At 45.9% G+C, this 102947-nt stretch overlaps 2 protein-coding genes across 5 annotated transcripts; one reads left to right on the forward strand and one right to left on the reverse strand.

The window, feature by feature from the left end:
- The first annotated feature begins 4681 nt into the window (after positions 1 to 4681).
- Positions 4682 to 16477, forward strand: UPK1B (uroplakin 1B). 3 transcript variants are annotated; one of them, XM_013183077.3, is made up of 8 exons: positions 4682 to 4834; positions 9754 to 9841; positions 10393 to 10593; positions 12180 to 12254; positions 13007 to 13129; positions 13429 to 13608; positions 14489 to 14572; positions 15178 to 16477. In XM_013183077.3, the coding sequence occupies exons 2-8, from the start codon at positions 9773 to 9775 to the stop codon at positions 15226 to 15228; spliced, it is 783 nt and encodes a 260-aa protein (XP_013038531.3). In that variant the 5' UTR covers positions 4682 to 4834; positions 9754 to 9772; the 3' UTR covers positions 15229 to 16477. The 3 variants fall into 3 exon arrangements, with proteins under 3 accessions (XP_013038531.3, XP_066859967.1, XP_066859969.1); XM_067003866.1 differs by lacking the exon at positions 4682 to 4834 and adding an exon at positions 9437 to 9475; XM_067003868.1 differs by lacking the exon at positions 4682 to 4834 and adding an exon at positions 9590 to 9638.
- A 5923-nt stretch (positions 16478 to 22400) lies between these two features.
- ARHGAP31 (Rho GTPase activating protein 31) lies at positions 22401 to 82213 on the reverse strand. 2 transcript variants are annotated; one of them, XM_013183584.3, is made up of 12 exons: positions 81431 to 82213; positions 47611 to 47713; positions 46966 to 47110; positions 41585 to 41706; positions 40763 to 40870; positions 38862 to 39007; positions 37265 to 37463; positions 35379 to 35503; positions 33037 to 33096; positions 31749 to 32375; positions 31083 to 31396; positions 22401 to 30187 (listed from the first exon to the last, which is right to left on the reverse strand). In XM_013183584.3, exons 1-12 carry the CDS (start codon positions 81528 to 81530, stop codon positions 27719 to 27721), a joined length of 4518 nt encoding a protein of 1505 aa, XP_013039038.3. In that variant the 5' UTR covers positions 81531 to 82213; the 3' UTR covers positions 22401 to 27718. The 2 variants fall into 2 exon arrangements, with proteins under 2 accessions (XP_013039038.3, XP_013039046.3); XM_013183592.3 differs by having other exon boundaries at positions 41585 to 41667; positions 81431 to 82211.
- Positions 82214 to 102947: the final 20734 nt, after the last annotated feature.

The raw sequence follows: 102947 nt of genomic DNA on the forward strand, positions 1-102947 counted from the left end.
CAGATCAACTAGTAGAGCTGCAAACAGCATGCAAGAAGGGCACACAAATCCTTCTTCAGGTCTGCAGTAAAACAGCAATCCTCAAAGTGAAGTGCAAGTCAAAAACATTTGCTTTGAGGAGAGCTTCATATCCACGAGGATAGGCCACTGGAGGGAAAAGGTAGGCAGTATATGGAGAGGAGAGAGATTACTAATAATGAAGAAAATGATAAAGTAATGGTCCCCTACAGGAAGGAGGTGGACTTCAATCTATGGGAACACAAGATCAGTAAGGAAAGGGGAGATCACACATTATAAAACCACCCTCCTTGTAACATGCTCAACATTTCCATCTAGCAGACTTAGGAGCATTGGTTCCTTTGTGGATGTGTTTTTGTGCTGCCCTTCAGCATATGGACTGAGAGGTTAGAGATGATGTAGCTGTATGATGAGAAGTGCTCCCTGCCATTAAATAGGTGCTTGTAAGTCCCCAGGACAGCAGTTGCTTGCTGTATACTTTCCACGGCTTTCCACTTTGGGCAGATCTACCCAGAACTCATTCTTTTCCTCTTTTTAAAGCCACCAGGAGGGTCCGTAACATCTTCTGATGATTTATATGTGCTTCACAGCCACTCTGCTGCTGAGGACCACAGCCCAGCCCAGTTAATCCCTCACGACAGGAGGAGAGCAGAGGTAATAACCACCGCTGTTTCCCCATGCCCTCCACTGCCTGAAAGACCCAGCCAAGACAGCCAGGCCCACCAGAGGAAGCTGAAGATGAGATTCAAGAGAAAGCCACATTCCATTTATGTGGCCCATCATGCCCCTTCCCTGGAGGTCTTCAAGGCCAGGCTAGATGGGGCTTTGGGCAACCTGATCTAGTGGGTGACATCCCTGCCCATGGCAGTGGGGTTGGAACTAGATAATCTTTAAGGTCCCTTCCAACCCAAATGATTCTATGATTTACTTACCCTTTTACACCATCATGGGTGTTGGCTAGGGAATGCCACTCTTGCAGGGCTTGGTACCCCTTCCACACCAGTAGAAACTCCAGCTGGTGGGATGGGCCCGGGGTAGGTTTTGACCTCAGGACTCCCCCAGGCTCCTCTGTGCTTGTTTTATCTTCTGATCTCTGTGTATACCAAAAAGTGATCTCTAAGTTCCTGAAAGACCTAGGTGGGATGAGCAGATCTAAGGTGTAGATATTTTGGTCTGGGTTTTTCTTTGCAGAAATTAGCCTCAGATCTGTGATGAGGCTCTCCTACTAGTTTCCTTCATAGTCTGCAGAATAAAAGAGGCTTCCTTAGGGGATATTCAGAGCCCAAATCTATCTCAAGGTACTCAGGAAAGCACTCTGAGGATCTTCTTTGCCAACAGTAATAGCAATTAACAGAGACTACCTTTTATAAACATTCAGTGTTTGTCTAAGCTTTTGGGCCAAGACCACTGAGGAATGGAGCCACAGCAGCTGACTAGGTTGTTAGAAGTAGAATACTGGAATTTAATCTGTTATCAACTATATCCAGATGAGCAAATTTCAATATAAGCTCTAGTCCAAAACTCCCTGGGGAAGCAGTTCCCAGCCTGAACCTAGTTCTTTACCAGACAGAGCAGCTTCCTCCAACTTGTTTGTCCTTTCCGATTGCTCACTTATCAGAAGGACAAGAAACGATCTGTTTTGAAAGGCTGAAAGTACAGATTTTCATGCAATCACATAATTTTAATAGCTTATATTCCATGCAAACACTGAAAATTGCAAGTCTTAAAACCAAAATACAGCCACGCATCATAAAAAAAAATGAGCTCATGAATAAAACTCTATCATACAAAATCAGAAGAATAAAGTGTAACCCCCTCTTTTCATGAAATATTAAGAAACCCCAGTCGTTGAGAGCGTGCTTTACACCTCTCTTCTTAGGAATGAGGAGTGCAGTGCCATATTCATGGGTGGGTTGTGCACTGCCAAATGCAGAATACCAGAACTACCAGCATCACAAAGATGCCTGTATCTGGTTTTTCTGTAGCACTCTCCACCAAGGTATCTGAGGCTTTAGAAAGAAGTTACTTTCCACATTCCGCATCACACTAAATATATACATACAGTTCTGCTTTTCACTCTCTCTATTTCCAGGCCTAGATGGAGGGGCTAGCCCATCAACCCAGTGGTTTATCCGAGCCCACTATAATTAGCCCACGGTTGTTGCTAATGGTATGTCATTTGTCTCCCCGCACTCAACACTGTTTGGTAAACATTTTCCGGGACAGAGCTGCTCTCCCCTCATCTCCCTAGGTGGTGTTCACTTATTTATTCCCCTCACCCTCTCTCGAGATGTATCAGAAGTGTCAGAAGAAGGGCAAAACCTCGCGAAAGTTGGAAGCAGCTGCAGCACAAGCCACGGCCCGGCCGGCAGAGGAGCGGAGGCAGGAGGCCAGCTGCAGACCCCAGGGGCATGGTGGACATCTGCCCCTCGCCCCCCATGTGGAGGCAGCAGTAGGCAGCCATCAGGAATTCCCTGCTCCTCCAGGGAGGGCCTGGCACTTGGCCACGGCACGTGGAGGGCTTGGGCGGCCAGAGCCAGCCTCAGCCCCCCGCCTGGCAGGGGAAGGAAGATTGAACTTCAGAGGGGGAAGCAGCTGTTCACAGCCCTCCCGGGAATGCAGGAGCAAAGCTGGGTGGCAGGGGCTGGGGACAGGGCTGCCGGAGCGGCACCTTCGGAAGGAGGTCACCAAGGCAGTGGCTCAGCTCACGGGCAGCACCTTCTGCAGCATGTTGTGGCAGGGATGCTCAGCCTTGCTCCAGGGATGCTATGCACGGTGGAGGGACATTCATCAGGAAGGTCCCCCTCCCTAGGACAAACAGAGGGTGCCTGTCAGATTGAACCTGTGCATGGGCATGGTTGACAGTGCAGCCACACTGCAAGGGATGTAAGATTTCCTGAGCTCTCTTTGGGTTTTTTCCTTAACTGTGAGACCCAATATTTGCATGCAACATTGCAAATGCAGTTAGGAGCCCCCTCACTTGTGGATAGGAGTGGTTTCTTCATGATGCTGGCATGAGGCAGGCATAGAAATGACTCCTGCCAGTTTGGCCACAATCTTCTTTTCCTTTCTGTGTGCTCTCTTCCTACCCAGCTACCCCCCCCCACACTCTTTCAGTCTTAAATCATTATTTCCATGCTATAAAGAAAAGACATTCAAAGGGTGCAGGAAGGTGAAAGGGTGTTCTTAGAGGTTGGGAGCAAGGTCAGTCCATTAGAATTGCCTACAGCATCTATTCAGCATTTATCAGCAGCTTTTTTCTTTCTTCAGGCATTCTCCATCTCCCTCCCATGCCCTGTTTTGAAAAACTAAGGCATATTTAATGGCAGGCACATTCTCACATTGCCCAGCCTCCCATAGAGCTCACGGTCATAGTGATAATTCTCCCAAGGGATTTCATTTTCGTCCTCCAACTGTCTCATCAAATGAAACCCCAAATTGCAGTGTCTTCACACTCAGTCCAGCACTCTGCTTTTAATCTACAGGCAGCAGAGGTGTGCACATATGTGGGTCTATGTGTGTATATGTGTCTGTAGAAACGACATGCACTTGTATTTTTTCTACATGTCCCTATACACTTGTGCACATGACTTTTTGGGAGGGGTACATGCATTTGTGAGCCTGTAGCGTCTGCAAATGCAACAGTTTTCAAAAATGTATGTATCTGTCTATCAAGCCTGTTGGCTTGTTCTCATCTGGACTATGCAAACATAGATGCAGATCTACAGGGAAGGCTGAAGCAGCTGTGGACAGCTCACTGAGGGTGCCCATGGTGGCACCTGGGCTCACATTGAGTGGTTTGTCAGCCACGCCACCCTTTCTTGCTCAGGCCAGGTCTCATGTATTCTTTTGATATTTGTTTTTGACTTGTGAAGGATGCTAAAAATGTGAAGCTCCCATCACCCATCCCAAGCTCACGGTTCAGTAGGTTGGGGTTTGCACCCAGAGATGAAGGACACCAAGCACAAGCAGCTGTGCTTTTGCCAAAGATTTGATCAAGTCTCCGGTAATAGGAATGATGATTTTCAGCAGATTTGGGCTGGAACGTGTGAGGAAGGTGACAGAAGTGCCTTTCCTGATGTGTTCCTCATCTTCAGCCCCTCCTAGTTCATCACAGGTCAATCATTATATATATGTGTTCTCAATCTTACTCACTCTTCATACAACTGAATGAGTTAAAAATCCTTGGGGCACAAGGCAATGCAATGGTCTCCCCACTTTCCTCATTGTCCATAGTGTCTTGCACAGTAGCCAACACCTACATTTTTGTTTCTAAAAACACCCTGGGCTAAAGAAAATCAAAATGGCTCCAACCCAAACCACTGTATTTTTCAAGTCTTCCCCATGCAACACAATTCAATGAAAACATTGATACTCATTTACTCTCTTTTCTAGTCAGCGCATTCTTCTTATACCACATTCAAACAACTGTCTGGCAATCCTAATATTTATATTTACTTCCTTCAAATTTGCCTATACTCTTTAAAGTTCAAGTATCTCACACGAGTGAGGCATTCATCCACCCTTTTGAGAGTACAATGCTAGAAATTCTTTAAGCTTTCTGTTTTCGGCACAACGACATTCCGATACAATCTGAGAATCGGAGAGACACCCTCTGGCCCCACACGAGCCAGGGAACAGGTTTGGCTAGAAAAAAAAGTTTTCCTCATGTGATGGGCACCCTACCAATCACACACCGCTCTTTTCAAGCAACCTGGGCTCTTTAAAGACCAGGTGAGGCAGGAGAAAGGGGGCTTTTCTTTGGCTGGACAGGTGTGTGTGGTTTTCTGCTGGGAAGCATCACCAGGAGAGAGGGGTGAGTACCTGGTTTTGGTCACCATCTTCTTCTTCATGAGGCAAATCAACGAGAAGCATCTGGTACAAGAAAACAGGCTTTTATGTTAAATGATTTTCATTTCAGACCCTGGGCTGTGTTTAGTATGTGGGAGGTTGGTACCTGGATGAGGTTAACTGCGGATGATTATTAAGCATTTCTTTTTTTCTTCTACCTCAGGCTGCATCTTCTATATGGCTGTTTTAATTTGTTTCATATTTTTTTCTCCTAAAGACTAGGGAGGAGGAAATGGGAAAATTAGATCTGTTGCCAACATGTTTGAATGTCAAAAAAAAAAAATTATCACAGAGAAAGACAAATCCAGTAATTCCCCCTCACTTGTGAAAATAGAAAAGTATACATATATATATTAAAAAAAAAACCAACAACCTCTTGTTTTGGCTCTGCTGAACTAATGAGGGAGAGAGGAAAAAACTACCTCCCAGCTCTATTTCCGAGGTAATTATGCCTGATGATGATTTACCAGCCGCTTCACTGTTCACATAGGCTTCATTTCATAGCGATCTCTCTTGAAAGGAAACTTAATTAGTCTATGACCCCTGCTTGATGCTGAGCTTTGTTTTTGCTTTATATTTCTCCCCTGGTAGCATAAAATAACTGGCTGGCTCTTCATTTTCTCGGAGTGGCTGGATCCTGGCGAGCAAGCTGCTCTCTGTCAGGGGTGGCTGCCTTTCACTGGCAGGTGGAGTGACGGGAGAGGTTCGGTGGGGCAGGAGGATCGTGTGGGTGTGTGCTGGAAATCTTCGCCTCAAAATAAATAAATGATGAATCGACACTTATAAATCATCCGCCTTTGCAGCAGCAGGGTCCAAAATATTCATCAATAAAATATTTAATTGTCTCCTCTTAAAGGCAGTATAACTCTGCAGATTTCCCAAATGCTTTGAAACTGCCTTTGTTTTTTAAGTCCCTTGGAGGCTTATAAAAAGAAAAAAATCAGAAAATAATAATAACAACAGCAATCATGGTAATTAATAATTATGAAGTTGGTTTACTCAAGCCTTGCTGCACGGGACACCCTAGTGGGTTGGGCAGGTCTGTGCCTTGCCTGGGGCATCCTACAGCACCTGCACTGCTCCCCTGATGGCTCCTCCTTGCCAACTTCCCTCCCTTGGCACCCCACCACGGACGTTTTACTCATGCTTGTAGAGACAGGCCTGGGAAAGCCAGAGGGGTAGGAGGAGGTGGCTGGATGGGGTGAAGAGCAGGGCAGGGCCCCCGGGCAAGGATGAGGTTTCAGCAGCTGAAAGGCTGGGTTTGTTTAGTTGTGCTCAAGTGCTTCCAGGCCTTTCGGCTGAGGCAACTGGAGGCTGCAGAATCCATGGGAAACAGTACAAATGCACCCCTTGTCTCTGCCTCCTTGCACAAGGGGAGAAGAATGCCACGTAGAGTGCAGGCATGATGAAACTCAGGGAGGTAACAGGGGGTGAGGTGAAGTCCTGCGGGGCCCATTCATAGTGCTCAGGCACTGTCCCCACTCTTCTTCCCACCTTCCAGAGGTGCTGCTTTGTGCCAGCCCCTGCACTCCAGGCCAGGAGGGAGGTGGGGGTGTTATGCCCGTGATGGTGGCCAATGGTTTGAGCACCCCCAGCTGCTGCCTGTGGTGTGAGGGGCTGGAGGTCATCTTGTCCAACCTCCCTGCAGGCTGCCCAGGACGACATCCGGGTGGTTTTTAAATATCTCCAAGGAGCGAAACTCCATAATTCTGTTTGCAAGGAGGACCTAGGGCTTCACAAGGGCTGGAGCTCTTTGTGGAAGCAAATGATGCTCACAGGAGAGGTCCTGGACATTCTTTTGGCTACGGTGCTGTGACTCCACCATGAGAACTGGCACAGAACACGTGGCAATGAGAACAGGACCCTCTTCTACAAGAGGCAATGCCAAACCGATTCTTACCCGTGGGCTTTTTTGGCTAAAGATGGAGTAGAAATAGAGTAAAGCAGGGGACATTCATCTGTAAGTCTACTGAAATCCTGTCTCAGTCTGTAAAAATAGGGTATAGAGGTTTCAAAAAGTCAGTCAGAGCAATGTGTGTTAATTGATGCATAAGAGGCTGAGTCCTCCCTGTATCAAGGCACTGCTGCCAGCAGTACTTCATTTGAAAGTCTGCATGGGATTAGTCACCTAAAACACAAGGGCAGATGCCTGACTTTTCAGACAGGAGCTTGGAGAGGATAAGGGCGAAGCTGCAGTCTGTGTTGTGGCCAGGTGTAGGAAGTGGAAGAAGGAGGTGCTGCAGGAGGGCTGTGGGTTTTTGTGGTGCAGAGGGAGCAACAGAAACCTTTCCAGAGCTCCATGGAGCATGAAGCAAAGCCTATGGTAGTGATAATTGAAAATGTTGAAGTGTCACAGCTAACTTACAAGGTCCCCAGGATGTGCTAAGGAACACCGGGTCCATGCAAGCTCACAGCTGAAATCCCAGGACCTTGCCCCCTTCTTGTGTCACAGGTTGAGTTTTTGGATATGTTTTGGATAACAGTTGCAGCTGAAGCTCCTGTCTCCTCAGGGGTTTCCCTGGAGCCCCGGGAAAGTGTGTTTGGGTTGTAAAACTTTCCTTAGCCAGCCCACACAGAAGGCTTCCCTTGTTCTGAAATGATTTGTGTCCGCAGGCATGAGCTGGGGGCGCATGTCCCTCTGGGAGGTGGGAGGAGGACTGCCTGTCGGTGTCACTCCCAGGGGATGGTGGCGAGTCATGCCTGTGTGCAGCCTGCCTCGGGCAAGGCAGCACAGGTTTGTCTCATGCCTCAGTCATGCACCTGACCCCAGTGCTGTGCTCTTGCTTAATGCCGCTTACTTCTGAGGGACAAGGAACAGGCCGGGTGGGAAGTCACAAATCTCCTGCAGCTTCTTTTAGGTGACCAACCCCATACAGGGTTTGAAATGAAGTCCTAAGATTCTGGAAAGCCTTAAGTTGCCTAGAAGTCTGGCAATTTATAATTGATATCTGTGTGGTGGTGATCATTCCCAGCTTTCCTTCCAGCTGCAGCATTCTAGGAGATGGGTTTACACCAGGAGAAAAGGTCCCCTTTCTGAGGCTGGTGTGCCTGCAGTAATACCTGGCCAAAGTGAGGCAAGAGAAAGCCAGGTCCTGCCTACAAGAAGAAATCTGGGTTGTAGGGAGGCAAGCATGTGGGCTGGGTGGAGAGTTGAAGTGCAAGAGTCTTCAAACAGGTGGGTAGTTAACAAAAATGAAGTAGCTGAGCTGTGCCCTTGGGTAGCCAAGAGCAAGCCAGGTCTAGTTTTCTTCAGTCTGAGTGCTGTTGTTATGCTACAGGGGTGTCTGCAGGAGAGAAGGGGAGGATAAAGACATTTCTGTAGTATTAAGGAAAGGGTTGTGACTTTGTTAACCACACTTAGCGTGATCTGTCGTGCTAGACACATGGCACACTCAGCCCAGCTCTCCGCATGGCAGCTGGAGCAGACCTGGTTTTTCACGTGGTAGTCAGAGTTCATGCACCTGCATTCAAGCAGGGAAGATTTCCTTGCTTTTTGGACTGTGCCCTGACTTGTGATGTCTTTTAGCCGGCAATAACTAAAGGCTTTTCTAAAATCCCTGCAAGGATTAAGGCAGTGGTTTCTACAGCTTTCAGATATTTGGAGAACCAGTCTGTCTCAGGTTTGTCAGGGTCTGCAGTATTGTACTGCAGACCACATGTGGCCAAACACTGCCCAGACCTCCAAGGCAGTTGATGTGACTCCTGGACATGCTGGCTGGCCAACAAATTTGCAAGTTTGGCAGCTTCAGGTTGATCTCATAAGCCTGTACAGAGCTCTGCAGCTTCAGATGTGTTGTGCCAGCCTCTGACCACCTGGCTGGTAATAAGAATGACTTCTTACCTGGGAAACAATGGCTACTCATGCTATCTTGGGGAAATACTTGGGGAATTCTTGGGGAATCCCAAAAGTTTTCTGAAGAATCACAGAGTTAGTAACCCCAGGAACAAAGGGCAGGAGTGCTGGTACTCCAGCAGGGGAGGAGTTCAAGCTGCTTTTTCCTTTGCCAGCTCAAGTTGGGCCCACTTCAGCCTTTCGTTCGTGGTGTCTGTTTTCCTAACCACCCAATAAATGCAGCTGTCTCGGGGTTGGGGTTATTCTTCCTCCCCCTCGCCATGCACACATGCACTCTGTCCCTTTGAAACAAGGACTCCACCAGCACTGGAATTTGGGCTTGTTTCTCCAGGAGGCCTCACACCTCTGACTAGTGCCTTTATGCTGCTCTCTCTGGAGGGGGGTGAATCCGAGGCGGGGCGCCTGGGCCCAGCCTGCAGGATGTAGCGCTCTCAGGAATTTGGTGGGAATGCTGCTTGGCCCGGCTCCCGTGAGCCAGCTGCAGCCTGAGCAGCTCCATCCCTTGCACCTGACCGGGGACGGGGGCCCCAGCTTTGGATCCTGGCATGGGTGTGAGAGGGAACTACCCTTAGCAAGGTGCTGCCAAGCCCTGCAGTGCCAGCATGTGTGTGATAGAGCTGCAGTTACCAGCATGGTCCCGGTGCTGGCTGAGAGGAAATGGCCAAAAGCATGGATGGCATGCCCTAGGATAAAGCTGGGTCCTTTGAAGGAGGAGCAACGTGAGAGCTCTGAACTCATCCCTTATCCATCCTGGTGGGTGCTGTTGTGTCTGTGAAAACCTATCCAAAAACTGAGCTGAAGCCACTGGCTGTGCACAGAGTTACCCCAATCTTGTATAGCTCAACTGTCAGGGAGAGTATGAGTTACCCACTTCACACCTAGGGAAGTTTTTCCTCTGGAGTGGAGGTACAGAAAGGTTGGCAGGTTCTGTCTACCTTTTTCCACAGGGTAACTTCAATTTCTGAATGAATCTATTGTGCCTGCCTAATTGATTACTGTTTTTCTTTTGATTTTCTTTTTTTTTTTCTCAGGTTGCATGAAGAGCTAAAGATGGCAAAAACTGAAAATGGCGTACGCATCTTTCAGGGTCTATTAATCCTGGGGAATGTGGTCATTGGGGTAAGTGAACTGGGACAGGGGTGGGTGGCTGGTGGCTTCCTTCCAGTATGACACTTCTTGAAACAGCATTTCCCAGCCATGAAATCCCTCTTCCCACGTGAAGTCCGCCTGTAAGCAGAGCAGTAGGGTGTGAGAGGAGAGGTAAAGGAGAGCTGCTAAGGTTGGTCAGTAGGGTGGGGAGGGGACAACAAGGAACAGCAGAGGCTGATCTGCAAGACCAACAGGACTTCTAGAGGAACAGCCCTTGCTGCTGACCAACATCTTTTCAGCCAACTCCTTCCATTATAGTGAAGGCAAAAGTTGTGTTAATTCTTTCTTAACGTACTCAAGATCTTGGCCTAACATTTCAGGTCTAAGCTGGGTGAGTTCAACTTGCAATCCTTGTGTTAAGGTACAGTAAAAGAGGTTGTAGAGTTGGACAGAGGAGGAATTGAGGAGCTCCTGTTGGGCAGGAGGGTGAAAGAAACAAATGTAGTCTGCTTCTTTTTGTGTCTTTGTTATTTCTTTGGGGAAGCTTGATTTAATGGATTTCCCAAACTTGTACTTCTCAGATGTGTGGTATTGCCCTGACAGCAGAGTGCATCTACTTTGTGTCCGATCCCCATGGTCTCTACCCTCTGCTGGAAGCCACAGAAAATGATGACATCTATGCTGCTGCCTGGATTGGCATCTTCGTTGGCTTTGCACTCCTTGCTCTGTCTATCCTTGGCATCATAGCAGTCATTAAATCCAACAGGACTTTGCTGCTGGTGGTAAGTGTAGCAAAGTTTTCCCACTGATTCCTGACAAACTGAAAAAAAAATGCTGGTTTAGTTTCCCTGCTCACCTTGATAATCACCCACTGAGCAAAGACAGCTTTTATTAGTGAAGAGGAGCCAAAGTTTCTTCTCCACCATGGCTGTGTTCTTCCACAAGGTGATACCTGTGAGGACACACACATGACAAACTCCCAAGCCAGGATGAGGGAATTAATAGTGAGAGCCACAATGGAGGCTTAAACTCACCGGCTTGACCCTGACCTTGCCCTGAAGCCATGCAGAAACACTTGTGCAATCACATGCAGCTGAGATGTGGTTTAGATTCTTGTTTCTCCCCACCCCCTACTGCCTTTCAGCTGTCATGTACCATTCAGTTTAGGAGCTGATAAGTAATGACTGCTTTACAAGGCATTAGTATGTGTTAGTATACCAAATATGGGTGCAACTGACATTGTACATCAGCAAGCAAGCAGAAATTACAGGGATGAGGACAGAGAGCTTTGGATAAGCCAAAGACCATGTTAAGAGGTGAACAAAACTCTATATAATTTCTTACTTAGTCCTTCAGGTTGACAGTGGTGAACTTAATTGGTGCTTGCATTAAGGAAGGGTAGAGCTGAAAACTATGCAAACAGCTCTGTCTTGAATTAATGTAGGATGGCAGGGTGTCCATTTTAAACAAGAGACACTTAGAGATCTGAGCTCTTGCACCAGAGAATTCGCTAAAAAAACAGCTGATGGAAGAGAATTTCTGAATTTTAGTGTCTTGGCTGAAACCCAAGGCTGTGGTATAAGAGAAAGCAGAGAATACAGGGGGCAGAAGCTGGGGTAAAAAAAAAAAAAAAAAAAACAACAATGCCCTGAATATGAGGAAAAATAAATAAACTTAAAAAATAAAAAATAAAAAAGTGAGAGGAGAAATAGACACATGAAAACTGCAAAAGGAATATGGAAAAGGCTAAAAGGAGTTGTGCTAAGAAAGGAAGAGAAGCAGGTGAGAGGTTCTCTTGAGGATCAGTTTTCATGAAGGATCTTTGCTTACAGAGTAAGAGTGCTGAGGAAATCTGATGATGCTGGGGAAATCCTGAGATCAGGAGGATCTGATCAACCCATTAAATTGCACCTTCTTTTTCCATAAAGTATGAGGTCTCCTGCTAGAATTGAATAGCTTCTTGCTGAAAAGCTTTTAGCTTGCAAGTGGAAGTGAAAGGAGGAGACGTGGCACAAAAATAATTTGCCAATGAAATACAGCGATGAAAAAGGCTAATGTTATTCTAGGGCATATCGGGCAAAGTATTTTCCATAAAGACAGGGTGGCATTAATGCCATTCAATGAGGTTCTGATGAAATTACATCTGTGAGATGGAGTACAATTCTCATCGTTTGCCTTCAGGAAAGCAGGCTGCAAACTGGAACAAGTACAGAGAAGGGCTACATGAATGTTTAGAGGAAAAGACTGGGGAGACTAAGATAGTCTGTCTTCTTCTGGCTTGAACAGAAGTTGGGGCTTAATCTTGAAAAATACAGAACTGGAAGAAACTGCTTAACTAAGCCAATTCTGCTCTCCCTCTCTCCCACAGTATATTATTCTGATGCTGATCACTTTTGCATTTGAAATGGCTTCTTGCATCACGGCAGCAACTCACCGAGACTTTGTGAGTATAGCTTTCCTCATACGTTCATGCAACCACATCAGAAAATGTTGCAGTTCTACAGCATGCTGCCTCCTGTTCAGTAGAGTAACTGGCCTGTGTGGTGGTACACTGTAAGCTCAAAGGACTACTGCTGAGATACAGTAAGACCCCACAAGGGAAACCTTCAGCCTCATTATTCTAATAAAGGAAATATCTTTGTTGTTTTTAACATAGTTCTGTTATTTTTGATATTTTAAAATGTTTATAACCTTGCATCTAAGGAAATAATAGCGTGGGTTAGCTGAATCATCAATACAATGTTTAGTCTTTCAGCTACAGGCTGATTAATCTATCACACATGCAGAAGACACATCTTCTGCATTGCCACAGGCAGTGTCACTAGTGAGGGAAAGATTACGTGGGTAACTGCAGATATTGGTGGGGGGAAATGACCTGTGGCATTTCAGCTCCAAGCAGCTTATCAAGTGTAACCTATAGCTTCTGCACATCTCCTGTGATCTGACATCTGGAGGGACCTGCTCAAGAGTCACGCTCAAGATCTATGTTTTTGTTGCTCCTGCTCCTTCAATCTGGCTTGTTACCCTCCTCTGTGTAAAACTGGGGGGGGGAAATCTTCATTCCTCTTCTCTATCAGGACACTGACATAAGCAAACAAACCCACCCCAAATAACCCCATATTTGCTTTGCATGGCCACTTAATTACATAGTTCCTTCATTCTTTTCTTTTTTTTCCTTTTTTTTTTTTTCTGCAGCTCACACCAAATCTCTTCCTGAAGCAGATGCTAGAGAGGTATCAGAAGCCAGACGCGGGCAATAACAATGACAAATGGATGAGTGAAGGGGTCACAAAGACATGGGATAAACTCATGCTTCAGGTAATAATAACCCTGAAAATGCTCATTAATGACTAAATGCCCTGCAGCTCTGGAATTTCAAGTCCTCCTTGGGGCCACTCACTAATAAAGAGGATGGTATCTGCCTTGAACCTTAAATGAAGTCCTGCCACACTCCCTATTTCACTCGTTTATCAGATGGCAAACTGTCAAAGGCAGGAACTTCAAGAATCTTTCCCATAAATTCATGGTTAATGACTAACTAGCCATGTGCACGGTCTGGTCTTGTGCAGGGCCGTGATCTCGTCTGTTGAAGACCATTCCCTTCTCTCTCCCTACAGAATCAGTGCTGTGGAGTGCAAGGGCCCTCCGACTGGCAGGAGTACACATCTGCCTTCCGCATGACGTACAGTGATGCTGACTTCCCTTGGCCACACAATTGCTGCGTCTTGGATTCTCGAGGGTCTCCCATCAACCTTGATGGCTGCAAACTTGGAGTCCCTGGGTTCTATAAGAGCAATGTAAGGTTTTCTCTGCTTTTCCAATTAACTTGTGTTGGTCAAAGGTGCCTTGATAGAAGGGAAGGAAACAAGGAATAGCCTTCCTCCTCTACTGTAAGCTACAGGTGTTGAAAAGTTTTCTGGAGGAGAAGCAATGCCTGTAGGGTTCTCGTCATGTTGAACACAGAACAGATTGTGATAAAGGCATTTCTGATAAAACATTATTTAGAAAACTCTTCCAGTGCCAACTATGGCATCTTCTACATGCAGGTGGACAGCAGCTAAACCAAGCTTAACCCAAAGATACAACATGAGTGAGCAAGTCAGCAGTTCTCCTCTTCAAGGCAGTTGCCACAACCAATGGAGAACAGATGTCAGGGGAGGATGAAGAGGCTGTCTTCTGGCATGGTGCCCCAGGAAATGAATAGTAGGGCATCTCTGAAAAGTGGAAGTTGTTTCCTGTGGGGAGATCCAGTTACTGAACGCATCACTTGCTGAGCTTTTCAGTAGACCAGCTTTTCCTATTCAGACAAATTGTTGGGTCATGAGCTAACAGACATTTCTAGAGCGTGTTCAAGTTTCCAAATTTGCCTACACCTTCTTGATTATGGAGGCCATCTCTTTGTTGGCTGTTTGATTACATATGTTTATTTGGCATGTGGATGGCACAGAGAATTGTTCTTGAAGTGTTTAAGATGGATCTACTTTGTATTTGGAGCTAGAAACAGATAGGCAGTCTGCAAGTTGTCAATAAGCAGTTCAGTTCTGGTTTGTCTTCTTGAGTTACCCAAATTAAAATAGGAGAGGAGCATGCCACTTGACTCTCTTAGAGGCGGATGACCTTGTAACTTAGCAGCAAAAGCTCAAAGCTGGTGTTGATTCAGGCATGGTTGTCTTACAGGGTTGTTATGCTGCTATTTCTGGGCCAATGAACAGACAAGCCTGGGGTGTTGCCTGGTTTGGTTTTGCCATCCTCTGCTGGACTGTGAGTACTTAATATTTGCTTTTATTTCCGCTTCTCTTTCCTTGCTATCCCACACCCAGTTGGGTGGAGGTAGATGACGGCTGACACATTTTTAAAAAAATCTGTAGATGATGGTTATTTATTTGTCACCAATCTGCTTGTAGCCAGTTCCACTAATACGGCTACATTCAGAAGTTCCCCTCCATCCTGGCTCCCACACTCGAAGAGCTAAACGGCCTGCCAGCCTGCTGTGGCTTGCTGCCACCTCAGTAATACAGCACAGCAAACACAAAATGCAGATACATGTTTTTTAAGGGTATTGGATCGTCTGAACTGCAATCATGACAGATAATCCAGTATCTGTTTTGAAGACTTTGCATGAGTGTTTCAGGTGCTCTGGGTTCATCAGCTTCCTGACAGGCAATCCCCAGTGAGCTGAGTGATGCAGTCAAATAGTTACATCTGCACATATCTTCTTTCTTTCTTTAAGCTTCTTCTGCCTGAATGGACCTTGCTTATCAAAGTCCATTGTTGCTCTCTTCTGTCAGTAGGACTACATGGGACTTGGGGGAGAGGTGTGGAGAAAGAAAGGGGAGTAGAGAGACTTAGTAGTCTTGTCTTTTCAGTTCTTTGTCCTCCTCGGTACCATGTTCTACTGGAGCAGAATCGAATACTGAAGGCCTGGTGTCCTCAGCGTTGTCCTGAAGTACTCTGTGAAACTGCATTTGTCTCCTGCTCCATGCTCCTTGTGCCACTGAGGATTTGAAGTTTTCCCGCTACCTCTCCCATATTACTTTTGCCCCTCCAAAAACCTGACACACTGAGTTGATCCTTCCAGGAAAGAACCTTCTTGTCCCTTCTTTGCCCCTTTTTCTGCCTCCTAGCTGAGGTACAGTCCTTCTTCTGCTGTTCAAGAAATCCTTGGAGCATAAGATAAGAAATGATCCGATTTGTTCTGTGATGACATCAGAGAGGAAAATGCCCAGATATGCTTTCTCCAGAAAAGTCTCTCTCTAAAATTTGGCTGAGTGTAAATCATAATGCTAAAGGCTCTGGCAAGGGCTTTATGAGCAAAGCTGTAACCTCCTGTGACCAATAAAGACGGACGCTGCAAGGGAGAAAACTGAAGAACTCTCTAATACATTTTATCTTTCAACTTCTGTTCCTGGTCTCTGTCACCCTATGCCTTCGAGTAAGGCAGATTCTCTTAGAGTTTAAGTGTGTCAGCAGTAAAGACGTATCACAGGTAAGAAGTCTGTTGCTAGTCAGGCCCAGCAAAAGGCCAGCTCTGCAATACGCTGCCTGTATTCAGGCCTACCTCCTGTAACCGATGAAACTGCTGCCTGTTCTCCTGCCTTCAGAAGTGCCAGTTCATGAAAAGCTTCTCTTGCTAGCAAGCAACTCCACCAAAATCTACATGTACTTCACAGAAGATTTCACTAGAATTTGTGCAGAATACAAGGGGTCCTGTGCCGTAGTTGGCTTTGTGGAAGTGGCAATCCCAAACCCGTAGATCACTGTGCTTCTTGTGTCAGTTACCTACGCGTACATGGTCATGTCTCCTGTGTACTCCTCCTCCCACATCCCCAGATAAGGCACGACAGGCATCAAATAATGCCAACAATCTTCTGAAAAATGCCAGCAAGGTCCTTAGTGAGCCAAGTCCAGTTGTTGCATCAACACTTACAAATCTCACTCGGTTCAATAGTGGCGGTTTACTTTGGCCCAGACTGATCTGGTGCCTTTCCTAGTGGATGTTTCAGTTACACGTGTAATGTAAACGTGCTCCCGTGTAGAGCATTTTAAGGTGAAGCCTCTTCCCAAGGTGTTCTGGCTCAGGTTGTGACAGTTTGCCAGCTGCTGTGATGCCTTGTTTTTTGTATATTTGCCAAAATGCTAATTAAAAAGAAGTGGAAGTGAAATTTTCCTTTTGCTCATGATTCTGTGTTTGGGAAGGGGAAACGATGAAGGCCTGTAGCTGGGACACCCTGGGCAGTGCACTCTGTAGTCCTGTAAGCCCATCCCGAAGGTCTGAGTATGCAGTGCCCTGATGTATGGTGCTACAGTATGTCTGCAGCTCAATAGTCCCTCACTAGAGCACTGCTGGAGAAAAAGAGGGTGAATAGCTTGAAGGAGAAGCAAGTCCCTGTAGTACAGAAAGGTTTTTCTTTATGTGTGTACCTTCGAAAAGGAAAATCCCCATGGATCAGCCATTCTAGTAGGGGAGACCACATGCAAAAGTCTTGTTTCAGTGGGGTGGTGATGGTTTTTGAGAGTCCGGACTCTCAGCAATTTCTATAAGGACTGCCTTGTGTCTTCAGTGCTTTTTTGTGAGACTTGAGGACATGGCTAGTCCACGGGGACTGTGTATGTCAGTGGTTGGGGTTTGTCTTATGAATGCCTTTTCTGTTTGTGTGTGTGTTGCTGAGAGCTACAATCATACATAGATCTAAATAAATCTGAAGAGAATTGGAGTCTGCCTAGGATAGGCAGCAACAGCAAAGACTTAGTTAAATGCTACTTGCTGTGAACTGCAAATCCCTGCCTACTACATCAGAGGAGAGGAGAGGAGAGGAGAGGAGAGGAGAGGAGGGGAGGGGAGAGGAGGGGAGGAGAGGAGAGGAGAGGAGGGGAGGGGAGGGGAGGGGAGGGGAGGGGAGAGGGGAGGGGAGGGGAGGAGGGGAGGGGAGGGGAGGGGAGGGGAGGGGAGGGGAGGGGAGGGGAGGGGAGGGGAGGGGAGGAGAGGAGAGGAGAGAGAGGAGAGGAGAGGAGAGGAGAGGAGAGGAGAGGAGAGGAGAGGAGAGGAGAGGAGAGGAGAGGAGAGGAGAGGAGAGGAGAGGAGAGGAGAGGAGAGGAGAGGAGAGGAGAGGAGAGGAGAGGAGAGGAGAGGAGAGGAGAGGAGAGGAGAGGAGAGGAGAGGAGAGGAGAGGAGAGGAGAGGAGAGGAGAGGAGAGGAGAGGAGAGGAGAGGAGAGGAGAGGAGAGGAGAGGAGAGGAGAGGAGAGGAGAGAGAGAGGAGAGGAGAGGAGAGGAGAGGAGAGGAGAGGAGAGGAGAGGAGAGGAGACAAATGGGGGAATAAGGACAAAATGCAGCCACGCTGCCTCTGTACTTTTGGCTTGTCCAAATCCCTCTAATAGCTTCTCAGTCATGAGAGCCTTCGTGGATAGTTTCTCACCTGCCTAAAGATCTCTTGCTTGAGTTATTTCTACAACCCAAGTAGCTTTGAAAATGAGTAACATGACCAGTATGGAACATGTTAGAGATTAGCAAGGCCTTCTGCATATGGTTGTGGCTGGAGATATGGCCTGCAGAAAACTTTAAGACCACAGTAATAACTGACTTCAAACATTATTTTCTCATCTGGTCTTTTACTTCAGACCCAGAAGTCTCTTTCTTCCTTCACCATCTAAATGTGCTGTGATTATAGCACTGCTCTCAATGTAGAGAAAATGCTGTAGGATTTTATAGGAGAAGAGGAACCAAGAATAGCTTGAACAGACTATTGCAGTATTAACTGCTCCAACCAGTTGCAGATGATATTATTTACCTATGGCATAAATGGCAGTTTAAGCCAATAAAATTTGGGTTCATCAAGTTTATCTTCTGATTTTTGAGCCTTTAGCTCACTTGGCCCATTCGAACTAAGGTGGGAGAAGAAGACTGGGCTGGTGGCAGAATGATGCTGAGCATGCTTTTGAAAAATCCTGCACAGCTTTTTCTGGTTTTTCAGCTTCTGAAGGTTGATTCCAATCTCTACAAGTTCCCTACCTGGGATGCCAGGGGAGGGTGAGGAAGGGATGGAGTCCATGACAGGAATGGTGGCGAACTGGTTCGTGTGTTGGCTGGGGCTTGTAAAGAAATCCTGATCATTCTCAGCTGTTTGGATTTCTGCCGGAGGTTATGGCTGTAACTGGTCATCAGAGTAGGCAATGTCCATAGACGTATGAAACTGGACTAAGTTTGCTGGACTAAGACAAGATGAAGAAAAAAATCTACCAGATGGAAGTTGGGTGGTATTTTTTGTTTGTTTGGTTTTGTTTTTGCAGATTTTCTCTGTGTATTTCTTCTCTGTGGGTGTGAATATTCACAGTTCTCTCCTGGCAAAAAGAAAAAAGTTTCAATTCTCCCACAGTTACCAACTGTATTTTTAGATTATTAATATATTGTAATATTCTAATTCTGAGAAATCAGATTTTCACTGAGAAATATCCTTTGTTCATACTTGACTGAGCAGCTTGACCTCCAAGCCAACAAGTATCCCAAATCCCAGCTGCTCCCCTCCCATACACACACAAACATAACCCAAAGCCTTTCAAATTCTTGAATAATTGTAGCTGGCAATGATGAAAGTCTTCGTTCCTTCAGGCCATCGGGCAACACAGGCCTGCCTTTGTCCCCGTTTCTCCAGCAGGTTCTCCTACCCCTTCCTTCTTTCCTCTCACTTGTTCTTCATCTTCATGAAATCTGTTTGCATGCAATCTCTCAGGCCCTATTTCTCCTCACCTTGCTGGTTATAAACAGTGTACAGAGCCTTGCTGCTTTGCGCTGTGCTTGCATCTAGCTACCCACCTCAGCACATGAATGTGTGCTCAGATGATTTATTTCTCATCCTGCTCACCGCTCTGGCATCTTCGTTTTTCGCATTCCTTACAACAGGCACTCGTGCCAAAAAAATATTTATTGGAACCATACTTGGTTGACCTAAAACTAGCTCATAAATGAAGCCTCCTTCTTCTACCCCTTGGCAGCCCTACTCCCTCTGGCAACTGGGGAAAGCCTGTGCAACGTGTGGTATGCTGGGAACCTCCTGCAAGAACTCTTCCTGTAATCTCTGGCATCTATCTTTAGGAGAGCCTGCTGCGTGAGGAGCTGCGGATGACTGCTGAGGGTTTATCCTCAACAGCAAAAAAAAAAAAAAATAGGTGAGGGTGTTTCTGACAACATTAGCTTGCACGCGAGGTGAAATTCCAGCATAGGCAAGGTCATCTGTAGTTCTTACACATTCACTTGCTGAGATAAACTCTTCAAGAGAAACAGTGATGAGCAGTGAGCTGTTATGTCTGCTCGGGGCTCTTACTGAATGCGAGTGCAGGGCTGAAAACCTTGAATCTCTATCATTTTCCTTAGGCGATGTACAGCAATGTACACCTTTAGAAAGACACTGTGGATGGCACCAAGCCTGGAGCAGGTAAAGCCACCACAGATAACCCCTACAAATAAGCTGCCTAGTCTTTTTACATCTCTCTTCTACTTCCACTGTCTGGCAGATTGTGTTTAAAACAAATTATCTCATGATACAAAAAAAAAAAAAAAAAAAAAAAAAGTCAAGAAAAAAGAAAGGTGAGTAAAGCACTATGTGAGCACCTGTTTTTAATGATCTAAACTGAAACTGACTTGTATGAAGGAGGAGGGAAAGAAGTTACCTGATATTTTCCAGACTGGTTCAACTCTATCATATAGCTTATAGGCATTTTTTTTCTTCTTCCTTTTCAGGTTTTACTTATCTGGAAAGTTTCCCTGTTTAATAACCATCATATGTGTTACTCTCCTTTCTCTAGCTCTGGTTGTTCTCATGTTCCTGTTCATTGTGGTTCATTCTTAAGTAGCTACTGAATTTTCTTTGAAGTCATTTCCTCTCACAGAATTCAAATTTCTCTGGTCTTTTCAGATAAGGGAGTTGAATGATAGATATGTGCTCCCTGTAGCAGATGTTCTATGAGAGAAAACAGGTCCAGTTTTAAGATGCATCTGGACCCAAAGTGCAGGACACGATTCCTACGGATTTTCTAGGTACACAAAACATGGTTCCTCTCACACTGCAGTTTGCAAATAAGACATGAGAAAACAGCTACACTTTTTTCGTATGGAATGAACCAAACTCTCATGTTTTAACCCTTATGTTTTACCTAACTTCTGGAGGCATCAGAACCTGGCCAGGTGTGAGCTTTGCAGCTCCCATGTGAGACAACATGTTCTTGGAAGAGTTAATCCTGTTCAGCTAGAAAATGTAATCAAATATCTTACTGCCTTTCTCCATCTTGGCCATTATGATCATGTTCTCCTTGCTGTTGTTGCTGCCTTGTGCCAGCTTGACCTAAGTTTCCCCCACTGGGATGAATTTCCCTCCTTGCACTGCCTGCCTGCCAAGTGGGATAGCAGCTTGACACGTCCTGTTGCCCACAGCTGCTGGACTCCTGCGTGGCAAGGAGGTTGTATGAGACACAAGTATCAAGCTCCCTTTGTACTGGGTTAGCTTTTCTCCTGGTTAACGGCCAGCTTGGGAACTTGCTTAATCTTACTTTTGACTTAGCTGACAGTATTGAAGATGTTATAACTGGTGTTTCTAATACAACCTACACAGATGTTTGTCCTGAGTCAGACTTTCAGACCCGTAGTGATGGGAAAATAGGCAAAAGGAATTGGCTGAAATTGCGCTGAAGCACAGCACTGACTGGAGTATGGCCAGGTCTGTAGCACCCCTTTTGCTTGATATCTATAATGGAAATGCTGGGGGCAGTTTGAGGGTCTCCTCTTGTCTTATTGCCAAGTCATTGATAGACTCTGTGGCACAAAGAATACAAAAATGCTGTTTCTCATACAGCACTAATAATTGGTTAGGACTAACACAATTGCAGAGTTCAACAGACGTGGTTTTCTGTCCCACTGTGAGTGCCAGTTGCCATGGAAAGCAGGAAGCACAACCCAGGCATTTTCCTAAAGGGAAATTGCAGTCATGAAGCTGGTAGGAAAAAGAGTCAAGTTCTGATTTCAGCTGCTGAGTAGGAAAAAAAAAAGAAAAAAAAAAGTATTTAATTTACCCTAATGATTCCTCTATTGTTTGGGGGGGAACAAGAGCAGGCTGGACTGCAGGTATGCCCAAGGAGGCTATAAACACAAGAACACCTGCCTTTTTTTTGGTCCTTTTTACCCCGCAGTAGAATAATGGACAGATAATATTTACATCCACACTACATCTCAGAGATTGAATCAGTGAGGACTCTTCAAGAATCCAGAGAACCAGGAAACTTAATTCATAATTTTGTTAAGTTCTTGCTTATCCTTTACATATCATCAAAAACGCCAAACATGAGGCACCAAAAGCTTCATGGTAAACTATCTTGTTCAGCTCCTCTTGTTCACTCTACAAGTGCTGGGATCCCAAGGTGTTTCTGCTCCTTTCTCTCTGCTGCTCTGCATTATTGCAGACAAGGCAGAATTCTACAGGACCTGTCCTAAATGGTAGGACATTCTCAGGTTGGAAATTAGGAGACATTTCTTCTCAGAAAGAGCAGTCAGGCATTGGAATGGGTTGCCCAGGGAGATGGTGGCATCACCGTCCCTGGGGGTGTTTAAGAAAAGGTTGGACGTGGTGCTTAGGGACATGGTTTAGTGGGTGACATTGGTGGTAGAGGGATGGTTGGACCAGATGATCTTGGAGGTCTTTTCCAATCTTAATGATTCTGTGATTTTATGACATGATTAGGCATCACTGAAACATCAGCCTGGTAGAACTATAAATAGTAAGAAAAAAGATGAATTTTACCCTTGGAAATTTTAAAGTGTTGCTGATAATGGTACTTCTACAGAAGTCTCCAAGTCCTCACCATTTTCAGAGCTGCAGAGCAGCTGTAGCCCTCATAAATTCCAGTCAGAAATATGTATGATCAAGGCCATAACATTCACCCCCACGGTCAAAACCCAGACAAACACAGCTTAGTGCCTTGGCCACTCACACAACAAGAGAAGGGCTCAAACTCCATGTCAGAGGAAGGCAAATGCATATACATCGCATTCATAAACCAAATCCAGGAGAAAGAAAATATTTCAAAACATCACTAGGGCACAGATCTGTTTTTATAAAAACTCCAGTTTAATCTCATGGCTGAGACCTGGCAAAACATTTTTTTTTTAATGTTTTCTTTTTTCTTTTTTTTCTTTCTTTCTTTTTTTAAGCAATAAGGCACAAAGACAGGCAAGTCCACACAGAGAACAAAGCTTAAAAAAATACAACCCATCAGGGCTAGCAGGAGAAATAATCAAAAACCAGAGCCAGCGGGATGGGGACAGTCCTTTTCACAGTGTCTGACTTCCAACCCTTCCCTTGATGTGGCAGCAAATAGTGTTTTGAAGGAGACCAGTGTCTGCAAGAACAATATCTGAGGTCTGGGCTGCTGCATGGAGCCCTCAGGAAGCACTTGCCTCCTGCCGTCCTTCCTTTCCAGGCCTGTGAAAGTCCTGCTCCATCTTCAGTTGAACTTAGTGGCAAGCTTTCCATTCCTTGCTCGGAGCACAAGTAGTTAACACCAAGCCTTTACATTGATAAGGAGCGAGAAAAAGATAAACTGAATTGGGATCAGCTACAGCTTCTCCCCCAGCCTTAGAGGTTATTTTCTAGAGATGGAGAGAAGCAAGAGAGACAACTGCAAAACCTGGGCATGCCCAAAAAGGACTATGTGTTCCAGCAGATTGCTTGTGTTTTCAAGGACTGGGGAGAAGCTTGTGGTAGGAAGCCAAGTCAGTCTTTACACTCTGGTCTCCCCTGATGTCATCCTTCCTCTCCCAGGACAAGATCTTGCTCAGGAAGGCCGATTCAGACCTTCTGCCCACCACAAAACAGTCAGAACTAATTAGCTTCTCAGTGGGCAGACAGCCAGTTGATCTCACACTTTCAGGGCTAGAAAAGTTGCAACATAAAACAGTTCCATGCATCAGCCCAAGTTTCACAGATGTGCAGGATTCCGTTTAGACAATTCCTTCATTTTAATTACATTTCCTTTTTAATATATTTATATAAAATGTTCTTTTATATATATATATATATATATATAAAATTTAACACAATATTCACCACTACAGGTGTTTCAGAATTCATTAGGAAAGAAAATAGACTTTGATTGCACCTTTTGGACTCCAGGTGGGGGAAAATGTTGCAGGGCTTTATGAATGCCCTCTGATGCAGACCTTAGTTCCCCTGAAGTTCTAAAGGTGAAAAAAAGAAGTGCTTCAGTCTTTCTGCAGTGATAGCATAGGATGGGAAGTCCAGAGGAATGTGGCTTATAAGGTGAGATAGAACACTCATTTCTGCTTACCCTCTCTCCAATAAGGCAGCTCCCACACAGGCTAACATTAACCACCTCTCTCGTTTCCATCAGGGGATCTATCTCTTTGCCAGCCCAACCATTTCACCCTGAGCTATGCTCCTGCACTTAAGAGAAGCTGCACAAACCCACTGGCTACATGCAAAAAATAAGTGAACTTAAGCCACCTCTCCTGTCTCCCACTGGTAGAAGTCTACAAGCAGCAAATGCTGGTGGTACGATATCATGATTGAGACTGAGTCCATCTGCAAGTTTAGGGGTGGCCTTTAAACTATCCATAGTCCCAGGGAAATTGATTTTTTTTTAGGTCTCTGAAATGATCCTTGCAAAGCTGCAAATGATGTGATAGTCTGTTTAGGAAGATCCTTTCCATAGTGCCAAGAACCATTGACTTAGATCTCACACAAAACTTCAAATACTGGGCCAGGCCCATCTCCCGTAACACTGTCCTATCCCTCTCAATGCTTCACAGAAAAACAAACAAAACCAAGGAACAATCAAAGAAACAATATCCTTTCTTAAAACTGTTTGCAGGCTCATGCTGGAGGGCAGGAGCTTGGTACTACCCCAAGTACAACTGCAAAACACTGAACCTCAGAAAACCTTCTAGTCTCAGGTTCAATCTGCTACTGCAAGTTGGCAGAGAACAACCTAAGAACCCTAAAGTGATGATGACATCAGGTCTGATCCTGGGGCTGACCTCAGGAATGGCTTAGTAAAGTGGGGTCTCAGGAGGTTCCAACCACACAGTCAGCACAACTCAGTGGTTGACAGCTTCTGTTTCTTGGCTCTGTCCAACTATCAAGCTTTGGTTGTTGAAGCTGACTGCAACTGTAGTACCAACACAGACCCACCCTTGAGCATTAGAAACTGCAGAAGTTTGGGTCTGGAGCTGGGCATGGTGATATCTGTGCAATAAAGAAATTACCCCCAGCTCTGCAGCATCTGGGGCCTTATCTCTGCTCTCGTGATACAAGTCCCCTTACAACCATAAAGCAATCGTGATGTGCCTGCATTCTGTCCACCTGGCTAGGATCTTGGAAGTTTGATACAGCAGCTGCAGGTTGGATCTGAAATTGCAAATACAGTTGTGATCAAGCTACAAAATAGAGATCTTGTTACGGAATCTCTGCTTAATTAAAATCCAAGACCTGGATCTGAGCTCAAATTCTGAAACACCTTTAAAAATTACAGTCTGGATACAGATTTTAGTTGAGGTCGACCTTTAATATTACATATAATTTTCTAATAATTTTCTCTTGCAGGAACTTCACCAATTATGCCAAAAGCACTATTACTAACTGGAACACTGTTAAGAGTTGAGGCAGCTTATTATATACAAGTTGCCAGACCTCATTTCTTGTTCATAGATCAGCTTATATGAGATCAAGGAGGAAAAGAAAGAATGGTTTTAAGGTGCCGAGGTTTCATCACATTTTCTTTTTCTTTTGACACATTACTTTATGAGTTTGGCTGGCTCCATTCCAGATGCCTTGGCAGTCACAACTAGGAACTGAGAAAATATAAATCCCTGCCCAAAGTAAACTGTTTTATTGATGCCAGAAAATCTGGGCACCATTTCCATTACTTTTGCTCTCTGTAAAGCCTTACCACAATACCTCGTATCACACCTTCCAAAGTCATTTGCCATTACTCCAGCTATGGTGTTTAAAAGCTTTCCCGTGAGGCAGTAAGAAAAGCACTTGGGTGCCATCTAAACGCAACACAGAGCTGTACTATGAGGAATATGGAAAACTGGCAAACCCTTGGTTTTAATGGGAGGCTGCACAGGCATTTTATGGTCTGGGAAAAGGCTAATACAGTTGTCATGAAGTTGCATATGCTGAACTGGCTGTCCACAGCTTGCCCAGGTAAAGCAGAGGCTGGCATCTGTGAGACAGCATGGACCCAAACAAGAACTCCAGGAATAATATTCTCCCTCAACCAAACTGACAGCATGGACTTAGTCTTTTGCTCTGTTCCCTCCTACACTGCATTACACACAAGTGGGACGTGCAATGGGGAGGATCAAATACAGCAACTTGTTACAGGGAAAGGCCCTCTTGTTTTTTCACCCTCCCTTTGGATATGGCAAGATAAAATACTGCTGAAGACATATTCCTTGCATCCGTGTGCCCGGAGCTTCTCAAAAGTACTCTGGCACCTCTCCCCCTTAGCAATCAAAGTGTGCAGACAAAGCAGTGTATAGACCGGGCCCTCCAGCCACAATGACACTAATTAAGTGACACATTCAGGACAGACCAAGAGCTCATGGGCTGAGCTTGCCAACAATTTTAAGATGCCAGTACATTATGAAAAAAGCCATAACCATACATCTGCTGAGAAATTCTGACTGATACTCATTGTGGTGGCTATAGCACTTCCTACCAGATGCCCAGTTACTGCTCAAACTATAGCCCATAATACCCATCAGAGAGCCTACAGACCCAGACACCTCCACGAATGATGGGCCCTGCAAGCACCATTACAGGGACAATCTCAGTGCTGGTAGCAACACCTGTGTTCCCATCTCCTCCTAGCCACTGGTGACATTTAAGTCTCAGAAACAGCATGGGCTGTGCCTGACTTTGCAATCACCCACCGTGACATACCAGGCAACAGATGAACCTGCGGTTAACTCGGAGTTAGAGGCTTTATAAAGGAAGCTTTAATTCTATTCCCACAGCAGATATTGCTTATATGAACATGTATTTGCCTGTAACGATAACGGCCCTTCAGGAGAGAGTTTAATTCACTTCAGATCCCCCTCTCAGGATATTGTTTGCGATCTGTTCTACAGTCCCACAAAGCATCGTCTTTACCATACCCTCAATCAATTTGAAAGCATTGAGGGGCAGGGAGGTGAAAGCCAGCCATGTTCTCAAAGAAACAACGTAAAATCATAAGGACAGGAAGTTTGAAGGAGGAAGAAGCACCTGGGGACATGCCACACAGTGGCAATGAAAGACCAAGGGTCAAAGATACCTCAGTCAGGGTGCAGGAGGGCAGTAGCCCAAGGACATGCAGATCAGAAGATCCTCTTGGTTTTCTCTGCTGTTGGCAGTGTGGAGCACAGCTGGAGATAGTTACAGAAGTGTCACCTGGCTTTAAGCAATGATGAAAATAGTTGATACTGGCCTTTGTTATGACTCTATCTTCACTTCCATCGATACCAGCCTGAGAAGTCTCTATCAATGGACACTCATTCCCCAGCCACACAAGTCTTGCCTGCCAAAGAAAGGTGTGGCTGAGCACATAAAAACAAAACAAAACAAAACAAAACAAAAAAAAACAAACAAACAAAAAAAAAAAAAACCATGATCAGGACTTGGAAGACTGAAAGAACAACTAGGTATTTCCAGTCCAGCTTTCATTCCAGACCTCACACATGGTGGAAAGATTACATCTTTGATGCAAGAGAAAAGCTGGTGGCAGCACCCTTAGGTTGTATGTTTGCCACTGGAACATTGTCGTGTAGCTCACACCTTTTGTAACTTGCTCATGCCAGCTTCATCCTTCCTCTTCAGCTATCCCCGGCTTCCTACACTGTTTAATTATGCTCTCCAAAAAAGATAGCAGAGACAGAAAGCCATGGTCCTTCAATGGCTGCTGCGAAAAGATAGAAGGAGGTCCCAAGCATCTGAACTTACCTCCTCAGCAGAAGTTTTGCCCCTGCACCCTGGGCTGCAGTACTTTAAAACAGTTTCCCCCCACTCTACATTTTTAAGTTATTCCAAGATTTACTTTTCCTTTTTTTTTTTTTTTTTCTGTAGAAAGGATGAGACTTCCACAGGGCTTGTTAGATAACAAGAACGAGGAAAGGCAAGTTCCTTGGGACTAGTTTACAAAAAGGCAAGACAGTGAGGGACTACAAAGGGATGAGAAAGGGAAGGAAAAGCAAGACAAAAAGACTGTGGCCCTCCATAGCAAAATGCTTTGCAGGAAATGGTAAAAGATTTGGGTCCTCCTTGCACAAAACAGTTATAACAACAGCAAAATGGAAACAGTTGGTCTTGGTGTAGACACTGCCATCCCATCCACCACAGAAAAGGAGTAAGGGAAGCTGTTGCTATTCAATCTGCCTCCCGCTTCGTCCATCCAGAATCACAGAGCGCCTCTGTGGCTGGTAAAAGCAGCTGGTAGAAGTTTCCAGTCTCTGTCCATTCTTGGGGATGGTCATTTTGTTCCTCAGCGTCACCCCCTCAGGCGTTGTTCGCGACGTCTCAGACAGATCGCCACAGATGGGGCTCGAAGAGGTGGTCTGAGTGGGGCTCCTTATGGGTGATAACAGCACCCTGGAGTCTGCTGAAGAGGAGGGGTGGTCCATAATGGGGAAAGGGGGGCTGAAGAGAATTAGACTCTGGGGCCTCCCGGGCCTAGATCTATAGGAAGGCTTGGAGAACCCTGATGGCCTCTCCATCTTTGAGGACTGTGGGTTATCTTCAGCTGTCTCCCCCTCAGAAGTGCGCTTTCGGCGCAAAACGGGGGCATCCAGGGCAGGGTTATGATTGGATTGAGATAGCTCCAGCGGAGATCCAAGGCTGCTGTGCCAAGGGAAGGCCGAGTCCTTCTGAGCTGGGTCACTGTTCTCTTTCTCTGCCTTGGCTTTCTTCTCTGTCTGTGGACTCTTGGGGGGCTCCAGATGGCCCCATGCCACCCGTTGAGCCTGTCTGCCAGCCTGCTTAGCTTCTGCCTCCTTCTTCTCTGCTGGGGGAGCAGCATTTTGAGCCTGCAGGGGCTGGGGGATCTGGGTGTACTGAATCTTAGGCGGTATCACAGGCACAGCTCTAGCCTGGCACATCTTAATCATGAAGGAGGTTCTGACTGCTGACACACTGACAGGGGCAGAGTTACGACGGCCGGTGGTGGCATGGGCCACTGCCAGGTAATCCAAGTCCAGATCCATGTGGGCGTTGAAAGGAGATCTCCAGGGAACACCTTTACCCACAGCAGGGCAGGCAGTTGGCAGGGATGGGACAGAGTCACTGCTTTTCACTTCCTTCTGCCCACAGAGGTGGTGTCCTGTGGCGGAGGGCATGGCCAGGCTCTCAAAAGTGAAGAAATCTGGGGCTGGAAGGAGTGTATCCAAGTTGAGGGACGATGGCCTAGTCTTCACTTTACGAGGTGTTTCTTCATCTTTATTACTCAGACCTGATTCAGTGGCAGAGCACAATGCTTTGGTAACAGCATCTCCTCCCAGGGCAGTGTCCTGAGATATGGGCAACTCCTCCTTTATGTTCTTTGTCTGTAAAGAACAGTCTGGGGTATTTGGGTACGACAAAGACAGCTCGAGCTTTGAGCTCCAAGGCTTTTCTTTGCTCACATCCACTCTTTTCTCCTCTGGTTCTGAAAGAGAGATTCTGGAGGGTTCTTCTTGCTTAGCTGGTGTTTCCTCCCTGCCGAGGGGATACCCCAGCTCTTCAGGTTTCAGAGGTTCTTCAGGAAGACTTGTGCTATTCTCATCTTGCTTAGCTCTGCCCAAACTAGAGGGGGAGATGGGCTGTGTTTTAGGCAGCTCACAAGACGCTGGCAAGATGTCACTGCAAGGTTGCTGCTGTTCAGGGGCATCTATGAAAGGGAATGGGATAGTCCACAGACTCATCACCGTGTCTTTACTATCCAGGGAGAGGCTGCGACTGAATCGTGGTCTAAGAGAAAGGCCTGTCTCTGATCTCTGACTCTGTGGCTGAAACTCTGGTATTGTCTTCTCTTGAATGTCCTTAAAGGTGGGGGAGTGGAGGGGGCTCGTGACCCACTGATGATCCTCCCATGGCTCCACAAGTTCTAAGCTCTGCACGTTGTCTGTCCAGGTATCCTCGTCATCCTGCTCACCAGCATCATGAGTTCTGCTAACAGCATTGCCCTCCTTCAGTTCCTGGATTCCAGCTCCACTCAGCTCCTTGGAGGAGAATGTGTCCCTTCCATCAGCAGGCATTATCTCGGGCTTCTCGCTCTGAGTATGGACTGTGGCATGACCCTCAGTTTCCTTCTGCAGCTTGCAAGTGCTATCTTTTTCTTTCTCTGGCTCTGAGCATGCTCCTTTGGAAAGAGAAAATGTATCTGTTGGGGGAATCTCATTAATTTCTGGTTGACTATGAAGCTTCCAGTCCTGGGGAGGAGTGAGACATTCACTCATGTTGTCCTCCACCACTGGGTGGTGGTTCTTCAAGGCAGCTGCGCCAGTCGGGACAGTACCTGGTTTGGGTAGGGCTGGAGCACAGCTCTGCTGTGCAGCCACATCAGACTGGCAGCTGTGGTGGCTGTCTGGTCGTTCCACGTTGGTGGCACCAAATAAAGGCACCTGATCTGTGGTCTGTGGCGTTCCACTTGCAGATTTCTGCTCAGACAGGGTTGGGCCTTGCCCTGGGCCAGAGGAAAAACTATTTGTTTGTACTGAAGAAGATTCAGAAATTGGGCCTGTCTTGGGGACAGCTGCTGGCAAGATCAAAAGCTCCTCTTCAGGTTCAATGATTTTCAGTTCATGCTGTATCTCTGGCCACAGCGGTTCTAGAAGGGCATTCACAGGGTCCTCCTCAGTCTGTAAAACAGAAGAAATGCCATGACCTGACAGCTCACAACTTACCAGTAAATACACCTCTGTTTTTCTCGTACAGCCCTCTTAGGATAGGGTGGCTTCTGGACAAGCATGTTCATGGGTACAGAAACACACACACATACTGCCACCAATCCACTGAAGGAAATACTACAAGTAGGTTTTATGAAGAAGATCTGTGATGTAGCCAGAATGAGGTCTGGGAAGATGCACTTGGAAAAGCGAGGTGAATGAGGAGCTGGAATGTCTCAGCCCATTTCTCAGCTCTTCCCATTCACTTGTCCTCGCCAGAGGCTCTGCATTACCAAGTTGCACTCTAACTGGAATGAATAATCTGTTTAAGAATATAGGCGAACAGATCTTTGAATAGATATCCAGAGTGGAGTATCGCTGTAAGAAACTTAGTGAAAAAGCTCTAGTAGAGATACAGGGGAGGTAAGGGGGGGAAAAAAAAGTGTCTAGAGAATGGGAAAAAAAAGAGAATGGAAAAAAAAATGAAATGTTCAGGCTGTACAGATCAACAGAATGGGACAGCAAAAATACATTTCAGGATTTCAGAGACCCTGGGTCAAAAGGATCAGACACCTGGACAGTCTCACATTTGGAGAGTCTCACAGCAGACAGATTGTACTGACTGCAGTCATAGTTACAAAAAGAGAAAATGAAGAAGAGACAGTAGGTAGTTGCATAAAGCTAAATCACCAAATGTTCATGGGAGCAGAACTGAAATTAATACGTGGTCAATTCTTGACCCTGCTTAGCCTAGGTCATAGACTGAGTTTTCGTGCCTATGGATGGACACACAATGAAATTTTGAACAGCTTCTCAGTCACCACCATGACATCGCCCCCCATCTTTTTTCTCACGGCTTCTTCCTTACCGCATCCCTTAAGCGTGGTGCCTCCTCTTGCTTAGCCTTCTGGATGTCCTGCTGGCCACAGCTGCCTTCTGGGGAGATGTCCTTCATCCTGAGCTGCCCTTGCTCTGCCTTGTCTGCAGGGAGCAGCCCTGTATGAACCTCTGAGGCTGGAGTTTGTTCCAAGGTGGGACTTTGCTCTGAGGATTGCCGGAGGCTGCTGCTGCTGCTGGTGCTGCTGCTCTGCCCACATAACATCTCTTGATTTTCTGCTGCAGGCTGTGCAGTTTCTAATGTCTCGGGTTTCCTGTCTGCCACCAGCTCCTCAGGGTGAGAGCCTGGATCAGAAACACAAATGAACTTTGTAACGACTTGTGACTGAAAGCATGTGCCTGGCAGCGCTCCCTGAAATGAAGCAGTGCAATTTTGGCCCAGTGAGAACAAAGAAAGGTGCAGAGCTTCCTCGGGGCAGAACAGGGCGTTGCTGTAAGGACACCCACCTCCCCAGCCCCAGTACTGCTGCAAGGGCCAACGCGATCTGCAGCTGCCAACACCAGCCCTGGCACTGCTTGGTCTCTTTCCTGCCACGAGGGCAGGCTGGAGCCACCTCCACACCACTGCAACCAAGCATCAGGGTACCTCCACTAGCCCAGCATGGGCTCCACACAGCTCTCCGCAACACGCCTTTACCTCGGGCTACTCCCGTTGGCAGAAGAGGCCCCGGTGGCTTCTCCTTCCTCTCCGGGGCCAGCTCCATCCTCGTGTGGCTCCCTGCTTCCAGGGCCGAGGGGCTTGTACTCTCAGGCACCAGGGCAGACAGCTCCTCCAAGCTGGAGAGGGAAGGCTTGTCCTTGGCAGGCACACGGCACGGGGTGCTGTTGGTGCTGATGACTGCGGACACCCGGAGCGGGACAGAGACAGCGAAGGGCTCTGAGATGTTCAGGGCTTTCCTCTGGTGCCGAGGGGAGGCCTCCAAGGGGAAGAGGCTGCTGGGAAAGCCCGACTTGGCGGCTGTTTCAGAGGTGTAGAACATGCGACTGCCTTTGGGGGAAGTCTGCTCGTTTTCGGCCTCCTCTGCTGCTCGGAAGACCTTCAGCTGCTCAGGGGGTGATTTTGCCTGTGGTGTCCGGCAAGGAGCTTTGTCTCCACTCAGCTCTGAGCTTCCTTTTGCCCCCATGGCAGATCCTTCCCGCTCCCACTCGTTCTCCTTGCTGAGGTCATATGAACTGCCTGTGCCTCCGGTCCGCATTTTCATCACCGGGACAAAAAACCCTCCAGTAGTCACTGCTCGTTTGAATCTGCTCTTTTCATCCTCCCCTAGAGGAGGAAAGATACAAGGCAGTCAGTGGAAAGCAAAGCACTAGCAGCAGCCTTCCTCTGCAAGGAGCCCATCTTCATCCCTCCAGGAACGGCTCCTGCCCTTGGTGAACACCCACATTTCCTCGGAGGGATGGGGACTGTAGCCCTGCGACTCCTTCAAACTGGGCAGGCAGGGCTGAATAGGATGCCTTCCACTGGAAATCATCTAGGACTTTTATTAGAGGCCACTCTCAATCAGATGCAGCCAAGTCTAGAGCTAGCACACATTGCCCACACAGATCATAGCTCAGGGCTTTCTTGGTTTGATTATTGTGAGTATTTTTAATTGCTTTATACTTTTTCTTGTAAAAGGGAACTTTGCGCCCACCAGGATAACCAAGAATGAAATCAAAGCAATCCCACTGCTAATAAAGATGCAGCTAGGCACAGTGATAATTCTCAGGTGCATGCACAAACACAAAAGACACAGTTGAAGGTTAAAAATGTATGCACAGAAGGGTGAAGGCACTTGTCAGCAGCTGTGGCATAAGCACATGAGGATATGCAACATGGTGAGATAAGAAAAGACAGAGCACAACATATATGCAAGCATGGGGGGGAGCTGAGAGGGCAGAGGTACATCCCTTCACCCTTAGAGCATAAGCGGTTGATGTCTCACCTTCCACTGGCAGGGAACACAGTGAGTCCATGCTCTTCGCGGGCCGAATGGTTGCTTTTTCTGTGGAAAATGAGTTTTAGAAACAGGCTTCAGATCCCGCAGCTTTGCAGGCTTCAGCCCATAAAGAACAAAAGCTGAATATAGACAGACATGCCAGACAGATATCAAAGTTATTTTCCGTTTCCGAGCGTTCCCCCTCTGCATCCACACCACGCAGCTTATTACCCACAACACTTGTCCACACAGCTGGGGATCCACTAGTGCTAACAACAGCTTTGCACCTGCCAGACATGTGGAGAGCTATACTTAACCCGGCCAGTCAACACCATCTTCACTCTGAAGCAGTTTGACATCCCCAAAGCCGTCTTGTGCCATTGCCCTCCCCAGTCATGCCAGGCTGTTGCTTTTGGGGACTTTTTAACTAAACTGACATAAATGCCTTCCCACTTCTCATTCCTTATAGTGAATGTTGGGTTATTTTCATGTTCCATCCCCAGATTCTTGCTGGCATGAGCATGCTCAGCCTCCAGCAAGCACAGCAGGAAAATTATGTGGTCAGTAAGCAACTTATTCCCTAGTCATCCTCACTAGACTTACTTGTCCAAACATGATCTGCCATTTGTCACCAGACACTCTACAGGTCTGTTCCCAAGAGGTTTTGGAAGCATGTGACTGTTACTGCTCTGAAAGGGGAGATGGAGGGGAAAGTAGCTGGCAAGAACAGCAAGTTAGTTTCTGGCAGCCCAAAAACGATCCTGGGAGCTCTGGAAAACGTCTGGGAGCAAACTTTGCTGTTTACAATGGTGCACAAAGTAGGTAAGGCAGAAAGTGAGTGGGCTTGTTGGACTTTATTTGTTTATATAATTAAGGCTTCTGGGACTTTCACATGAGCACGGGAGAAACTCCAGCTACCTTTCGCATTTATATGGAGTCCTGGCTACCTTTCACGTTCATATGGCATGATGTCTTGAGCACTGGCTCTGCATTCCCAGAGGAACAGAATTCAAGCTGCGGAGCTCACATTTTATGTGACTTGCAGACTTGTGTGCATGGACAAAAACCGTGCTAAAGCATGTGCTGAGTTTCAACAGCAAGTTCATCTGTTTCCCCACATTATGCTGTAAGCAGAGAGTACACAAAAATACAACATGGCAGCGCTAAAGCATTGCTTCTCCAAAGCACTGCTCTGATGCCTAAATCTCTGCATGGTTCTGCATTTTTATGTCCTGCTGGTGAAAATGTACAACCTCCTGTCACTCAGTACTGTGCTTGGAACAAAGGCTCAGCCCTGACAATCACTGGGCTCCAAACATTCCCAGGCAACCCTAGGCTAGTACTATTTTGGGACAGAGTATTCCTTATCAAAGTGAGAAGGTGATCCCATGATCAAAATAGGATGGAGAGCTATTTTGAGGTCTGCCATGGACAATCTGTGTGAGGCCATCTGTACATGTAAAACACGGGGAAGGCAGGTGTCCAAAGAAAGTTGGATCCAGCATTTGGCTTCACACTTATCTTTGATCCAAAGACAGCCTCTCTCATATGTGGTTGGCAACATTATATAATGTTGGCAACACTAAACATTTTAAGTCTTGCGATGTTTGGTAGTATTCCTTCAAACACCAACTCCTAGAATCATGAGGTTATCTTAAAAATCGCAAGTTTATCTTCTTTTTAATAAGCAAATCATGATTACTTTGAAGTTATCTCTATGATTTTTAAGAGTTGATTCATCATTTCTGAACACTTGGAATTGGCACTCCTAGGTAATTTTCTAGGAAGCACAGCACTAAAGATATTGCAGCTCAGGAGAATCTAGAATTTAGGATTACAGTCAGGAGGAAAGACATTTTCTCCCTTGTAAATGTTGCAAAAGTAATCATTTCCCTCAATGTGCTGAGAGCTAGGAGCCATAGGAACTCCTTGTTTTTCACAGACATTGAACACAGTTGGTTCTTTAATGCCCTGTGGTAGGACAGCCGCTCACCCAGTGCTGTGTAAGGAATGTAAGGAGTTGGCTGGGTTAGAAGAGTGGACTAATCCAACCCAATATGCCACATAGAATTTCCTAGTCCTCAGGCTCGACAGCTGGGCAGTGGGAGCCTGTTTATCACATACCAAAATGGAATATTTGCTGTAGCTGCCTGGCATATCATCCTTAAGGGTGCTTCTTGCCATCACATGAAAATAAGATGTTCATGAAACCAGGCAACAAACATGACTCCATTAAACTATCTCAAGTCTAATGACATTAGTGTCACATGGATACAGGTTGCCTCCTGCTATCAGTGCCACAGGAGAAGCTGTGGAGAGAAATACGTAACTGAAAAGTGTGTTCTTACCAGAGAGTTTCTGTGCCCTTACGAAGACACTCCCATTTCGACTCAATTTAGACTTTGATTCTGAGCCAGAACGGCCCAAGTTAAATATCGACTTCCATTTCTTGGACTTGGTAGATAACTTCCTCCTGGAACAAAAAAAAAAAAAAAAAAAAAAAAAAAAGAGCTCGGGAGATTACCAAAACTTACCTTTTTTTTTTTTTTCAGAATCCCATAAAAGCCCCTGAACTCTTTCCCCTCAACACTTCCCTTCTTTTCCTCTCAAATCTCTTCTAATTCTAGTATATGCAAGGCATCGCTACACGAACACCTCTCCCTTATCTGCAAGTGATTTATCTGTACTGCTGATTTAACCATGTCAAGGATGGAAAGACACCTGAGCCAACTCTGTGAAGAGTTGGCTTTGGCATTATTCTACAGCAACTGTGATTGAGTGATCAACCAGGCCTGCCTCCAGAAAGGAGATGTTTCTGGGGCTAGAACTGTCTTGTAACACAGTAAAGAAATAATTGCCTTTTAGATAGGTTTTAATGACAGTATGCAAGATAAATTCCAGAGAACTGATGGAATGTGTGTTATTGCCTGGTGCACGAAGCTATCCTTTAAAGTCCTCATGATTTATAGTTTTTATGAATTTGCAAAAATAAAAGGATCTGTTAATACAAATGGCTATTAATGCTTCTCAGGTCAATCTGAATTTAATCATGAGTGTTGATCATATGCTAGTATAATGTAATAACTGAAAGGAGGAGGCTTAAGGGAATTAAATCAATTTCTTGTAAATGTCAGAGGAAGTGGGTGCCAGTTCCCTGTGTCTTTTCAGAAAGCCCAGCTTTAAACAGAAAGAAGCTGCTGTTCCTGAAGCCAATTTTCTTGTATGAATATTATTGCGTGAAGCTCTGTTTCAGTTCCTTCACATTCCCCTTCTGACTCCTCCTTCAATCTTCAAGAGCAAGAACCATTTTATTTCCCTGTCTCACTCTCCAAAATTGGTTTTCTACCCGTTCTCATAGTTCTGCTTTTCCTTCAGATCAGTACTCAGAAGAGCACAAATCAGTCCTACGAAGAGGATTAACATCTTAGTGATAGGTCTGTTCTCTTCAAGTGAGAAAGGAAAAGGCACTGTAGACAGTAAATACACCCTTTTGTTTTAAGCTGGTTATCTTCTTGCCAGTATTCTATTAGACAGCTCATTTTTCTTTTAATATATCAAGTGTGAAGAAATATCTTTGCTACGGTGCTTTATGGGTCAGTAGATTAATGAGTCTCCTGCTGCAGAGGCTATAATCTCTCAGAACCAGGCAGTCGAGCAGCCATATATTAACAGATAGATAGACCAATAGATAAATAATTAGGCCGGACACCAGTGCCAACAACTGCAGCAATGTAAGCTGAAATTGGACTCTTGTCAACATAGGTGCCACTATGTAAATATCTCGTGCTGGAGAAATTTTGCCTTGCTGCTTGGCTGTGAGCACAGAGGAAGGTGGAGAAGGATGAAGCTGAGCTGGTCAGTACCACCACGCGCGCTATGGACAAGCTACCAGCAGGTGGAACTCGTATGAGAGCAGTGTCTGGACCTGCTCCTTGCCCAGCCCTCGTTTAGTCAAACCTTGAACTCAGACAAGGTCGCAAAGACAATTAATTCCTCCTGCAGGATGTTCTGCCCTAATGGAGGGATGAGGACTAGTGGAGCTATGAATCCAGCAACTGAAATGCTTCTCAGGAGCAGCTGTGCCTCTTGAGAAGAATATGCAATTTTCTCTCAGTGGTGGCTGTAAATTCATGTGTGCAGGTGTGCGGCTTTCACACTAAGAGAAGTCTCATTCCTAATCATGCTGGGGAACCTGCTCCTTTTGCTCACACTTTACACTCTCCTTGGTACTTACTTGCTGTCAGGGAGGTCAACAACTGTGTGGAAAAGGGAGCCGGTTACAGGGACAATCTCAGGCAAGCTGTTCTCTCTCCTCTCCTTCCGAGCAGGGTGGGAGGCCGACAGACTCCGTGCCTGCGCTTCTTCCAGGCTCACCAGCTTCATCGGCAGGGAGGCCGAGGGGAGTGACAGATTTCTCACAACTGGTGTGTTCTCTGAAAAGCAAGAAAGTACATTCCAGCCCCAGGGTGAGGAGAGATGAGAGCAAGAGCTTTATGTCTTTATTTGACTGGAACAACTCCTGCGGAGGGGGAAAAGGAGCAGCACGTGCAGAGAGAGAGGCTTTTGTCAGATAAGCCTTCCATCTCCCCAGCAACCTTATCCATCTGAGCGCATTCCCAGCAGGGGCCACACTTGCCAGCCAAAGGCTGCTTTGCACAGGCTTGCTGCCCCTGCTCTAGATGCGCTGGTGTTAAAGAGGCGTCCCTGAAAAACACCAGGATGCATACATTCTTCTTCCTCCCCAGGTTTTGGAGCAGCTGAGTCCCCACCCAAGCCTGGTGCCTCATTCTCCCTCTCACTTCCACATCTTTCTCATTCTTTTGTTGTAGGAAGGGGGACTGCTCTAAAAACCACCATTACTATACCTTCCCTTCAGGGCTACGGGGAGTACCTGCAGTACAACCAGGAGGTTTGGAATTTGCTAATCGATGTCTTGCCGTACTGCTGGTGGCAGTAAGGACACAGTTCCTCTCTCCCTGCCTTCTGCCATGGCATAAACATGGGCATAGCAGTGGCACCTGCACCAGCACAGCACAGGTGCTGCAGGTCGAACCGCGCTGGAACCACAGGCTCCAGGGACAGCCAGCAGGAAAAAGTGGATGGGATGAGCTGACACAGGGCTGGAGAGAAGAAGCGTGGTTACTCCATCATTTCTGCAGGTGTCTTCCCAGTGTGTATAACAGGAAGACACATACTGCTGAAATGATGTGAGATCACTGTGGTTCCAAGCCCTCTCACTTCTCAGCCTTATAAGAATTTTGACAGCAAACCTGTCACTAAATAAAAAAATCAGCATCTCCCAAATCAGTGTTGAATTCCCAGTAAAAATAAATCAATCACTTCTCATAGAACATCTCCAAGAACAAGACAGAAGTTTTTAAAACACAAGCAAAAGTTTTATCTTGGGAGTGTGGCCTCCGAGTTGGATGGATACAATGGCTTCAGGGCAGGTATTGCTGGTATGATAAATTATATGTGGGGAAGCCTGACAGAACCAAGAGTGTGGCTGATGTGCTTAGAGAGAAACTTAGGCCCAGCTGAGAAGCTAGTTGGGTGGTCTTCCTTCTGAACAAGGGGTTAAGCCAGGTGAGATCGTGTGAAGAATGAGCCGTAGGGCAATCTGAGAGCACACTGGAGGAGACTAGTACCCAGAAATATTGGAGATGAGGATGAGAAGGACTAGGGTAGTGAGGGATTGGGATCAAGGTGTATTTGGGGTAGTGTGTGAGCATTCTAAGTGTTGATGCTTTTGAAATATTGGTGGAAGGGGATACAGTTAGAGCTATAGTACAGGGCAAGAGACACATAGGGTGGTTTGGGGAGGTTGTTACCAATGTTCTCTGCAGAGCTGGCTTTTCTGTTTTTGCTGAAGATCTGATCCACGTGATTCAGGATGAACTCTATCACCAACTGCTGGACTCGCACCTCCAGGAAAGCTGCATCCCCATTGCAGCCAACGGCCTCTATCTCCTTTGACCTGCACCAGGAAAGAGGTTTACTAGTAGCCAGAATTATTGTCACATGAGGCCTTTGGGAATGAGGAACTGGCTTTCTTCCTGCAAGACTTGGAACAGGGATGTTTTGGCCTCCCTTGCTGCATCTTTTGCTTTCCTTTGATCACCAAGCCCTCACCTTCTCTCTGCCTTTTCACTCTTTTAAAAATCTGTTTCCATTTTCTCTCTCACCTTTGTTATTTCTTTCCTGCCTGTTATTTTCCCTCCTTCCCTTTCACATTCTTCAGCAGCAGATAAAACTGACTCTCAAACTGCTCTCTTTTCTCCCTCTTTGGTCCTCCTTTAGCACTTTCAAAGTTAGCCCTGAAAGACAACACAGGAGCCTTCAAGCACTGCTTCCAGATCCCTGTGCAATGCTTCAATCATCTCTCCAAGGAGAGTTCAAATGAAATCCCTCAGAAACCTGCTCATGTTCTCCCCATGCCAGTTTTGCCAATGTTCTGCTGCGTGTCCCAGTAGGCTCTTCACTGCCCCCCTGCACTCTCACATTCTCACTCTTGCTCTCAGCAAAGAAACATTCCTTATCTTGACATGCCAAAGTGTTGCTGAAGAAATTATCTCTGGGCAATGGATCCTTTGTAAAGTTAATGACTGGTGTGTTAGATAATAGCTTGGGGCATTGCCAAGAGGATAACCATGTAAGGAGACTGCAAGTGCATTGCTTGCTCCTTTCTTATCCTCCCTGGGATTTGCACTTACAATAGATTGCAAGAGGAAACAGACTTCAGTTTTTTTGACAAGGACAGATGCTGGCATGAAAACATCTCAGTAGTAAAGGCCCACTTTGTGATGTTCAGTAGAGTAAGCATCTGAATCATTTTCAGAACCTGCTCTGCCTTTGTTGTGATTTGCCTGTAGCTCTCTTGCCAATGTCCCTCCAGCCTGCCCTGCGGCCTCCTCTCAGCCCCCTCCCCACCTCCTGGTTCCCTGCACCAACTCTGCCAATGTCCCTCTCCTGCCCAGCAGGCCTTATCTGGACTGCCCCTGCATAGCTCAATCCTCTCAACACACGGGTATGGGATAGGCGGGGAAGGCAACTGCACCAAAATACAAAACATTTAAATATAAAATTTTCAGATAAAATGTTTTCTTGTTCTACTCGGCTCTACAACATATCAGACAAACTTCTACCTGCACCTTATCTGGGCCTCTTCTCAGAAAAGTGCCCAGCAAATCAATCAAAATCTACCTGGTGGTTTTGTGATCTGACACGAGCTGGCATCTTAAGTCCATCGAGCTCATTTCACTTATGCTGTAGCAGACCCAGATACAAGACAGGCCTGTGATATTATTACCCTGTTTTCTTCCCTTCCAAGCCCTGCTGTCTCTCACCGCATCACTGCAGAAGCACTGGCACTGTCAGAAATGTCATTTCCGTTCCACAGTGATGAGCTAACTCGTCATTTTTAAATCAATGTGCTCAACTTACAAATAACAGCCTTATTTTTGAAGAAAATAAAATTAAAAAAAAAAAAAAGAACAAGTGAAGAAGCAAAACCACAAGTTTCCTTGGATGCTGGCAGTAAAACCTCAGATTATTCAACCTGGAAGAATTTTTTCTCATTTTAAGAGCTGCTTGCTCTACTCTAGCATTCCCTTTAGTTGTTCTGGTTTTTCCTGCCTCTGCTTTTCCCTCAGTGGATGTGTCTCTAGGCTCAGGTGCTGATGCTCCCTGTGGAGCTCAACATGGTGCTCAGGCTGGGAGGACTCTACTGTACCTGAGGAGATTGGGAGCCCACACCAAGGCCAGGTTCCTGGTGTGCATGTTGGTCATGTTGCTGAAGGAGGCCAGGTGAGTCAGGTGCTTGATCAGGTATTCCAGCGTTCTGCAGTGGTTTCACATGAATAGAGAGAAAATTGTCAAGTCCCTCACCGTGCGCATGGTTGTCTCCTCTGAGGGCTGCCCATTGTGGCCTGAAGTGTGAGACCCACTGGTGGGCTCTCCCTTCCACTCAGGTGACCAATGCTTGTCTATAGGGACAGCAGGTCTGGGGCTCAGCCTGGAGCTCGGAGTTGTCCCCTCCTCAAGGAGGGCAGTGTCTGCACAATAGGCCCCATCAAACTGAGGATTTACAGAGCCAGGATTTTGATGGGATGGCAGTGAATCCCTGAATATCCTTGCTCTGTGGTGGCCAGGGATGGGACATAAACCAATCAATCCTTAGCATGATGTGGGTGCAAGGGAGATGGCATCTGGGTAGGAGAAAGGGTTGGACCCTGCAAAGTCTGAGGGCTTAGCTCATGCTGAAGTGCCTCCAGAAGATCATCTGCTTCTCACCACACCCAGTACACTGGCCAAGGGTGCCATGGTGGTCATACCCAGGGAGGAGGAGGATAGGCTGAGGCAGGGAGAGCCTGTTTACTGATGGCTTGTTCAATGACATTTAAATGCCAGATAAATTGTTGCCAGATTTGGAAATAGTGAGTCAGCTTTTGGGAATTAACTTCTGGAAACGAACTCTGTTGCTGTTTCAAGCAACGTTCCCTGATGGTGACAGCCACCACCCTGTTCCTCAGAGCCTGGGTGGACACATTCTCACCTGTAATGCGATGGTGGGAGCTCCTGGATGACATTTTGTATTCGTGCCAACTGCTCGTCCTCAGGGAAGCGTGATACTGCTTCCTGCGGAGATACAAGGAAACAGTCCACCCTGGCGACGGACTTAGGGGAAAAGGAAGAGGGATAAGGAAGGTCACACGAGACAGCCTGTCTCTGAGGGAATGCTCTCTTGTTACCTTGCAGAGCTATTGGTAGGACAAGTTGCTTTGTGTTCCCAGCACATCAGGGATTTGCCGTGCTGTTATTTCATGTATGGGTACATCTTCCCCACACCTTGCAACAGGGTGGTCAATGTTTTGAGGGGAGGGAGGGTAGAAAACTGAGAGCTTCAATTAGGAATTATGTTTCTTGTGTTTTTTTTCCTCTCTTTTTCCCTTCATTTAACAAGGATAGTGATAGGTAAAACAGAAATAGAGGGAAAGAGAAAAGTGAAAATAATGAAAAATAAAAAAGATGAATGAATGAAAACATCCATCCCCCAGAACTGTGTTGAAATAAAATAGGTCTTTCAAGCCCAGTGTAATAAAAAAGGGTTGGATATGCATACTCTATATTCATTAAAATAAGCCATATTTGTGTCTGTCATATGAAGATAACTAGAAATAGTCTGTGTGAGTTTTCATCTTACATGGTGGGAGAAGCCTTAGCAAAATCACTGTCCTGGTAGATTAATAAATTCCAATACTCAAGGTTAGACTAGGTTAGACAGAATTGAGGCTATACATCTTGGTCTTGATCAAGTGTCTCTGGAGCAAAAGCTTAAAAAGCCATGATAAGCTTTTGTCTGCATTCCTAGGAGTTTACTGCATTGGTATCCATCTGTTCAGCTATTCCCTTTCAGTTTTTGTGCTGGGGGAGGGCAAACCACCAGCGACTTCAAACAATGCATGACTGTCTGGGAACCTCCTGCCTACCCTGCTGCCACTGGAGTTTGGAATGAGTTCAAAGAAAGATGCTGGGACCCACGCTGCCAGCAGAAGCTTTGCCTACAGACAGACGTCAGCACTGCTAGGAAAGGAGAGGAAGGAAATAACCCGTCCCAAATCACCCGCCGCTTAAACATCATCAACCTGAAATTACGAGTTACGACTACGGAAGCATCTTCTCATCCTTGCAATCCCTATGACATCTACACTAACGATGCTGCCATCTCCGTTCAGGTCACTGTCCTTTTCCCTGCAGACCATTTCTCATGTACAACCAATGGTAAACCAAATCTAGCTAGTTTCAAGGTCAGAGATGAATACGAATATATTTTATTCCCTAAGACTGGGAATTAAGATCTATGCCCTCTAGCTTGAATTTACTCATTGGTGTCACAGCAAAGAAAAATGAGTGAGCTCACCAGTTTGGTGTATGTGAGATGTGGATGCATTTCTTTTGCCCAAATTAAAGGTAGGTTAACGCCTTGTACTACATTTTACCCATAACAACAGCAGTGGGCCAACTGATTATCTTTGTCACAAGCTCACACTCACAAATGCCCAAACATTGCCATCTCCACAGGCCAGGAATCAAGCCTTGCAGTGCCACAGACGGGACATGTCACAACACTGCCAACACCAGTACAACTCCTCCATGACCTGCATTGCCCCCACAGGCAGCTGCGCATGTGCATGGATCAGTTCTCTGCCAAGGAGTGCTATCCACAGCAGCAGTGTGCCAGGCCGCCTGTTGCAAAACACCTGAACTGTGAATGATAAGCCCTTGTGAATTGAAAAGAGCTGGCTGTACACTTCATTTCCAACCGTAAGCAGGAAACAAAACTGTTCTGAGATTTGAGAAAGTGATGCTAACTTTCTCCTTGTTTTCATTGTTATTCTGCTGAAACAATGCCTTGGTGAGGAGGAAGGACCAAGCAAAGGACCCTTTCTGAGGCATGTGACTCATCAGGAGGTTTAGGGACAGCCCTTTCACTGCAACAAATAGGAATATTTAAAAGTTTGAAATCAATCCTTTAAAAACAAAGAAACCAACAAACAAAAAACACTATTACAATCAGCCTAGAAATCCTAAGAACAAGAATTCTCACAATCTTCACACAAGGTTTCCAGCTGAATGACCTTACCCAAAGATGAAGAAAGAGAGGAATGCAAATTTTAACTAGTGCATCTAAAACATTATATTTCAACCGGATTGTACACAGAATTTTCTCTCCTGATTTGTGCTGATTTTCATTCCTACATTTAACTTCCAGTTCTCAAAGACCTAATGCTTAGACAGCAAGTGAATACCAGACTTTCTGTGGTCGTGACCCATTCAAACCTCCAAGTCACATTTCTGACCCACATGTGTTGTGCCTTTGAAATCTGAGGCCCTTTCCAACTTCAGGATTAGAACAGCAAAATACAGAATTCAAGGAAGAACCAATAACTCCATTTATTACATGTCCGCTAATCACAGCATGAATTCCAGCTGTTTATATTTTCATCTCACAAACAGGAAAAGAGCACTCTGAGGATGGTAGAAGGTAGGTATCTAAAGCAATTTAAAATCCTGGATTTTTTTTTTTTTAACTCTGATGGTGATTCTAGGAATGCACAATTCACAAAAGCCTTGAATAACAACTGGAATTGAGACCAGAGAGAGCAGGTAGGCTTGGCCTCCTACAGATGATTTGTCCTGAAGGACCATCCACCTCTATGCCCAGGTTGGAAGGAGCCAAGCAGAGTCAACTTATCTATTCCATGAAACAAGCAGCCAGCACCAGAATACTAGATGGAAAACTGGGGAGCGTGAGAGGGCACCATTCTGCAAAGGTCAACAGCCTATGAGGTCGTGACTGGGATGTTACATCCATAAATGATGACCAAAAGGCCAATCCCTCTCTAGTCATTAAGAATTTGACTTTCCTTAGCCACAAATATCTGAATCACCCTGGTGACTCAATGTGGAGCCTATCCCATCTCAGAAGCAACTCTGAGTGAGTCAGTCTGGGATTAGCATGCATCCTTTACTCCTACTAGAGCTCTTCTGCCTAGGCACAGCTGCCACCATTCCCTGTTCAGACACCCCACGCACATGCACGCTCCTATAGTGCTTTTTCTGGTCCTTGGGGATTTGGTCTTTTTTATTTCTTTCCTCCCTGTATCTGACTGTGTTTCCTGTCAGCTGGGTTACCCATTATAAATCTCCACTGAGCAGAATTATGTGAATAAGAGATTTTGTGGCAGAGCAAACTAAGAAGACGGAGTTTTAAAAAAAAAAAATCCCTTTTAGGTCAATCTAAAGTGATAACATTTGGGGGAGCTGGCACAAGATTTTTAAAAACAGTTGTTCAAGGTTGACTAAGGATCACATTTCAACCAAAAGTGAAAGAAAAACTCATTTAAATTTGGGTCTATTTAACCCTTTTCTGAAAGATGTTTTATTTAAGAGCTAGATGTGTTGATTTAAAGTTGAAACATTTCCTTTAGAAAGTATTTGTAAAAGAAACATTTGGATAGTTACAGAAGTGTTTTCCCTTTTGTTTTTGAATAAAACTATTTACCAAATGTATCTGACCAAAATCTGCAAGTCATCATCTCAAAACTGCACTTTTCAGCAAACATTCTTTCCTAAAAAAGTTTCCATCTAAATCTTCATGTTTCCTTTATAGCATTTTTCTTTCATAAATCAGTAATGATAGCCAGAAAGACACCAGCCAAATATCTGCAACAAGAATGAAGCTCATCAGTTACTATGAATGATTCAATTATACCCTGTATTTTCAAGGTCCTATTCACCCTGACTGTCTCCATTTTGGAGATCCTATCCTATATCCTAATGATCCCTATATCTTGAGGGTATAGGACAATTTTTCACATCTGCTCAGAGTTGTGATTGAGGTTTTGACTATCCACCACCTCAAAACACAGCGTAGTCTTACTTAAAAATCATCATGGAAATAGAAAGACACCTAGCACTTTTGTGTAGCTGTCAGGCAGCACAGTAAGGCTAGCAAGTTCTTGTTCCCCAGCTCAGTTATAGTCCCAAGCAGCTACGTGACTTCTTATAGCAAGTTGCTGGTTCTTATAGCAAGTTGACTGGTCTCTTTTTTCTCTGCCCTACAGTAAGATCCCTTGCACAAGGCGTCTTTGAAGAATGTCTTCTTGTGTGGACCGCATGTGTTTTTCTCAGGGCCTCCTGAGCCATAGCATTGCTGTTTGGAAATGCTTGACTCAGGGTAGAGGTAATGCAGATAGCAGCACCTGAAGCTAAGCTTGCTTGCCACTTCCCATTTCATCTCGACATGATTTTGCAAAATTTCTTCTATGCAACATCCAAAATTTTGGCGATGCCTGTCCTCTTCACCCCCCAGAAATGGGAAAGAGTAGGACGATAGAAATTCTTAACAAAGGACGGATGTTTCTAGCACTGAGAAAATAATCTTTCCCATTCCACCACCCCTGTTGTTTGAAGAAGCTGGTGAATGCTTTTAATCTGAAAATTCACACCTCTAGCATGGACAATTTCAGCCTGAATGACTAGATTTAAATTTGTTGGTGTCATAGACAGCTAAAAGTGAATTTAGAAGGGTAAGAAACAGGCAGCCTTTACGACCAGTATAGCTTGCGCTGCCACCTTTTAATAAAATATTACCTGTCACCAATATTAGCCAACTCTCTTAAAAATTCAGGCTTCACAGTCATATTTTCCAGCTCCCTGCCATCTTCTCTTACTGTATCCATGTATAATCTATGGTTGTTTTGAAGAATCGATTTACTACTCTTTGAATTACAATCCATTTAAACAAGGTTGGAGATTTCTGCTTGGCCAGCTGCCACTTTCCTCTGCTGTTTGTATTTATGATATGATCATGACAGACCTGATATGTCATAGCTGGCATAACCTGTGTCATCATTTGCTCTCTGACAAACTCTGTGAAAATGCTACAGATGCAAAAAAGAAGTCGATACTTTACACATGGTTTGAGCAATCCATTTGTTCAGGTGTCAAGGACTGTGGAAGGAACAGGGAAGAGGAAACCACTCCCCAGTGATTATGATCAGAGGCCTCAGGTGACCCCAAGGGCTCTCAGTGATGGACAGTAATGAGGAAAACAAAGAGAATTAGCCATTCTGGAAGGAGGTGCACAGTGGGGAGAAAGAGTAACACCAGGGAAGCAGCGCAGTAAATAAAATGAGCAAAGGGAAGGAAAAAACAGAGAAAACGAGAGAAACAAACATGAAAGGGGGGAAAGAAACAAGGACAGGGAAAGACAGCCAGTGCAAGATGGGAAAGGAAGGGCACTGGGAAGTGTTTATACAGATTCATGCACCAGAAGCCAGGACACCAGACTGAAACCCAAACAGCTGTCATGGGGGAACCTGTGACATGTCCACACTTCTGGTTAGGAATGAGGGCAGAAAGAGGGCTCACCGTGAATTTCTTGTAGAGCTCATAAGTGAGGAGAGGGTTGGGCAGCTCCCTGAAATACAGCTTGCAGAGAGACCCCACGCAGTGGATGTCCTGGAGGTAAACTTCCCTTGTCAGGTCCGGACATTGGTCAGAAACAAACTCTTGTCTGAAACAACACACAGACATGGCAACCTAGTTGAATAAGAGCTGTAGCACGCCTAAATTCCACTCTGCATACTCTTTTACAGCTGGAGGACAAAACAAACTGGAAAACAGAGATGACTGTATTATCTGTGGCCTGGCCCAGCCTGGGACCAAGCCTCGAGGTTTCAGCTAGGCTCTGGCTGCCCCAGCACAGTCCCATGAGGGGCCCACCAAAGTAACATAAAGAGATCTCTCTGTCTTGAAATGAGAAAGAACAACTCAGTATTTGTGCTGAGACCCTCCAGGCCCTTCCCATTAATGGACACAGAAGGAGATTTCTTTTCTTTGTCACAGACTAATCCCCGAAACACTGTATTTTCCTGCTACCAGCTTCAGAGACAGTTCCCATTCTGCATCAGTGCAGAGCTCTATTGGCCCCAATATGTACTTGAGGGACTAACAGCTCAAAGATGCTGAGCAATGCCACCAAATCCCTCTGGCACTCAGACAGGTTGCCCTTACCTCAGCTTTTGAATGTTGGACGTCACTCCTGAGAGACGGTAGATCCCATCCACAATGCCATGAGTCTCAATGAACTCTGCACAGCTCTTCAGCACATAGGGGACTAGGAGAAGAAAGCAAGGCAAGAAACACAGTGAATATACAACAAGAGCTTCCACAAGTCACCACAGAGGAGACAGTTTCATCAGACAGTACTGGAGGCTCTCTGCAGACACAGGGAAGGGTCCAGTAACAGGAGAAATACAGGGTAAAAAAAAAAAATAGCCCCCACAAAGTAGCCGTGGCTAATTTGTGGAGTAAAGATATGCAGTGGTTCTGCCATGTGACAATTACTGAGCCTGAAGTCACAGAAGCACTGTGGGAAGAAAGGTAGCTTTTCACTTTTTTCTTTTTTCTTTTTTTTTTCTTTTTTCCTTTCCAGAAAAAGAGGCATTTTCACTCTAATTGAAAGCATGAGGTAAAGCATGTGGTCCCAAGAACCTCCCCCCTCCCCAGGATAGAGCTCCAGCCTTGCTGAATCAAGCCAAAAGGTCTGATTGGCTTGGATAAAACTCAGAGAAGCATTCACACTTCCATATAAGCCTACATACCCACAGTTTAGTGCTCATAAACTCCCACAGAGGGGGTATAAAGTTCAAATATTGACTAGATCTGCACACTGGCAAAATCTGACATTGGCTTCAAAAAAAACTCCATCAACATAACCAGCCAAGGACTTAATCAGCCTTAAAGCTGAGAGGAGCCTGAGGCACAGCATTTATATCCCGACCTGGACCCAAAGCTTGTGTTTATTTTTTTCCATTATATAGGTAGAGGAAACCCTCATCCCCTTGGTCAGACCAAGCCTTTCTGTCCCCAGTACTATAACAACCCTAGCTATAACAATAACAGTAAGAGAGTCCTTCCTTATTAGGTGCTAGAAACTACTGTGTATTTAATGCAATGCTTCACACAGCCATAAGCACAGAAGCCAGTAAATGGAGAAGTTGAAGTTCCTCGCTGTAATGCTGACTCTGCTGCACTGCACATTCGGAAAGCTGTGCGGAAGAAAACAGGCTAAGCCACACATTTTACTGGAAAGCCAGGCATAGCAATTACTGCATCTCTGTGACACCACAGAGATAATGCCTCTGGCTGGACCTTCCCTGAGTTTTTCTGCCTGAGTTCAGGGCCATAATGACATATTAACACATGCTTCATCACGCAGGATCCAAAGACAGCACCCCAAGGACGGCCTGAAAAACAAAGAGCTGGTACATTGTTGTTTTCCTCCTAGGTGCCGCTGAGGCAAGAGCCAGCTCATGGTTTCTCAGAAGTGTGGGTTTGCTCCTACCACACAGACCAGGGCCCTGGCTCTGGTGAGGAGGGCTCCCAGGCTGGTGCCTTACCTCAGTGACACACTCTTGCTGAGCCCAGAGAGCCAGGGAAGTGCTGCCCGTCTGCCTCCCAGCTGGCACCAAGGGAGGTAAAGAGGTTCTTCTTGTGCATCCTTTCTCGTCTCAGCATGGCCAACCCAAATGGAGGGGGAGTGGCAGCAATTCCTTGGAAACCTGATTGATCCAAACAGGCTAATTCTCTTTGAAAGAGGCCAAAGGAGCCTCTTCAGAACAACAGAGAAAATTGTCTTTTATTTTTTTTTAGTTTGTTTCTTTGTTTTTTGAATCAAGGACTCATAATGCAGGTTAAAATAGCCATGTTGGGTCACGCTTGAAGTCCTTAGGCTGATTTTTAAGATCTTCACGTTGCTGGGCTAGGACTAAGTACCAGCTGAACCTCTTGCAGGGGCCCTAGCCTACCACAAAAACAATGTTCATGGAAAACCAGTGAAGACTACATGGTAAAAGATTTCTCCACAGCAGTCATTGACTTTTTCATATCAGAGACTTCCAAAAGGAACATGGGAAGCATTCTTTTCAGTGCCTACAGCACCCACTTCCTAAAAAGGACTAGGTGACATGGAAGGATACAGAGCAAAATAAAAGTACAACATTTCCTAAATATCCTGCCCAAGTGACGCATCAAGAAAGAGGACCTTCCTTTCTCCAAGTAAGACTTGGTTATCTGTAACCACAGCAAAGAGAACTCAGATCATATGATGGTGAGCATGCTAGAAATAAAGACAAGGAAAGAAAATAACTTCAGGCCTCTTCTTCATTTTTGTCTGGTTAGGCTGTACTGTCTTTGAGGCAGAAGCTATGGGTACATGGCATATTAAGGTTGCCTTCTTGGTTGGGGTCTGGGAATAGAAGTGAAATAAGCAGCAAAAATGAAAGCAAGGCAGATACATCATCACTTCAGACCCACAGAGGTGGGAAAATGGGTGAATGCCATGCCATCTAGAAAAAAAAAAACTAAATTGAACAGAAAACCTATCTGAGCAGGAAATCCACTTGCCAAGGATTGCCAGAAAACTGAACAGCCTTTCATATAGACAAACTGCATGTGATGGTGTCGAGCTGCCACACGAATGTAGTCTGTACCAACAGTGACCTTTGTTTAACACTTTTTAAAACCTCGGTGTTAAGAACAAGGACACCAAATAAAAATGCATACATTGATGTTTGTTGTGACTAATTTGACCTCTTGCAAGGAAGATCTATTAAATCACACTTTTTTTTTTTCTGTTTGTCTTGTTTTGTTTTGTTTTGCTGAGGTTTAAATTTCCTTGGGATAAATTAGGTCAAGAGGCCTCAGGCACATAAGCAAACCTCTTATACATAGACTGGAGAAGGATAGCTCCATCTGTTGAGGACGGAAAGCAAAAAAAAAAAAAAAAAATGGGGGGGGGGGGCTGAGGGGAATAATCTGCAGCAAACATAAAAAATTCAACTCATTTTTAAAAGTGGGTGAAGACTGCACAGTAGAGACAACCTTATAGACCACAGATGGACAATATGCACCAAGCTCTGCCAATACCTCTTACACCAGCCCTGCAATCTTAACTGCTTTTCCAGCCCTGGGCTTCTCACATATTTCTGCCAATGCCCTTCACTCATCATGAACATAACTTCCTGCCATACCAGGTCTTTGACTCTAATGAAGAGAAACAGCTAGTCATGCCAAAATGTGTGGCGGTTTTGTGATGTCAATAAAATCCCACATAGGGCACATTTCACTTGCAACCAAAAATTACGGGCTTTGACCTCAGATCCCTGGAGGTGAAAGGACTGCATCGGCTTCCTGCAAAGCAAGCCCCTAAATGCAGCGCTTGTATGAAACCAGAGCACAATAAGTGTTTTCTTTGACCAGAACCTGCAGCTCTGAAATTCCTGAGCAGCTCTGATCTCCTACAAAGCTGGGTCTTTAGGGCACTTGGGGGAGGTGAGGTTAGAGAGGCAGTGAGTGGCTCCCTCCCACTTCCAGCCGTCTCTGAGGTGGTTGGGTTGTTTTGGGTATGGCTACTGATGTGCACAAACCAAAACACAGGCTGTGATCAACCTTGGATGCGGGGAGATGCAGCCCTAGACTCTATTAGCTTTACAAGAAACACATAAATCAGAGACGTGGGTGTCTCCTGAAGGAAGATTAGATGGGGATGAGGATTTGTAGTGAGGGCTGTGCGTGCATGCAGACAGAGAAGATTGGGGGGGGGGGGGGGGGTCCAATCTTGACACTTCTATAATTAAAACTATGCTGGAGGCTTAGAAGTTGGAAGAGGCAGCTGGTGTCACACAGACCCCGCTTGTTCTGCCAGACAGCCAAACTGTCCTCATTTAAAACTACAATAGAAACCAGATGGAAGAGGAGAGGAGAGTGTGGAGCAAGGCATCAGTCAGAAGGGAAATTGAGTTATAAACATACTGCGCACAAAAAAACAATACTTCTCTTCCCCTAGACAAAAATAAACCAGAAGGGCAGTCACAGTAACTCATTCCACTCTCACTGGATATCACCTCTGAGCTCAGCATACACAGACCCTCACCTTCAGCAGGGTCTTTTCCACGAGCACAGCTCATGCCCACAGCATTGGGTCTCTCCCATCTCCTGCCCCTTCCGAGCCATGGTGCAGCATCCACCAAACTGCCCATCAGCAGGCAGGGAGCTCACCTTGTCAGCTTGACCAAGGCTTCGTCTGGCACAGGGCTGAGCATTTTGGATCAAAACCAACAAGACCTTTAAGCATGTAGGCAACTAAATCACTCAGCAGCCCTAAGAGGAAAGGTCACTAGGAGGGAGGGAGTTAGGCCATTTAGCAAACAAAGCCAGCAAAGAGCAAGAAAGATACTAACCCAGCAGGAGCTGCAAGCAACCACCTGTGGTCTTCAGTGGTGCCTACTAGAAGAAACTCTGGGTCTCTATGGACTACAGAAGGACCCTAGGGAGGAGGCTGCTAAGTTAGCCACCCAAACTAGTCAGTATGAACACCATTCAGCAAGACTGTGCTTAAAGTTAGCTAACCTGGACTGGGTCATCTTGCCCAGAGCACACTGTACCAAACTGGTCTGAATAGTGGCAGGCTTCATTTTTCCCTTTATCTTTTTGCTGTTTTCTCAGAAAGCTCCTTCCAAGGGTAAAAGTTAGTGACAGAACTACTCAGATCCTCCTTAGTGCTTGGTTTAAGCTAGATGGAGGTGGTTTCACATCCTTTTTCATTTTATTTTAATTTTAGTTCAAGTAACTGGAGGGATAAATGTAGACATTTCATTTCACGTGAAACATTAACCATTTGACTTCGTAGGAAACAGTGTTGTTGTGGTGGTGGTTTTTTTCAAAAATTTCCCCAAAGAATGAATCCTGTGCCATAAAAAAAAGAGATGTGGGCATTTGTATTTCACCATTTTGGTTTTGCTTTGTACCAGTATTTTCTTAAGTTTTCTTTTCTTTTCTTCATTGCCCTTAACTGTAATGTATGCTTCCTATAATACCATGTGAAATCATGAGACAATAAAGGTTTAAACAGTCTCTTGTTTCAATTTAAATTACTAAATTAGGAGATATTTTTCCCTAGAAAATGAGTGTCTCATTCTGTGCTAAGCAAGAGCTGTACTTTACATGCACAAAAATAACAAAACAGTACACATTTTAGAACATACTAATATATTAACTTGGCCTCTTAATCACAGGAAAGAAACAGCATTGTATAAATGGCAACAAGCTTGAGAGTTAGTATCTCAGATGTGACATTTTTCTGCATTTCCTGATGATTCCTATTTTAAATCACGAACTTTAATGCTGATTCACTATTTTTTTTTCATTTATTTATTTATTTACTTATTGCTGATCTTGTCTGACTTTTACTAGGCATAAGGTTGGCTGAGAAGCAGATTCTAGAGGAGACCAAACCATGCTCTCACCTCTGTGGCTCACTTAAGCCCTGGTTTAGCACAGCAGTCAGGATTTGAAACTGCATCCCAGTTTGCACTCCCAACCCACGGCAGCTAGGAATAAATCCTGCCTTACCCCCAGGCATCACCTCCTTTGCCATCCACAGTCCCCTTGTCATCAGTGGCCAGGGATGGCAGGGACCACAGTGTCTGAAATCCCTGCAGAGGACCTCCCCTGCTCAGAGGCGAGGTGCATTGGCAGAGCTGGGGATGGAGAAGCTTTCATCTGCCTACCAGGACAAACAGAGGGCTTCATCCCACAGGATGTCTGTGCATAATTTTCACCATCAATAAATTAATTTTACAGAAGAAGAAAAAATAAAACTGTTTCATCATCAACTTCTAGTGTTTAGTTAGGCTGTGAAGGCCGAGCTACCAGAACCACCCACACCCACCTGTGTTTGAACAGCACGAGATATCTAAACAACACCTAACAGGCTGAAAAACAAATCACCTTGTTGGAGCCCTCCTCGCCTCTTCCCCCCTAGCTGCCATAAACACAGTTAAAAAAAGATGAATAGCTGGCGCCAAGGTGACCCTGTCTGCATGGCCAGCACAACTGAATCACCACCTCAGTCACACACTTCGTATTTTTTTTTTCCTCTGCTTCTGTGGGAAACCTCTCTGCATCGTCACGAAGGTCAGCACAACAATGCTGTTCCGTGCGATGAAAGCACCGTCCTGAATGCACTTGTGATTTTGGTGGGATCAGACATGAGAAAAAAAAAAAAAAAAAAAGTAGTATGATCTCGGATCTGCCAGATGCTGCAAGCCGTTCCCCTTCATGGTCAGAGTGGGAAGTGGAAACACCAAGCTCAGTTCGGGATGGGGCAGGTGGATTTCAAGCAAACGCACTTAAACACAGCCCACAGGCCCAGTGTGAGCTTGAATAAAGTCAACAGCACCACCAGCAAGGTTTTTTTTTCTGTTGGTATTATACACAGCTTACATCTCACATATCTAAATAAGACATGTAGGAACACCTGATTTTCCAGAGCAGATCTGATGATCATGATGCTACAGGCAGAAATGAAAGAGCCTGAAGCAGACCTGACCAGCACACCAAAGGAAAACGAGAAGAAAGTACTGTGCAAGGAGACATTGAGTGCTGACTCTCAAACCCAGCGGTCACCATACCCCTCTGAAATGTGGCTAATACCTTGACATAGCTGGCAAATTCTGTCGTGCAGGCACTTTTGAAAAGAGATTGTACTAAATACAAGAATAGTTTTGTTAGGGAAACATCCTGCTGTGGGTTTCCTGCTAAAAAGGACCAGATAACCGAACAGGATGTCTCCAGTCCTAACTTTTATGGCTTTGTGGCTCAGATTCTGTGGGGCAGGTCAGTGAGCTGTGCACAGCCTCAGCTACCGTTGAAATCCTAACAGCTCTGATCCACAGGGTGGACGTTGTATGGGGTTTTGTTCACCACAGCAAAGGCAATTGGGGTACTGAATTCTGGACATAGGTGTGACAGGACAGTTCACGCTGTCACAAAAAGGTCGAGTATAGGAAAAATCATAATAGCTGTGGAGCTGCGTGTAGCGAATTGACCTTGGTGAAAGCCTAGGCACAGTGAGAATAAGCAGGCTGTGAGGCAGGGGCTCTTCAGCTAACCTCATTTCTGACGACACATACTGAACACAATGCCAAATTCGAAGGCGGTGTCAGAGGCTGAGGGAATGCAGGAGCGAGTGGGGCAATACTGATGTTGCAGCTCAGGGGAGTTGGGAGAAGCAGCCTGCAAGAAAAGAGCGCCAGGATGGATGGACAGTGATGTAGGCTCCATTTGAAGCCTCTTGAGTGCTTACTGTCTTTCATCCAAATCAATAAACAAGTTTATGGACTACAGCTGTCTCATTGTATCATGTTTTTCTTCCTTCCTTCACTCTCTGCTTAAGCATAGAAAGCAAAGTAAGCCATGCTAAGCTACTTTACTGCTGGTAACAAAGCAAAGAAAATATATGGATTTCATAAGGTTTTTTCCTCCTCTCAACAGCTTTTAGACTATATGCTTTCATTTACAAGGGCTTCATCAGCAAGTTTGATAACAAATAGTCCACAGCCTCCATATTCTACTTGAGCCTGTTTAGCTAATGCAGGTTTGCTCAGTTTCTTACAGACCAAAAATGACGCTAGGAGTGATTGTAAGCTATTACAACCATGTTTGACTGTAAAAAGTGTAGAAACCAGCAACCACATAGATGCATGGGAACTCCTGTGCAGGATTCTTAGGATCCCAGAACCTGGAGAATGGTAATTCAAGGGGACCAGTTTGTAATCCATAGCTGGCTCTCAGTTTGTTCCCTGGTCCTTTCTGACTTAGACTATAGTGTGCCAGGATATCTAAAATTCTCCATGTGTTTCTTTCCCAGCAAAACACTGTTGTCCCTTTGAGCACGCAAGGGTAGGATGGACCATCAGCACTCATGGTTCTCTTTCCAAGCTCTCTGCACAGTGGATCACTTGCATGCATATGTGACAGCCATTCCCCAGCTTTATAGCACACATCCAGAGGCGCCAGCAAATGCAGAATGGCACTGCCCGTAAGCTCAGGTGTTTGGAAGGGAAACAAGGGGCCAGTTACTCCTCTGAGAGCCCAGGTTAATATTTGGTAACAAGGTACAAAGTAACTGAGAAGGAGGCATTGGACCATGTTTTCATGTGGATTTAAAACCTTATAGCTAAATCTCAAAGTACATATTTATAACTGATGCTGTGATTTTCTCTTCTTTTTATTTTGCCCTCTGTCACACTGACAGACTGATGCAGACTGACACTAGGCTATGCAGCAATGTTCTTTCACTCAGGCTCTTCACTGAGCTTGCCTCTAGGGCCCTCCTGGTGAAGAGTGGACACAGCAATTTCCAGAGGTTACTCCAAGTGGGCTGTTTTACGGATAGTCAACAACTTAGGGCAAAGAGCAGGGAACATTGTTGAGAATCATTATATGTCACAGACAGACAGATGAGGAGCCCAAATAACAAACCCTTACAGGCTGCAGATGAGAAGTGAAAAGCAAATGAAAACAGACTTTTGAGAAAAAGTAAATAAGGCTTTATGATGTCAATGTGATTGAAAACAAACATGTGAAGGCACTAGCAATAATCAGTCATTATAGTTTAAAGCCAAGCAGTATAAAATCCATTCCATCTTTGCACAGTTGTTGAGGCATATATTTAGACTGAGTGTTTTCACTGCAAGGCTGGCTGGGCCTGACCCAAGGAACTTCACTCATACAAAAAAATCCCATTGAATTCAGCAACATTTTCCACAAGAGGAAAAAAACTCTATATCCAACTCTGTCCTACCTCTTACTGGAACATTCAAATACTATCGAACTGCGGATAGGACTGATAGAAGCATTTGCACCAACTTTTCAAGAACATAAAATGATGGTGTGAGGTTCAACACTGAACAGAGAACTAAGACTGCTGCTGACAGCAGAAGGTCATGCAGAAATGCTCCTCCCAGGTCTGCTCAGAGAAGGATGAAGACAAGTTAGTCTTTATTTCAAGAGGATTAAGTTGTGGGTGACTTGGATCACTGATGTCTTTCTGGTGAAAAGAAGTGCTGTTCTACCCATCCTAAGTAACACTGCCCAGGGTGTACGATCGCCACAGCCTCTTGGCTCAGTTTCTGTGTCCAGCCAGGACGGAGAAAATTCTGCCAGAAGAAACATCTGGTCAGGCACACATACCTATATATATAAATAAATATGTACATATAAAGTGACATATATATTTAAGCATGTGTGCATACACACACGTATATACATACACACGTATTTTTACATATACGTACAGATATATTCATGTATATGTGTGTGTGAGAGAGGTTTCCTGTGTATTACCAGGAAATTCTTCTTAGAGAAATAGATTTTTTTCTCAATAAGGTGTCAATTGAAATCCTAAAACCTACAGGTGATATTTAGAGTCAGAAGCCGCAAAAATCTCTCTAAGCTGATGTCATAGGTCTGCGGGTGCATCACTACAGGCTGGTGCTCTTGCTTGCTGCAGGTTGCTCAGCCAGCCAGAGAGTAAGCCTTTGCCACAGACATTTCCTACTCTCTCCTTTCCCAGGCAAAGTTCATTTAGCTAGTTAGTGCATTGTCCTGCGTATCATTACTGTATGCTGAAGGTCTTTCTGGGTGAAGTACTTGCTCTTAGTCAAGCAAAGCTGTTGGTTTGGGGGTGAATTCCTCAAGCATGCATGTATTTCTACATCAGGAAGTTCAGAACCTGTCTCTGTGGGTTGGTTTTGCTTAGCAGCTTAGTTAAGAGTAGTCCATTCGATAAGGGTCATTTTTTCTATACCTTTTCGCCTCTGCAAGCTGCACTTGTCCAAGCTGTACCTTACAGCCTTGGTCTCAGGGATCATGTTTTCCCTTCCATACACCAGGGAGTGTAAAGAGCTCTAAAATGAGCATCTAAGCAGCCTGGTTCCAACATCTGGATGTGGTGCTGCACCTTCAGGACTGCTTGCAGAGGCAGCAGGGAATACAGTACTGCTCCATCTGCCAGCCTTGTGGCAGTTTTTGTGTTGCAGGAGGGCAGCTCTCCCTCTCTGACCTCCACAAGAGTCATCAAGGACAGCACAGGATGCAGAACATCATTTGCAGATGGTGTCACACAGCCTCCAGGCCTTCTGGAGGCTGATGCTGGGCTGGGATGGTTTAGAAGAAAAAAAATCCTGCCGTGCTCTTTGTGGCTACCTCCACCCCACAACATCAGCACGTAACTGCTGAGATGCAGCCCAGCCATGAGGTATGGTTTCTCCAAAGCTGACCTGCAGGGCCTGTACCTCTGCAGCTGCCTGGCAGAGGGGTAAGGATATCAGAACCAGAAACTCTCAGAAGGCCAACGATGAAAGGATGCATGATATGGCTTTTACAGGCCCTAAGGTCCTGCTCTAAGGTCCCTAGGTCCTGCTCTAAGGAACCTGCTTTGGCAAGGGGGTTGGACTCGATGATCACTCGAGATCCCTTCCAACCCCTACAATTCTGTGATTCTGTAATAAAAAGGGGGAAGAAATAAAGCCGAATTAACTGTTACAGCATAATCCTATCTTCTTATTCCCCAAACAGGCTTCGATTTCCTCACCTAGTAGGGACAAGGCAGGAGAGGTTTCTATCGTTAGGCTGTTATAGGCCCCAGCAGGAAGAGTTGTCCCCATCCATGGCTTTTCTCCCATTTCCACATGGGATACAGCCTCCACCTCCCTTCATCTCTCAATAAATAAGCATGGCAGCGGTTATCAAGCTGAGGGTCATTCTCAGTGCTAACAATGGAAAAAATGGCAATATCCAGCTGTTACCAAAGTAGTAAATCTAGTCACTTCACAACTGCTCTCCTCAGTTCCCAAGCCCCCCAACGGACTCCTGATACATTCCATATTTTGCTCTTTATTTTGTTTTCCATTTGGCGAAGGACAGGCTCCAAACCAGTGTGAAGAAAAACAACCTTTCTTTTTTTTTTTTCTCTCTCTTTTTCTTTTTTTTTTTTTTTTTCTCTCCACTATCTCTGCTCCAAGTCAGACCAGGTAGTGCTTATCATTTCCTCTGCACTGCAAACACCAGCGTGCATTCATTTCCTGCTGGCGAGCCCTGAACCTCGGGCCGACATTGTTTTCAAGGCCCCTCTTGCTTGGACGCGGCAGCCGTCCGGCTGCACAGCTCTTCCTGTTGATGTCAGGCCCCTCTTCCTCCCAAAGCAAATGGCCTTCCTGCCAGCACATGTATCCTTTTCCATGAGGACCAGCAGGAGCCATTTTCCTACGCTGTGGCTGAGAGAAAAAAAAAAAAAAAATAAATACAAGAGACAGGGATGTAATGGGGAGGAGCAGAGGGGGACTCCTTTCCTTGCGGTGTTGGAGGACATCAGGATGTATTTGGAGCCCCCCTCCATGAGGAGGAGCGGGACCAGAGGTCACAGCAACAGAGCTGTGTCACAGGGATGCCTTTACTTGCAAGTACCAGGGAAATCGCTTATTAGCAGAGAACATCAGAGACCAATTACAGCTGATGATTTCCCACTGCTAAGGAATGAAGGCTCACAAAAGAAAAGCTACAGCCTCGGCCCCTGTGCTCCAGCAGTGCTGTCATAAGCTGAGGGAGATGCCAAGACCTTTACGCTAGACCACTGCCTTCATTTTCATTCTTTTAAATGGAGGAACCTCTTCTGCTGCCAGCACTGTTTCATCAGCAGTGGAGAAACTGGACAGAGATTGCAGAACATGGCTTACACCAAGCTGGAGTGCTTCTTCACAGCCTGCCATTGCACCAGTTGACTCCCCAGCAAGGAAGGGTGAACCTAACCCAGCACCATTTCGGACCTTCCCTGGTCCATGGCATTCAAGGCTTGCACTTGTTCCACTGAGAGAAGCTGATGGGCTTCCCCCAGCTCCCATCAGCAGGTTATCAAGGACAAGGTCACCCAGATGAGGAGGAATTCCCTTAGTGCTGTCTGGGCACCGTAGTATACACAGGGAAGGACGCAAAAGAGCCCACGTGTGTGTTTACACCACCCTTAGCACAACAGGACTCAGAGTCTGCATTTCTGCAGCCTGTACTGCACCAATGACAATCATCTCAGACCATAAACACACCCTGGGTGATAGGAGGGTGTGCACTGTGTAAGGAGCAGGCTGGGAACGCATGTTTGCAGGCTCCACCATAGCTTGGACACGGAACCGGGCAGAGCACAAGGAGCACAGCCAACACTTGCAATGGTATTTCCTGCCCTCCGGAGCATCCCAGCTACACGGCTGCCACAGCCTCCAGCACTGGGCGAGGAGCTTGCTTGCATTAGGACACGTTCCCCTGCAAAACCAAGTTTCCCCTATGTGAGGAATGACCAGGGAAATCGGGTCCCCCAGCATTTTCTACGCCACACCTAAAACTGCTGACAAAAGAGGGGGAGTGAGGAGGGGATTTACTATAGGGTCCCAGTGCCTAGCAATAGCCAAAACAGGACCAGACTTTTTGAGTCATGGTCCTCAGGGGGTGTTTGATATATATTTCAATAAAATACACTGTTCCAACGTGATTTTCTTCTTCCTTTGCTATCTATTGCCTGGCCACTTTCTTGTGTCACTGTAGAAGCTGAACAAAGGGTTACTCTTCCAGTCCCTGTGCGTAAGTTGCCACAGAGATTGGCAAAATTTCTCAAGCTTTATGCAACAGATGTGGCCCCAAGCCTGGCAGAGCCAGCGGCGTTGCAAGAGAGTGAGCTGGAGCTTCGTTTTCCTCACAAGCAGAACTTCTTACTCAAGGTGCGATTGCAAAATCTTTGTTGGTAAGTGTGCAAGAGGCAAAAGCAAAAAGCCCACCTAGGTCCTCGCAGCAGAAGCTGGCTGGGGCAGCAGACGCTTGCCATTTGGAGCCCAGCCTCACACAGCTAAACCCATCTGGAGCTGAATCCCACGAGCACCGAGGACACTGAGCACGCTGCAGGATCAGGCCCTGCTTGCAAAGCTGCCCCGTGAGCAAAGCCTTGCTTCGAGGAAGGACCGCGACTCGAGATCCCACTGAGCTCACATTTTCCCTTCACACTCTTCCCTCTCTCTCTCTCAGTACGGCTTTGCTGTTCGTGAATGAATTACCTCAATCACTCTTAAGCAATGTACCGACCAGGAAAAGGGTGTGGGGTTTATTAATGGAAAAATCCTTGAATCTTTTAGCCCTGCGCATGGCTACAGTTACAAAGAAAACAGGATACCACACTGCGTATGGGGAGGAGGAAGAGAAAAGGAGTAGAAACTAATGATCTACAGGGACTGACTCGCAAGGAAGAACAAAGTGACGGTGGTAAATAGGCACAGCTGGCCCAAATTAGGAGGAGAGAGGCGAATGCACAATAGCGGTCTGCAGAGGGAAACACCGCAGAGGGAAAGGGCTCGTTCTGGATGATCGAGGGGCTGTAACTGGGAGTGACTGAATGAAATTATGAGGGGAAATTTAGGTTGAGTGGTAGGAAAAAGGGCCTAAGAGCGAGACATAGTATCATGCTGCAGAATTGCCTCCTCAGGGGAAGGGGCGTGAGCCACGATGCCTGGATATTCAGAATTAGACAGGAGATTGCTCTGAAGGGAACAGTCTTGCACGGGCCTCCGCAAGCAAGACAAAATAATCTCACTGTCCTTCCCATGTTGTTATCAGGTAATGCTTTCTAAGCCACAGCAAGATCCCCTGGAAGAGTGCAGTGTGTAAATTATAAAGGAAAGCATGTAGTGCCAGCACTTGCTACAAGAAGGGACAACCACAACCAGCAGCTGGAGTTTAAATTGGATACTAAAGCATGCGGGAAGAAAGGCTACTTGAAAACCTTCCAGCAGAATGATTTTCCAGTGGGAAAGTGTGCATTTCACAGAATCAAAATGGTTCATGGGAATGCAGGGATTCAATTCAATTTTTTGACCAAAGAACCATCCAGACATATTGTTTCCAGAAGGTGAAATACATTTGCTTCAATATCGTTATTTTCAATGTAATATCACCTTTGCGACAATTTTTATTTATGGGGAGTTTCTGTTTTTTTATTCTGAGTATGGATGAAGGTAATCTTGCAGCAGTGAAGTGGAATGCAGTGCAAAAGAGAAGCCAGCTCTAGTGGATATGTACCGGTATCAACAGAGGCTGGCTAGCGCCTGCTCCTCTCTGCACACTTAAAGGATGGCAGCATTATTCCTTGCAAGCCAAAGTGCAGACTATTGTGTGTGTTTCTTGTCAGCGAATGAGAGAAAAAGGAGGCGAGTGTCCTACGGTTTGCTTTTCAGCCCTCGGGTTACAACAAACCCTCATTTGAAATGTTATTTGTATCACACATCCCCCATTGTGAGGATAAAGCCCCAGCATGGCCTTACAGAACGTGCTTCGCTTCCATCAGCAAAAATCCAGCCCCTCGGCAAGGAGCCGTGAATTCACACAGGATAAGTATCACTCTCATCCCATAGGTGCAAAAAATGAGAAACAGAAATGAGCCGGCAGCCTGAGGTTGTGCAGTGAGTTAGTGGAAGAGCTAAGGTTAGAGCTCGCCTCTTTGACTCCCACTCTGTAACTAAACCGCACAGCCAGCTTTCCTGCATCCAAACTCCAAGTAAATAGGAGCTTGCCTCCAAAAGTTCACAAGCTGGTAAAGCACACACAGATTGCAACTGGCTTATCAGAGTCACTGACCCCAAAAGTCAAGCTGAAAATCTCACACAGATGTGCTTTTCTGGGGGAAGCTCAACTCTTCTAGGGCCCTACCAAACCAACAGACCCTCCTTACCCAAAACTCCAGCCAAAATCTGGACACACAGTCTGAAACCTCGGAAGGAGATTTGGGTCAGAGTGTGCCAATCAGATTATTGGAGCTGTGTTCTGGTTGTCATAAAAGTTAGTCTTGTACCAAAAGGCCAGATGGCAATATCCCTGTGCCTGGGAACTTTGGAATGGGATCCACGCCTTGTGGCTTGGTCTCACTTCTAATTCTCATTTTTTATTTTTTTTTTCCATGTGAACGTGTGAATGGTTCTCTCATAACTAAATACCACAATAATGGCAAGAAGCTACCCAGAGGCTATCTGGGGAGAAACTGCATTATTTCTGATCATTTCAGGGAATGGAGGTTGGTGGGGGAGGGAGGGGAGGCCTGAATTCAATGGAAAAGCTGTGCTGTCCTGTCTGTTCACAGATTGGTTATCCCAAACTTCTTGCACTCTCTGTCCTCTGACCTCTTTCATCTCCTCAGCTGAATGCTGCTTTCCCTTCTTTACCTCTCATCTCTGTTTCACAGGACACACAGTTTTCTGCAGAGCTTTCTTCCCTTGGAGGCCGAACTGAAGGGACCTGAGTGGAGGTTTAAAATGCTTCCCCTGCAAAAAGGGAAATTTGGGTCTGGTGTTTACAACTCAGTCCTGTATCTTCCAGCTGCAGCTCTGAGCTGGATCAAAGGCTTCTGTTCCCAGCTTTTGTTCCCTTCTCTGTTCCCTTGAAATGTCAGCAAACATGATGGCTCTGTCGATGCCGCCAGGGTGGTCTGACCGCTTCCCACGCTGGGCACGCAGACTGGGCAGCCGTGGAGCAGTCAGCAATTCGCTGGGTGTCTCCTCTACCACGTTGTTGTTCCTCACACCACGGCAGCGGCCTGAAGCAGCAACACTGCCATGAAATCAACAGAAAACAAATCCACCTCCAGCTGCCCCGGCTTGCAAAGGGACACGCAGGCTCTTTGTTCCGAGCCAGCAGCTGCTGATACTGCCGGGAGGACAGGGAACCACTCTGGGAACTCGGTGCTCTCCTTGGACGTGGGCATGGATGCATTCCCCACTTTGGAGGCCTCTGGGGCTGCTCTGAGATGAGCTGGGACTTGCTCAGTGCTGGCTGCAGAGCAGGACATGGGCAGGCAGCACGGCTGGCCATCCTGGCCCTACAAGGCTATAGGAGAGCCTGTGCAGAGCCCAGCAGGCTCTGCCTGAGCTGTGGGGAGTACCCACAAAACGTGTCCGCCTGCTGTCACAGCATCACAGGGCGGCTCTCGGGAGAGATAGGGAGGAAGATATGCTGTGAGTCAGCTGTCAGCCCCAGGCCATATTTCTCTGCCCCATCACAGGATCCACTTTTAGCCTGCACTGCAGTGCTTGCCTTAGCATCGCTCCCCTGCCCACATGAAGTATTTCTACCACAGGGGATCCTCATGGGGCTTCCAGGACATACGTGCTTCTCTTTCTTTACTTTGCCTTCCAATATGCTGAAAATACCAGCCTTGGCCTCTCAGCCTTTCTGAAATTACATGTTTGGCTTCTGTCTGAAGAGCTCGAGTAGTGTGACTGTACTGCACTTCACTGGTAGTCGTCATGTTATGGATGTGATCGTGTTTACAAATGAGTCGAGGCTCTTTGTGCTCTCTGCTCTGTATCTCTCTCAGGTTCAATCAACCTTCTTCTACCACAATGCTTTTTTTTTTTTTTCCCTGCTGTTTATAACCAATTCATTTTCTCCAATTACAGCAGAGAAGGCCCTGGTCAAAGGGGAATTTTGCAACAAGTCTCACAAAAGATCATATTTGTCTGCAGTTTGGCTTTTTTTAATGTCATTCTGTGGTCAGGCTCCCTGAAAACAGACAATGCCTCATCTCCAGGTGTCCAGTATGTCCCATCCAGGCACTGTCATCGAAGCTTTCTGATATGTATCCAACCTCACCAGTAATTTCTCAGCACTCTGTCCCACAAGAGATTCAGGCCAACACAATCTACTTCACTTGGAGTTGATGGTACCACCATTTTCAGTAACAACTGCAGTAAATCAAAGCAATGTTTCCTGATGTTGGCAAATTCACCTAAAATCTGTAGGTTTTTTTATTGCTCCTGGTGGGTTTGTTCTGCTGCATTCCTTGGACCTCCCTGGAGCTAATTCCTGGCTCAGCCTGGTGATAACAGGACAAGTGTGGGTGTCACAGGAGCATTTTGTCCCCTTTGAAGGGGAGATTCATACATGCCACGGTCATGTAGATGTTGCTTTTGTTCTGCTGTTTTGCTAGCTGAAATCGTAACCCCCTTTACAACTGAAAACACTTGCTGTATATGCAGATTTGAAGTACTTCCACACCAGTTGGCTGCAGCATCCCAGATTCATGCTAGTGTCACTGAGGTCAGGAGCTGGCCCAGCGCCACACAGCCTGTGCTTCTGGAGGAGCTCAATGCTAAAAGACAGTATGCTGAAATGCAGGCATGGTGTCAGAGTGCTGCAAGGTGCTGGAAAAACTTTTCAGAGCCACAGGAAAAAAAAATGAAGACACCCTTTCTCTGCCAGCACATGAATCCCTGGTGTCCCAATGTGAGAGATGCAACTTGCTGGAGCTCTAGAAAGGACACACTGGGTCCCAGGACCCACATGCCAAGAAGGGCATGTGAAGATTTCTGTGAAACAACATGCAGCCGAGGAGCATCCTCCTAATTGCCCGCCCTGGCTTGTACAGCCCTGAGCCATCCAATTTTGCCAAACAGCCCTGCACCTTCCCTTCTACACTGCAGCTTTACACCAGCAGAGAGCAGAGCCCCCAGGGGACACCCGTCAGTCCAGCTGTGCCTCAAGCCCACCCAAGCACAGTAGAGAGGAGGCTGCATGGAGACACATCAGTGCAAATGTAAGAAGTGCACACATAGGTGTCATGGAGTCCAGACCAATGCCTGTGTCCCCAAGGCACAGATGGTCCTCAGTCTCATGCAGAGTTAGACACACATATAGTGTTCGGGCCATCCTGGTATTTAAGATGGCTTTGGGGAGAGCATGAGATGGCAATCAGTTGTATGGATCCCACATGTAACACACTACCCTTGATGCTGGCCGTATTGCCATGATTTAACAGCAGAGTTTGGTTTATAACTGTCCCCTTGGTTTTACAGTATACGGGTAAACATTTGGGTGGACAATGTCTTGCTGGACTCGGGATGGAAGAGGAGATTGCAAAGCTCATGGAAGTCACAGGTATGTATCAGTGAGGTTGTCCTGCTCAGAAGAAATACAGGAAATGATGCAAAAGACAGTGATGTTTCCAGGGAAATCCAAGGAACTTTTGAATCCGTCTTGCCTGGCCATGACCTGAGACTACTTTATAAATCGCATCAGGAAGGCAGCGTTGGCCAACTAAACACAACAGTTAATCATAAAATCCAAAGAATATCCATTATATGCACAGCTAGTGACATTTTAAAGCCTATAATTTTTTGCATCTGTAGGCTCCTGGCCTGTAATGTTCACTCTGCCTTCCCTTGGAGCCAAGCTAGAGACAGACTCAGATAAAAACCCTGCGGCTGAACACCCCAGGTTTCAGGGAAATTGATCTCAGGAGCCCTTACTTCACATTCAACCCCGATCAGAGAAACCTGAGAAGAACCGGTTCAAAATGAACAGGGCTTCAGACAAGCATCCTCTTCTCCTGCTTCGGGCAAGAGACAGCAGAGAGGCCAGCGCCAGACTTCCAGAGCATAACCTAAGCAGGCTTTTGAGCTTGACATTGAGATATGCAAACCTCAAGGGCAACTCAAGTCAGATTTGCAGACCCATAGACCTTTGTAGACAACAGACACAAGGTCTTTTTCTTTTGGCTTCAGGATTTGTAAGGGAAATTCTTAACTTTGATTTGGTAGCACTTGGGTAACCTCAGTCCTCTTTTACACAATAGCCTGGGCACTCTTGTCAGGAAGCTTTATAGAGGGTTTGAAAAAGAGAATTGAAAAAATATGATTTCGGGGAATAGGAATGTTATAACCTTGCTAGTACAAAGGCAAAAGCCATCACACACAAGTTTTGAAGCAGCAACAGCAAAACCCTTTGAAGGAAAACAGCAGTGATTTTTATTATTGCCTTATATGAGTTCAGAATGCTGCAAAGTTAAACAAAGCAATTATAAAGCTGGGTATTTAAAAATACTTAATGTTTCACAGTCTCCTTTGAGATGAATCAGGTATCCAAACATCTGGGGACTGCAAAATCCATCAGGAAACACAGACAGATGAGACGTATCAAGGCAGGAAGGTTCAGGGCTGCCATCGGAGAGACAAGGAACAGCAGGAGATTCCCGCAGCTCCTTTTGGGCAAGAAATGTTAGTACTACATGGATGTGTATGCTAAACAAAAAGAGGAAGAAAAAGAGAGAGCTAAAAAAGGTTTCTGCATGTCTCCTGCTGTTCTGTGTCTTTCTCGCCTCGCTCTGATCTCTCTGTACATGTCACTGGCTGGCAGGATGACTGCTTCCTGCTTCATGATTTCGTATTTAATTCTTCCTATATAAAAGGAATTTAAAGGAAATGATTACAAACAGTTTGGCCACACTGCATCAAATCATTGGAAACTATTTTATTACCCTTGCCATTTTCTTTTTTTTTTTCTTTTTTTTTTCGCCCTTCTTTTCTCCCTTAAGAAGAAAAGTTAGACGCTTTCCTAAACACTTTCCAGACTTGAGCTATTCACAGATTGCATGCGGACAGCAAACACAGCCCAGGCCTGGAAGAAAGAGGCTCTCACACTGGACATCCCAGTAGCTTGGGGCGTTGCAGGCGGTGTTCTCGGCAGCGTTTCATTTCGGAGAGCCGTTGCAGCATGGAAATGCTTTGGGTGTAGCAATCCCGGGCTCATCCCACAGGCGCTTCATGAAAGAGGCAACTGTTCCGTGTTGGGAACCCAGAGAAACCTCTGGCCAGCGGCGGCTGCTGGAGGCACCCGGATTAAAGCCCCATTGTTTTGCCCTCTCCAGCAGCAGGGCTAGACCGCTCCCTGACGGAGACCCCGTCTGTCCAGTGGTTTGGGAAGAGGCAAATAAATAAATGCAGTCGTCACCGGGAATAACAAAGATTGGGGGAAGCAAGGAAAGAGGAAATAAGAAAAAAAAAATCCTTTAATGCTCTATGTTTCTTCAAAGGCAAATGCCAAGGAGTTGCTGTTCTGGGCTGTGTTTCTTTTGTCTTTCTGACTGCTGGATCTTGCTGTACTAAGGGCTTTGAGGCACTAACAAACACATTGCAAACACAAGAAGGGGTGTTGCAGGAAAAGGGCGTTGAGATCATACTTAATCAAACTTCCTTACATTTTGATAGCTCTGGTACTGCCGTATAAGTCAATCATCTCGTTGCCTTTGCAGCTCTCTGCTGAGGCAGAGGCTTCAGGCCAAGACCTGTATCCTGATGTTTGTATAAGGCTGGAGGGTTTCAGAACTCAAAAAAAAACACCAGGCTGAGTTCGTCTCCCTGCACAAGCAACCTGTCATCTCAAAGGGGGACAAACCGCACGATCTAAAAGCAGGAACTTGTCGAAGACTCTGAAACTGGAGAAGTTTTGATTAAGAGCACCATAGCACTGGCTTCCAAAGCGAAGGAAGCTGATGTGACAAAGCTGAGCACGTTTAAACGTTAAGTATTGCAAGCTCACCCAAGCGAGACAAAGCTGCTGCTGCTCACACCCATAGACTCTGGAACCGTTCAGAGAATGAAGCTCATTTTAAAATCAATTAGGCACAGAAGGGAGAATGAAAAAAAAATGTAGTTAGCTGATGAAGAACTGCATCCCTGGCAATGCAGGAACTCAATGGCAACTTCTCACACTTTCCAAAACCAAGCTTGTTTCGGAGGTTGGAAGGAGCCAGAAATAATTCCCTCATCTCTCACACGGGTTCGGTTTTGGGTAAGAAGCTGGAAGAGAAGTGTGGGATAAGAAGAGCTGTTGGTGTTGTGAGCATTTTCCTTCACTGACCACTGCTGCTGATGAACATTATTCCTGGCTGCCTGTACTCAGAAAAGTCTCTCCTCACCTGTTCTACCCTACTACAGATGTGCCAGGACTTTGAATCTTGCACCCACTTACGGTCCTCTCTCTTCTCCTATTCACTGGCAGTCTCCAGTTGCTCTGATATGGTTGGTTTTGTTCCCAGGCTAGTTTTCCCAACCTTGCCCTTCTTCAGCGTAAGCATGTTGGGATTTCCTCACATGTTTTCTCAATTCTGACTTTGCCCTTCTTCCCTTTCCATGTTCATTACCTCCAGTCAATTTTTCATTTCTCTGCCACACTTCCCCCCTCCCAGCTGTTTCTTTAGTTGCATTATCATTAGTTTCTATCCATAACCTAACGTTGGGCCTGATCCCAAAACCAGAATCAATCAAAATTGTTGCCAGTGACTTCTAGGGCAGTCCTTTTCATGAGCCAGTAATGAACCATGTCCCACAACATGCAGAGAAAGCTGTGTTATTGCACAGACTCCCACCTAAATTGGTGTCTATAAAATGAAGGTTGCAGTCTTGCAGAAAGTTTTTGTAGAACTGTGTTGTTTTTTTTTCAAGATTAGCAGAAATAAAGACAGCATCCTGGATAAATTCCAGTTTAGGTAATCCCTACTGCTAGTTCAGATAAATGCTGGATTGTTTCTCCATCTTCTAGCAGCAGAGATCAGTTGGCAAATGGCTGTCATGTTCTCCTTAAAGCTAAAACGCCATGTATCAAGGCAGAGCTCTGCCTCTGACTCAGAAGAAAACACCAGCAACCTTCCTCTTTGGGCATGCAATACCATCATGACGTTGGTATGGGGACTGCTTGAGATGGGCAAGTGGGCAAGTGTCACCCTTTTCTGCTCTGCCTGTCATCCAAACCGGCATTTCCCATTGGCTCCCTTTTCAGTATGGGGTGAAGAAAACATCTGAGACCCTTCACATTTAATAATAAGAGTGAAAATCATAACACTGAGATCTTCATATAAAAAAAGAAGATGATACCAGCATCATTTAACCCCTGTGGGGAGTGGGGTGTAGAAGGAGAAGGAGTGGCCTGAAGGTGTCTCTGCAGGAGCAGAGCTTGCCATGGCCTGTGGCATGTCACTGGTGGGAGTCCTACCACCACCTCCCTTGCTCCACGCAGTTCCAGCCCAGATCTGAGCAACTCAGCCTTCATTCACGCAGAGCCCACATGCCAGGGACTGGCCCCATGCTCCCGGGTTGGGATAATCGGACATTGTTTGGCCATTGAATCACGGCTCTGTCGGGCTGTAGGCTCGTCTCGTTTGGACGGGCTAATTAACATGCAAGCTGCCCTGGGAAGGAGGGCGTCGGAGATGGCCCTCACCCCCGTGATGGACAGAAGAGTTTCATATTCTGCAAACATTCTGTGGAAAGGGGCAGGAGCACATTTTCCTTATTTTTCCCATTCTCCCAAGGCAAACACATGCATATCATAGAATCACAGAATGGTTTGGGTTGGAAGGGACCTCAAAGCCTGTGTAATTCCAACCCCCCCTGCCATGGGCAGGGACATCTTCCACTAGACCAGGTTCCTCACAGCCCCAACCAGCCTGGCCTTGAACACATTCAGGGCTTTGAGCAACCTGGTCTAATGTCTTTTTCCTTTTTTTTTTTTTTTTAACCTATTCTTACTTAAATTTCCTTTGTAGGTACATAGTTTTATGAAGAAAATCCTTGCTGTCACTCATTGTTAACCTGCCAGATCTTTCCACCATCCTGCAGCGAGTTTAGATCTGTCATAAGAGAAGCACGAAAAATCCAAAGTAACACACCATTGTTAGTTAGGGCAAGGACAAGCTTCAAAAGCCTCTGGGATCCAGAGCTGCAGTTCAGGTCTGTCTTTAATGGCCAAGAGCTAACATCAATAATTTAATGAGCGCCTTACATCCTGAAATATTTCACAAACTGCAAAAACAAGATTCACTCCACCCAACTCTAGGCTGGGAGGTGGCAGCTGTTGAACTGGGCAGAGCAGCACTACGTGACAGTATGGGACACTGAGTAAAAACAAGTCACAGCTCCAGCTGAAATTGCTTTTGGAAAGGGAAAGACACGGCACAGCATGTATGTATGTGAAAAGGTCCCTATCCTTTAGAAATACAAGATAAACTAGAACTTTTTAAAAAGCATTGAAAGGATTGGTGCCCTTGTTCTACCCTGCACCCAAATGGCAACATTTCCCTAAAAGACACCAGGGCAACAACTTGACTGGCTGATGCTGAACTTGCCATCTCCTGAATCACCCAGCCCTTGCTGGCAGCAGACTTTCTTGGGTAACTCCCATGCAAGCGCTAGCCAGACATGAGACTGCTTAGGCTGTGGTTGCTGCAAGCAGGTCTTAGGGCTCAGTAGCAGCACGCTTATTTAGCTGCCATGTTTAGGAGCCTGAGCAGTATCCAGTTAATCTTCTCAAATCTCATTATTGCAGTGGAGTGACAGATGGGTGTTTTAGCCGGCTAGAAATGAGGACTAATTAGAAGTCCTAACTCTGCTTTGTATTTATTACACTGGTTCCTTCCCTGCCCCTGAAGCAGGTTTGTTAGCAGTGCCAGGGAGCTGCCTGCCAGCCCGAGTCACCCATGCCTGGCTGATCCGGGGACAGAGCCACAGAAGGGTCTTGTCCAGGTCCCTGCAAGTCCAAGATGGGACCCCAGGTCCAAGTTTTGTTGGGATCTGGGACTGAATTTCCTGGCTCAGATCCCTTTTGTGGCTTTACACAGCAGACCTCGGGCAGCAGTATGTGACTGACGCTCATGATGGAGCCAGGAAGGAAGAATAATGGAGTCAATAGATCAAAAACAGCTCTTCCCATTTACTGCTCTTAAGCCCGCCTTAGGCACAGACGCTTGATGTATTGACTTTGGCAACATACACATATTGCCATCCTGGCAATGAAGTTATTGAAATGGAAGGAGAAAAAAATGAAAAGCAAGCAGCTACGTAAGGGGAACCAAAAGCGCTAGCAACAAGGGAGAATCCCCTGTGCCCTCCCTGTGACCCGGAGCCATCACCCCAGGCCAAGCCCCACGGTTTCTTCAGAGGTCCCAGACCATTTGTTTTAACTTTTCTTTGCTGCATTCCTCTACCTTGTTGTACTTCTGGTTTCCAGCAGGGATGGGAAGGGAGAGAACAGGATTATATAAGAAAGGCTGTTGCTCTATTTTTCTGGCTTGATTAGAAGCAGAAGGTGCAATAAATCTCACAGGAGAGCTTGTTCTCATTTAGCCTCTCACGGATCTGAAACTATCTGACCAGAGCAAGGGTAAGACGAATGCAATACCAAGTGGAGAACACTAGGAGGATAAAAAGAGCAAGATGGTGAAGCTGTTTCCCTCTCCAATTCTGCATAAGAAAGCAATTCAGCCCTGTTGACAGCTTATTTATTTCACACAAATTGTGTTGCAGACACCAGGGTCCAGAAGGAGGGCTCATCCTGCCCGATCACACCTCTGAACCTCCCGGGGTGTGACTGCAGCACCATAATGAAGGATGAATGGAAAAACAAGCACAAGGTGCACACGGAGCAAGTGTTTTTCCACGTGCTGGTTGGCCCTGTTGTGCTGCCAAGCTGCCTGTCTGCAATGGGACAGACAGTCACATTCACTGCTAGAGATGGCAAGCGCAGAATACTAACAGTAGCAAGAATATCCCATCTGAAATATTCAGATCCAGATAAACAAACCCCTCCCTTTCTTCCCAGTGTTCTGGGTTTGCCAAATCAGCGTTTTTGATGAGCTGGTGAGCTTTGCACAGCTCTGGCCTGGATCTCACCCTGCCTTCTGGGCCCTGCATCCCAAATTTAGAGAAAGTTTGCAAGCATGTCAGCACCCTTCAGGAAAAAAAAGCAGCACCAATGCCGCTGTGTCTGGTGAAAACCACAGTGATATTCTCTAAATGAAGGTGGTACTGGGGAATCTGAACCACTCTCTTGCCTACAATCTGCAGGAAGCAAGTTACACAGCTTAATTATAGCAAGGATGTCTCCTGGCCCATTGGCTGTTCAATCCCTGTTTTAGAGATGTGGGTACATCTCCTCTAACCATTTAGCCATGTATTTAATCACATTACAAAAACAAATGTACACACCATCACAGATGGGATAGAGCAAAGAAAGGACATGAGATGTAAAGGGAGTTTTGCATTTGGTTTGGGGTTTAGTTTTTATTCTTGCTTTAACTGTTCTGTGCTTTACAGAACTAAACAAAGCCTCCTGTTCCAGATGATAAATCTTCAAGCTGCTCCTGGCCCCAGAGAGCACAGAAGATAATAGCATTTCCAAAGGCATTTAGTTAGCTGAGCCTTGAGTGTAGAAGAGGGCAGAGAGGAGGTGGAGACAAATGGCTGTGAACCCAGTTCAGCTGCTCAGGGCATATTTTGGAGAGCAGCAGCCACAGCTGAGCATCCTGCATGGGGACACACATATCCCCCTGCCTTGCCCAGTCCCCATGCTGGAGGAGGGCATGTAACACACACAGCAGCAAAGGAAGAAGTCAGCCCACAAGTCCCCAGCTTGGTGCCTGCAGGACTACACAGCTAAGCAACTGAGAATGGCATGTTGCCTTGCAGCATTATTTTTAAGCCTTTATTAAGCCAAGGTGCTGCACAGCTTTCACGAGATGCAGCGTACCAGCGTATTACATAAAGCATACATTAAGTTGCTTGAGCTGGCCAGCAGCAAGACTGCAGAAACCATTAAAGAACAGGGGCCCTTTATGAAAATATAATTCATTTTCAGCATTAACCAGGGTAGAAAGGATGCTCAACATTGTCTCAATTGCATGTTAGTTACTTACTGAAATTGCTGGCCTTGGTTACTGAGGCCAATTTCTGACAGAAACTGTACATTACTGGGAATGCTAGAAGAACCGGGAAGAACATTACCAGTGGGTCAAGGGAGGTGATCCTTCCCCTCTACTCAGCACTGGTGAGATCATGTCTGGAGTGCTGTGTCCAGCTCTGGGCTCCCCAGGAGAGGACATGGACTTACCGGAGCGAGTCCGGCTCAGCGCTGCAGGGATGATTAAGGGACAGCAGCATCTCTCACATGAAGAAAGGCTGAAAGAGCTGGGACTGTTCAGCACAGAGAAGAGAAGGCTCCAGAGGGATCTTACCAATTCTAACAGATACCTGATGGGAGGGAGGGAATGATAAAAGGGGACAGGCTTTTCTTAGTGGTGCCCACTGGGATGACAAGAGGCAATGGGCATGAATTAAAAACCATGAGATTCCATATGAACACAAGGAAATACTTATTTAACTGTGCCTAATTCAAAGGATGGCACAGGTTGTCCAGAGAGGCTGTGGAATCTCTACCTGCAGAGATATTCAAAGCTCAACTGGACATGGTCCTGGGCAGCCGTCTCCAGGAGGCAGAAGAGGACTGGGACTTCCCTGTCCACTTAAGTGGTGTATGCCAGAAGGCTTGTAGTCTTAGGGACTGAACTCCTCACTTCCACACACAATAATTGCATTGATTTAACACTCAAGTGAGTGTAAAGTTTAGTACCAGTGTCTTTAACTTCATTATATACAAGGGTCTATACATCTGACAGCAAACTAGGTCTCAAGACCCATGTTAAGTTCTTTTCTATCTTCAGTCACTCTGGTGCAGAAGACCAGAAAGTCTGCTTGCAGTTTCAGATAAATACAGAAAACAGAGGGTTACGTTATTGCATTAAGTAGGAAAGTTAATAATACAGTCAGCACAGTTGCCCCACATTATTTGATTTAACACTAAATTAAATTTATGTTACTCTGTTCTGTCTGCGTCCATTGTAAACATGCAGCAGAATTTTTTGTTGACAATGCAAAACATGTCCACTGAAGTTATCAGAGGAGAAACTGAAGGCTCTGGCATACGAACAAAGGATAATTGGGTCTTGAGGCTCTGGGAATTGATGGAAAGTAGATGGACACTTTAGTTGCCCTTAAAACAACCATCAGTGGAGCCAGTCAGCAGCTTTGATATTGTAATAAGTACCTAGAATCATAGAATCATTTAGGTTGGAAAAGACACTTAAAATCAAGCCCAACCATCAACCTAACACTACTGTGTCATCCACCACTAAACCCTAAACACCATGTCCACATGTAGGTTTCCTTGTCAAAGCCCTTCGTGCCCTTAGGCAGGTAGTTCAGGACTGGAGGTAGATGCTGGTAGCTCTCCATCCTTTAGTCACCCTCCATTTGTATTTCACACTTAGGAAAACCACATCTGCTGCAGATCAGAGATACAGTCCAAGAAGTGACACGAGTGGTCAATCTGACATCGAGCCCACCCTGCAGAGCAGGACTGGGTATGCTGTTAGTGATGGGCTGTTTTCATTTCCCCTTATACTAGTAAAGGAGAAACACCAGAACATACAATTTTGGCACAGCCTTGACTGCGAGCAAATGCTGCTGCTGTAGAACTGTGTCATACACACACAGCCTGAATCATGGATGCAACCTTTCTAATATTTCTTTTGTGTCACAAGCTCTCCAAAGCAGAACCAGGACTACACCAAAACTCTGGATCTGAGCACTGAGATCACTCAGCCTACTTGTTCCCCACAGCTACATCAGCCTGTGCTGTGCATCCACCTTCTGCAGTGCCAGCATTTCATCCATTGCAGGTATTTAATTTGCTTGAGCCTTTGCAAGCTGTCATATCACAAGCACTGAAGTCTCTAGTCCTTGGTGCCCCATGTCCAGATGAAATCAGCTATTCCCCACAAAGAGAAAACATTTGCTAAATCAAAATCATTTTCTAATCTAGGATCTTCAGGCAAGACGTGATTCATGCTGTTCTTCACTGGGGATGGGGGAGAAGGCAAGATCAAAGTGGGGCTTAGTGCATGCAGAGGACACGTGTGCCTCCTGCAGTGCTTGGCAAGGGAAACGTAATGCAGGAGGCAGTGTGGAAGAGCTCCCCACTAATCACACGGTGCTAGCAATGAAAAGTCAATACAGAACAAGGAGCTGCAACATGAATTTTTAACTGCAGCAACACAGTGCCACAGTGACACAAAAAAAAAAAAAAAAAAAAAAAAAACCCTCCCAGGAAAAACAGATTGAGGAAGTAACACAAACATCGTCCAAAGCAAGGAGTAACAGCGGAGCAGCAGAAGCAGACAGATGGCTCCTGCTCCCGTTGTTCCCAGTGTCTCGTTCCTCTCACTTTGTTGCCATAGAGGCTGGTATCTGGGACGCAAAACGTGACACTCCACTTGTAAGAACAGGGCGGAGAAAAAGCAACCTCTGTGTTATTAACAATTTTCCCCCTCTGCTATCCATCTTGGCAGCACTCTGCCTCACCCCTCTGTCCCCTGCACGTGCCTTGGCAGACCCTGAAGTGGTGACCCCAGCCCAGCTCCTCCATTTCATGTACTCAGCGCTCAGAACCCCTCTGCCATGGTTCTCCTTTACTGTGTAACAATGCAGACCCCCTTCTTTAGCCCCAAACTTGAGAGCCCAACTGTCCCTCTGGCTCCTGTCACAAAGATGAGGGGATGCAGACTTAAGTATCCACACAGGCCACATGTCTCCTGCCAGGAATGGACCCCACAGAGCACAAGTCATGGGGCTGCTTGGTACATCAGCAGTGAGAAATGCAGAGCAGACTGCAGTGGCATGTCGAACGAAAGAAGAGGACTACTGCCTTTCAAGCCAGCCCAAGAGGCTTTGCTTGCCCCCTTCTCCTCCCAGCCCCTGCCCCTTCCTCCTGTGCAGGGTGACAAGTGTTTGCCTAGCCCCGGTGTGAAGTGGGTCAGGGAACTGATGTGGATTGAAAGCAACCTGGCCACAAAAAGAGAAGAAGGTTTCTTTTCAGATCAGTTCTTGAGAGAGAAATCCCCAGTGCCAAAGTTTCTAATTTTGAGAGCGGGATGAAGGCAGCTCTTCATTCTGCGGCAGATTAAATGAGCATGTGGCATTTTCATTTTTCCAAGGAGACTTTTTTTAAAAAAAAAGCCTCATCTTTTTCTCTTTTTCTTCTACGTTGCCATTAATGATCCTTCAGCAGCTTTCCCAGGACTTTCTGCGTGCATCGCTAACCAAAAGCACCTAACCAAAAGCAAGGGCATGCATTCACTTCAATGCGTCAACACAGGAAGAGCAGCTTAAAGAGAAAATAAAGTAATCGCAAATGCTTTTTTCGTGGTGTAAGTTTGCAGCATCTAATTCCACTTAGGAGGCTAGAAATACACACAGCGGCATTGGGTAATTCTTTGATGTTCAGCTATGTTAGGCAAAAGCACATGCTGGTTGCTACACGCTTACATGTGCTCTGGGCTTGTGCACGCCCCCACGCTCATCCCTGCATGCTCTTATCCCAGAAGCACTCTGCTGCACATGCAAGTGTGAGGAAAGAAAGCCCCGTGACCCAGAAAAGCTGCTTCACATCTGGGCAGCAGGTTTAAGGATTGGCTCTGATGGGAGGCGTCAAAGCAAACTTTCTTCCCGAGTGGCAGGTCTCGTCTGCCTGAGCACGGGAGAGGCAGCTTCGTGATGAAATACAGAGCATCAAAACCAGGCAGTAGGCAGCATGCTAAGGGGCTGTCTCAAACCAGCCCAAGAGCAGCCAGGGCCACCTTTCCTTTGTACAAAGCCTATTACCATTGAATTATTGTTACTATTTTCCCTCAGAATTGCTTGACAATCCTTGACCGACTGCAGCAGTTAAGATTTTGTTCGGGGAACTAGTGCCAGCCAGAAACACCATGTTTCTGTGAGACCGCTAGCACTAAATGAAAACTTTTCTTACTCTTTCATTCAAATGCAGTTGTGAGAAGGCAGAAGCAGTCACTGCAAAGGCTGATAATGTCTCCCTGTGCTATGTCTGCAGAACACAAATCCCTTTCCCTCCCCTGCCTCCAGGGAGTAATGGTGGCCAGCCCTGAGCTCTGCCATGGCAAGAAGGAGACCACAAGAGAGCTCCTGTAGTCAAGCAGCCCTATTTCAACAACAAATAACAAACAAAGACAATAACCAGCCTTGGACAAAGAGACCGAAAGTGCTTAGGGTGCTACAGGCTCAGGATGAGAATCACCGAGGGAGCTGTGGGGAGTGTGGGAGGGGGTTAAGGGGAAAAGCTGAGCTCATTGCATCCCAACCAGACAACATCAGGCAGGAAACAGATGTGCAACAAACCACAGAGGGGTACAGCAACTGCAGAATTAACTTTCTGGCAAATGGGGGAAGATAGGACATGCAGAGCTGACCTGCAGCCTGAGAAGAAGGTGTCTAATCTGAGATTTGGCCTTTTGCCATCCAGGTATCATCTCCTTGCCCTGCATCTAGACACCATCATAATAAAATTGAAGGAAATGCCTCAGCCTTTCTCTAAGTCCTAGCTGGCTCTGAGCAAATGAAGCAAAGGTAGATCTGAATCAGTAGTGGTTCCCAAGCAAAAGACTGGATCATCTTTTACCAGCATAATCCAAGTTTCATAGATGCTGTGGCCATTTCCATTTAAAAAGCATAGAAGTGGTACCTGGTTGTATACCTGATACCCCAGTCTGGATTTCCAACAACTAGGAATACTGGAAATATTAAACTCCATTTTGACTTAGTTCCTCTCATTTTAACAGCTTTGACTTTTTCAGCCCCCTCTTACAGCAATTCTTTGATATGACCAGAAGCAAGGCTACTCTTTCTGACTGTTTCCTTAAGCAGAGCAGACTGTCTTGCCTCAATTAAGGTTCATGCACAGCTTTGTGACTTATCTGTTCTGCTGGCCCACCCATGGCTATAATATTATACTGTTATTATAAAAGGAACTGGGGGCCCGACATGCAGCTCTCATTGAGAAAAGCACTCATTCAGCAGAAGCACTATCTGCTTTTCTCTGCTGGACACTTAGCTGATTATCAAGAGGCCAAAATACAACTCCAATATTAACCATTCAGGGTTAATACCCACTAGCTCCATTGCACTGCTATAACATTTTAAGACACTCCAGCCACAATAAAATGTTTTAGTAGGGGGCAAACCTCCTCCAGCATGGGTGCCTGCCCATGCCCAAAGCCTGCTTTCTAGTGAAGGTTTATAGTCCAGAAGACCACTTGTCTCCATGTGTGAATTTGATGCTGGCAGAGACAGCATTTTATCTCATGATTTTTGTGGCCTGACTCATGACTTCAAATGCTTGGGAGCACTGATAACAGTCTGCCTCTGTAAGGAGCATAACCAGCCTCTGTGTCAAGACTGCCAGCAGGAAAAGGCCAAGTAGGGTCAAATGCGGCAATGACAGGAGCTGCCTTGAAACATGGTAAATTCAGCACAGCCAAGCTTCAAACCAACCACCAGACAGAAACATCTATCTGTCCATCACCACTGATTTTAAATCTCCTGAGCTACCCCCACTATACCTGCTAAAGTCTTTACATCTACACCACTCTTAAATATTTTGTAATTCCACCACAGCTTTTATTGCATTATATAAAGCTTATGACAACTGAGCCCTAGGTACATCTGTCTGATAAGGCAGACCGAGAGATCTTTCCACCTTTCATTGAAACACAGCCATCTCTGATGAGGACCGCAGCAAGTTATTAAACAGTTAACATGACAGGAGAGGAAATGCTGATACCTTAAGCAGGACATTATTCTCTCCACTGGAATTTGGCAAGGACACAGGGACTAAGGTTCGTACAGGGCGCACAAGCTGCTCTTCAACAACCGCAAGCATGTAGGGACCCAACTCGTGTATTGCCTCCGCGAAGCATCGCATGAGTAGAGCAGCACCCCCTAACTGTAACGGCTGTGCATTAATCCAGATCGGGGAAAAAAAAAAAAAAAAAAAAAAAAAGCCAAATTGAGCTGTCTATGATAGCTTTTGCCTTTGCCATCTCAGTTTGCCTTCATCTGTGCGAGTGTGCGGGACCCATGTCATGCATAGCAGCACTTCAGGGCGGCACAAAGCAGACCTGAGCCCAAATGCAGAACCAATCATACCATCCCGACAGCCGCTTCTTCTTTCCCAGTTAACCCTTCTGGGTGTGTTTTAGAACCTGCTTTCCGCAGCAAACCGTTTCCTGGACAGCAGCCAAAGCGCTCTACCCCTCCTCAGCACTGCCAGCTACCATGAACGGTCTTGTATCGTTCCCTGCTTCCAAGTAGGGAACAACCAGAGCCAGCATCCCACCAGTTAAACACAGAGCACAATCTAAAGCAGTCAGAAAGTTATTGCTTTACATCTCTGACATAGCCTCTGCCCACAGGAGCGCTGGCTTGTCGCTGAGAACTGTTCTTAGCAGAACAATTTAACCTCAAACCAGCCATCTCTCACACCCTAATTGTTCTTCTGATTTTGTTTCACGGTTACAGGGTGCATATTTACGATGTCCTGGTGACATCTGAACACTTGTTTCTTCTCAGGAGGCCACCTTGGCATACTCGAGCACATTCCTACTGATCCTGAGAGCCCTGCTAGCAAAGAAACAAGTATCTCCAGTTCTCTGATTTCTTCTCCCACTATCCCAACAGTTCGAATTGTACCAATTGTACACTCTTCCCAATAAACCTATAACAATTGAGCCTTTCATTTCAGGATCCCACAGCACTGGGCAATGGGATGTGCTATTCAGCAAACAGCAGTACTGTGTAAAGGAAAAGGGACTTCGTGTCCTCCCCCGGCACTCCTCAGCACAGAGAGTTAAGTAGGTTGGAACTGTGAACCATCCCACAGATGAGACTTGAGACAATGTCTTTCTTTCTTGTGCCCCAAAAACAATTTTAGAGGAATATAGGATTTCTGGTAATAAATTCTGCTGTTTTTGCATAATTTCAGCTGCAGTACTTATATTTCTCACTTAAAAATCCCCCTCAGTGCTTCAGCTGAATATACTCTCTGTACCTGCCTTCCCTGTGTTGTTTTTTAGTGTCCCTGTAAACAGCTGTAAGCTGTTCCTCTGCTGTGGTAGCTCGTGTAAGCAATGAATGGAATTTATCTAACTGCATCTTGTGCTGGCAAAGTGATACCAGTTCATTAAGTCTGTTACTTTGGCTGTTTCGACTCAGTTGCCATTAAGGGCTATATAAGTTACAAGATATAGTAATTGTTACTGTCATCTCACAATGAAATTGAATGTCTATTTTTCCGCCATACTTAAATAAATGCACATATATAACATTTTATCTTAGTGATATATGCACTGTCCTCCTCCCTGTGCAGTGGAAAGGGCTGCTGCTAAGCAGTCCATCCCTCTGCCACTGTACTTCCACACTGCACTTCATCAGCCATGCTCATCAGCAAATGAAAGACCTGATTGTACAGCCCTCCCCGTACAAAGCTGACATTGCTGCTGGAAGCTTTTTTTGCTCTGAGTAGCCTGACTTTGGTAAAAGTTAGTTAACTCCAACTGGCACACAGTGCTAACAGCAGGGATGGGAACAGGCACGTATTTACTTTTCCTCTTTCTAAACTGCCAGTCTTTCTGTAAGCCAAACTCTCAGCTGCTTCTCTTATCCTCCAACCCTCTTTCAGAAAAAAATCTTGTGCTCCTTCCTGCACCACAGCTGATCATTTCAAGCCTGGGACCCTCTGATCTTATCGCTGTTATCTCTTGGCTGAGCTACCGTGTTCCCATCCGATATCTGGGGGCATGGAGGTCAGGGGGAGGAGGCAAGGAGGGAAAGATAACAGGCAGGGTACTGAAAATATTAGCTCAGCTGCCCCCAGCACCTCACACCCATCCGTTCTCCATCCCCAGCCTCTATCCTGCCTCAGTCCAGCAGTGAAAGGGCGATATGGGACCTGGTGTCAAGGAGGGGCGGATAGGACATCCCCAGCTTCCCTCTACAGGCCCTGCCATGCTCTCCTCTCATGGACTTTGTGAGGATTTTTGGGTTTGGGAGGAGACAGCGCTCTGCTTTCCAAGCCTAGCTCCCTAAAAGCCTGCTACCCCCACTCCCAAGGCCAAGGGCACAAGAGAGGGCTGCACAGCATACGTCTGGCCGTCTCTGTCCCCGCTCACACAGCCCTGTCCCTGTCCTTTCCCTACGCACTGTGCTACTCATGCAAGGGCCATGCAGGCGCGTCACCAAAGCAATCCTCTGCTCGTTCATTCATTGTGAGTGCCTGGGCAGTGACTCTACTTCCCACAGATAAAACAGCTCCAGGCTGCTTAGCCCTCGCCCTTTGGAAACGTTTGGTTTCCAATCCCACTGATGGAGAATGAGCAAACAGACAAAACCAAAAACAGGACGCGTGCTCTGCTCCTCCACAACCAGAGTGAAAATAAAGAGGCATTTACCATCCTGCCCAGAGCTCTCCAGATGCTCCGTCAGGTCGCAGCCGAACGCGCTCGCGGCTCCCTTCCTCTTGAGTTTCTGCTTGGCTCCCTTGTTCTTCATGAGGTTAGTCCCAAAAGAGGTTTGCCCCCCTCCTGCCTTGCCCCCCTCCCCCCGGCCTCACGCTGGGAGGCAAAAAGCTGTCTCTTCTCCTCAGACCACCGCCCGTGTCCCGCTTCCAGGGGGTAGCATCGGGGGTCCCGCGCGGCGTCCGTCTGGAGAAATCAACATTAATCCCCACCAGATGTTGGGCTGCTCCGGCGGCAGGGGAAGGTCAGGGTGCGAGGAGGCTCCCCAGCCGGCAGCAGCAGCGATCATAGCCCGAGCCCGGAAGGCTTCGCATCGAGGGGAAGCCTGTGGTGGACGGGTGCCCGCATCCGAGCTGTCGAGATGGTGGTGGTGGGGACGTCTGTCCCTCAGCGCTGTCCTGGGACCCTTCACAGCCACCCTTCTGGGTTTCGTCAGCTGGGCTGTCGCCGCCGCCAGCCGCAGGCGTCCCGCTCTGGTCTTCCTTCTCCCAGCTTTCGGAGGAGAGTGGGAGCTCCAGCAGGCTAATGGAAAGGGACTGGGGAAGAGCCTGTGCGAGACTCCTCGCTGGCTCCCCCCCTTCCCCTCCTCCTGCCGTCGTCGGACAGCAAGAGGAATGAGAAACCAGCTTCCTGTCCTGACTCCCTCGCCCGCTCTCCCTCCTTTCCCCCCTTTGACAAATCCTAGGATTATCCAGCTCAAAAAAATGCTGAAAGGAAGTTAGCTGAGGAGGAGCTGTGTGTGTGTGTGGAGGGGGGGGGGGGGGGAAGACTTTTTTTGGCAGTAAAGTGCGCTTGTGTGCAAGAGGCTGAGGGGAGGCGGAGAGAGGAGTTGGGGGACGGGGGGAGGAAGAGGGGAAGCCTTCCCTGCCCGTGGGCAGATAACGGGCCGCCAGAGGAAATCACAGCTGGGAGAGATGTGGCCCACGGTCGGGCGTTTCCTGCACTACCAGGTCTCAGCCCTAGAAAGGCCCAAGGAAGGGCCAGTGAGGAGGAGGGAGGCCAGGAGCTGCTCCAGGAGGTCTCTGCCTCTGCTGGCTGGTTCCTCCATCCCAAGGCATCCCTCCACCGTGTCTCTGTCCCTTCAGGGGCATGGGCTGGGGCTGGCAAAGCGTGAGACGGGGGCAGAAAGTTGGGAAACTGAAGAGGGGGGAGGCGGGAAGCCCTCAGCTCCCTCCTCCCCGGCTCCCCGCCCAGCAAGCAGAAACAGATGCCATCCGGGCACTGAAGTTCCCATGCTGCGGAGTCAGCTCCCAGAAAAGGCTGCCCTCTGCCAAAGAAGGGGTTAGGAGGCAAGGGGCAGCAATCACCCAGTAGTGGAAAGAAAGAAAATTGGATGGGCTTCCCCTCAGCCTCGATACCTGCCCCCCACCAACACCTCTCTACCCTACCCTACATGCATCTCTGCTCATGAGGGCAGTCCCTTGTCCGTTCTCCACATTTTTTTATTCCAGAAACTCAGACCTCCTTACAGAGCTGGGAATGCCCGTGGGCTACACACTTCTTCGCAGGAGGCAAGCCTAGCTCTGCCAAGGCTTCACTGCCCCCTCTTGCCACACACCACTTGTCAGTCTGTGGGTCTCAGTGAAAAATAAACAAGCAAAAACAGGACCTTGCAGCTTTTCACCAAAAATGAGTTATATTCTGACCAAAGAGCTTTGGTTTGGAGGAAAATTGGCCAGGAAATGGGGCAAAGGACTCTGTCCTGCCTCAGCCCCTACCAGCACAGAAAACCTGCCTCCTCCCACAGACCCACACTCCTTTATTTTAACAAAGATTTTCTGATAAATCAAGCCTCGCTGTGATTCTTCTGCTGTCAAAAGCCATTCAGGTTCTGTCCCTCAGTGGGGCAACTTTTTTTCCTTTTTCCTCAAAAGGGTTGAATGTTATCACATCACATACGAGAAAAAACACCACGAGCCCTAGTGAAGGACCTTGAGCAATTATAATTCCTATTGTGCAGCTTATCATTGCAATTATTGCCGTTATCCTCATTTTATAGCACGATGGCTGATGGGAAGATGATTTGCAGAAGGGTATCAGAGAGATGTCTGGTCTGTGGGCCCCCAGCCTCCTGTTCCTTCTACCAGGCTAAGAGGGAAGACTGAGCTCTTTTGACCAGACCAACAGCTGTTCTCGGGAACCCTCTGTGTCCCTACAGAAATTAAAACTGACTTTAATTTATCCTGGGCTTCTCACAGCACCTCAGTGTTGGGTTGGGATCCTTCCCCATAATGGAACTCTGCCAAACCCATCGCGTGCCACAGAGCATCCTGCCTTCCTGCCAAGGGGCAGACTTCAAAGGGGTTGGATGGACAACAGGACGCTCAGCTCCACGTGTCCCACCAGGCTGTCCTCTACCACCCGGGTGGCTGGCCACCCTCTGCAGGAAGAGAAGCCCGTCTCCTTGCCCCTTTGGGTGGGAAGCATGTCCTTCTGTTCACATCAGCCCACTCCGTGATGCTCAGCCTCAGCACCGCTCCAGCTGGCGGGAGCGGCTTCACCACTGTGAGCCACCACGCCATCTTCTTCAAAGTCCAAAACAGCATGGTGGGTGGGGTGAAAGAGGCACTGTGCTGCGGCGTGAGGAGCTCCAGAAGAGGCTGGGCTGCAGGGGTGGCTTGTGCTGCACCAGGACAAGGTTCAGCATGAGGACAGAGAGGATTGCCTGGGGAGCCCGGGCTGAGAGGAGGAGGAGGAGGAGGAGGTCAGGTAAGGTGAGTGGGAACCAAACAAGAGAGGCTATACAAACAAAACGCTTCATATCACAGCCTAAAATCAGTGCTGAGCCAGGGGATTTTTCTGAGGGAAAGGGGCGATATTCTCCTCCACAGAGTTAAAAATAAGAAGTCTGGATTTGCATGGCCTGGAAGGTGGTAAAGTCTCTGCAATAGCAGGGGTGAGCCGTGGGGTTAAAATGTAAACCAGTGTCCCTCCCGGAAAAGTTTTCTCTGATGAGGACATACAAAGCCAGAGAGGAAAATTGCTTGGGCCAGACGTATGGAAAGGAAAAAGTAGTTTAAAGCTGAAGCAGTTGGAAAAGAAGGGGAAATTTTTTATTCCACCAAAAAGGAGTGGAGTAGAGTAGAGTAGAGTAGAGTAGAGTAGAGAAGAGAAGAGAAGAGAAGAGAAGAGAAGAGAAGAGAAGAGAAGAGAAAGAGAAGAGAAGAGAAGAGAAGAGAAGAGAAGAGAAGAGAAGAGAAGAGAAGAGAAGAGAAGAGAAGAGAAGAAGAGAAGAGAAGAGAAGAGAAGAGAAGAGAAGAGAAGAGAAGAGAAGAGAAGAGAAGAGAAGAGAAGAGAAGAGAAGAGAAGAGAAGAGAAGAGAAGAGAAGTGTTTTTATGTGTGAACGAGAGTAGCATGGGTAATGACCATGCAGTCCTCCTCGTTCTCACAGGTGGGGTGTCCATGGCCCCAGAAGCAGATGGAGAGCCTGGGGAAGAGCTTTGGCCATGAGGCTTCCCCTCCTGCGGGCCTGGGGCTGCACCAGAGGTGTCACGCGGGCTATTTCTGGGCTCCCACCTCTCCCTTCCCTGCTGCGTTTCCGTCGTTGTGTGGAGCTCTTCCCTGCCCATGGCTTTGAAATCTCCACCGACCTGCCAGGCGCCACTCGGCACAAAGGATCGGCTGGGGGCGGGGAGGAATGGAAGAACTGTGGGGGGGTGGGTTCCCCTAAAAATAGCCCTGCCGAGTAGGACTGTTTTCCTGACACAGATGGGTCATTGTTAGACCCTGACACGCCAGTTCAACCTCCCTCCCCGCCCCTCCACATACTCTCTTTCCTCCCCTGCCCCTCTCCGTCCCTGTTTCCTGCCTACTCCCATCGTATTGTGAAGCCTAAAGCCTGGTGTGGAGGCTTTTGTTTCTCTGAGTACCCATCAGACCACAAATTTGGGCCCCCTCTTGGCACAGGGCACCCACCACTCCCAGTTCCAAACACCCCCTCCCCCCAGTCACAAGTCCTGTTTTCCCCAGTTCTCACCTCCCTTCCCACCTCCCAAGGGACCCTCTTGCTCCACAAAGTGACAGACCTCCTTTCCTGTGTCCATCTGCCCAATGCAGTGGGTCTCCCAGCACTTTGTTGGCTACTTGGAAGGTGCTAGCACTTCAGCTACAAATGAAGGAGGCACCTCACACTCACCTGCTACCGATCCCCTGAATTAGCCTAATACCTCAACATTCAGTTACTGACTATACATACCACAGCTACCAAACATGCAACTACATCTTTAGCCAGACTGCCTTCTCCCAGTGTTCGCAGTCATGTCAGAGGTGTCTTGTGTACAGAAAAACAGGTGAAGAATGTATCTCCCTTCCCTTGCTCAGACCACAAACTTGTCTGAATAGTGATGGTTGTTTAATTCTGTGTTTGTACAACATCTAGCACAGAGGAACTCTAATTCTTGACAGGGGATTCTAATTATTCTTTGTTTAAACAATATAAAAACCATTCTAGGAACACTTTATGTTTCCCAGTGTAAAACTCCATTGATAGTGCAATAATATGCAATAGTATTATAAAGCAAACATTCAGAGAAAACCTCTTCCAGACCAGCCATACAGCTAGCAAAGGCTTCCTTCATCTCAGAGGCATGCTCTGAACCCTCTCCATACATCTAACCAATGAGATGACCCATTTGGTGAGGCAGGAAGGCCACAAACCTCACACCATGGAGCCATTCCAAATTCACACAGGCCCTTTCATGAGCATCTTGCCAGCAGCTTTTTGGATAACATGGAAGAGGCAGCTGGCATCTCTGTGCTGAGTACGAGCAAGACAGCACATCGTTTAGAGGTGATTCTTCAACACATTACCTCAATGCAACTAGCAGGAATAAGCAGTCCCACCAAACTGGGAAATTTTTTGGTCTCACTTTTTCCCCCTGACCAGGTAACCAAAGAGGCCTACAAGAATTAAACAACTTGCTTGAAAATATTTTTTTTAAACTATAGCAAAGCAAAAAGCCAATCAACAACACCTATGAATGTGGTAAATACTTTAGACTGTAATCTCTTTGCTCCTCAAGTCTTACCAGCATGTGAACACAGGTAATAACCAGGATTCTCAAGCAGTCAGCATCTATAGGAGCTGAGAAAACTTAACAGGGGAAGAAAATCCTGAGATCTATCACTTCAGACACCCTTTGCTTAGTCACTATGTCCAGCTGCTATACTACCACAGCCTAAAGCAGAACAGAAGATTTTCAGTATCTGTTCCTCCACATTTGCACCCCACTGGTTTTGCTGGAGTTTCCCTGACCCTTTATCCTATAGTCATTGTTCTAGCAGAAATGAGAAATCAGTTGAACCAGAGGCCTAAATCACTAAAAGAGAAACTATTTAGTCTCTCCTACTTCCAGTTCTGCCAACCAACAGCATTGCTAGTATACTATAAAGGTCCCCAAGTGTGTAACTTCTGATTAGCCCAGCTCCCAGCCTCTCAGAGGACACCAACACCACCATCCTCTCCACTGCCTGTATCTCCACTTTGAAATGCCTGTCTGTTATTAATAGGTCTGCCAATCATTTTGCCCTGGGAGAAAGAAGTTGTGGGTTAACCACAAAAACAGCAGTCTGTTACAGTTGCTTTATTTTAATGGTGATGATAAGCTAAAGACTGTGAGAGTCTCAATTAGAAGGACTAAGTTGGAAGGGAGGAAAGAAATGAGTTTATCCAGGCGTTCACTCAAGCAATAATCTGTTTTGATCACTTTCTGTAGAAGATAAGAACTGTTCTGTAATACCTTATTTGTTGAAATAAAATATAGCTCAGGATGTTCAATATTTTAGGGATAAAAGCTAGCCTGTTATGTGCTATTTTTAGAAGCGACTTAAAACCTGATTTTTATTCTGGGGTCTTCTCTTAATAAATAAATTTTCCCTGAGAGAGTTATGTCTTGTTTTAGCACAAGCTTTCAATTAGGACTCCTTGTATTTTTTCTGAATGCCAAGGAAGAGTTCCTATGAAGAACTGTGAGCTATGATGATGGTCTCCAGCTAGGACAGACTGCTACCTCTCTTCCTTCTGTCTTCAGCAAGGCAAAACAGGGTCTGAGGCAGGAAGAGGGGAGAGAGGAAACACAAGTTTTCAAAAGCCATGTGTCCCCCCTGCAAACACCTCTGTGAGAGGGCTGTCAGCTGTGATGGGTAGAGTGCTAGCAGCTGTGGCAGGCAAAGCCAGGTGTTCTTGCAAGTGGCAGGCTCCAGCGCAGTTGTTGTTTCTTATTTCTACACTCTGGTCTAAGTCCCTGTAGGGAACATACTGGTGGGTCTGTACAAATGATCTCCTATTGTTTTCTCTGCAAAGCTGACCATATCCTCTCTCCCTTCGAGGCTTTCTCTTCCTGCCTTGCACCACATCCCTCTTCACGGTCAGGCATGTGCCTAGGCTAAGTAGAAAAACAACTTACCCGTCTGTTGTGCTCTCAGATGCTGACAGTACTGAGTGGGGAAATCAGCTAAGTGAGGAGATTCCTTCTGCCTGAGATTTGAGTGCCCCCTCTCTCAGGATGTATAATATTAAAGGTCCCCATATTCTCCGTTAGGGAAAACCACATCTCTTCTTTAACATTTCCTTACCTGGGCCTTGGCTGTTTTATCAGGAGGTGTTTTCTGGGAGGATCTGCCAGATTTTGTTGGATTTATTAAACTTCTTTGGCACACTTGCTTTTTTCTTTTCCTCTGCTGTTGGAAATGTCACCAGTCCTGCAGTGCTGTCAACAACGTTATTTAGCTTGAATCCGACTGAGTCTCAACGCCTCCATCCAAAGGCGGCACAAAGTTATCTTCTTTCCATCACAGGCTGAAAGGTCTTGGCTTGCCTTGGCTCTGACACCTCATCGTCTAAACCTGTGGTTCAGATTATTTCCTGACTCAATCCAAAACTGTGTTGGGTGTGAATTAAAGTGCTCAGAAGACTTCAGGCTGGAACCAATAATTTTCTCTCTGTGCTTTGCAATTACTTACACAGCTTAATGGTTTGCTTTCAACTTTTATGGCTAGTTGGGCATCATTGTAGCAGGCCAATATGGTCAGGACATCTGGGGAGCCCTCTCCTGCATAACTGAGGTAGCCACGTCTTTTCTGCAGGCCAGTAGAGGGGTTTTGTTATCTTTAGAGTAAGCTTTGGCTAAGAAGTCTGGCTCCCTAATGCTGCCCTGCTATTTTTAGACCCTCTTCTGGTGTGCCCACCCAGTGCTGTTCCCCTTGTTTGTTTCCTACCAAACAATGAGACCTGAAAGAATTGCTTGGAAAGGGGCCAGCGCTCTTGCAAACGAAATTGTCAGGCAGCCAAGCTTTGCAACGGCCCTTTGTAACATACTGTACTGGGAAATGGGAAGCAATTGTCCCTCCAGCTCCAACCTACAGCACGGGCTTCTTCCCCTTGCTAAGAGCTCTGTGGTATGATCCAGCCCCAGGGACTATCTCTGGGGAGGTGTCAGAAGACCTGGGAGGAGGAAGGCGAAGAGGCAACAAATCAGGGTGGCAAGGAGCGATGTGAGATCTGCTCTCTGTTCTCCCTCACCCCCTAATCCTGTATTGCTGCCAATGTGCGTTTTAGTGGCAGGTTGTTCCTGGAAAGACTTTGCTATCTTTCCTGATTGTAGCAGAAGCTGCTGATGTACATATAGAGTTAGAGGTGCGGCCAGATGCCCTGCTCACCCACCCCGTGTTTCTTTTCTAAGCTCTTGTGGTGCTTGGCTACCATTTTCTGCAACCTAAGCACTGTATGGTGAGGAAAAAAAAGCAGCCACAACCCCACTGGTGAGCAGAGCAAGAAACATGTTAAGATTTCTCCTGCTTGTTTTAAAGAAATGGAGCCAAAGTGGGGGGAAAGAATAGAAGAAGAATAAGAAGAATAAGAAGAATAAGAAGAATAAGGAATAAGAAGGAGAGGAGAGGAGAGGAGAGGAGAGGAGAGGAGAGGAGAGGAGAGGAGAGGAGAGGAGAGGAGAGGAGAGGAGAGGAGAGGAGAGGAGAGGAGAGGAGAGGAGAGGAGAGGAGAGGAGAGGAGAGGAGAGGAGAGGAGAGGAGAGGAGAGGAGAGGAGAGGAGAGGAGAGGAGAGGAGAGGAGAGGAGAGGAGAGGAGAGGAGAGGAGAGGAGAGGAGAGGAGAGGAGAGGAGAGGAGAGGAGAGAGAGGAGAGGAGAGGAGAGGAGAGGAGAGGAGAGGAGAGGAGAGGAGAGGAGAGGAGAGGAGAGGAGAGGAGAGGAGAGGAGAGGAGAGGAGAGGAGAGGAAGGAGAGAGAATCAGCAGAGATTTCTTTAAACAAGGGGTCTGCCTGATCCCCAGCAGCCTAAAGGATGAGAGCCTGGAAATTGCAGATTTGCATCCAAAATGGATTTTGTTCCATTATCTTAGGTTCCAACTTTGTTGCTTCTTTTGGTCTCCTGAGCCAAACTCTCTAGCCAGAAAAGGATGTGTATCCCAAAGGGAGATTCCAGGAACATCCTTCAGTTGGATCTGTTCTGGGTTTTCCTTTAGGCTCATAAAGCCTCTGAGAGGTCAGAGCTTGCAAAAAATAGATGCCAACAAGAATCAACATTTCCAGAAGGAGAATAAAGATGCTGAGTACCAGAGCAAAATTTAGGGCAAGAGAATGATCAGCTGAAAAGGTATCTGCCCAAACCATGCCGGCATCTGGTGCTCCTGCCTGAGAAGAGGGATTGAGGGAGCACGTGTGTCCCCAGTGCCAGAATGTTGTACTATTGCTCCACCAGTCACCAGGTATGCACTCTTCTTTGGCAAATTTAAGAGATGTTGGGACTATTCCAATGGTTTGAGTTATGGTTACGTAGCATCTTTTTTTTTGCAATGATGCCAAGTGTTTGCAAGTTGAAAATAGAACCAATGTTAAGAACGACTCAGGAGAACGCATGCTGGCAGCAAAAACACTGCAGGGGGAGAAATAAGTAGATAATAGTATTTTGACACCATGGGTACGCAGCACCAGCTGACAGGCATTGTAGGACAGCAGTCTTAGGCAGAAAATTTGTAGATTAGTGGAAAGTATAGGGAGTAATTTGAGCGTTACAGTAGGCAAATCAGGTAAGAGGGAGAAATTAATGCAGCAAGGAAAGGCTGAATTTCAGACTGACCCTTAGCAGATAGGGTTTATAGGATACAGTAAGCAGGATCTGGCAATGCTGCACTTCAACATATTGCAGAAGGCCACTTGAATAATTCAAACATAACTAATAAAACTGACTGATGGAATCTTCTGGGAATGGCCCTTGTCATAGGGAAATAAGGCAGTTTCATATACATCAGGTATTCTGAGTTGTAATTTTATTGTCACACATAGTGATTTTCTTAAAGGCCCAGCTCCTAGAGTCAAGGGACTTCTTGTAAGAATCTCAGCTTTCTATTAAAACCAGTACCAAAAGAAAAATCTACAGCCTTCACTAGTGCACAGGGAAATTTTAAAGATACAAACTCTAAAAGCTCGGAAAATTTTGGATGGCGAGCTAAAAAACAAAGGCCTGTCTCTATAGCAGCTCCTTATTTGGTACACAGAGTTTGGCTGAGAAATCTGGGATCCTCTTGGTTCATGTTGCAATAATAAAGGGGTTTATTTCATACTTGCTATTTATTGCAGAACACAGATCCACTGTGCTCAGTGACTAAAGATCATTTGTGGAGCCTTAATAGTCAACAGGAAATTATATTCTCATTTTGCCAAATCACTTTATCATGATGCCATTATGAAAAGACTGTTCATCTATTTTAGTGGTTGCTTAGGAGATGCGAGAAGGATTGGCCTGCAGCCACTTCCCTCTTCTGACTTCCCCAAGATAGCGCTGCAGCCCCTTACCTTCAAGCAAACCAGTGGACAATTGCTTGAAATCAAGGAGATTTCACACTCAGGCCCCTTTTGTGACCTTCTGTGACAGCAAGACCAGGTGGAGGAACTCCTAAACTCCAACTGGACAGTAAACAGAGAAACTTACTGGCCAGGAGGATCGGGGGAAGAAGGTGTATTAATGAAACACTGAGAAGCTCAAGGATGGCAAGAAAAGGGCTGCTGAGGTGGTGCTAATTCTCTCGGGGACCCTTGGCAAAAACCTGCATTGAGTGGTTGTGTGGTGGACCCTGTCCTGGGAGGAGCCTCTGTTAGGAACCCTTGTTTAGATGTGAAATGGAGTAGGAGCAATAGGAGGACAGCTAGGGAGGAATCATAGCTGCCTAACTTTTCTTTTAATTGCAACTTTAGCCTTTAAACGATGTGGATATTCCTTTTAGAAAGTAAAGATGTTTGAAAAGTGAATGTAAAATTTTGACACATTGTTTTAAGGTCTGATCTCACATCTCTGAAGAGAAGCAAGTCATCAGTACAAAGTCTAGGACATGTTTGCCGAAATCAAAAAACTGTTTTCTCTACAATTTGTAGCCTTTTCTTGAAGTTCTAGAGGAGACTTCCTTAAAATTTATATATATATATATATGTATATATTTGATTCAATCATTAATGTTCTGATCAGCACTAAGAAATACATAGCATGTTGGAAAAACAAGGAAGACTAGGTTTTCTTTTTTGGTCTCAGTAAAAATGAGACGTGAGATGTTGAGATCTATTAGCTCTAAAACCTTGTGGGACATATTGACCAAAACGAAACAATTGAATTCACTACCTACTTATAACATGTTTTTCTCTAACTTAATCAGTTTTGATCAATTTGTCTTGCATATCCTGTGCAGTTACTGTACAGTTTTATTATCTAATAAAAGGCAGAATTAAAATGCTGGCTTTCAGCATCTTAATTGAATTTCAATTCTCATCCAGAAATAGCTTGACACAAATCAAAAGTAAAAAAATAATTATCATGTAAATAAGCAAGGCCATTCACTATTTTCTAACATAACTAAATGCAAATTATGTATCTGAGTAAATGTAAGCGATTAAATTGTTCTATTTAAATGTGCAGAGAGCTCAGGCTAGCAAAAATTTACCAGATTTAGTGGAAAGGCTATATTTAGTTTCAAATCAGGATGCTTTAATTATCAGCTAACAGGAAGCAACCTTTTTAGTTTAGTTTTGTTTTGTTTTCTGGTAATTTTTGTGTGTTTTGGAAATAACTACAAATCTGAAACATAATTAAAACAGATTGCTCCAATCATCTTATTTTGCTATCTGATATTTTTACATCACACCATCTTGAACAGACATTATCACATATCAGTCTTGTGGAAATTTTACAAAGGTTTTTCCAAGTTCATGCCAACTTACTTTCATTACCCTTTTAAACTGTCTGGGCTACCCACAAATGAGTGTGAGCTGTATCATCTCCTCTTTTCAAATTAACTTTTGCAATAAGTAACACAGTGTCTCATGTGTTTGCTGTTTACCCTATCTCCTTGTGGCCAGAATCAAAGAACAGTGGAGACCCAGAACTTTCCGTATGTGTCCAGGAGCATGAAAGAGAATGAGAGAAAGAGAAAGAGAAAGAGAAAGAGAGAGAGAGAGAGAGAAAGGAAGGAAGGAAGGAAGGAAGGAAGGAAGGAAGGAAGGAAGGAAGGAAGGAAGGAAGGAAGGAAGGAAGGAAGGAAGGAAGGAAGGAAGGAAGGAAGGAAGGAAGGAAAAGGAAGAAAGGAAGAAAGAAAGAAAGAAAGAAAGAAAGAAAGAAAGAAAGAAAGAAAGAAAGAAAGAAAGAAAGAAAGAAAGAAAGAAAGAAAGAAAGAAAGAAAGAAAGAAAGAAAAGAAAGAAGAAAAGAAAGAAAGAAAGAAAGAAAGAAAGAAAGAAAGAAAGAAAGAAAGAAAGAAAGAAAGAAAGAAAGAAAGAAAGAAAGAAAGAAAGAAAGAAAGAAAGAAAGAAAAAGAAAGGAAGGAAGGAAGGAAGGAACACCCTTTCTGTTCACTATAGTCAAACACTATCTGCTGCTTATTACAGACTTGTGAAACCACAGACACTCAATACCTGAAGGCTACAAATTTCTTTGAACTTGCTACCTAAGCTTTGAAGTGCCACTGCATCTGAGCACAGCTCTTGCACCAGACATGGTTAGGTGCCACATTTTCAGAAGACCTTGGAGTCCCTGTCACCCCTATCATTCCTCTAGCTCTGCCCTTTCCTGGTACAACGCTTCCTGTACTTCAGCTTTTCATGCCGTCCTTGGGTTCCCAGAGCTCGCGTGTAGGCTGCAGAACAATAGCAACTGCTGAAAATATGAAATGGAAGAAAAGAAAACATCTTGGTAAAACACTCACACGCTGGGAGTAGGATATAAAAATAAGAAGTGACAGCTCAGCTCTGGGGCCCCAGGATCTATGAGCTGTGGATAAAAACTACTTCTATTTTTCTTCTAGATTCTTACCTCTTGTTCTGCTTCTGAAAAATGCCAGTAAAGATCTAGCTCCTCTTTGTCATCATTCCTAGGAAGTGTATTCCTCCTGTGTCAGTAACACCATAACTTCTATTACCTTAACATCTTCTGGGTCCTTCTCCCTCCTTTTATTTGCCTCCTAGAGTTCAGTGAATAATTTTGCAATTATTTGTTTATTCAGCAAACCTAGCTTCTTTTTCCATTTGTGGACTATGCCAGAGGAGGCTGCAATTTCTTTAGGTTCTTTGTTATCTTATGTTAACTGGCAAGTCTTCTACAGCTTCTTCTTGTTGTCCATAGATTCTTTGTGGACTTTGAAGGGGCTATATGGCTGGTTGTGGTTTCAAGCACATTGGCCTGTAGTGATCAGCTAGACTGCCCGGCTTGAGAAAAATCAAGTGCATAGTCACATGCCACTGTTTGACCACAAAACGATCATCATCATTACTTTAAGTTACAATTGACTTTTACACTTAGGTCCTTCACAACTGAATGGGAAAGATGAACACTGAAGGGAGAATCTTTTACATATAAGGGTGTATATCATTGAAGAGGGATAACTTTTCCATTATATTCAGAACAGAATAAAGCCCAACAGAATTCAGAGGAAGAAATGATGACTGAGAAATTATATTGCCAAGCTGCCAACAGGCTCTTTGTTACATGTTGCTGTATGCTCTATATAGGCTCTTTGCTATACATTGCTATCCTGAGGTGCCCTGGTGTTTTCTACATACCCATCCCAGTCCCTGCGAATTTGTTGTTTGGCTGCAGGAGGTGGCTCTGAAGGCAAATAGAGCAGGTAGTGGCACAGGAAAAAGCAAATCCATCTTTGCTTTAATCACCATGTGAGTGTGGGTTGCCATACTAAGGAAATCCCATGAAAAGGGTGTCCCAGAGATGGTACAGTGTGAGGGAGGCACCTGGAAGGGATGTGCTTGGCTTAGCTGCCCTGCTGGGTTGTCTGCTGGCCCCACCTTGCTATAATGAGAGGGTTGGTGGAAAGCACAGGTTTGCTGCTGGCTCCCATCATCTCTGAGATCCTTAATTTACCTTTCCAGTGATTAAAAAAGAGGCAGGGAGTGGAGAGGAATAGTGACAGTTTATTTGAACAGGCACTGACCAAGAGCCAGGGTACTTTGGGGATGGAAAAAAAAAAAAAAAAAAAAAAGAAAAAAAAAGAGGAACTCCACCCTCTTACCACAGAAACGTCTCAACCACATCCCAAAGCCCAGCTAGCAGCTGAGTCCTTCCTCACAATGAGGAGCAGGCTGGAAAGGGAGCCAGGAGAAGTGGGATGTTCAGGGACCCAGATATATTTTTAAATGTGCTGAAGGTCCAGTTGCATAGTTTTGGGCTGGTTTTGTTGACACAAGGCCCTTTCTTCCCCAATCATGATAGAGCACACTTGCGGAGGAGTCTGCCCTCCTGTCAAGATGAAATTTTCTGGCTGACAGAATAACTCTAGGGACAAGTAACCAGCAGCAGCATTTCTAACCATGCTCATTCTGCAGCCTGTCTGGCTAAGGAGACCCTCCTCTTATATGTGCTACTCTGCGCACAAAAGCAGGACTGCCAAAGAGGCCCTGCCATGGGCCTTCAGGTAATGTCCCAGGTGTAAATGAAGGACTTCAAGACAGCCCTTCCTTCCCACACCGCTCTTAGGCTGTCGGGTGCCGCCAGAGCAGACCACCACCATCACACCATGCTCGATAGGCACTCTCTCCTTTCAGAGCTGTGCCTCAGGGCCTCTGCCTGGCTCGCTAGTCATAGAAACAGGCCACAGAAAGTACTGTGGAGACACCACGGCCTCTGCTTGGCTTACTAGTCATGGAAACAGAGCACGGAAGGTATCATGGAGGCACCAAACCGATATGAGACATGAGCCATTGCCAGGCCTTGTGGAGGATGACAGTGTCTGTATGCAGGGTGGGAGCTGGGCAAGGCCCCAGATGTGGTTATTCACACTGGCCCTGTTAAGCCTACAACTTTCTATGATGTTTGCTCCCCTCTGACGACCATTCAGTGACCCAGATGAGATAAAGTCCCTGCTGTCAAGCTGGGGCTCTGCATCCTTGTTGCCCACAATTACTCAGGTTTCAGAAGTTTTGCTCTGGCCCTTTCAGAGGTGTAAGGCACAGTTGCTACACAAGAAGGCCAAAGTGAGGTGATGAAATCCTCCTCGTTACCCTGTGGAGGCTGCACATGCCCAGGCTGTCTCTGGCCACCCTTAATCCACAGGGAGGAGATGAGGAGGCACCGCGGGCACGAGGGGGCCTGGCCACTGCCTCGCAGGAGAGAGCTCTGGGGTGATCTCAGCCTGTGTCACACTGTGGAGGTGTGGTGCTTTGTGGTGATGTGGGACATCCTGTCACACAACTGGTGACAAAGCCAGGAGGGACTGAACTGCTAGAGAAGAAAAGCCTCTCTGTGTTTATTTTTGGCTGAAACAGGAAGGTTGCTGGTGAAGCTAAAAAGAGCCCAAGTAGTGTCCTTTCAGAAGCCTACTCCTAACAAACCACATGTATTTTCCTCTATACAGTAAAAGCAAGATCTCATCCCTCACGTAATACGTTTTTGTGGAAGAAGTATTTAGTTAGATAGGAATTCCTTCACTTCCTGCTGAGAAGCAACCCCCTCTGGGAAGGAACAGAGCTGTCATTTAACAGCAAAAATAATGGAAAGAAGCACACATCTGAGAAATTAAACACGTGAAAGGTAGATTAAACACATCAAATCTGGCCAGAGTATCTGTGCAATAGACCTTTCCAGAAGAAGGAAAAATGGGACTTCTAAAAAACACTCTTCATTAGGTGCTTCAGTATTCAGCTCATCTGAAAGAGAGCATCTCCACCATTTCTAAATGAAGCCACTCGGCTGTTCTTGTGGGTTTTATTGTGTGCAGGGTAATCTTTGATCCACATGCTGATTAGGATTTTTTGTGCTTCGCATATGAGTGCTGCTAGAGCTGCAGACCTAAGATAAAGGCTCCCCAGCTTTTTGTCTTTACTGATTTTGGTTTCTGAGCAACTCAAACTGTCCAAGAGGGAACAAAGAAGCATGCAGCTTCTGTTGCTGATAAGTTAACATTTTCTCAGTGGACCTATATTAATTGCTTTTTTTCATTAACAGTATGAGCAGGTAGATTTAATTTTTGAACAAAATCATGATTAGTAGCTGTTAGTAACACTGAGCCTGCTTCTCTGGGCAAAGTACCCCCCTTAGAAATCCCTGTGGCTGCAGTAGTTAAAGCCCTTTAAATACGTCAATCATTTTCCTCTGGGGAAAACTTAAAATCCACCCTGACACTGCTGCTGAGATGGCTGCAGCTGGAAGAGCACGTAGGGGCCTCCTCACTCGACACTGGAGGCATCTGTGGATCTGGGACAGAGTTGGACATCTAGTGGTAACGCCTGGGTATAATCCCAGAGCTCGCACTGGCAAGTGCAAGGGTCACATTTCACGGGTAAAGCAGGCTGGGAGAGGATCCACCACTTCTCAGCAGGGAACACACTTGTATGCTGCATGTATGGCCATGCACCTTGGTATTATGAGCCATCTGTCCTCCACTGACATTAGATTAAGGGAAAAAAACAGCTAGGAGGTAGGCCCAGGTCATGTTTCATCCAGAGAAGCAACATCTTTTAAGATTTGTGTTTTGATCTCTCTGCTTATGATCTCTTGTGTCATTATGCATGCTTTTTCCATGCTAATGAAGCAATTGGAGGAGGGTCTTAAACTAAGTAAAGCAACAGATATCGAAAGAGTTAATTTCGACGGCTGAGAAATTTAAAGAAATCTGAGATATTTCAGCTCCAGGTTTGATTGGTGCCAGTTATGACTGCAACCAGGAGAGTCTTGTGGAACTGATCTGCTGCTAGGAGCTGAATAATGAATGCACAGATAGAGCTGCCTTTATTAAAAGAAAATGTAGCAAAGAGCAAAATGATTCAGGTGACGTGAGCAGCAGCATAACCTGAGGGTTACAGACAGACTGAAATCTTTCTTATTTTTGTATTTCTCCACATTTCCTACAATCAGAATGGGAAAGTACCATTATCCCTTTAGAAGCACGATTCCAGCCCAACTCAAAATCTCACAGGGAAATTGCATGCTCTTAAAAAGGTTGGCTAGTTTCTACCTCAAAGAAACTCAGCTTAGGGTGCAAGTGTGAGCAGATCCTCTGAACCTGCAAGATCTGCTTCTTGCTACTAAAACCTACTTGTACAAAGAGATAGTGGTTTGGCAGTTTCTCCATCTGCCTGCAAACATTAGATTAGATAGGTGTACAGGGATTAGTAACATTTTACCAGGGATGAATTCGGTCCACTGTGTACCTGCCCACATTCTGAAAAAAAAGAACGAGTGTTAATTAGAAATTATATTAAGAGTTTTTGAGCACTTAGAGTAATTGTTTTCTTTCTATTTATTTTCAGACAGAGAAAATAAAAATAATGCTTAAATCAGAATAGCAGTTATGGTTTAGAGTTGTTGAAATCACATTCCCCATCCTCCAGATATATCAGAGTAGAGAGCCTCTATTTCCCTACCTTCTTTGGGAAGTAAACACATTTTCTGTGTACATTAATGCAGGGGCTAGTGCTCAGTCTCTGTAGCACCATTATGTGAACCCTATAAGGCTGCTGTGCAAACCACATTTGAAGTCCACTCTCTGGTGCAGTAAAATAATATTTGCTCCTTGGAGAGCGATTTCTCAGTCTCTAGATTATATTGAAGTGTGCAGTTCTAACTCTCCTTGGGATGTAGCTCAGCTGATCACCTGAAAATCACCTTGCCAGCCTTTTGCTGGCAGAAGCAAGCCCAAGATTTGTAACTGTCCAACAGGTACATATGGGGATGTTCAACTGAAAGGCCATAAGCTTAGGCCTGCTTTATCAGACTGCCTGCTTGGAAATATTCCTGTTATCTCGGCCAGGCAGAGGGCCTGGATGGCTGGAGCGGCAGGGTGGGTTGGTTTCCCCTGGAAGGTGGATGGGAACCAGGGCTTCCCCAACTAGTGGTCTCCAGATTGCAGAGGACTCCAAGTGCTAGGGGTGGAAAGGAGCAAGAAGTGCCAGTTGGCACCAGTTGGTCGTAAGGGAAATCCCCTGTTGACCCCATTCTTGCACTATCCTGTGGCCCTTTCACACACAACAAAGAGACACAAGATCTGAGTGTCAGGGTAACTCAGTCAAGGCTTCAGAGTCTGTCCGCAGCCCAGTTTATGCACTTCACAGCAGCTTGCTTCCTTGGACATTCAAAAGAGACGGCACGGTTTCCTAATGACACCCTTAATTCTGAGGAGAGTTGCAGAGCAACCCATCCCAGTGTCGATCAGAGAAAATCTGCACAAGAAATTCCATAAAAGCCTCACATTTCGCTCTCTTGTCTCTGTCATTATGTCTTTTTAACCTAGCTGCAGTCAAGAGCTCCTCAGGGCAGGAACTATGTCTGCCTGTCTGCCTGGAAGGTGCCACAAACATTTGTGGCACAAGATGAACATAGTTGTGCTGCCTCTAGAAAGCAGGTACTTTCACAGGAGGAGGAGATAATCCAGCAGCAGCAAAAGATCCAGGGCAAAAGTATCAGTGTCCTGGCCAAAGGCAGCTCTATTGTGTTCTACCTGATGGAGAACTTGGAAAAAAAAATAGTAGATTTGCTTATGCATATGTAATGTGACAGAGGTTTAAAGAAAGAATATTGGATGAGCAGTGAATTCACAATCAAGACATTGCTACATGAAGAGAGTATACACGGTTGAGGGTTTTTTGTTTTTTGTTTTGTTTTGTTTTGTTTGGGTGGAGGGGCGGGAAGGGATGAGAAAAAAGCCCATTACCTTGAAAAAGACCCTGTAGCTTTCCTCTATATGTCTCGTCTTTGCAATCAGCCTAAGTTGCTGCATGCCCATCTCTGAGCCTGTCTCCATGCAATAAAATCCCCGTTGAGGACTGCTACATGGGAGTGCAAATGCAGAACTCTAAAAAGTTTATGCCTTATTACAAACTGTATTCTTCTATGGGAGCTCATTATAAGTACTTGTAACTAATTTCCTTGGATGTATTTTTAAAATAACATTTGAATATTTGTAGAGTACTACTCAGATGATCCCAAAAAGGCCTCTGAAGGAGAAAGTTGCAAGGGTTGGTCCTTTACTAAGTAATGGCTGTGTCTTCTAACATATAACAACAAAATGTTCTTGTCTTGTTAGTATTATCTTGATAATGATAACCAGTGCTGTTCTCGCTTTGTACAATATTGTTCCCTTAAACATCTGTTGCATTGTGCTGTGACTATACATCACTGTTAAAACAAGAAGGAAAGATTTTAGTGAAATTTATAAAACTCTGATGGAATTGGACACTTCTGTCCCCAAGGTAAAATCTGCCCTGGTCTTGGCCTCCAAAATGGGAGGAAGACATAGGATTTTCATCTCTGTTTATGGGTGTTACCCCTTCCCCTTTCTCCTCCCACCTTGAATAATCAGGTGAGTGCTGGTTTCTGCTGGTCCTACTGTTTTACTCTGTGAGTCTCCCAGCCATAGGGACGTACTGTATTTCCTGAACACTATCAGCTCTCTACGCTCCTGTTACCCAGCTGACCTCTTACATCCTAAAAAAGCACAATAAAACACTTTTTTTTTTTTTCTGTGGAGAATTGGCTGAAGGAAGCCATGTATCACAGTGCATCAGCAGCTCTGATGCCTTTTCCAAGGACAACAGAGTTGGGGCTTTTGCAATCCACTTCTGGATATTGTTGCCATTTGTCACTAAGGCCCCTCCAGCTCACTGTGGTGCTGGCGTCATTTTACTGCCTCGGGCTCCCCGAGGCCACACAGGCAGTGTAGAGCACAGAGCTGGGATGGCAGCATGAGCAGCAGCTGGTGATCACTACCTCCTGTGCTTCCAGCATCCCCCCTGAAATCCCAGCCAGAGCCCCAGCATCACTGCAATTTAAGCAGCCTCTTTCTGGACAACAGCGTCCACCATGAGCTGAACCTCAGATGCTTATTCTCTGCAGCAGAGCAGTTCAGAGGCACAGCCCATGCTGAACTGCCGGAGGAACAGAGTTGTCCATGCCCTCTGGAGGTCCCATCTCGCTTCGGCTTTAAAGAACTGAACTGCAGCAACTCCGGGGTTGGAGCTGGAAATGTTTTTCCTGATGGATTTTCAAAGGAGCGGTCAGGGGAGGATTCTTCTCCCCCAGATGTGCCATGCCTACGTCAGAGCTTGTCATCTACAATATCTCTTTTTATGATCAACCAAAAGGAACAGGCAGTTGAAGGGCATGGTTCATTTCTTTCTGCTGACTATAAAGGGAGTCCATGATGATGAGCCTAGCTGCGAACGTCTGCATTCAATCAAGTTGAGGGAGATGAATTCCGTCCCAGCGCCCAAAATTTTTGGAGGCTCTAAACACTTAACCCCATTGCTTAACATTCAGAAATTATTCCATGTTTTTTTTAAGTTGGAAGCATTTCTCCTTTTTTCTGGCAAGTTCAGTCTCCCTTCTTGCATGCTTTGGAAAAAAAAACACAACATCATCTTGGCATCATCTCAGACTAAAATGGTGGATGGTAGTTAATTGTCTAACAAAATTGATTGATTAATTTTTTATCTATCTATTTATAACCCATGAAGTGCTATAGAAATGCCATGCCGTTGTCAATAATTAATGTGGTAACATCTGGTGGGCGCAAAGTTGGATCATCGTCCCACAAATTAAGGCATACTGTGTTAACTTGAGCACTATTTTTAGGTGAGTGCCACTCATTACGAGCCTTCACATACCAGTTTTGTTGAAAGAATGGTCTTGCCTCTAACAGCTTTTATTGTTGTTCTTGCCGCTGCTAAAATAAACGAGTAGCCCAATACTTTGCTTTCATCGGAGTTATTATGGATGTTCTCTGTGCCATTCTGCTCAGATTCTGGAGGCGCCCCAGCAAACTGGGATACCTGGTCTCCTGCCAATGTTCCACCGAGCATCTGTCCTGTGAGCCTCTGCCGTTTTCCCTCCCCAAGAGGTAACTCCTGCGCGTGTGTGTTTGTAATGAGAGGCATGTGGCTTTATTTGATAAGTCCAGAGAAATGTGTTGTGCATTTTGGGTTCGAACTGATCCCTCCTTTTCAAGGCTGCAGGAAGTAAATCAGTCATGTTTTAAATGATCCCACGCTCCAGCTGCTGCAGATTTGGAAATTGTTAATGAATGCTGCTCACAGCGTTATCTGCTAGTGGCCATATGGCTCTGTAGGGAGAAACTTTCATCCTGAAGTATTTTGCACACCTTCCTGCTATACTTGCAGCCATCACTGGGCTGGAGAGTGGCAAACAAATCGTGTTCAGAAGTCAGTGTGGGGCAGCTAGGCATGAGGGAGAATTTTTTTCTGTTTTTACACAGCCTATCAGGGAAATTTTTTTTGTCTTCTGTGCCACTGCAGAGCAGACTTTACAGGCCGTGTTTCCTAATGACAAGTGGACAGCGTTCTGCTTGGCATGCTAATGCAGAAGACAAATATTGTCTGATTGCATATTCTAACCTGGATACCCTCTGATTCCCTTTTTAAAGTGCAGCATCTTTTGGAATGAATGTCCATTCCTTCTCCCCTTATTCCAGTGCCAAAATCCTATCTTCTGTGTGTGGCTAGTATGAGGCTTTATGATACTTGCTGTAGACTATTCAAAAATATGTTTTAAAAGGGACCTCAGGCATTCATTTCATCCATTGCTTTACCAAAGGAGAATTACCTATATCTGGATCATTCCTGGCAGGTATTTAGTATCTCCCTTTCTAAAGTTTATTGTGATGGAAATTCACCCTTCCCAAATGATCTACATCATTGCATTGCTAGCCTTACCCATAAAACTTGAATGTCTGGCTTGAAATCCTCTCACTGCAGTTCACTACATGTCCTTTCCCCGGCATAGATCTTAAGAAAGAATTATTCTTGTCCTTTTTGCAGTGGTCCTTTTATGTGTCGGAGACTGTACTTCACTTCCTCCTCATCAGCCAATGTCGTCTTCTTTAGATTAAGCTAGCCCAGCTCTTTCTGTCTTTTCTCACAAACTGTGTTTTCTTGACCACTGACCTTCCTAGACTCTGCCCAGTTGATCCACAAAGGTTTTGAAGTGTGGTGCCAGC

The sequence above is a fragment of the Anser cygnoides genome, chromosome 1 (genome assembly GCF_040182565.1).
Source record: "Anser cygnoides isolate HZ-2024a breed goose chromosome 1, Taihu_goose_T2T_genome, whole genome shotgun sequence".
In the NCBI taxonomy this organism is placed as follows: Eukaryota; Metazoa; Chordata; class Aves; order Anseriformes; family Anatidae; genus Anser; species Anser cygnoides.

Bases quoted from the DNA above. Each gene is read 5' to 3' on its own strand.
- UPK1B (XM_013183077.3), top strand. From the start codon at position 9,773: ATGGCAAAAACTGAAAATGGCGTACGCATCTTTCAGGGTCTATTAATC. The intron at 9,842-10,392 runs GTAAGTGAACTG...TGTACTTCTCAG, and splicing joins TGGGGAATGTGGTCATTGGG to ATGTGTGGTATTGCCCTGAC. The intron at 13,130-13,428 runs GTAATAATAACC...CTCTCCCTACAG, and splicing joins GGGATAAACTCATGCTTCAG to AATCAGTGCTGTGGAGTGCA.
- ARHGAP31 (XM_013183584.3), bottom strand. From the start codon at position 81,530: ATGAAGAACAAGGGAGCCAAGCAGAAACTCAAGAGGAAGGGAGCCGCG. The intron at 39,008-40,762 runs GTACAGTAGAGT...TTCCTGGTGCAG, and splicing joins TGGGCTCCCAATCTCCTCAG to GTCAAAGGAGATAGAGGCCG. The intron at 31,397-31,748 runs GTAAAGGCGTGT...TTTCTGATCCAG, and splicing joins GCCAACGGGAGTAGCCCGAG to GCTCTCACCCTGAGGAGCTG.